Here is a 138,561-nt window from a genome sequence, read left to right as displayed (position 1 = left end):
GCGCCTTCGCGAAAGGTTCCAACCCGTGGCTGTGGGGAGGGACAGATCCAGGCTTGGGGACATCTCGGGGGGGAGGACGGCAGCAGCAGCTGGGTGCTGGAGGGAAGCTGGGCTCCCTTGGCCATGGCCGTGGGGTGAGCTGGGGCTGGACACGGGTGTGGACGTATCCAGAAGGACCCACGGAGGTGGAGCTGGTGCCCCCGACACCAATGCCGCATCCCTCTGTCCCCAAAGTGGTCCCTGGCTTGCCCGGAGAAGCAGGATGAGCAGTGGTCCTCCTCAACTTCTGCTCTTGGCTCTTAGCGGGCTGGAGCTTCTTGCCCATCCCCACATGTTGCCACCTTGTTTCCAGCCTGGACAGGCCCCGCTGTCACTTGCCAGCTTGTGGGGAGCCACCGTGCCTGGTCCCATCCCAGGGTCCCTACGGCGGTACTCACAGGTCTTTCAAGCCAGAGGGTTCCCAGCAGGAAAGTGCCTGGAGCTGCTGCGCTGAGGCTCTCATCCTGCGTGGTGCTGACATCCTGCCCAGACCGGGCACCTGTGCCACCGCCTGCCTCTGCGCCCACAGGGTGCCCAGCACCCTGCTCCTGCTAAAGCTGTTGGTAGACTCAGTTTCCCAACTGGGATGCTGCCGATGGGGTGGGAGGGGAGAGCTGGGGGGTAAGAAACTCTGATTACAGCTCGCTGGCGGGAGCATCCCGTGAGTACTGGCTGCCCTGGGGACGAGCCAGGCTAGTCCTGGCAGAGCTGGGCTTCGACGGGGGCCACCATGCCCTTGTCCCACGTGGAGCTCGTGCATTTGGGACGGGGTATTTGGGCCTGGGATGCTCAGCCGTTGTATCGCAGTGGAGTGGTGCGTGCCGTGCTGTGGGTGGCACGTCTGGATGTCACCTTTGGGTGGGCTGGGGATGCCTTGGCCAGCCTGGCTGTGGGGACAGCACCTCACTGGGACGTTCCCTTCCTTTCCCTGCAAGAACAGGATGGGAAAACCCATCCCATGGGAATGTGGTGCCAGGCAGAAAGATGCTAACGGGCAGCTGGGGCCTTTCCCAGCTCAGGCTTTGCCTGTTGCCCCTGTGCCCCGCTCTGCCCTAGCCCTCCGGCTGTCACGGCGCGGGGAAGGTGTGATGCAGTGTGACAGGCGGGGACGAGGCAGCGCGTGTGGCACCTCGCTGGAGCTGCCGGGACGGTGACAGCCCCGGCGCTGAGTGCCGGCTCGTGCGCAGCCAGCCGTGTAATCCTCTTAGGAGGGCACCGGCGCTGCCCCGGGCTCTCGCTGCCGTAAATCCCCGCTCAGGAGCACGGGGTGGGACAGTCGTAAAGTGGTGGGTGTTGTAGGAGAACGGTGCTACGCCGGGCAGGGGGGTGGCAGGCACCGCTGATAGGGTGCAGAACCTGGCTGGGGTGGTGGTGGGGCGCAGAGCCTGCGATGGCGGGGGAAAGGGGCTGCAAAGCCATCGGGGAGGTGTGGTGTCAGCCGGGGACAGTGGCCCTGCTCCCCTGGGACTGGGCTGAGCAGGGACGGGTGGGGACGGTGGGGTCTCTGCACCAGCGTTGGGTGGCCTCGAAGCTGGGTGGGGCCAGATCCAGCAACTGGAGTTGGGAGCGTGGCTGCAACCCAGGGGTGCTGGGGACCGGCACAGGAGCATCCAGGCCCCTCCACACCCAGCACCAGCCGATGCCGTGGGGCTTTTTAACGCTTTCGTGGTGAGCGCAGCCCTTCCACAGCCCAGCGACCCCGGCTCCGCGCCTGAGCTGCTCTGATGCATCTCGACCTTCTGAGCTGCTCTGATGCATCTTGACATGCATCAAGGTGAATCACTGTCCCCGGTGACCCCGACAGTGACAGCTTGGGTACCCTCTCTGCCACACACGGCTCCTCCTGGGGCATTGTTAACCCTTCACGTCCCCAAGGATGAGCCAGGGAAGCCGAGGCAGGACCACTGGAGCTTCTGCCAGGGGTCCTTGTGGTGGGGCATTATCCCTGCTTCTCCCAGCCCAGGGCTGGGTCCTGCCCAGACGGACCCATCAGTCCCAGCCCCAGCAGTGACTTGGAGCCGTGCAGGGAAGGTTTAATTGTCGGGCACAAAAGTGTTAAGTTTTCAAACAGTCTGTCATGGAAAACTGGGTTTCTCCCATCAAAAAGGCTGGAAGGCCCTGCCAGGGTGGCTGTGGGGCACTCCAGTGTGGAGAGCAGGAGAGGACCTGGTGTGCCCTGGGATGGAGGAGGTGTTTGTCTTGGGATGGAGGAGGATTTTGTCCTGGGATGGAGGTGTTTCAAAGGGCTGAATGTCCTCCTGGACTGTAGCCAAGCTGTACGCTCAGCCCAGGAGGGCTGGTGGTGGTGGTGGTGATGATGATGGTGGTCATGGTCATGCAGCCCCCCAGGACCTGCCTTGCCACCTCTTCGGCCAATGGTGCTTTGCTGGTCCTTGACATCTCGACAATGGGGCAGGAGCTGGGCTTGGCTCTGCCCTGGGGCTCCTTCTCCCCCCCCAGCACCCATGAGGGCTGTGCCTGGCTGCTGGGTGCTGTGGGTGCCGCGGCCACGGTGCCTGCCCAGGGTGGAGTTATGCTAATGCTGCTCCCCATCCCTCCGCGCAGCCGGTGCCGCTCAGCATCCTCACCCAGCCACGGGCGACGCTGGCTCTGCCATGGCCACCTGCCCCGAGCTGCAGCCTGGGCAAGAGGTACGGGGGCAGCATCCCACAGGACCAGAGAGGGGACAGATGGGGATGGGGGGCCAGGGGCACCCCGGTGCTGAGGAGAGGGGCCACAGCTGATTCTCCATCCCTGGGACAGCCTTGCTGGGGATGCACTTGCTGCAGGACCCCCGAGGATGTGGTGCAACCCACCCCATGTTGCAGCATCACCAGGGCCATCGGCTTCTCTGGGGTGGGGGACAAGGGGCAGCCCCATGGGATGGAGCAGCAGCGGGGCCGGGAGCTCTTGGCGGTGGTGGCATCGTCTCTCATCCCTGTGCAGCCCCTGGCTGGGCTGTGCTGTGGTGGGGGCTGGTGCTGAGCCCCCCAGGTCAAGGTCAGTGAGGAAAAGGATGCTGCGGTCACCCAGACCCGCTGAGCGCTACCGACCCGCTGCGGGACAGGGGAATGTGGGGTCCCTGCAGCCCCTGCCATGGGGGCACCCGCTGCCCCCCCAGCTGGCACCGTGGCCGCCTGTGCTGGTGGCCGCGGGGGTCTCAGGGAGCGGGGGGGCAGGCGTGCGAGCGCGCAGCCCTGGCAGCGCCATGACCTTGTTTCCAGCCCGCTGATTCGGTGCATCTCGCCTTGCCGCCGGCACGGCTGCCGTCCCCGCTGATGGAGCAGGGACACGGCACCGGGGAGGACACGTGTCCCCATGGAGGGCTCTCGCCTTGAGGCCCCAGTCTGGGGGGGACACTGACCCCCAGGTGTGAGCCTGCAGGGTTGGGAGCTCCCCCAGAGCCTGTGTGCCCCCCGTTTGGGGGTCTCCCTGCCCATGGGGCTGGGGTCTCCTGACAGTGGCCGTGGCGGGGTGTTGCGGACCCTGGTGCCTGCTGGCAGGAGGGCTCGGTCCCGCAGGAGCCGCTGCCGGACATGCCCTTGGGAACGCGTCTCCTCCCGCCAGTGCTTGTAAACAGGATGTGGATGGAGCCGTCCCAGTCCCGGCATCCCCGTCCCTCGTCCCAGCCCTGCCACCCCACTGGGTCACCGGCTCGGGGGCCGCTGTGCCCAGCCCCCCCAGCCCCTCTGCCTGGGTGCTGCCTAAAGCTGCTGCCTGCACCAGCTCTGGGATGGGCAGAGCCAGGGCAAGGGGGTCCTGGGGCGTGCAGGGACATGGCCTGAGCGTGGCCATGGGGTTTGTAGCCCCTTTTCATGAGGGATGTCCCCTTGCCCCCAAGCCCTTCGCATGTGGGGTTGGTGATGGCTGGGAGTTGGGTCCCCTGCCCTGGCTGTCCCCTGGGACCACAGGGGTGGGAGCCCCTGGTGCCATCAGCCACACTGAGACTCTGCGAGCGGGCAGGTGGGGGGGCACAGGCAGAGCCCTGCCCACCATCTGCCCCCCGGCTCTGGCCCCCCTGCCAGCTCCTCCACTGCTGCTATTCAGCTCTTCTTGGTGTCTCTCCCCATCCTCCCGGCAGGCCATGGGGTGTGTGGGGGTCCTGGCTACCCCAGAAGACCCCGAGGCATGGAACGGTGCCCAGGGGGAAGGTCCCTGTCCCCTGGAGTGCCAGGAGCTGGCTGCTGTCCCCACGCCACAAGCTGTAAGCGCCCGGGGTGCATGGGACCGTGCCTGTTCCGACTGCCATCCCCATGGCTGTCCCCAGGGTGGTGGCTGGTCCTCTGGGGTGGCTGTGTCCCCCCTCTCCTCCCATCCCTGCTGCCCTTGGGGGTGCATGTGTCTGGCTGCTGTGGCTTGGGGGCTCACGATGCAGAGTCGGGTGATGCCACCTCGGGGCTGGTACTGCCACCATTGATGTCACCTCCTCCCTTGGTCCCCAGATAAAGCGTTTTCTGAAGGAGGACTCGGAGGAGGCTGAGCTGACCCAGCTCCTGCAGGATTGCCCACAGGCTGACAGCCCCAGGAAGGTGGAGCCCACAGAGAGCTGGCGGGAGCCCGGCCACCCGCCCTGTGGCGTGGGCAGGGTCCCCCCTGACGAACCCGCCAACGAGAGGGACGCCAGGATCTTCTCCCGCTCTCGACCCTTGGATTTCCAGCAGCACATCGCCGCCCCTCCGCCCCCCAGCCCCAACCGCCCACGGAGCCCCTGGGGACAGCTGGACCCCTACGACTCCTCCGAGGTGCAGGATGCGTCCATGGGGAGGGGACACGGGCGAGGGGCTGTCGGAGTCACAGTGGAGGATGTTCCCACCCTTCGAACCCAAGGGGTTTGGGCAGGCATGGCTGCATCCTGGGGTGCTCCAACCCTGGGGGACTCCTCGAGGGGGGAAGAGGGTGGTCAGGATGGGGGAGGGGGATGGTGTCCCACGTCCTCTCTGCCTGCAGGATGACAAGGAGTACGTGGGCTTTGCCACGCTGCCCAACCAGGTCCATCGGAAGTCAGTGAAGAAGGGTTTCGACTTCACCCTCATGGTGGCAGGTACAGGGGATGCTGACCCTGCTCTGGATCCCCAAATCCATGGAATGGGGAGGTGGGAGGGTACCAGCTGCCCTCCCCTCACCCTTGTCCCTCCATCCCAGGGGAATCCGGGCTGGGCAAGTCCACCCTGGTCAACAGCCTCTTCCTGACAGACATGTACAGAGACCGCAAGCTGCTGAACGCCGAAGGTGAGGGGGACAGTCACAGTGATGGGGTGTCCTGGGGGGGTGGCAGAGCCCCGTGACACTCCTGGGGGGCTGCAGCCCCTCTCTCCCTGCCCAGCTGGGCTCCTCCGTCTCTCTGAAGCCCCGTGCGGCGCTTTGCCAGCTGCCTGCCGGCGCTGGGGACTGCTCCAAGGCAGCGAAAACCCCCCCAGCCCGACACGGGGACCCCCCACAGGGGCTTTGTCCCCGCTGGGAAAACATGTCCCAGCTGGTGGGGATCGGTGGAGCCGCAGCAAATCCGGGCGGCCGCGGCCATAGGGGGTGCAGGGCACAGGGCTGGTTCAGCTGCGGCCAGCTTTTGAATCGAAACTGCCCAAACTTGCCCAAGTCCCCAGGGGTCCAAGGAGGTTATTTGGTTTGTTTTGAGGCAGTTATTTGTTTTGAGGTGGTTGGTTGATTTGTTTCCATCGCTCGGAGCAGAAGCCAGAATGCATGTGACCACGCACACGCGATGCGCCGGGAGCGTCCTTGGGCGTGCGGGGACGTGGAGGGATGCTGGGGGTAAAGGGGCATGCGCAGCCCCGGAGCTGGGGGGTCACACGTAGGGGGCTCAGGGAGCCACAAATGCTCCTGCAGTGATGCCTGGTCCCCAGCAAACCCCCGTGCTGCCAGAGCTGGGCTGTAACGGCATGGCGGTGGCACAGCCACCAAGGGGTGGGTGTACATCCATGTCAGGAGGCTGTGGCATGCAGCATCCTGTCCTGGTGCTGGACCCTGGCGCTTGTGGGGGCTGATCCTGCAAAGCCACTCCAGCCCCCAGGGTGGAGGGTGACACCAGGGGCTGCAGCATCTCCCCGTGTCACCCTCATTGTCCCTCGCCCGGAGTGTCCCCCACCATCTCCGTGTCTCCTGTCGCTTCAGAGCGCATCATGCAGACGGTGGAGATCACCAAGCACGTGGTGGACATCGAGGAGAAGGGTGTCAAGCTGCGCCTGACCATTGTGGACACCCCGGGCTTCGGCGACGCCGTCAACAACACTGAGTGGTGTGTCCCATGGAGGGAGGGGGGGTAGCGGGGTCTCCCCCATGCCGGGCAGCACTGCTGTGGGTGCCAGTGGCTCCGAGGGTGGGATGCCCACAGCTCCTTGGGGTGGGATGCTGAGCCGTGGGAGGTGTTGAGCTGGGGATCCAGGGAAAGGCTGAGTGTCCTGCAGGGGGCTCCAACGGTCACCTCCCTGTCTCCACAGCTGGAAGCCGGTGGCCGACTACATCGACCAGCAGTTCGAGCAGTATTTCCGTGACGAAAGTGGCCTCAACCGGAAAAACATCCAGGACAACCGCGTCCACTGCTGCATCTACTTCATCTCGCCCTTTGGCCACGGGTACGGGCAGCCCCTGCCTGCACTGCCGGGGTGCTGGGGAAGGGGCTTGGTGGGATGGTGCTCATGGGGCTGCCCCTGCAGGCTCCGGCGCCTGGACGTGGAGTTCATGAGAGCCCTGCACCAACGGGTGAACATCGTGCCTGTGCTGGCCAAGGCAGACACCCTGACCCCCGCCGAGGTGAAGCGCATGAAGAACAAGGTAAGGGAAGGTCGGCCCAGCCTGGAGCCGTCCCAGCAGGACTGGGGGCTCTCTCCATCCCCTGCCCAGACTTTCACAGAATCACAGAATCAACCAGGTTGGAAGAGACCTCTGGGATCATCGAGTCCAACCATTGCCCTGACACCACCATGTCAACTAGACCAGGGCACTAATTGCCATGTCCAGTCTTTCCTTCACCTCCAGAGATGGTGACTCACCACCTCCCTCAGCAGCCTGTTCCAATGGCTAATGACCCTTTCTGAGAAGAAATTTTTCCTAATGTCCAACCTGAACCTCTCCTGGTGCAGCTTGAGGCTATGCCCTCTAGTCCTGTTGCTAGTTGCCTGGGAGAAGAGGCCGACCCCCACCCCGCTAAAACCTCCTTTCAGGTAGTTGTAGGGAGCGAGAAGGTCTTCCCTCAGCCTCCTTTTCTCCAGGCTAAACAATCCCAGTTCCCCCTACTGCTCCTTACAGGCATCCTCCATGCTCGCAGCACTGTAGAGGGCCATGTTGCCCATATGGCCACCGAGGACACATGTGCCTGGTGGGTGGAAGGGTCTGGGGGGGCTGTCCATGACATCTAGTCTGGGGGGGGCAGGCTTCTGTGAGACCTTGCAGGGCACCGGTGCTGTGTGGCACTTCCCATCCCCTTTCCGAGGGCCAGAGCCCTGCCCTCAGCGGGCCTGTCTGCCTCCAGATCCGCGAGGAGATCGACCACTACGGCATCCGCATCTACCAGTTCCCTGAGTGTGACTCGGATGAGGATGAGGACTTCAAGCTGCAGGACCAGGCGCTGAAGGTGAGTCTGGCTCCTCCAGCTCCATCCTTGGAGGGGCAGAGCCCCATGGACGGGAGGATATGTCATCGTGGGGTACCCTTGGGACTCTTTGGGGCCACGCAAGCTCTCTGGCAGCCCCAGCATGGTGGGGTTGGTACATATCGCACTACCCAGACACGTCACCAAGACCCCACAAGTGCCACCTGCAGCTTGGTGGGATGGGGCTGGGGTGGAGAAACCCATGCCATGACTGCTGCCGTCCCACCTGGGGCTCTCCATAGCTGGGGCTCTGGGGTGTCTTGGCAAACGGGTGCTGGATACGGCCAAGGAGATGCATGTGGAGGGATGTGGGCCACGGTGGACAGGACCGAGCCCTGCTAACCCCCGCCATCCTCTTGCAGGAGAGCATCCCCTTCGCTGTCATTGGCAGCAACACGGTTGTGGAGGACAAAGGCCGGCGTGTTCGTGGGCGCGTCTACCCCTGGGGCATCGTGGAAGGTAACGCTGGGCCGTGTCCCCGGCGTCCCACTGGCCTTTAGAGGACGGGGACATCATGTGCCCCATCTCCACACTGCTCAGCCTCAGGCGGTTTGGGGGGACGTGGGGGGCTGGCTGTGGCCTCCTGACCTCGGGGTCCTCCACAGTGGAGAACCCGTCCCACTGTGACTTCGTGAAGCTGCGGACGATGCTGGTGAGGACCCACATGCAGGATCTCAAGGACGTGACACGGGAAACCCACTACGAGAACTACCGCACGCAGTGCATCCAGAGCATGACCCGCATGGTGGTGAAGGAGAGGAACCGCAAGTACGGGGCCGGGAGCGGGGTACCAGGCTGGGAGGTGGGGGGGGTGTTTCCTCTCTTTGGGGTGACCACCAGGCTGGGAGGTGGGGGGGGTGTTTCCTCTCTTTGGGGTGACCCCCAGGCCATTGCGAATGGTGATCTCGGGGGGGTTGGGGTTGTGTGCGGGTCTATGCTGGGCAGCATGGTAGAGGCCAAGGAAGCCTCGGTGGGGAGCTCCAATGTGGTGGGGGGCCCTTCCCGTGCCATTGGGCTGGGGCTGGCTGGGGGGAGGGATGCTCTGGCAGCGAGGGGGACCCTGTGTACCCCCAAGGATGGGTCTGTCTTAGGGAGGATGCTCCAGCAGCAAAGGGGACCCTGTGTCCTCCCAGGGCTGGCTGGGGGGGATGCTCTGGCAGTGGTGGGGGGACCCTGCATCCCCCCAGGGCTGGGGCTGGCTTAGGGGAGAGATGGTCCAGCAGTGAGGGGGACCCTGCGTCCCTGGAGGCTCTGGGGCCGGAGCGGGAGCCAAGCAAGCAGCCGGTGCTGGGGCTCTGCTGTTCGTACCAGCCATGTTCATGGCACTCGCATCCACTTTAGCCATCCCGAGATGCTGGGGGGAGCCCCCCACAGCAGGGTCCCTGGTGGGACCCTCGAGCCAGGGGGCTGGAGTGGTGTGGGAGTGAGCGGAGGCTCTGGGGGGCTGAAGCAGCAGTGGCTGGTGGCAGTTATAGGCGCCTCTAAGCTGGTCTCTCCATACGTGCGGCCGCGAAGGCGGCATCCGTCCGTGCTGAGGCTGTGCTGCGCTGACTGCTCCGCCGACTGAGCCAGGACCTGGCCTGGGCCGTGCTTGGCCCCCGCCGTCCTCCTCCCCCATCCTGTGCCCCTGACCCCCATATAAAGTACTTGCTGGTACCCAACCCTGTCTCGGTCCTTCTGTGCCTGCGCAAGGGCTGGGCAGTGGCTCTCAGGGAGAGCTGGCCCTGTGGCCACCCATCAGCCCACACAGGTTGCCCTTGGCAGTGCCGGGGAGGACACCGTGTGCCAGCAGCATCACCCCGGCTCACCCAGGCAAGGTGGGGTTGGGGGGACATGTCACTGTTTGGTGGCACACAGCTTTTCCCAGCCAAAGGCTGCCCGAGGGCAGGGCAGCAGGGTGGGCACCCCCCTTGTCCTGCCCTCCCCCAGGGATGCGATTTTGGGGTGCAGGAGGCAGCAGTAGGCAGTCTGTCCTGGGCTGGTGCAGCTCTTGCCCTGTCACCGGTGGTGACAGCCTTGTCTTGCTGCCAGGGCTGGAAGGAGCTCGATGGGCTCCCCCCTGGGTTCCCCCACAGCGAGGAGCCGTGACAACGGGCAGCGGCTTCCAAAGCAGCTCAAAACATGGCCAAAGCCCATCCCTCACTGTGGCATGCTGGCACAGCCCCCCAGTGCACCAGGACCCTGCGGGGCAGCCCGTGTGACATCCGCCGTGTCCATCACCCCTTTGCACGTGGAGGGGCTGCACCGGTGGTGGCACGTGGCGGTGGCACGTGGCAGCATGCGTGACCCCCCGCCAACCACAGTGGCCGTGTCCCAGCAGTGTCGTCACCCTCCAGGGTAGCACGTGGCATCCACAGGGAGCCAGCCGGGAGAACTGGTCCCTCCCCATCGCCGTTGGCATGGGAGAAGCCATCGATTCGGCTGGCCATGGTCCTGCGCCGTGGGGTGGCCCTGGAGGGACGCCTGCAGCTCCTTCCAGCAGGGACGGGCTCGAACGGGAGCTGGTGCTTGGGAAAAGGGGTGCAGAGCATCCCTGGGTCTGGCCGGGCAGCGGGGTGCCCAGGGAGCCTGTCCTGCAGCGGGGCTGCAGCTGTAGGAGAGGAGGGAGATGCCGAGTTTAAGATGTTTTAAAGCAGCAGAGAAAACATTGGGTGAGGATAGCCCGACCCCAGGTCGCAGCACCCTGCGGGATGCTTCCCAAAACGGGAGAGTGTGGAGAAAGCTGGGCAGGGCTCTGTGCCCTGGGAGTGGGGTCCCTAGCACCCCTTGCTGTGGTGGTGCCTCCCTGGGTCCCCCCCCAAACTGGTGCGTGGTATGTCAGGGGGTGCTGAGGTTTGGGGGGATGCCTGGAGCCCCTCATATCCCCCCTGCCTGGAAAAAAGCCCTGTGTGATGCTGGCAGGGGGGGTCAGGGTCTGTGCAGATGGGTGCTGGGTACCAGCAAGGTTTGGGGTCTCTGGGGCTGGGAATGTCCCCCCGTGGGAGGCCGGTGGGGCTGTGGCAGCACCCTCACCTCCTCTCTCTGTCCGCAGCAAGCTGACCCGGGAGAGCGGGACAGATTTCCCCATCCCCGTCATCCCCCAGGTGCCAGATGCAGAGACAGAGAAGCTCATCCGGGAGAAGGACGAGGAGGTGAGTGTGTGTGGGGGCTCAGCCCCCAGCCCCCCGTGTCCCCAGCCCCAGCGCTGGCATGGGTGCAAGGGGCTCCCCCCTTCCTGCAGCGTCCCAGCAGCTGCTGCTCCTCAGCCCAGCGTGAGGAGGTGCTTAGGGGCATCAGAGGGTCCCCCCCCACCCCAGCCCACAGCTCTTGGTGATCCCGTTCTGCTTGGGGTGCTGGACCCAAACATGTTTGCAAGGGTGCTGGTGTGGCTGGGGGGTGCCAGCACCCCAGCGTGATCCCTGCTCTCCTCCCTTCCAGCTACGGCGGATGCAGGAGATGCTCCAGAAGATCCAGCAGCAGATGAAGGACTCACACTAGCCCCCTCCTCCTCCTCCTCACCCACCCCAGATCAGAAATGTTTACATCACGCTCCATCCCGCACCGGCCCCGCTGTGAGACTCTGTCCCAACACCGCACCCGCCACCTTAAGCTGCTGTGGCATCGCCTTATCCAACCAGCCAGTGCCCAGCCCATGGGGACAGCGAGGGGACGGGGCACCCAGCCTGCGGGTCTCCTGTCCCGGCTGCATTGCTGCTCCCCTGCCCCGCCCAGGCTGGGGACAGCTTTGTTCCCCGAGTTTTGGCTTTCTCTGTCTCCCCAGCAGCTCTGGGGAGGGCCACTGGCCAGCCTGCTCCCCACGTCGTGTCCCTTGTCCCCATGTCACCTCGGGCTGCCTGCTTACAGCCTTTATGCTCAGCTTGGCCTTGGTTTGGGGGAAGAGAAAAGGAGGGGACCGGTCGCAGCCTCCCCAAACCCGCAGCTGCCCTGCTGTGGGGGACAAGTCTGCTCCCCCCTGGCCTTGGCTGGCATGGAGGGACAGCAGCTCCTGGGACCACCGGTGATCAAGGGGACAGAGGGGCAGCCACTGTCCTGGCCAGGGTGGCAGCCGGCACTCTGAGCCTTGGCTGTCCCCGTGCCAGCACCCATGCGAAGAGGGACTGAAGCGTGGCGGTGTCCAGCCCTGGGTCCTCAGCAGGGACCCTGTCCCCACCCAGCATCACCCCTTGGGAGCACCCCGTGTCCCCGGGCGGTGGGGAGGGCCATGGCACGGGGAGTGCTGGGGAATTGCAGTACCCAGGGAAAGTCCCTTGAACCCAGCCTGGTTCCCCTGCCATGATGTTGGCCCTGTAAAGCAATAACAACTGTCCCATGCCCGTGGTGCTTCCCGGCCTGCGGCCACAGCATTGTCCCTGCCAGGCGTTTCGGCCTCTGGTGCCACTTACTTGTCTGTGGTGTCCCGGTGTGTGCCCAGGATGTCCCTGTCCCTGCTGCTTCCTGGCAGAGCATCACTGTGTGTCCCCCCAGGATGTCCCCAGCCTTGTCGCTGCCCTGCAGAGCACTATGTTGTGTCTCCCCAGGATGTCCCCATCTGTGTCCTGCCAAAGCACTGCTGCGTGTCCCCGGGGCGAGCCCTGGCCCACACCTCCCGGCCAGCGGCCGCAGGGCACCCCCGGGGAGATGGACCCGAACCCCCCCAGCTCCTTGCTCCCCCCCGGGTATGCGGACGGACGAAATGGGACGTCGAGGCTGCAGGGTTGTCACAGAACTTCACCAAACCAAGCCAAACTGAATAACAAACTAGAAACAGGATTTATTTTACAAAATGATAACAAGATCAAACTGAGTTTTACTCTAACCAAAACTGCTTGAGACTCCAGCAGACAGTAGGCCTCAAGGTAGGCCCCAAAGGCCTACTCTGTGTAACCTTTAGGCAGAATCAACTTTAGGCAGACAAGGGTGGAGGCAGAACTGGGAGCACTGGGGTGACTGGGAGCTCGCTGGCACAGGGACGCGTCCCCTCCCTGGCAGGGCCACCTCAGCCGGGTTCCCTGGGTGGGCTCACCCCTGGGCGAGGGGTCTGCATCCAGGTGGCTCAGCTAATGGGGGCTGCATCCAGCCAAGGCTGGGGTGGGTGCTGCTGGGTGCTGGGGCAGCGGCCGGCATGTGCCACCCGTGTCCCCGTGCCAGATGGAGGGTCCCTGGGCCCCCGTGGGCAGGGGCCCCACAGGCAGGGACCCACAGGGTGTAGTAGCGCTTTTCCTTTTTTTAATCTTGCCATTTTCTTACAGAAGCACCTGCCTTCGCGCGATGGCTGTAGAGGCGTTTATTAAAGGAGAAGCAGAGCGTAGGTTTATAAATTCTTATCGAGCCATTGGAAATATTTTTAATCCCTCCACAACCGGCCTCGATAAATACGGCTGTCCCGGCTCGTCCACAACCCCGAGTCGCTGCCACGTGGGTGGTGGGCACCCCACGTCCCCGGGCAGGCGGCTGGCCCCGTGGCCTCTGGCTCCAAGCTCCCATTTCCCTGGCAAAGGCTCAAAATGGATATGGGGGGGGTTGTGCTGCACCCCCAGGGACACCCAGCTTGGGGTGGGGTGGGATGGGAGAGCCCCGTGGACATGGCTGAGGTGCGACTCTCCTGGGTCTCCAGTCAGGACTACAGGTCCCTGGCCGAAGCCCTCAGCGTTGGCTGTTCCTTGGGGAAACAGCACCATCTATTTGCAGCACTTTTTTATGAGTGCCCTTGTCGAGAAGGCAACGTGGCAGGGGGATTGGACTAGATGATCTTTCGAGGTCCCTTCCAATCCCTAACATTCTGTGATTCTGTGTGATTCTGTGGCCTCCACGCTTGGGTGTCTGTGACCCATCAGCAGGGCTGGGGATCCCATCCTGGAGCCAAAGGCTTGGTGTAACATCCTCTGCTTCCTAGGTCACGTTGGGTTAGACCTTACCTCCAGGCACCTCCCTGCAGCCCAGAGGTAACGCCTGATGTTTGCTCTGAGTTTAGGGTTATGAGTACGAGTTACACAACGGGTGCGCGGGGACCAGGGGAGGGAAGAGGCACGAAGGGTCCACAGACAGGTCAGACAGCCCCAGGCTAGGGGCTTCATCTCAGATTTGCCTCTCCCATTCAAAGGCACGGTCTGCCCTTCCACTCCCACACACGAGGAGTGGACACCCACCCCGAGGTCCGATACCTGTACAGGTCTCAGCCCCTGCCCCACATTTCCCCATAGCTGCCTCAGACACATGCCAGCCCACTGAAGTCCCAGAGCTGTCTAGGGGGCAGAGGTCCCAGGAAGATGTTGGCCCCACAAGATCAAGGGGGAGAAAGCCAGCCTGCCCCCAGCTTTGCTCTGGCTGGGAAAGCTGTCCCCACCCCAGCCGATCCCCACCTCTGTGGAGAGAGCAGCTGGGCGAGGGGCAGGGGGACGAAGCATGGGGATGGGGCTGCCTCCAAACACAGCTCAGCACCCCTCAGGGTTTCTTCCCTGTGTGTCCTGGGTGGCAGATGTGATCTAGGACCCCCTGTTCCAGCTTTACCACAGGCTTGGGAGGAATGAAAAAGATCTGCTCTATTAAACTTGCTGGAAAAAGGGTTTAATGGGTGCTCTGGAACATCCAAAGCACAATGAGTGGTCTGGGGCATCCAAAGATCTTGTGGAGTGACTGCTTCTACACCTTGCTGCTGCTCTTGCTTTTCTTCTTGCTTTTCCTCATGCTTTTCATCAGTTCCAGCCCTTGATTCTTGATCTCTTCCCGGGTGAGGACACGGCCTTGGTCTTTGCCAGCAAAATCAATGGGGTCTGGAGGAAAGAGCGGAACAGAGCAGGCTGAGGAGGGGCCACCTTCACTGTGCCCAGGTCCCTGGGGAGAGCCAGCACGTTTTGGAGGGCTGGTGGCATCACAGTGGGCCCTCGTGCTGAGTCCTTTGGCACAGGCACTACTGACTTGGCTCTTCCACCCCAGCATCCCAGGATGACCTGCAGGGCCTGGCAATGCCACTGCCCTGGCCCATCTCCAACACTGCTGGGGTTTCCCATAAAGGTCTGGAGCCATGGAGTGGTGGGCACAGCTCCTGCTTCACTAAAAAAAGGTGGTAAGCTGCCAAAAACTCAGTGGCTCCTCCAAGAGCATCCAATAGGAGGAGGCCACAGACAGACCCCAGCACTGGTTATTCTTCACAACCAGGTGATTTTGAAGACAAGGGTCTGCCTTCATGCCCCACAGCATCTCTCCTTGTTCCTGCTGTGGTTCAATGCACACCACCCTACCAGCTACCTTCATTCTCCCACATCCCCACCTAAAACCACCACTCATGCTCAAAGCCTTGGAGACAGCCAAGGTCAGCCCCAAGGTCTGGAGAGAACCCACGGGTTCAGGTCTGCTGGGACAGTGGGAGACAGGCAAGGATGCCCAGAAATCCCATCAGGCAGGGGCTGGGACAGTCACTGTGGCACATGTCCCTGGTGCGCTCTCCTACCGTGGATGCCACTGTCTGTGTCCTCCAAGGAAATCCTCAGGTTTTGCTGATCATTCGTGGATGCCTGCTCCAGCAAATCCCTGACCTTCACAAAAGTCTGTGAAAGACATCCTGGGTTAATTGCTGAAGTGGAGGTGGATATTACAACCCAAGGGGTGTCCCACCTTGATGTCGCCCTGGGGGGGACACTCCGCAGTGCCACCTGGGGCTGAGCTGCTCCATGGGTCTCCCCTGGGGCCACCTCCATCCTCCCAGCTGGGAGGACAGCTTGGGATGGGCCATTGGGGAGAACCCCGTGTGGGTGCCCAAAGACCACAGCAGTGATGGAGCCCTCACACACCGTGTCGTTCTCATCGAGGATGTCAGGGGGCAAGTCGGCCATCTGCTGCATCAGGTACTTCAGCTTCTGATGACAGTGCCAGAGCTTCTCCTCCACCCCCATGGCCTTGCCAGAATCATCCTGGAGTCAGAGAGAGAACAAGCTTGGTGGGGAGAATGAGCCACTTGGGGTGACAGTGGCTGCACCAAGCGTCACCGCGCCGTGTTGTTGCACCACCAAGCACTGGCTGGGGCTGTGCTCATCCCAGTGCGACGTGGATACCTGGCCAGGCACAGTGATGACACGCAGACGGGCAAAGAGGTCCTCAATGCCAATTTCAAACTGAAACAGGAACTCCTCGTTCCTCAGTATCTGGGCTCTATACTGCTCCAGCCGAGCCTCTTCCTGCTGCTCCTTCATCCTCAGCTCCTCCTCCTCTTGCGCCCTGGAGACAAACACATTCACATCCATACAACTGCACAGGGGTGCAGACACACCCCAAACCTGTTGCAAAAGCTGCTCAGGTTGCCCTCGCCCCAACTGCAGAGCAGAGGTGCTGCCTGCAACCCAACTCCATGCTGGTACCACTTCCCACACCAGGCAAGGAGCAGGGGTCCTCCTGCTCCCGCAGAAGGAGCTTTGGGGGGCTCTTCCAGGCCCAGACCTGATCAGAAAACTTCCTGGTGCAGGAAGGATGGGTGGCTGCAGTGGGACGGAGCAAGGGGTGCCCTGTTGGGACACCCGTGATGCACATGTGCCCCCCAAGGGTGGTGGCCTGGTTGACATGGCTGCCCTGAGGCCAGCAGCACCTGGTTGTGTTGGGAGGCTGGCGAAACTTCACCAAAGCCAGCTTCAGCTCCAGCTCCTTCAGCTCCTCCTTCAGCGCCTGCTTCTTCTCCTTGCACTCATTGACGTACTGCTCCAGGTCCACCAAGGACTTCTGCTGCGCCAGGAGCCTGTTGGGTATGTCCTGGCCAGGGGAAAGCACAAGGACTCAGCCCAAGGCCCTCCTGCAGGGTACAGGATCCGGGCCGTGGCCTCGGGGAGGTTTCTGCCCCGTGGACCGCTGCAAGCTCATGGCATGGAGACAAGCAGCTCCATCCTTGCTCGCACAAGAGGGGCTCTGGGGGGCTCCAGGGGCAGAGGAGAGCAGATAACCCCACAAAGAAACAAGGCGAGCAGAGAGGTCTCGGCTCCCCATGGCTCAAGCAGCTCTGGGTTTTACAGGAGACGGGTTTTTACGTTACCCAGAAGCACGAGCGCTCCACCACAGCCTTGGCCCTCTCCATCTTCTCGGTCACCAGGGCTTCATGCTGCATCCGGGACTTGGTGGCCTCCAGTTTGGTGCCTGGGGTGAGAGGGAAGCAGCAGGGAAGGGTGCCTGCAACTGCGCCCACGTCCCACCACCCCTGCACCCCATCAGGCACTCACCCATCAGCAGGTCCTGCGGGTGCAGGGTTAGGGAGCCCATGGCGAGCTCATGCTTGGCTTTCTGCAAGGATGTTCATTGTCACCCCCGCCAGCTGCTGGCACCCTGGGGGAGCTGGCCCTGCAGCCCCCCCAACCCATGGGGGCCTGGCACTGCTGCCTGCCGTCTGCCCGCAGCCCTGCCTGAGCCAGGTCCCCCCCAGCTCACCGCTCCCAGATGGCTTTCGCCTGCTTCCTTGAGCCACAGCCTGTTGACGTCCACCTTCTGGTCGGCCAGCGAGCGGTACCTGAACTTGCTGTCTGCGAGGCACTGGGCTTCCGTCTTGGCCACCTCCTCCTGGAGCATATCAGAGAAGGCAGAAGTGGCTGCCAAAGCTGGACTGGACCTTTGTGAGCCAGCTGAGCTTCTGGGATGGCCAACATCAAAAATGACCCCCTGCCCCGTGTAAACAGGCTGAGAAGGAAACTGGGCAAGGAGGGCTGGATGATGGAGCATGCTGCCTTCACCATGGCTGGTGCTTCGGGCAGGCCATCCCCAGCCCCAGGGCAGCCTGGCCCAAAAGTGAGACCTGGGAGGAGCTATGGAGGCATCTGGGTGCTGTGGGCAAGCCCAACTCAGTCTCTTTTGCTCTTTATTGCAGGAAGACTCACCAGCCTGGGCATGTGGTGACATCTGAGGGCTCTGGAGGGTGGGAAAGGGCCCCAAGGTGCCCCAGACCATCTCACCTTGGTTACATCAGTGGCTTTGAGGGCATTCAAGGCCATGAGCTCCATGTCTTCCTGCTCCTCGCGGTACAGCTTGTCGTTCCCACACAAGAGGTCCAGTTGCAGACGCAGGTCAGTCATCTCCTGGGACACAGGGAGCCACAGCACGTCACCTCACTGAGCCTCTGGGGTCCCCCGTGCTGTGACAGGGGATGGAGGGGAGCAGCAGGACCTTGCCGATCTGGGAGGGCATCCCACCAGCGCAGCCCCTGGGGCACCTCATTGCCTTCGCAGGGGAAGTGGGTGGGACGGAGTGGGTGGGACGAGGGCATGGTGAGGAGGAGCTCACCTTCCTCAGGACTTCCCGAATAGCCAGATACAGCCTGGTCACCTTCTGTCCAGCACGGATTTTCGTGAACACCTTATCAGTTTCATTCTGCAGCTGGCGAACTGCCTGGGGCAGAGATGGGGGGGGGGACATGGGGTGACCCCCACGTACCGACCCCGGCACCCGCGTGGGGGGTGCAGGCATTGGATTAAAGCCCCCCGCGGGTGCTGCCGCCCCAGGAAGGGGCCCTGGGTACCTGCAGCTGTGCTTGGCGCTGCTTGTCATCCATCTCGATATCCTGCAGCTGCTGCAGCCTCCTCTGCAGCTTGTCCCGGGTCTGGACCCGCTGCCTCAGCTGGTACAGCAGCATGTTGCTTGTGTTCACCCGGTCATAGATTTCGTCCCAGACCTTCTCCTTGGCCATCTGGATGGGCGTGTGAGAGGCCCCCGCAGGAGAAGTGGGTCCCTTGTAGAGGGGTTTCTGGAGGAGAATGGTCATGGAATGAGCCAGATGTATGAGAGTATGGAGTGAGGGCCTAGCTGCATTACAAGAGTCATGTAGTTAGTGTCAGTGAACTGACCTTGGAGAGAAGAAATGAGGAAAACCAGCAGTTGAGCAAACAAGAATTGAGGGAGTAGCCGAGGGGAGCCGGACACGGAGGAGAAGAAACAGGAACTGGTGGAGCCAATCAAGAAAGGACCAGTGCCAGAGCAGTAACCAATCAACACATCAAAGAAGAGTGTGCTTAAAGCGTGGACAGTAATATCAACCAATAGCCATGCACATGCTTGCAGCCAGGGAAAGTACAGATGTATAAAAGGGACAGCCCGTGCTTAATAAAGGGTCTTCACTTTGATTCACATCGGATTGTGTGGAGTCGTGTTTCTTCTCCTCAGATGGTGGCCCCGACGTGATACTGATTTAGTGGTAAATCCATGGCAAGTTTGGGGAACAGCCCAGAAGGAGATACACCGGCTGGAGAACGGCTCAGCGGGTCTGAGACCGGGCGGGACGGAGGACGACCCACAGGATAAGGAACGTACGTTGCAGTGGGACACCCAGTGAGGTGAGCAGCCGGGGAACGGAGATGGGCCCAAATATCTCTAAAGAAGAAAGTGCGATAGTAAGGCTTCTCCTACATATCCTCTCGAAGAGAGGGGTAAAATACGATGAGCATTTGCTCCAGAGACTATTGATATGGTGTAAAAAGAATAATTTGCCAGTCCAGGTTACTGTGTCTGGCCCGGACCCGTCCAGGTTCTGGAGAAGATTAAGAGAGCACGCACCTGCGGACGGTGATCTCGGGGCCACAGCTGCTCTGGGTGGCGGGGTATTGGCTTGCCCAGTATATCGAGGAGACGGGAGCGGCCTACCCGAATGGGAGCCATTCAACTGGGGAGTGATTTGCCTTAGACAAACCAATACAAAACGGGGCTGCTAAAGAAGCGTTGTTACTACAGTTAGCGAAGGACAACGCAAATGAGGATTGCAGGAAAGTTATTGCAGGGATGGCAAATCGTAACCCCACCTTAACCGAGCTAATGGATGCTTGCGGGAAAGTAGGAACCACCACATTTCAGATGGAGCATTTAACAAAAGCATTTGCGGCAGCAGCTAAGGTAGTTCATCGTTGTTATACGTGCAGGCAAGAAGGTCACTTTGAGAAAAACTGCCTCAAGAATTCGAAGCTGAGTGGGAGAGGTAACTGTTTTGATGTGCCATCGCTGTGGGAAGCTGGGGCATTTTGTGAAGCAGTGCAGGTCTAAGTATAATGCTCGAGGTTACCTGATAGCGAGCAGCAGAAGAGCACAGGGAAACTGGAGAAAGAACGCGTGGGGGAGCCGCGTGCTGACACAAATGAATCTTCCCAACCAGTTCTAGGCCTAAGCAGTCAACTCGCAGCCCGAACCGCAGGGAGCGCCGGACTGGATGTGACCGCAGCAACCACAGTCACAATGGAGAACACCAGACTGGATGTTACCACAGCAATCGCCATCACAATGGAGAACAGCAGAGTGCATAAGGTTCCACCGAATGCCGTGGGACCCATTGGAAACGGGTTAAGTGCACTATTGGACGTTCTGGTGTAACTTTGCAAAGTCTATTTGTTTTACCAGGAGCTATTGATGCAGACTATACATTTTGGTTATTGATCTGAAAGATTGTTTTTTCACCATCCCTTTATATGAAACTGACAAATGCAAATTTGCTTTTTCAATACCTAGTAGGAACAACACGGTGCCTTGTCAATGATATTAGCGGACGGTATTACCGCAAGGCATGAAAAAGTCCCACAATGTGCCAATGGTATGCGACAGAAAAAGGTACATCGTGTGGATTTAGAGACACCAGTAAGTTTATATGTAGCCATTGCCAACTATCATCCCATGGGATTACTGGGCCAGTGGAATGAGCACTGGCAGGATCTGCTACACGTTCTAGAGTGGCTGTTTTTATGCGTTCAACCACGAAAAACAGTGAGCACTCAGATTGGGCTGATATTGAAAACAATCACGAAAGGACGCACATGATGCGTTTGACTCACGGGCCAAGACCCCAGTCGACTGGTAACTCCCATTGAACGCGATTATGTGAGCTGGTGTATGGCAAACAGTTTACCATTTCCATTGGCCCTGGAAGGATTTGAAGGGCAAGGATCTTATCATCTTCCCAGTCACAAATTATTACAAGCTCATTCAGAGTTACAAGTGATTCAAAAGCCGCTGGCAGCCGATAGCCCAGTACAAGGCCCCATGGTCTTTACTGGCAGCTCTGGAAAATCGGGAAAAGCAGGAGTTACCTGGTATGATGGAGGCAACGGCAGGAATTGGAGCATTTAGCACAGCTTTTACTTTTTTTAATCTTGCTATTTTCTTACAGAAGCACCTGCCTTCGCTCGATGGCTGTAGAGGCGTTTATTAAAGGATAAGCAGAGTGTAGGTTTATAAATTCTTATCGATCCATTGGAAATATTTTTAATCCCTCCACAACCGGCCTTGATAAATATGGCTGTCCCGGCTCATCCGCAACCCCGAGTCACTGCCACGCGGGTGGTGGGCACCCCACGTCCCCGGGCAGGCGGCCGGCCCTGTGGCCTCTGGCTCCAAGCTCCTGATTCCCTGGCAAAGGCTCAAAATGGATATGGGGGGGGTTGTGCTGCACCCCCAGGGACACCCAGCTTGGGGTGGGGTGGGAAAGCCCCGTGGACATGGCTGAGGTGCGACTCTCCTGGGTCTCGAACTACATGACCAACTACAACCCAAACTACATGAGCCAACTCCGGATCTGCCTCGGAACACTGACCTCTCGAGAGATCCAGTGCCCTGACTGCAGGAAGTGTGAAAAAAGGTTTGTGTGGGAGGTATAGAAAAGGGAGCAAAAGGCGCAGTCATGATGAAGCAAGGGGTTGTTTTTTCTGTGTTAAGCCTGCTTTGGATCCTGGACCTGACAAAAGGTCATCAACCGATAGTCCTTCCGCTGACACCGTGGAAGGGGAGTCACGACGTTTGGGTGACTCTGATGCTGAGCCTGAACCAGACACAGTCTTGTGCCTCCTTAGCTCAGCCTGAACAACCCTCTCATACATGTCTAGTGAGGGTCCCCTTAAACGGGTCTGAAAGCAAAAATTACCAAAGGGTTTATTCCTAATTTGTGGGGACAGGGCTTGGCCAAGGTTGCCCAGTAAGGTGGGAGGTTCGTGTACGATAAGCAAATTAAGTCTACTAATGCCCACGCAAAAAGTCATACTAACCATACTAACCTACATAAGGCCAGGCAAAATTTAGCTTGCTGGGTTGCAAAAAGAGCTAACCAAACTTGTAGAATTTTAGAAGCATTAGCCAATGATGTAGATAGTATCCAACACGCTGCTATAGACTTTTTATTAGCGCACGGTCATGGCTGTCAGGATTTTGATGGGATGTGTTGCATGGATGTGAATGATCACTCCAAGTCAATTCATAAGCAGATCAAAGAGCTCATGGATGCCACACAGAAAATACAGGAACAGCATGGGTTTCTGGGTGACTGGTTGGGTAATCTGGGAATTGGAGGGTGGGTGGTCGGATTGATTAAAATGCTGTTGATGGGATTGTTCGTGATTTGTATTATCATGCTTGTATGACCGTGTTTATTCTCCTGCTTGCAAAGGGCCCTGCAGCGGATGACAAACACGGCCTTTCTGGCTCAAGAAAAGAAAGGGGGAATTGTAGAGGGGTTTCTGGAGGAGAATGGTCATGGAATGAGCCAGATGTATGAGAGTATGGAGTGAGGGCCTAGCTGCATTACAAGAGTCATGTAGTTAGTGTCAGTGAATTGATCTTGGAGAGAAGAGGAAAACCAGCAGTTGAGTAAACAAGAATTGAGGGAGTAGCCGAGGGGAGCAGAACACTGAGGAGAAGAAACAGGAACTGATGGAGCCAATCAAGAAAGGACCAGTGGCAGAGTAGTAACCAATCAACACATCAGAGAAGAGTGTGCTTGAAGCGTGGACATTAATATCAACCAATAGCCATGCACATGCTGCAGCCAGGGAAAGTACAGATGTATAAAAGGGACAGCCCGTGCTTAATAAAGGGTCTTCACTTTGATTCACTTGGATTGTGTGGAGTCCAGTTTCTTCTCCTCAGTCTGCCACCGGTTTAACAGCTGGCCCAGCTTTAAACCACGACATCACCCAAGCATGTATGCTTTGCCTGGTAGTTTGTATTTTTAGTCTCTCCTTCTCCAGTTGTCCTCTCTTCCCCTCTTCTTTGAAATGCACAAATTCACCTTAAAAACATTTGATTAACACAGCTGAAACAAGGTTTAATAGAATTATCAAGAACTACACGCCGTGCCTCAGGAGCTGGCTGGAAATTCTGTGCATGTATTAGAAAGCAGCATAAAAAGGCAGAGAATAAAGGACAGATGCTAATTGCTCTCTACTGCACTAAACAGAAAAGGAACACATAGAAACAGGGAATTACAGCCCAACAAAAGCCTGCCTAGCTCAATGGCCAGAGGCCACCTCTGCTGTTCAAGATTCGTGTTATCACCTGAGCGAGGACAGCTCTGAAAGGCAGGCTGCTCCTTCAGCCTACAGTAAGCATCGCCACGGCCAGAGCGACCTCCTATACTATTAACAAAAATAATTATTTTCTTTCTTTCTGTATCTATAATATACAAATAGATAATAGTTCATTTTTATTAATGTAGCTAAATATATTTTATTATAAGTTATTTGGAGAACATTTTTTCTAAGTCAGCAATTACTGTTCTATCCAGTGAAGGAAATCTTTAAGAATGGTCCTTTAAAGTACTCTAATTACCAAGCAGCCAATTATGGAAGTCTAAGTCAGTTTTCATGCTGCCAAGAGACTGGCTTAGAGACGATCCACACTTTGCACCTGTTTAAAAGTGAAAATGCAGCTCCCTTTTCTTCAGGTTCCTCTCCTCACATACAAACCCCATCCCTCAGTGACTTATGCAATCTTCCACTCAACACTGACAACTTAAAGCAAAAATGATTGGCACCATATCAGTCAAACCCTTCAAGCACACCAAAGCTAAAGAAACTTCGTATTCAAGTCCTAACTCAATCCTCCTTAGTGCAACTCTGACACAAAATGTTGCTACAGGCAAACCCATTTGTAAACCAAGCAAGTGTAAAATGATTAAAAAAAAACAAAACACCACACTGCATGGAAAAATCCCAAAGGATTAGTGTCAGACAACATTTGGCAGCAAGAGATTGGAGCAAACATGAAGGCCTAACAGAAGAGTGGCTAACGCCAGCCATTTCATAGGGTGTTGTTAAAGCCGAACTGCTCCAGGAAGGTTTTCGTTATTCAAGCTTTTCATCTCCTTCCTCCACATCTTTCAGGCTGAGCACTTCCAGTCTTCCTTTCCCTTTTGTCTGACTCTGGATCAGCTCATCAATCTCTCTGAAGCAGCCTGGGTCAATAAGGCACACCTGAAATATTTCATATTTCATCAGTCAAGCAAGAATATTTGGTTTTCATCAGCCCCTTTTCAAGGTCCACATTAATTTTCATTTAAAAATAGTTTAGTTACTAAGAAGGACTTTGCAGAATCAATAAGTGATTTCTATCACGTAATTCTTCCACACAAGTTCTGCCGTGCCATTTACCCATGCTGGACATGTCTTTTGACAGGTGGGATTGCTAGATTCTAATCTATTCTCAGAAAGATTTTTTCCAATACCAAATTTTGCTTTACCACAGCCTGTTTTTTAAATAACTATTTAACCACTGTCAAAATACAGGCCTGACCCACCAAATAAATACGAGTAACATCCCATATTTGCAGAGAAACCTATCAGTGTTGTAGGAGAGTCACTGCTCAGAGAAATCACGCTCTGCTTCTCCTCAGCTTGAAGCAGCAATCTCTGTATAATAAAGGCCACTTCCAAGCTTTCATCACTAGGACTGTGTGAAATTAAAACCTACAAACTACACCTCTGATTTACACTCTCTGGTAAACTTGCAGCTTATCTGAACAACTTAATTCATCTTCTAGTAAACTGTACAGGTGTAGTCAAATCAAGTAGGAAACCCAAGGACTGCTTTATTGCTTACAATTTCTAACTGCTCATGGAAGTCTTCACTCTCAATAACTTTAATCAGTGGCTTAAGCTTCTCTTTCAGTTTCTTCCCCTCCTTTACTGGAAGAATAAATCGCAGCCTCATGTGAGCACGTTCAATTTGCATGGTCTCCTTTAACTGTCTGATCACTTCCAGTGCCTACAAAGACATGAAGAAGAAAGACCATTTACACACCTGCTTAAAAAACACCACAGATTAAAATCTCAAATCCTTTGCATTAGCTTCACACACATTTCTCAGTACTGATCACTGTCACACTGCTGCAGAGAGTTTGCGATTACGCTGTTTTGATAGATTAACAAGAAAAGGCAAAGTTCTTGCTGTTCGTGGTCACTGCAAATACTTAAAAACCTGTCTGAAATAATGTTAAATAGCAGTTATACTGCAAAACAACAGGAACCCATGTGGCCGAGATGCAAAGCCTGATTTACTACCTCAATTAAAATAGATGATAAAGCTTTTATTTCTGTTCCAGGCACATCATTGTTGCTGCTTTAATTAGTTTCTTTCTTTCTCCTTTGCCTGAATGGCGAGAAAACAAACTGCACGAGTTTCAGAAGCTGCTTGTATCCAGCACCGAACTGCCAGCCAGCTGATGACTCAGTGGGCTTTAGACTGCAGGGCTTTGTTGATCCCTCTGTGACTGCTAACACAGAAAGGCAACAGCCCTGAGCAGAAGCTGATTTTGCATGAAAACGAACCTGCTGCTTGGCGCTCTTGTGTGGTTTGACGGAGTAGTGAATATCCTTCATGGCTCTTTCGATAAGGCTCACTGTGTACGGCCTCTTGGTTTCAGGATTCACACACTTGTCAGCCACAATAGTCGCAATGTCCCTAAACATCTGCTCCAGCTGGGTCTGTCGTTCTTTGTCCGATACCTGCAGCTCCCCTTTTGACAAAATCTGAACAGTAAATAGTAAAAGAATCAGTTAATAAATGTCACAGATTTGACTAAAGAGTGAAAACCCTAGTAACTGTGTTAAATATAACACTTGCTTGAATGGTTTGGTTAGATGTGAAGTGCAGAAAAAGAATAACTGGATTAATAACGTACACCATTATGACAGACACCACTGGAAAGATTTCAGAGAAAAAAACCACCACAGAAACACAAAACTACAAAAAGAGAAGCGCAGCTTTACTCGAATTCTCATCACCCACAAGCTCATAGTTCATATCCTGCCAAGAAGGTTTAAGAGATTAGATCTGTTCTTAACACTTAATTGGACTTTCCAAAGTAAGCAACTGTCCCCTTCCTTTCCCTGCATCCTTAATAATGTATCTTAGGTGAGAAACTCTTCAGCACTGGCAAATCTTTTTTTCTATGTCTGTAGACTTAAGTGCATAAAAGCTATATGTTATACAGAACACTCAAGACTCCTTTCAGGTAGATATATATACAAAATTTAAGACTAGACCACAGAGTTACTACTTCTTTCTACCTATTTCTTAGCAACTAAACAACCCTTTTGCCTACAGCAGCCCTGCATTCTACGAAGCCGTTCCAGCACCAAACCAACCCACCACATCTGCGTGACCCTTATGTAAAACATTCGGAAAGTTTTCTCCAAGCTTTTATAAAGCAGATTAACTGCAAAGTAGTTGAAACCTACCATCTTACAGATTTCTGTTTGGTCATCTGTCCCAAATGCTCGAACGAGATCTTCCTTCTTCGCCACCTGGCCTTTGGAAACATTGACAAACACCGTGTGTGTCTGCAGAACCTCGTCGAGATCTTTCTCCCTAGAGATTAGGGCAAGGTTAGAAAACTTGTGAAGTCAAGAATATAAGAGCGCACGAGTTTTTAGCAAGGAGAAACACGCTCCGCTGCCCAGGTCTGAATCAGTGGACCCTAGAAACTTCTACCACGGAAATGTCACTCCCCAGGGAAGGGCAGGGGCACTGCCCAGCGCTCCGGGGCGCTCCCCCTTCCCGGCTCCACGCGCGCTCCACCGACCCTCGGGGCTTCGCAGCCAGGTACCACGCAAGCTCCCTGGCTGCACAGCTGGGCCCCACGCAGGCCTCCTCCCTGCCGCACCCAGGTCCCCACACGGGCCTCCCTCGCCACCCCAGCCAAGTCCCCCACACGGGGCCCTCCCACACAACCGGGTCCCCACACGACCCCCCCGCACCCGGGTCCCCACAGGTCCGTGTCTCCCCCCCCTCGCCAAGCCGGGCCCCACACAGGCCTCTCCCTCCCACGGGCCTCCCGGCCCAGCCCTCGGCCAGGCCCCAGCGCCACTCACGCTCCGCTCCGCCATCCCAGGACCTTGTTGCGGTAGCAGGCGATCTCGAAGCGCTTGCCGCTGCGCCGCGCCCGCACCACGGCCACGTTGGTGAGGCGGATCTGGTTGGTGGGGGTGAAGATGGACATGGCGACTGCTGCCGCTGCTGCGCCACCGCCGGCCGGGCGCGGGGACCAGTGGCGGGGCCACCCCCCGCTGCCTTCCCATTGGCCGCCGCTGCGCTTTCCCCGCCCCCCCGCGCTGCAGCAAAAGCCGTCCGGAGGGAAACGAGGGGAGGCGACGGGGGGCGGCCGGAAGGGGACGGTGGGGGCGCATGGCGAGCGGGCGGCGACGGTGGTGAGGGCCGGGGGGTGACTGCGAGGGAGGGGTGTGTGTAGGGGAGTAATAACCGTGTGTGTGGGGGATGGTAGTAACTGTGAGGGGCTGTGTGTGTGGGAGGGGGGTAATAAGTGTGTGTGGGAGGGTGTGGGGGGCAATAAATGTGAGGGAGATGTGTGTGTGGGGTGTGTGTGTGTGCGCGTGGGGGGGTAATAAGTGTGTGTGTGGGGGGTGTGTGGGTAATAGGTGTAAGGGGTGTGTGTGGGGGTAGTAACTGTGGGGAGGGGTGTAGTGTGTGGGGTAATAACTGTGGGGGGGTAATAACCATGAGGTGGTTACTGGTGGGGAGGGGGGGTATGGGAGGTCTGTGTGAGGGGCTTGTGCAGAGGGGTAGTTGTGGGGGTGAGTACAGAGGAGGAATTAAATGGGGTGGGCTTGGGGGGGGTGTGTGCAGTGGGGCAGGTGCTGGGGTAGGCACTGGGGTGGGGGGCAGCTCCAGTGAGGGTCTGGCCTGGGGGGTGGGTGCCATGGGGTGATTGCAGGGGGGAGGTGTGGGGGGGTGAGGCCCAGGCTGCTGGAGGTTTCTGGAGCCCTCACCTCGAGGGGTTTTGCTGCTTGTGTGGGCTGGCAGCGCTGGGGCTGCTGACAGGATAGGATGGGTGCTGTAGGCACAGGGCCAGCTGCCTAATGGGGCTGGGGTCCCCTCAGCTCTTTTCTTTTGGGGGTCCAGTGTTGCTGGTGGAGGGCTGAGGGGGAAAGAAGGTTTTCTACTGTTAGTAACAACCCAGGGGAAAAGTAAGGTAAGGAAGTTTCCAGCCTCTTGGAAATACTTGGTTTTTGTGGTCTTGTCTGAAGTCTGCAAAAACAAGATCCAAGAGGACTGCAGATAACAGTAGGAGGGGGTCATCTGTATTTCTCAGTCAATAAGTGTCGCAAACAAGCCTTGTTTAAACTCTTAAATGTTTTGTATGAGATAGGTAATCACAGGGACTGCACAAGTGCACTCCTAGCTACTGCATTATGTACCCTGAATTTTCCCATTGGTTCAGAACAAGCTTGATTGTTCTGAATCAAACCTCACCCATGTGACAGAACTCTGAAAAAGTGCTTTCGCTTGAACCAGGTTTCAGTCTGACCTTGAAACTCTGGGTCAAAGCTGCTGTTGTAATCAGTGTGGTGTCTAAGGCGTACAGGCAAGGGCTGTGTTCAGCAGCAAGCTCTGTGGAGGTGATCTCCCCCTTGAAATAGAGCTTTGTAGCTCCAGGGATCTGCATGTGTGGGGTCTGTGCAAAACTAAGGCCAGTATGATAGAGGGGATGTTTCACAAGGACTTTGTGCTTTCAGACACTTGCACAGCACAAGTATTTTCTGCCTTTCCTTATAACAGAACCTGCTCTGTCTAAGAAAAACCCAGTTTGTGTATGACAGTCTAAAATGCTAGCTTGGATACGCAGGTGAAACTCAGCTTATGCACCTCTGAGGAGGTGAAGGCTCCTTGATTCAGTTGTATTTTCTTGTATTTAGCCAAAAGCTAAATACAGCAGACCCTGAGAATAGCTAATGTCATCCATCTGTGGGTCCTGCATGATTGTTTTCTTGTGTGTTTATTCTAAATTAATACTGTAGGAATCTTCTTTTGCTGAATCTGTGATTTATTCTAGATTTAGATGTCTCAATGGATATGTGGAACCACTTCTATACTTGCCTGGTGTCCTTATGGCTGCACAGATTTTATGTCTATTCTGTTGTTGCTTTTGGGATCAGCACTTGGATCGTTGTTCAGTTCTTCACCACCAAGACCAAAACGAAGGTAACTGAACACATAAGCACTTTTGTCTGAGAAAGCCCCAAAATCTGTGTGTGGAAGTGAGTAATTGCTGGGTAAAGGTACCCACTGGTGCGGTGACGTGCTACTTCACTGTGGGCCCACCTGTGGGTTGTTGCAAATCCCAAGTGTAGTTTAATTCACCTGATGGTTGTGGGTAATTAAATGCCCTTGTTGCTCTGATGTTGGAGCAGATCTCAGCTGAATGCTTCTCACTTTGTTACTGAGAGAATGTGTCAGCCTGGGCTGCTCTGTCCCTTCAAGTAAATCACACTGCTTGTGCCCGGTGTTTTCAAGTTCATGTTTCCATTGATGTTAATGATGAGGTTGGACTGGTTTTAGGATGGGAGTGGGATTAGGCCATTCAGGAAGCTAAAACCTCCTCGTGCAGGTGAGTGAAGTTCTGCTGCATGAGTTGGGAGGTTCTCAGGTTCAGCTGGATCCTGCTATCTCCTGGTGTGTGACATGAGTTTATTGTAGCATGGCCTAGTTCAGAGAAATAGTTGTGTGTTTCTCTAGGTGTGAGAAGCTAAAATGCTTTGACTGTGGCATTTGCATAGTGCTGAGAGTCTGGTCACAGGATTTGTTTTAAATGTTTTTGGGAAAATGAGGTTAACATCCCTTTGAAAAGGGATTGAATGACACACAGCATTTGCTTCTTAGGGTGAAAAATCCAACGGGAATCCAGCTTCTTCTGAAGGAATAGAAGACAAACTAGTAAATGGCTATGCCACCCTGCAGGCAAAGGAAGTCTGTGTTGCCGGGGTGAAGATTTTCTATGGGTCTCAGACTGGCACAGCAAAGGTATAAGTTACTTTTTTTCCACATATGTGAAGTTGATTTGAGATATCGTTGAGGTTCAAGTATGTTACTTGCCTTAGAAACACTGCACTGTGTAAATATCTGAAAGTTCATTAGCTCATTAGAAGTCATTGCCCAACATGAAAGGTAAATGAAAATTATATAAAAATAATAATTTTTCTACTCCCTTTAAGTGGGGCATGTGGTAGAGACATTGATTATGAAGCTTAAAGTTTACTCTTACAATATACTCTTAATTTGCTAGCAGGTCTTTTTGGAGAGAAGTGCTGTTTTAGGTGCTTTCTCAAAAATAAATGTAATTTGTATGTGTAAATGTAAAATCATTAGTTGTTAAAATTGCTGTAACTCTCTTCTTTCGGCCAGTATACTTAATTTTTTTTTTTTAAGGTGAGGAATTATAGGGCCAGTGTTTAGTTCTCATGCCTCATTGTTCTTTCTGCACTGGAAGAAGTCTTGTGACTGGACATAGCAGGGCTTGTTTGACCCTTACAATAGTTGGGTTGAAGTAATTGATAACTTCCTACATTTCTCTTTTTCAGAGATTTGCCAAAGATCTGGCTGAAGCAGTTATTTCCCTTAATTTGCCTGTGGAAGTTATTAGCATGGGAGACTATGATCCAGATGATTGTTTAGCAGAGGAGGTAGGTGCCTCATAAATATGAATAATAAATACAAGCTTTTCCTGGGATTGTGAAGATTGTTTTCCTCTTGTATTTCTCTACTGTTATTCTGAAATTCCCAAAGCTGTGTGGTGAAAATTGCTTGCCTTCTGTGTAAGCAAGTATAGCCCATCAACGCGCAGCAGAAAATACCTGCATTTTGAAAATTCCTGGGAAAGGATCGTGTAGAATATTTTGATGCTGATGGTGACTGTGATGGTATGAGCTAGTTGTGTAACTCAGGTGTAGGTTACATGAGGGTGGCCACACCAGCTCTCCCTGTTCTGTCTGACAGCGTGCACCTGGGGAAGGGTTCATAACCAGAATAAGTAGATGGCGATATTTCTGCAGCCTTTGTAGACTTAAGTTAGAAACTTCTTGGGAGTTGTATTTATATTGAGTAATCCTTTGTGGATTTTTCTTCTGTGGATATGGATGCTTTTTGAATCCATGGGAGACTTTATTGCTGCAAGAGTGTGTTCAAGAAGCTGTTGATTGGGGTGGGGAAGGTGGACATCCAGTTCTGGTTTACCAATGTATCTCTGTTAGGGAGGGGGAAGACAGCTTGATCTCTCTTGGCGTATGTAAGGTCGCTTTGCAGGGAGGATGGCCATTCACCACTGGTGGCATTAGCACCTGCAGCATCCCACACCAAAGACTATTAACCCACTTAGCAAAAATCTCCTCTTTTGACTTCTTCCAACTGCCCATGTGTTACAGCTCTCTTACTGATGTAAAATGTTATTAAAAATGCAGTGATCTTTTCTATTCTGTTCTCTTTATATTTTTAGACAACCAGCAGGAACATTTGTGTGTTCTTAGTGGCTACATACACAGATGGACAGCCAACTGAGAGTGCAGCGTGGTTCTGCAAGTGGTTAGAAGAGGCAGTGAATGACTTTCGCTTTGGGAAAACATACCTGAAAGGCCTGAGATACGCTGTGTTTGGCTTGGGAAACTCAGCTTACGTTGATCATTACAACACAGTAAGTATCTCCTAGGCACCTGTCTTTGATTTCTGCTTCTCTGAAAGGCTAAGCTTCCCTAAATGCTACAAAACTGAATGATACTGGTAGTTTGTGTGAGAATTGCAGCCTTTAGGGCACAGGCAGTGCAGTTTTGAAGCAAGTGTGCTGCCCTTTTAGATGGGGAAGGAGTCCCATAAGCACTGCATTAATCTGGGAGCTGTGGTAATACATGGGGTAAACCCTTACTGAGTTAACTTCCCAGCTTTGAAAGCTCTCTAGCAGTGCGTGAGGGCACGGTACTGTAAACCTGCTCACTTGCTGCCTTTTAGTTTAGAGTGGTTTTCTCAACATCTTTTGTACTTTGCTGTGTTCTGTAGATCTCAGCTTTATTTCCCGATGTAAAATATGGTAGTGTCTTAGCCTGGTAATTAGTTGCATCTTGCTCAGAAAAGTGACATGTGACTTGTCACCAGGTTGTTACATTCGTATAGCTGTGACCACATGAAATATTGTGTGATGCTTGTTGGTCAAAATATCCACGTGTACAAAGAAGCTTGTTCCCAGAGCTCACCTCTTACACATCAGTGTGATAGCAGAAGTGAGGAGGTGTGGTGGTGCTCAGACTGCTTTGTGGCTGTGCTCTGAACCAGCAGGTGAGACTGAGTCCAGAAATCCATGCCCTGCAGTCCTGTGCAGCTCACCAGCTCTATTTCCAGGCTTGGTCCTTGCTTTCTTTGTTGCCTGCTTTGTTGAGCTTGGGCTTAATTTCATTTCCCTTTAACTTTCATCCTATCCTAGGTTGGAAGAAATATTGACAGGTGGCTGTGGATGCTCAGTGCCAGCCGTATCATGACTCGTGCTGAGGGGGACTGCAACGTGGCCCAGAGCAAGCACGGCAGCATTGAGGCCGACTTTGAGGCCTGGAAAGCCAAGTTCCTCAGTCGACTCCAGGCGCTCTGCAGAGGGGAAAAGAAGCCCTGCAGTGGGAAGTGCAAGAAAGGGAAGTGCAAATCTTTGGGAAAGCAGAGCAAGGAGAGCTCAGATCAGGAACACGGGGCATCAGAATACGAGAATACCGAGGTAGAGTCAAAATCCATGGGACCTTATTTCTGATTCAGTGCCCCTTGGAGCACTATTTGACTTATCTCCTTCCTCCTACAGCCCAGAGAGGTGCTGTGGGAGCTTGATACTTATTTGTAGGATATCTGGACTGAGTTTCAGGTGGTCTGTGTGCTACTGAACTCTTAAAAATACACACTGATAAAAGCCCCAAGTTTAAATGCATCTCATATACATTATACATGTTATTGGTAGACTATCTGTAGGGTCTAGTTAGAGGGGAGAGTAAAATATGAGCTATTGGAGAACCTGTTCCAAAAAATGCATCTCATATACATTATACAGGTTACTGGTAGACTATTCCTTGTTTTTCAGTAGTCTTTACTGATTGTGAGAGCCAATTTCACTGGTTAGCATAGATGAAGGTCTTATGTTTAATATTCAGATACATTCCTGATTTGTGTGTTCTCCTCTGATCTCTTACACAGGCAGAGGAGTTGTTTGAAAGCAGTAGTGAGGAGGAGGCTGGTGCTGAGGAAGCTGGAGGCACAAATTCTGTCATTGATGTTGAAGATCTCGGCAATATCATGAGCAACATGAAGAAAGCAAAGGTACTGCTGTTACAGCAAGTATAGAACTGTCAGGTCTCTGTCACTGATCAGCTGAATTGATTAAAATATTACCTGCTGGATTTGAATCTGTAGGATCTAGTTAGAGGGAGAGTAAAATATGAGCTACTGGAGAACCTGTTCCAAAAAAGAACATACTTGGAGGTGTGCTGGATGCAGTTACCAGCTAACTGTGACTTGTTCACTGAGCAAATGCTGCAGTGGTAACCGGTTATTTTCAGTCTGAGGAAAAAAATTACTTCCAGAGGTAACATTCAGATCTGAATGTACATCTCTGCCACTGTGATTCACAGTCCAATGTCTAAACACAAATCCTGTTACTGCATCTGCCGGTGGGTATGTCAGCTGAAATGCAGGCCTGTGTTGTGCTGGTGTGTTGTGATGGGGAGCAAAGCTGCAGGTGGATTGGTAACACACTGCTGCCAGAGCTGCTGTGTCTTGCTCGCTGCTGCCCTAAGATGAGATGCTATGTGCAAACAGGATATACCAAACTCATTTATTTGGTTAGCACACAGAAAGGAGTGAGGATGTAAATAGCTACTAGGCTAAACCTGAGGGTGCTCCCCATGCTCTTTGGGGGCCGAGTGGTTGGCAGTTGGGAGGGGAAGGGCTGGCCCCAGAGTGAACCTGTGATGTACTTTTGTTGCCATCTGCTGACTGTGTTTCCCCTGTAGTGATCTTTCCATGGTGGTGTCTTTCCTCGTGAACCCTTGAGCTGCTGTCCATCCCCCTCTCAACACACCTACCTCTGTCTGTAATTACACCTTCCTTATCTTGTATGCCTCTCTGGTGTGGACTTCTCACTGCTCTTTCCTGAACCTTAACCATCTCCTCAGCAGCCTGAGCTGAGGTGACACTGCTGGGCTACAGCAAGCCAGGCCTTGGATCACAGGAGGCTGCATGCTTAGGAGAGGAGGAGGTTACAAAGGGAGCATGAGGGTCTCTGTTCCTCAGGGAGGGGGAAGGAGGTAAAATGCTTCCTGCTGCTTGTGCCAAACTCTGTTAGGAGAATGGCCCCACTGACCTGGGGGCAAGGCAGACTGCTGTGAGAGCTCTTGTCCCTGAGCTTGCATGGACTTGTGCGCTGCAGTTTGCAAGAGAAGGATGGATGAACTTTTTGACTTTCCTTTGGAGGGAGAAAGGCTCAATCTTTCTCCCTGCGTAACTGTGCTGTACGTCCGCTTCCTCCTCTCCTCTGTGTACTTGCCACTAGAGGTCAGTGACAAAAAGGGAACTGTGTTTTCTGTAGCAGCATGCCCTGGGAGATGGTTTGAGACCAGGGAAGGGAGGTGGTGTTGTCCAGCAGTTTTATGAAAAATCAGGCACTGAGTTTTCACTGACTGACCATAGTGTTGCCATATTTTGGCAAAGTGTAGTGTAAACCAGGAAAACAACGTATCGTAGCCCAGTTTATGAATACAAAGTGAGCACAGCAATGACATACTGCCTGCTCTGAGCTTTTCCTGTGCATTGTTGTGGCAGTGAGCACGGCTGAAGTCGGTGTGGCGTGGTTATACGTAGGCAGTGAAAAGTTCTTGCTGTCTACCCTTTTGTCTGACTGCTTTCTCATTGCTCTGCTTGAGTGGTGAGAGGCCTGGATGTTGTGTGTACAAATTACTTGCTGCAAAAGTGCAATTATCTCTGTAGGTCGGGTTGTAGTATCTCTGAAGTAGCCTCTCTGCTCTGAGGGACAGCTTCTGTCTGAGCACAGATGCTCATCTGCAAGCTGCAGTTTCTGGTCTGCTGCTTTTTCCTTGGAGGAGATGGCAAACACTTGTTCTGCCCTGGCAGTTGAATGCTGCCTTCTTGCCTCTGCACATGGTTAAATCCTGAGAGTGCAAGTCTGTGCAGGACGATGGTGAGGACTGGAAGTACACGCTGGGCATGAAACTGTCCTCCCCCTTTTGGACATGAGCTGTTGTCAGCTGATGGGACAGGAGGCTGGAAAACTGTGGATCAGCCTTTGTGGCTGATGCCACTGAACTGTGCTGCCATAGTCATGTCCCAGGTGTTTGTATTAATTTTGAAACCTTAAAGGATATAGTTCACATCACTGGCCCCTTTATTCCTGTTCTGCATGGTTGAGCTGCCTAGCTGCAATCTACGTGTCTGGTTTCACGCTTCTGTAACCAGAGCAGGTAAGGCAGAAGGGGCCTTCAGCGGCGACTTCAACATAAATCCTCAGCTTTCCTGACTGGGAGGTGTCGTTTCCAGAGTGATGGCAGGATGTAGCTGTGTAAATATTTCATGAGGAAGCCTGAACTGATGGCTATCGGTATCATCAGCTGAGAGAATGGCTTTGTCTTGGTGGTGAATCTCCTGGGGAATGTGTGCATTGACTTGCAACAGGTTTATGTAAACACTTGAATTGTGAAATGACCCCGGAGGTGCAGTTATTTACTATAATGAAAATAAATGCTGAAGACTTGATATGAAAGAGCAGGATGATCTGCATTTATGAAAGTAGTTTATCATGATCAGGGTCTCCTGCTTCCAGGCAGGAAGTTAGTTGTTTAAATGCGATGCATTTCTGTTAAGTCGCATCCTCACCTTAGGGACTATGACTTTGTGCAATGAGAAATTTTTTTTTTTCAGATGACTTGTGTTGTCCCTTTAGCCATTTTTTCTCTTGCAGAATGCTGGACTCTGTAAAATTAGTCTGATGCTTTTGTTTTACACAGATGTAATCTGTCGTCTTGCAGTAATCCCTACTGACACAGGCAAGTGCTTTGAGTTTTTGTATCTGAAGTACCCGTATACAAGCTAGCAAGTTTATAGAAAACCTGTGTATTTCAGGGTTATATCACAGACCCTTCTTCATACCCAGGGTTACTTGGATTTGAAATGTGGCTAGCAGTTTCCAGCATGGGTTTTGTGGATTTGTGTTGTGTGTTTAACCCCTGTGCGTGTGGGAGATAAAATAGCAGGTTCTGCCTCGTGAAGTACAGTTAATTTGAAATGTTTAAGGGTCCAGCTTTGATCTGTTTTGCAGGCTTGTGTTGCCTTTTGTGACAATCACTAGATGTGCAGTCACAGATAGTCATAATTCCTTGTTGTCCTGCCTCTTATGGGATGGCAGAGTGAGGCTGTGGAGGCAAGTATGTCTGCAGGTGATCCTAACTTTGCATCCATCTCCTGTTACTTGACTTGATGGAAATCAAGGCTGAGTTTTGTTTTATGGCTTTTTTTCCCACCGCCCCCTCCCTGTATACCACAGCTTCATTGCATTTTACAAAGTATTGTCAGAGGGCTTGAGATAGATAGTGGATTCTTGCAGTTGTTTAGATCAGGCAGAGGGATTCAGGAGTTCAAGGTGAATGCCAGAGCCTCTCTTCCTGGTATAGTTGTAGCTATTACACTCTCTCCCTTGGAAAAGAGGTGGATTTTTAAAGAGCTGCTGAGGGTGAAGGTGCACAGTTCAAGGTGACGGTGCCTTCTGCACACTGAATCTGAGCATAAAAGTTGGCATGAGGTGGGGTGGCAACAGGAAATCACCCTAATATATAAAATGACTGATACAAAGGTAAATTCCACACTTTGTGTACCAAATCTCATACTGTCTGGTGATGACAATTTCATAGCTGCTGAAGTCCAGCCCTTTTTTCCAAGTAATTCAATTTTTGGAACTTGCTGCCACAAGAAATAGTTGCAGGTGATGCTTTGCAGGCTCCTGAACTGGACTCAAACCTTTACATCAGTACGGATAACCCCTAAGCTTTTATGAAGGGGATTGCTAGGCATGAAAGTCCAGCAGTGTGCAATACAACCATGGCCCCAAGGAGGGCTGGGGAGGTCAGTCCATCACTGTCGGCTCTGAGGCTGCTTCTCTCAGGTGCCTGATGATCCAAGGCTGTGATGGCAGGCTGGGCTTGGTGATGCACAGTTAGGTGGGTTAAGGGCTGGTTTTTCTTTGCATTTACTACCCTTCCAGCTTGTTTTTAGGCTGAGAGCCTGGGACTGTTCTCCACATTGGTTTTAGGCAGCAGCAGAATGCAGTGGTGGCTCTTGGTGGATTTAATAACTCAGTGGACTTTTAAGTTGTACAAGTGTGGCATGCTTTCCCTGTCCTCCAAAGTTACTCCCCTGAAATGTATTTATCAGATAAAATGCGAAATCTAAGGGGTATGTTTGTGGCCTGCAAGACTGCTATTAATCATAGGGACACCATTTCTTAATGCAGATTATCTCCCACAGCTGGGAGATTGTGATAAACTAGAAAGACAGATCAATCTAGACTTGTTCCCAGGGAATGAAATGGCTTTATTAACCTTCATATTTATAAACTACAGGCTTGAGTGATAGTAATAATAATATCCTAATTTTTTTTGGATGGGCTGGGAAGTGATCAAATGGGCATATTTTGTTGACACAGTGTTGAGATTAATGTTCTTGTTTTCTGAAACAAAAAGTTTAATGATGATGATAGTCACATTTGCAATGTAAATACAGAGGAAGGGTATGTGTGAGAGAGCAAGACCGAGGCTGAGTTTACAGGAAACAAATTATGTCCCAGAGACCATGTTCAAGAAGTTTCTGTGTACTTGTATGTCCGTGTGCCGCAGGGGAGGTTTCCTGATCCCCTTTGGCACTCTTCCCTAAATGTCATCCCACGTTGGCCATTTTACCACCCCTGGAACTGTAAATCACACTACTCACAATGTTTCCTAGAGCCTTTTGTGGGTGTGTGACTGCTATGGAAGACCAACCCTTGCTGACACTGGGTGAAGAAACTTTTAATGAAGTTGGCTGGAGTTTTATTTGAAATGGGACAGTGAGTTTGAAGATTTAAAAAATTTAAGGTATAAGGTTTACAGACTAAATGCAGAAACTTTTAGAGTACACAAGAATTGTTAGCCATGTTCTAACCAAATTAAATAAGGCTGGGGTGCTTAACGGTCAGATTTAGAAACAGCTAAAAATGATGTGCATGTTTAGAGCTCTTCAAAAATTTTAATGGGTGAAAGATTCCTGTAAGAAAAATGTGCTCTTATCTGCACCACTCAGTCTCTGGACTAGATTTTGACCTCTGCTGCTCTGGCTCAGAATTCAGTGTGATCCTACATTTTAAAATAAGCTTTAAGAAATATCATTTAACTGCTTGGGGACTACTTCTAGCATCAATCTGGATTTGTCACAAGGGTGCTTCACCCTTCCCCCTTCTATCTTCTATAAAACTTTACTATTGAAAATAATTACAATTCATAAACAACTTTACAAGAGATCTTGAGGCTTGCCTTTTCCATGTATGACTTGGGAGTGCCCAATGAAAAAGGGGAAAAAAAAAAAGAAAAAATACTGTAAAGGTGACCTCTGGCTGGACATTCTGTCTTTGGCTTGTGGTATGATACTGGCTCCCTTGACAAACCTTTGTAAAGGGCTTTGAGATCTATGAATGAAGACTTATTTTTGCACTTGACGGTAGATCCCATATCCCTTGCTGTTCTTTAGTCTGTTGCAAATTAGTCAATAAATGGGTAGTGAAGCAGAGCTGATAGATATTAAGAATTCTGGAACTCTGAAGTCCACCTGACTATTGGGCTTCCTCTTTATTTGCAGCCTTTTCTTGACAACATCTCTTGTTGGAGATGATCAGGGTTTAGCCTGTAGCAGTCCAGCCCATCTGCTTGTTAGTTTTGATTCTTTTGTTTCCTTTGAAAAATCAGTCTTCCTTATGGCGTGTCCAAGAAAGTTTCCCAAATCAAACAAACGTTGACAGAATCATGCAGCAGTGTGTGAAATGGAGTTGTGGTTTAATGACACCTTGTAAAAACCTCCCCTACAGCAGAGCAGTGATGTTATAGCTCAGTGATGCAATCTTAAACCCGCTTGTAGCCGTACAGATATATTTTTAGAGTCGTGACCTGGGAATTTTTTTGTCCTTGAGGATTCTGGCCAATGTTGAACCTACAAGAAAATGGACATTGGTGGATCATTTATCTTTCGACATTTCACAGAAGATACACAGTGCCATTTCAGACTGATTCAGTTGGATAGCAGCATAAGTCTTCTGTCATTACTTGTCTACGTGAGTTTGGGCTTTAAAATGCTGTTGTGTATGTCCAAAAATCTCAGCGCTGACTTTTTAAACAAAAGAAAACACAGGATTCCCTCTGCAGGAGCTGAGCTGCTGGTCTGTTTGAATAGCATCCGTTCTTTGGATGGCAGCTAGTACCTGCTGCCTCAGAATATTGTGAGGGACCTTCTGTATTTCTACAGCATAGTAAGGTAGGTCTGGATGGAGACTTCCTTCCAGTTCATTATTGAAAATTCACAGAGGTTTCTATTCCAGGAGAAAAAAATCTGACTTCTGAGGTTTTGTTTTTTTTTTTTTGGTCAGTATCAGTCAGAACTTCTTAGGGGCTATCCCCAATTTAGGGGCACTTCTTGAAAACGCATGCCACGATTTTTGCTTTTGATCAAGCTGCCTCCTATTTCAGTCATGGCAAGGTAATGGGTTACTAAGTTCCCTGTCTCTCAGCTGTCATTCTTTCCACCCTTGTCTGCTTTTTTTTGCTTCAGTTCACACTTTTGTGCTTACCTGGGCAGCAGCGTATGGAGTGGGTATGTAGCCTGTGATTATGTAGACTCTAGCAGCTATTTTTAATAAGATTTTCTTGCTGTTGGGGTGTTTGCTGGTTCAGTGATTATTCAATCTAAGTTTCCAGTATTCATCTTTGTGCTCACTTGCAAATGTTCAAAGCCATTTTTATTGGTGACTGACAGCAGTTAGAGTATGCTGTGTTGCTCTAAGGTTGGCAGGGTGTTTCATCCCTGGACTGAGCAAATTCCAGTTGTGTCCCCATTTGTTATGGTTGGGTTGTGCCCATGGCAGGGGGTTGGACTAGATGATCTTTAAGGCCCCTTCCAACCCAAACCATTGTGTGATCTTTGTGGAAGCCTGCTCCCTGTCCCGTTCTTTTTCCATGTGTTTAGTTTTGCAGGAAGGTTGCTTTGTAAGGCAATGAGTGCCATTCCTGTGGGCAGCCTGATGTCCAATCAACTTTCAAAAAACCCCCAAGTGGTTCTTGCCTGTGGTGTCGCTGACAGCTGAGCCTGAACTAGAGGAAAAGTTGTCAGCTTTTCTAGCTGTCCTCTTGCCACTGGAGTATTGCTTCCAGAGCTCTACTTTTTAACTCTTCATTCATGTAATTCACGAACTTTAATACTTCATTTAATCACTCCTCTGGGAAAGTTTTACTAATATTTCTTGCTGCCAGGCAGCCTTTTTCCTGATAGCCTTGCCAACGTTTTCCCTTAGCGCTGGTTCTGTTAGTCCTGGCTCCAGTCCCTGATGTATTACTGTTTTCTTAATGTTTATGCTTTTCATTTGTTAAAAGATCCTGGAGCCTTTTGATGGATGAAGCGGTAAATCGTGATAAGGCCAGGGGTTCCCTCTTGTTTGACCACTGGGAGGTTAAATAGGAAAGAAGTTCAGTCAAAATTGGGATATTCGGGGTGTCATTTTCCTTCCAGGAGCAAAAACTTCTTGGGGAGCATGTTTTTTTTTCAGCTGTGGCACATCAATAACTAGAGCCATGAGGCTAAAAATGCAAAATTAAGGTAGTTTAGGGAGTACTTTTTTGCGTGACTTGTCTCTCTTCTAATTTTCTCACCCCTGTAATCTTAGTTTGAAGAGGGTTTGATATAATAAACCAGAAAACACAGAGACAGATGGGGCACCTTGATGTCCTGAAGAGAGCACTTCGAAGAGGAGGAGAAGTGTGATAGCATGTGCTGTTGGTTGTATTTGGATGTGGCTGTGGATAGGCATGTGTGTTGGAAGTCCTTTTGAACACTTGAACTGTGATTTCTCCAAGGTGCAACAGCACCTCTGCCTTGGTGGGGGATGCTGAGGTTCTTGCACGTGTCTGTTGGATACCCTCTGTTCCTGACCCATCAAAAATGGGCTTCCTGTGCCTGCCTGTGAAGTATGTGCTGCCTCTGCCTGTGTGGCAATAAAAGGGAAGAGATTTGTTGTGGGGTTTTTTTTGCCTTCACCTGTAGAAGAGGTGATCCGAAGTCCTTACACGTGACGTTCAATTGCTTTTATTTGGGTCTGCTTCAATGGCAGTAGCAAACCCAAAAAACTGGAGCAGGTTGCAGCAAGAGCTGTGCTGAGCCTTGAGGTACGGATGAGAAATTGGAGTGTATTCCTAGGTTTTTCTCATCTGTGGGCTCTCTTGTTCGTGAGCGCAGACCAGAGAATGACTCTTCAGTTTTTCAGCAGTAAAGTATTTCAAGGGCATGAAAAGCTGGCTCTTGTCACTACTTGCTTGATTTGTTATGGAAAGAGAGTAATTTCCCTTAGATTTACTACAGGGCTTTCTGCTAAATCACCAGAACTTGAGAAGTTTGCTCTGTGCAAAGTTAACTTTGTTCTGTCTGCTCAAACTCTAAATAATAGGTATGAAAGGTTTATTAAGCGAATAAGTAAAACTCCCAGGGCTGTGAATTTTATTTCCCACAAGAAATATCTGAAGCCAATCACTTGCCAAACTGAACAAGTCAGGTATTGCAGTTCAGAGAAAAAACAAATGATTATTTTGTTTATAGGCTTTCACATCAGGATGAGAGGGGGGAAAAATATCATCCTCTCTGGGAGAGGAAAAATGATTATTGAAATAAATGTTTCTGCCCTGCCAGTAAGGCAATTTTATTTGTTCTTATGTTTAGGTACTTTCCTCAGATACTGCAGTAACAGGCACAGTTGGCAGGTGTAAATGCAAGGCCTTGAAATTCAGAAGGACTTTTTCTGTTTCTGGATGGGATGTCTCACTTATACTGAAGTCAGATGCTGCATTTTTAATATTATGATGTGCTCCATAATGTGTATTTAGTTATTCTGGGAGAATTAACCTGGCATGAGATTGTAGATCAGGTAGGCCAGGTAAATCCTGCATAGCATTTTGCTTTAAGTAGCTAACAAATCTGTGCTAAGATGGTGCTTTTCCTTCTTAAGTGGACGGGTGGGCCTAGTTATGAGCTGAATGGTAGCTTGTGGGAAGAGAAGCTCTTTATTTAAGACATAATAGTTAAAAGGTGAGTATTTTATCTCCTTCCTTCCTTATGCATGAGACTTTAACAGTAAAATATTAATGTTACTGGAAAAGTGTCTTGCGCATAAATGAAGATCAAGTCTAAGAAATGAGCTTTTAAACCCAATAAATGACAAGTATTTAACAGAGCTAGCCTTTCAGGGAAGTTTTGATGCGTTATAGAAACCAATTAAATTCTGCCTAAAGACTCGGCAAACTGAGTGAAAGGAAGAAGATGATGGAACCAGCTTTCTCCTTTAGTGAGGACCGCATTGTGTTACTGGTCACTTGAAAATACTTTCCTGCACGACCTCATTGAAACTGTGAGCATAATTTTATTCAGAATGAGTAGGAAAGGTAATAACCTCTGTCCCTAAATGTTTTACTTTTCCCTTCTTACATGCTTGTTAAGAACTCTCTTTTGTCCTTGAACCTCTGAGTCTGTGTGAGATTTTTTTTTTTTAAGTTGTTGTTTTGTTGGGTTTTTTTTTTGCTTCTGGGGCACCTTTATTTTTGGAAATCTTGCTCAGGTACAAAAGAAATCTGTCTGCGTGGCTGGGAACGGCTAGATTGTCTTCCCTGTTTGCGAAGAACAGTTTGGCAAGTCAAGGGCACTGGTTTCCCTAGTGATACTAGCAGTTGGTGGGTAGACTCAAACTGGAAGTGTTTGTATGAACTTCTCGGTGTCTTTGGCACAGAAGAGGCTTGGATGTGAAACAGCCTCAGTTTTGTGAAAACAAAATGTCCTCTGGCTTTTGTTTGTTGTTTATCCGTAACTCCTCTAATATTTCAAATAAGCCATAAAGAACTGACAGATTACAAGTTTCATGAAATATCAAAGTAATTATTTACACTTTCATGCTTCTTTGTGCAGACATGAAACAATAAATACCCATAAAGTCTCAGAAGTGACGCTTATACAGCGGGGGATTCACAATTTCTTATGTGCTTATGTTTCTCCTGCTTGTAACTTTATGCTAATATGTGATAGTCCTGCATTCAGTTTTAAGTAAGGGCTTAACTGTGTCTTATAAAGCAGCATTTTTGCCGAAAAGACGAAAAGACGAGACAGCGGGGAAGGAGACCAGCTTGGCTGAACAGAGCTTTGGCTGGAACTCAGGAAAAAAAAAAAGAGAGTTTGACCTTTGGACAAAGGTGACTCAGGAGGACTACGAAGATGTCGTGAGGCTACGCAGGGAGAAAATTAGAAGGGCCAAAGCCCAACTAGAACTTAATCTGGCTACTGCTGTAAAAGACAATAAAAAATGTTTCTATAAATACATTAGTAACAAAAGGAGGACTAAGGAGAGAATCTCCATCCTTTATTGGATGTGGGGGGAAACATAATGACAAAGGATGAGGAAAAGGCTGAGGTACTTAATGCTGCCTTTGCCTCAGTCTTTAGTAGTAAGACCAGATGTTCTCCAGGTACCCAGCCCACTGAGCTGGAACACAGGGACTGGGAGCAGAATGAAGCCCCATAATCAAGGGGAAATGGTGAGTGACCTGCTGCACCACTTAAGACACACACAAGGGAAGAGTGGCTGGAAAACTGCCTGGTGGAAAATGTCTGGGGGGTGTTGATCGACAGTCAGCTGAATATGAGCCAGCAGTGTGCCCAGGTGGCCAAGATGGCCACCAGCATCCTGGCTTGTATCTGAAATAGTGTGGCCAGCAGGACTAGGGCAGGGATCGTCCCCCTGGACTTGGCACTGGTGAGGCTGCACCTTGAATCCTGGGTTCGGTTTTGGGCCCCTCATTGCAAGAAAGACCTTGAGGTGCTGGAGTGAGTCCAGAGAAGGACAACGAAGGTGGTGAAGGGTCTGGAGCACAAGTGGTATGAGGAGCGGCTGAGGGACCTGGGGGTGTTTAGCCTGGAGAAAAGGAGGCTGAGGGGAGATCTTATCGCTGTCTACAACTGCCTGAAAGGAGGGTGTAGAGAGGTGGGGGTTGGTCTCTTCTCCCAAGTGACAAGCAATAGGATGAGAGAAAACGGTCTCAAGTTGCACCAGGGGAGGTTTAGATTGGAGGTCAGGGACAATTTCTTCCCTGAAAGGGTTGTCAAGTGGTGGAACAGGCTGCCCAGGGCAGTGGTGGAGTCACCATCCCTGGGGGGATTTAAAAGACACATAGATGTGGTGCTGAGGACATGGTTTAGTGGTGGCCTTGGCAGTGCTGGGTTAAAGCTTGGACTTGATGATCTTTTCCAACCAAAACAATTCTGTGATTTGCTGGAAGCTAAACTTAGGTGGGATGCTGCAGCTCGTGTGTCTGGAGGTGACTGTGGGCCAGGGGGAACAGCCTTTTCTTGCAGGGCCTTTGGTGATCACTGAATTTTGGTTATGCAGTTGACTCCTTCTTAAGTGACTTGTGGAGAGCACGACTTCTACTCTGTAAACTCCTGGGCTAACTCATTGTAGTGATGTGGCTTTCTTCCCTGACCTGTCCAAATAACTGGGACAATAACTGCTTGTCACTCCAGGCAATTGCGTGTCCGGCACAGAATGGTTTGTTCCCTCAGTTTGTGTTCTGCAGAGAGATGAGGTTATTGTGCAATCATGAAACACTTGGCCTTAAATCCTGGTGTCCCTCTCACTCTCAGATGAGATTCAAACACCTTATTTCTTAAAATGTCCTGGAGAATTTTATTGCTGTGTTAGTAGAACAAACCAAGTGTGTTGTGGTGGTTTGTTTTTTTTTTTCTTTTTAAATTTACTGTCCTAAATTACTGAAGTCCAATGTCTGATGGGAAGAGGGTTAAAATGCAGGTTTACACGAATGCAAGAATTCATGTGTGGCCACTTGTGTCAGTTTCAAGTTTAGCAGATGAGTGGCTGAATTGTGCTACAGTGTTTGAAATGTGATGCTTGAATCTAAACCGTTGTAATTCACTGTCTTTGAACAGAGAGAACGTGAGCTCGAGGAAGGAGATGTTGGAACGAGCTTGACTCGAGAGAATGCTGGGAGGAAGGAGGAGGGTGAAAAGAGAGAGATGATTACCCCAGCTCTGAGAGAAGCACTCACAAAACAAGGTGAGGTTCTGCAAAGAGCAGACGGCGGACCAGGCTTTGAAGGCTGAGTGGTAGTCTTTTAACAGAGGAAGTGACAGATGATGCCCTTTATGTTAAAGGTACTGCTCTGGACCCTCACTCATGGTAGGCTCTAACCAGAGGCAGGACAGAGATTGGACAGGGGCTGTTTGTAGCTGATTGCAGGGGAAGAGGCCTGTTCCCTGTTGCAGGGGAGGAAGCTAAAGCTGGGTGATACATCTCAGCGTGATGCATGCTATAACAGGGTTCACAAGGTTTAATGTGTCTGCTAAGGAAACTTGAGAGAGAAGATGATAGTCCCATATGCCTCTAGCTCCCATAATGTAGGTTTCTCAAAAAATATTTAAAGATTAGCTTTGCATCTCTGTCTTGCATATTAGTCCCATGCTTTTATTTCAGTGTCAAATTCTGATTTTGCTACTGAAACTTTATTTCCAGAGAAGGAAGTAGTTCAAACTAACTTTAACAATCCACTAGATTATTCCATCAGTAGTTCTCCTATGAGCTGTAGAGAACAGAATAGTTTTAATGAACTTAACACCTTTTTTAAAACAAAGGGCAAGCATGAGAAGAGCTGAAGGGTGATGTGAGCTCCCCTATGCTGCTCAGTTGGAGTGTAGACTAATTTCTGTTATCTCTTAAGATGAGAGTGTGCACAGTTTTCTTGCCTGCTAAATTGGTAGTATCTCTCCTGATGCTTCTGAGAAGGCACTTCTGGTTATTGCAGTGGAGGCACCTCGCTACAGAGCTGGGCTCTGAAGTTCTAACCACGTTCGTGTGAGTCCAGCAGCTGTGGGATCCCAACGCCTTTGCTTTCCAGAATCTCTGCTGTTCTTTGGCCTGAGCTTTTGTAGGTGACTGGTGTTGTATTCTGCCCATCGAATATCTGACATGTTTGGTTGTTGGGTTTTTTCATTAACCTTAGCACAGCTATAAAATAAAGAGCCATTCTTTAAATTCGTAGTCTGAAGGAATAAAGCAAAGGCTTAGCAAGGAGTGGCAGTGACTTTGCCTCCTTCATGTCCTTAGTGGTGCTGCTGCTGACTGGGACCAGTGGAGGGATTGTAGGAGGCTGGTTCAATACATCTTTTCAGCTTCAATTCTGAAGGCTGTGGTGTGGTGGCAGTTACAATGCAGTGTGCTGCAGAGCAGCTGGAGCACTGTTACAGCCTTTTATTTATTCATTTATTTAGTTACAGTCTGTGATCCAGAAGTCTAATTGTTCTATCTGCCTGCAAGGAAGTTTAGGGGCAGGTGGATTTGGCTAGCAGGCCCAGTGGAGTGGGCTGCTGGAGTCATGGCTGTCTAGAAATGGGCAGCGGGGAGGTAAGTACGCTTGTCTGCTGGAAGTCCCCTGTTTTGCGAGCTTAGAGAGGCCACTGACTCCATGGAAGGGTGCACCAAGTCCCTGAGACATCTTGTTTTTTTCTTTGGGACACAGGAACTGTAGATGGGCTGTGGAGACTGCCTGTGGTACTGACTAGTACTACAGGGAGTAGTGGGTGGTTTTCAGCACACTGCCCTGGCTTTTTTGTGGTGCAGGGCTCTGTGGTGTGCCGTGGTAGTCACAGGAGCGTTTCACGCTGGCTCACTTTCAGAACCAGCCTGTATTGGTTTGGGGAGTGAATGAAACTGTTCTTCTGTGGTCATTTGAAAAATGAAAGCAGTGCTGGAGGGAAGGTCACCTTCCTACCATAATTTTTCTGACACAAAGGCAAGCTCCCCAGAGAACTTGGATTCCTTTGCGATGTTCCAGGGACAGGAATTCATTATCCAGATAAGTAGGTATGTATTTCTCCCTTCCTTCAACATTTGGGCTAGTGCCAGCGTTGGATCAACTAGTAGGATCTACTTACTTAAATCTGCAGTTTCAAAGACTTAAAACTATTGTGTCTGTGTCCTTAGAGTGACAACTGCCTCTCACTGGCACAACCCTCCCCTCCTTTCCTCTGTGTCTCACCCCAATTCTTTGATGGTCGCTCAACAGTGAAGAAGAGAAGCTGCATTTCTTTTTTTCACAGGTCTTATAACATTTTTTTTTTTTCAGCAAACAACACACCAAGACAGGCTTATGTGGCTATAAAAATAAAACAGCTTCCTCCTTCCCTCAGCACCATTCCCCCCAAAATAACAAGTGCAATGTAGTCAAAAGATAATCTAATTGATTTAGCAACATCTGATTGCTTTGGGTGTAGGCTCAATGTCTTTTCAAGATTATCCCTGAGGGCATAATTAGCCCAAAAGCAGGAAAAAACAGTACTAGTGATTCAGGAGAAAGCCGTTCTTTTAAATTTAGTTGCATAACAGAACTTTGTCTTTGAAACAGCATCCCTTCAGACTATTGTAGTGCTCACTCTTTTATTTTGATTCACCTTCAGACAAACTTACCTTCCTGTAGGTAAACTGAATATTGCTTAAGCAATGGCTTTATTTGAGCACTGGTGTTGGATTTCAGCTAAATATAGTCTCACGTGTTGGGTTGTATAGGTGTTAGCCCATGTATTTGCCTGGTTGCAAATACGTTTATAAAATTTGAGCTTTGTAATAGTTGCCAGTCTTGTGTTGTGAGAAAATGCTGATTCCCTTTCCATCAGTGTTCAGTCTTGCATAAAATACAAATACAGCACAACTATTTAGTGCCTCCAGGTAACAAATATAGCTGGAGGGAGAGAGAGAGGCTGACAGTTGAAGTATTTGGCTGCATGTTATATTTGCAACAGTACTGGTTTGCTAGGTTAATGCTATAGTGATTTCATCTGTTCAGGTAGATGTCATGAAATAAACTGAAAATAGAAGCAAGCTTCTTATATTAATTTTTCCTGTGGTGATTAGTGAATACAGCCTAACATGTTCTCATTTGCTTTCTGCCATTGCTTGTAGTTTCTTGAAACAATCCCTGCTGGGCTGAAAGTGGTGTTGGTTTGGTTTTTTGTTTGTGGGTTTTTGTGGTTTTGGTTTTGTGGTTTTTTTTGTTTGGTTGGTTGGGTTTTTTTTACTTGGCCTCGGTACCAGGAGGATTTTGTACATGGTGAAACTTGCCTTTCCAGAGCTCCTGATTTTTCAGGAAGTGATTTTAAATCCTTCTTTAGCTTTAGAGTGAGTCTCAAGCTGCTGTTTTAATAGGAAAGGTGACTGTAAAAAAACCCAGTGAGAATCCATGGGGGTTCCTTCAGTGTCCCCTGTATCAGCTGTGCTTATTTTGTGGGTACAAAATATTGACTTTTACATTTTCCTGCTGCTATAAAGTCAGTACAGCAATAGCGCAAAGACCTTTGCTGTGGGTTGTTAACCATCGTTAGTCTTGACTGCTCTTTGATTTGCCAAATGTTTTATTGATAGCGATGGTCACACTGAAAGCCAAACAAATTGTCATGCCAAGTATGAAAGCAAAGGCTGGCAGCTGGAGGAATCATGGTTTTACTGCAGCTGACTTCTTGAAATATTTGGAGGTCAAACACGATGTCGCACAGTGACAGCCAGTTTCATCAGCCCTATCAAGTTACAGTTGTATTTAGGAGTGCTTCAGCTCTTCTTTGATGTGCTTCTCTTAAATGTGCAGGAATAAAACAGAGAAAAAACAAACTCAAAGCCCTGGAGAGCTGATTGTTTGCTTAGCAGATTCCAAGGACCTGGATTTCTTAAGCTGCTCGTTCCGTGTATTTCTCCACGCTCTTTGCTTTGTTCTTTTCTACTACTAAATACCACTGTGCTTTTCAGGGTAGGCAACACAATGGGAATGGATTAATGATAGCCAAGGACTAACCCCACTGCCATTGTATAAATTATTCTGTTGTGTCTCTGCTACCACAGGTACAGTTTTGCTGTAGTCCAGTTGGATTGTTCTGTCTTTACTGGTTAAGTGAGCCTACAATTTAGCACCAAGGTGTCCAGGATACTTCTATTTTACTTGTATCTAAAGGCAAGTGGTATTAGGAGACAGCTTGTATCTGAAATAGTATGCACTGCTTCAGTGATGGCTTGTTTTCATGCTTTGATTTCATGGCTGATATCAGATATAATTTGATCTATGTTTTTCAGTGTGTATGGGCAGTCAAGAGGCTGACTTCACAAAAAATATTGAAGATTGGGGTTTTTCAAGTGCTTACCAACCTTGTTTGAGATAAGGTTTTTGAAAGTACTTCTTTTGCTGTCCATTCTTGGACTGAGGTCTCCAGTGCCTGCAGGTCTGAGCTGCTCTGACCACCTCAGCGTGGCTCATTGAGTTTGAGTGTTCAGAGTTTGGAAATGATAGAATCACAGAATCAGTTTGGTTGGAAAGGACCTTTAAGATCATCAAGTCCAACTGTTAACCCAGCACTACCAAGCCCACCACTAACCCATGTCCCTCAGCACCACATCTACTCGGCTTTTAAATCCCTCCAGGGATGGGGACTCCACCACTGCCTTGGGCAGCCTGTTCCAGTGCTTGACAACCCTTTCAGGAAGAAATTTTCCCTGATCTCCAATCTAAACCTCCCCTGGTGCAACTTGAGGCTGTTTCCTCTAATCCTGTCACTTCTTACTTGGGAGAAGAGACCGACACCCACGTTGCACAGATTGGTGCTGCTGGTTTTATACTTTGGCAGGCCGTGTGCTGAAATGCTTGCAGGCATCTTTGGGATTCAGCGTGCGTTGTGTATGGTTATTAAACTCCAGGTGGCACTAGCAGCTCACAGCTGGGTCAGGGATTAGTAATACTGATGCAGTCCCTGAAATGTACTACAGAATTCAGATATTGGCCATGGGAAGATGAAGAATTAGTTTGCAAAATAGAATATTATTCTTAGGAAGCAGAATAAATACAATGACTGAAACCAGGCGCAGTCAAGCCTATAAACTTTCTTGCAGTTCCTTAGAAAACGTGAGTGTAAATAAACAGTGAATACACAGTTGAAGGGGAAGAATCTAGGAAGCAGAAGATGCTGAAGTCCCACTATGTGGAAGCTGCCAGGAGCTGGTGGTGAGCTGACTGCAATACTAATGTGCTGGTGCAGATGTAGCAGCCTATCAGGAGCAGAGTAGATAGTGAAAGCTGGGTTTTTCAGGCCTGATTCTTGTGTAGTTACTGGAGTTGGTGGAATTACTCCATGTATAATAAGAGGAAAATAAGCATAAGATCCCTTTTTGGGGGTAGGGGAGCAGCTGTTCTACTCTTGAGATGACAAAGAATCGTTTGAATAATAGGCTGTAGAAATAATAAATGGATTGGTTTTGTTCAGCCTTAGTATCTGAAGATATGTAGGGACTGTGAGCAGAGTCCCATCAAGACAACACACTGCATTGTTTGGAAGGTGGTATATCCAAACATTCACTTAGAGTTATTGCTCGCAAGTAATATGTCTTAAGAGTAAAGAAGTGAATGTGGTCATGGTGAGTCCTGGCGTACAGAGGTCCAGGTTTCCGGGCCATCAGTAGAATTTGATTCAGCCACCATTTGCCTTGGCAGAGCCACAGTGAAGTTGTGGCAAAGCTGATGGCAGAGATGAGCTAGCCTGAGCTTTCAGAAGGATTGCTCAGCAGAAGCTGCGATGTGGAAACAGAACTGAGAAGACCCTGAGGCTGGTTCTCAAACACATTTTCTCCCATGTTTGGTTTGAAACTCAGTGCTGCTTGGTTCTTGCTTAACCCTTTGTACTTTCTTTTAGCCTCAGTTGGTTTTCTGCCCATGTTACTAGCCAGCAGTAAAGCAAGTACTTGAAGAAACAGGCTTTAGAGAGGTGGAAGGACTCTGCTCACCTAGAGTAGATGTGTAAAGAGTGTTCGGCCTTGGTCACCGATATTTTATCTAATTTCCAAGTCTGAAAAACCATGGCACAGCCAGTGTTCACTGTGATGGCTTAGCAGGGTAACTGCACTTTCTGCCAGAGTTACCTATGCGGTGAAGGCCTGAGTTCAGCAGCTTCATATGGTGCTTTTAAGAAGTTCTGCAAGTGTCTGCTGTTTCTTCCTGTAACCGTAGCTGTGAGCCCTGGCAGCAGCAAACAAGATGAGTAAACCCCTTCTCATCACTAAAGCTGGCTGAAGTTTGTGAGACTGTTTTGATGTTGAACGTGCACAATTTTCTTGGCCTTTATAGGAAGCTGTGGGCGCTCCACATGGTGGAAGTTGATTTCAGTAACTTAAGAGAAGATGCCGCAGCTTTGGGCTCCGGAGCTTGGCACCTTGCTCAGTTTAGCTGCTTCCTCTCTTCTCTCAAACAACTCAGTAGCAGATCTGGGCAAGCATGTCCTATTTCCAATTTAATTTTAATCTAAAACCCATTTTAAAGCAGCCGTATTACTTCTACTGACAGGTGATCTGTGAGAGAATAATTTTACATAAATGCTGTTGCTGGGTTCTGAAAAATGGAAAAAAAATATGGCTCGGGCTGTGCTGGCTGACATCAGCAAAGAGTCTGGCTTGGACAGCTGTATTAGAGAGAGGAGGAATGTATCACCCTTTTCTACTGGTCAAGAAATCTCATAAGGACACAAACTCTAGCAGCGCAGGGAGGTCTTGGTTGAGATTAGACCTTGCTGGACAAGCCTCTTTGCAAAGAAATGCAGAAGAAATAGGCAGGACAGACCCAGGGTGGGAGGAGATGTGATGCAGCCAAATGCAGTTGCTTGTACTTGGCTGTGCCTCTGGCTAGTGTCAGTCAGAAGTTGCCACAAGGTCTTCTGGGTCTCATCCAGTCCTAGATGGTGTCCCCAATATCACATGTGGCTTTGGAGACTCTCAGTTCCATGTCAGAAGTGCTGATCAGGGTTACAGTGATGCCTTTCTCCAGGAAAGGACTGGATGATCTGCTATGTGAAATACCAAGGCTTTTTGGCTTACTGCAGTTTGTTCTCCCTTGCTATATTGACCCTGAAAATGTGTGTGAGGTTTGGAGTTATTCATTTAGGGAGGAAAAGGTTGAAATATTGTCCATTCCCACTGAGCTGGAGGGAGAGAGGGAGCTCAGGACATGGGAACAGCCCAACACTGAAGTTGCCAAAGCCTCACTTAATCTGGTAATTGGCCCTTTTGCCATCTAACAGGGGGTCCCTACTGCTTGCTACTGTCAGCCACCTCCACTGTGCTGGCCCAAGTGTTCGTACAGTCTCCTGGAGAGTCACCTCAAGGAACCAATCAGGCTAAAATTGCATCTGTCCTAACCCTCCAGCAAGGTTGGAGCCAGTGTGAGGAGGCAGGAACAAACATCAGGTCAAGAAGAAAGAGGAGACTGGGCAGATCTCTGCTGGCTTTAAGTGGCAGAGTAACTAGAGCAGTGTGCTCTAGATGCTGTATGATTCCTCATGAGCCATGTGTGTCTTCACATGGGTTGGTTTTTATTTTTTATGGTGCAGCTGTTGTGGCATCTGCCTTCACTGTGGTTCCTGGCTGGGTTGGTGTCCTTGGAGGCAGAGGGGACTTTGGGGTGCAGTGGCACTCCCCTGCGACCTTGCTGTGCAAGATACACATGGTGACAAATGAGCAGGGCAGGGTAATTGTGCAACCTTTTGCTGTAGGAGGTGAAGGCCAGTTCTGCTGAACAGAAGGCTTTTTTCCTGTTAAGTTTGTGCTGGTTGGCAGGAAGGAGACTTGATACCTAACGTCTGATTTCCCTTAGAAGTGTTAGTATAAACACATCAGCCTAAAGTGGGCAGTTGAGACGTGGAGGGTTTGAGGACAACCAGACCATTGGTGTATAAAAAGCTACTGTGTGAATGACACAGTGAGACTTCTCAAATCCCTCTTATTTTTATGCTGATTTTGAAGTTACTTTTAATCCTTCAGACGTATTGGTTTCTAAGCACTTTTTTCAAAGAGGAAAATAACCCAACTCAAGCAGTTTGGGTAATAATAGCACTTAGTGCTTAATGAATGTTGTAGAATTAATCCTCCTGGACCAATAAATTTAAATGAAATTGTGTTGATCTTAGCTGGGCAACAGGGAAGTGATGTGAAATCAGCTTTCCTCTGGGCATGGAGGAGCGTCTTCCTCACTGTGGTTCCACCATGGCCAGTGGAGATGGAATTGGTGAAACTGGTGAACCTGTGCAGTTTGGGTTCAGACTGAGCCCTGCATTTCAGTTCTCTTTCTCCACTCTCACAACTGCACTGAGAGTCAGATGTTGTTCTCCAGGCTTGGTCAGACCTGCTGAGGAGCAGTGGGAGTGTGTCTTCTTGGTCCTGGGGTGGCTGCTTAGGGCCAGGGGGATGCTTCTGGTTCCCTGTCCTCCTCCCTCCCATGTACTGTCCCTTGGGGTCAGTGCAGATGTCTCACATTGCTGGGCTAGACCTGTTAGTCTGCCATCCTGTTATATGGAAAAGTCTTATGGTTGAATCAAAGATGACCAAGGAATATAAATCTCCCATTCAGAGAAATGGTTTCAAGTTGGCTGAAGTCACTTGGGTGGCCATGGCCTCTGCTCTGATGTGTAGGCCCCCAGAATCAAATGGAGGGGGCTGTGGGTGGGCACTGCCATCTTGCTGGTAGTGTGACCTTTGGGCCAAGAGGGAAGAGCAGCACTGAGACAGTGATGCTTAATAATTTTGTGTACCAGTTGAGACACTTTGTGTATCAATTATTGTAATTTAAAATTGATGGCTTCATTTACTTATTATTTTCAGGTTACAAGCTGATTGGAAGCCATTCTGGGGTGAAGCTCTGCCGATGGACAAAGGTATGGTGTCTTTTCTCATTTTATAAATTAAAAAAGCTAGAGACTTATTCAAGTATTACCATTTCCAGATGAAATAGCCTTTAAAAATGGGATATTACTTGCATGAAAACACATTTCCTCTTCCAAGCTGTAGTTTTGCATTTCAAGCTATTAAAATCCCGCTGCGAAGAGTGAGAAAGCGACCATGGCAAAGAGCTGGGAACATCATTTTCTGTTGTTTTTCCTGTTATTCTGCTGTCTCCTAAAATATCTCCTGCCCACTGAAATATATGGCAGGAGCAGAACACCGCAGAGAAAAGTGGGAAGGTTACGTCACCGAGGTTGAGGTCTTCTGAAACGGAGGTAACAGTCTGTCATTACACCCGAATGGGCACACAAGGGCATTGGAACCTGTTGTTCTGTGACTGATTTATCTGGTTTGCGACAGTCCACTGGTTTTGCAGCATTTGCCAAGTAAGATTTAGATAGCGAGGTAACTGTCACTTGTTAATGGTAGGACTTTTTGAAGATTACTCTGTGGGAGGGTGTGTATATGTATATAGTTGTATATAATATGTCTGTGGGTTTATGTACACGTATATATGAAAAGAGTCGTCCTCCAAGCCCTGCGGTTGTGCATTGTAGGCTGTGTAAGCCAGTAGCTTTTCAAGCAGTTTGCAGACTTAAAAACATTCCCAGCAGAGGCACAGAGCCCTGTAGAACAAACTTCAGCCACGTCAGTATGTTCCTTGTTTCAGCTGTCCTTTGCAGGTCCCTGAGAAGTTCAGAACTTGAAAGCTGGTCTATGTTATACATTTGAGGAGTAACATTGATAGAACATACTAAAGCCTTTAGTGTTCCTGGGATGACAAACTATGGGAATCATCACCTCACATCTCCAGTTCTTGTGCTGTGGCAGCAATCAGTTCCTTGGTCTCTCAGCTCTCTTTTGCCGCATGATTAACTTTCTTTATTTTTGAAAAGAGCTCTTTGAATGGCAAGCACCAAAGTGGGTGGCTGCAGCGAGGTTTTCTTATTGAAATGCCTGGTATCAATGAACTGTTTCATCAAAAGACTTGTTCTTGTGAGCGGTTTAAAGAGCCCACTGCTGTATTGTCATGAATATTTGTGAGACGTACTGATCCCACTGATGCTTCTGCTGTTTACTCTTACAAATATTTCTCTCTTCTGTCATTTTTAGCATCAGAGAAGGCCACGAGATCTTTAAAGAAAAACTTATCAAACTTCATCAATGCTGTGACTGAGAGAGAAAACCAGAGAACCTATTTTTATTAAAGAACCAGAATTTAATGCAGCACTGTAAAGCCATTTCACAAAATAAATAGCAGCTCTGTCTGGTTAGATAGGACCACACTATTTTTAGCTTAAGCAGGAATTGAATGTAAAGTGTTCTAATAAATTGAGCTGAAAATGGTTACAGGCAGTGACTTTGACTCAGGTTCACACCAATATGTGAATATCTTCAGGAGGCTTGTTTGAGATTTGTATCAGCGGAAAGCAGGAGCGGGGCTAGGAGGATTAGTATTAAGTAGAGTTTCATAGCGATATCTCAGATTAAAATGATTGTGTTCTGTCATATTCTGGAAGAAAAGCATAAAACCTGCAAATTTAGGAAGAGTCTGTTGATTTGCCTGTCTTGTGAAATTCAAAATATAACTTGCTCTCCTGGAGTTTGTGGATCTCCTGAAATCTCTGTTGTTTGAGAAATGGGTAGAATAAACAGCATTTTCCATTTTGTTTAATCTTCCAGCTGTATAACAAGGCTTGGCATGTGTTAGGGGTTACCTGTATATTCTTTCCCTGCTGCTCAGTGAAGACTTTCTTTTGGATCACCAGGACTCTTCAGGTAGAGGAAGGCAGATTAAAAGTCACTGTGACGTATTTCAAATTTTTCCTTGAGAGCAGTAAAGATTCTTTTTCATTTATTATTAACTGAGATAATGACAGACAGGCTTCCCTCCAAGCAACTTGCGTGCTAAATAGGAGTTAAATCCTGGTGGAAAGGCTGCTGTGGTTCTGCTGTGAAGGAAAGTGCAGCGTCCTGCTGGAGCTGCTGACTGGTGTGAATGAGGGTTTATAAGGTCAGGGTATTTATTTAATTTAGTGCTAGGAGAAATACTCTGCTAGACAAATGAAAAGAATTGAGTGTTCAGTAGGGCAGCCTTGAAATTGATCCTTGTTACTCTTTAGTGAGCTTTTACAATAATATTTCTTGCAGCTTAAGTGGCTTCACTTGCTTTTGTTGGCTGATCCAGTTAAAAAGCTTCAGTAAAGCACGTTGTTATGCTGTGGTGTTGCAAGTGAGAAGTTATTGATTATGTTAAAGTTTCTCTCCTCTAAAACAGTTGTAAATTTAACATCATAAATGCCTTTTTTTCTGTAAGGGTGTATATAAACCATCACACTATATACTGATCTCTGTGCTATGAATTTCTTAAAACAGACTGCACGTGTCATTGCTCAGCTCTGCTCCGCAGCCGTGACCTCGCTTACAGTGTCTGTCACAGGTGACTTTGAAAACCGAAGTTACTAGGGACTGAAAACTGTAAATATGCCCAGGGAACAGATTTCAAACCTTTGCACTCATTTGGTCCCAGATGGTGTGTTTTAACTTTCTTGGTATTTGTATGTCTTTCTCTGCTGTTAGTCAATGCTTCGAGGCCGAGGAGGCTGCTACAAACACACGTTTTACGGAATCGAGAGCCACCGCTGCATGGAGGCCACGCCGAGCCTGGCTTGTGCCAACAAGTGTGTCTTTTGCTGGAGGTAAAATACTGATGTGGTTTTACCTTGGGACAGGGGCTCTGTTCCACTCTTCCTGTCCTGTTCCTCAAACCTAGGGCAGTGTTACTTGTGTGCCCTTTTCACTTGGGGGAGAAAGGATTTGGAAGGGAATCACGTTGCTCCCCTTCCCTACCTGTGCTCCTCCCCTTGTGAGAGCCATGGAGCCTGTGGGTCAGGGGTGGTAGGAGATGAGCTGGGTGGGTAGGCTCCACATCTCAGAGGCTGAAGAGCATCTGAGGTCTCCCCAGTGCCACCTCCCCTACAACTGTCTCCTGTGCAGCCAGCTCTTGGGCCCAGCAAGTTTAGACTAGCTGGGGACCAGTGGAAGGAGGAATGGGGGAGGCAGGAGACAGACACCTCTCAATCTACCACCCTGCAAGTTCCACAGCTGCCTGCACTCTGCACTTGATAGAGGTTTGGCTCCCTCTGAAGATCACTGTCTGGGATCACTGTGGCTCCTGGTGCTCTGCAGAACATAGGCTGTCTCATGTTGTGCAAAGCCACCAAGGTGTTGAGCGATGTGTGGATCTTTGTTTTGAAATTGGACCATTTTTCTTATTTAAAGTACCTTCACCCCCACTGATTCAGTTGCATTCTCAGTCAGTGAAAAGTGATGACTTTAGCTGTTGCCTTCCTAAAACAGTAGCTAATAAATGACTTTCCGTTTTAGTCAGTAAAGTGACCCCTTTTCTCGGAGGAATTACTTTGCTGTTAATTCTCTACAGGAAATGAGCTTTGCCTGGATCTGAACTGTGAGCTGCTGTAGCACTGCTCACTCACCGAAATGCCTGGATTTCCGAGGGAGGTTTTTGTTAGGCTGGGGGAGTGCAGGGTGGGATCGGTGAGAGAGACTGAGAGGCTCAGCAGAAATAAAAGGAGTGATGTGAAAGTGTACTGAGTGGGAGGATGTGGAAGTTATTCTTCGAGCTCTTTTGTCTTCTACCTTGCTAGCTAATTCAACCATGGGGGCTGTGCTTCCTTTGGTGTTTATGCCACCCCAGGGGGCTGGCTGCTATAACACCCATTCCATCCCTAAGCCTGGGTGTCCAACATCCCAATATTTCCATGCAAAACCAGCCAAATTCCTCCGAGTACCATTTTCTGACTTTCATAGTCTTCAAGTTTTAATAATGCAAATATTTCATGAGAATATTCAAATGACAGAATCGGTGCAAAAGGACTGCTATAATTTTGAAGGCACTTTGAAGCTGTCTCCCATGTTAGTGTTAAGTATAAGCATTAGACACTGGTCATCCTGTTAAGTTTGCATTTGGGAGTCTATACCGAAATGTTAATTGGTGCTCTTGATGGGCTTTCATCATATCCTGGCTTGAAAGGACACAGCAAATGGCATGTTTAATGTGCAAGTTCTGCTGCTTTTCTTCAGAGCAATCTAATGACTGAGAAGAAAAATGTACTGCTCGTTCCTTTTTTCCCACTATATCAGCTAGCAATGGTGCATTTAATTCTGCAGTGGTGACTGTACTGGTAGGAAGAAGATTGCCACACATATTATCCCCTCTGTCCCTACACAGAAGGTACATAAACACCAAATAGAAAGCAATAACATCGCCAGAATGAGGTGTTTTGTTCCTGGTATTGCACTGCAGACTATTTAACGCTGTTCCCCTTCAAAATGGCCCAACTCAATATTTCTTAGCAGCAGCAGCAGCCTGTGTCTGGAGTATGGGACTGAATCTGGGAAGTCAAACAAGTGTGAATTGAAAAGTGGAGTAAATGGGATAAATCACCATGTGTGGTACCTTCCATGTGCCTCTAACTCATCATCCTGTAGCTGTCATTTGTCACTTTTAAGAGGAGTTCTGGAAACAGTAGTGCTAATGATAACGAATGCTAGAATGCTTATTGTACTGATGGTAACAACCTGAATGCAAGGCAACAGCTTTTCAGGGGACTGTGCTGAAAAATGTTCTCATTTATTTACCTTCTGTGGGTGAAATGGGTTGCAGTCGTTGGACTTTTCCATGCAAACTGCAGCTGTCTTCTCTTCTCAGACCTCTACTGAGCTGGAAGACTTAAGGCTCAGTTTGAGACTCGTCCCAAGGCTCACTTTAGGTACATCTTAAGCTTGGCATAAAGCAGAACTGAAAGAAGTTTCCTCTGCTTTGGTTGCTTTTTCAGACCTGGTGCTTGGCTGTTACAGCTTTCGTGTAGCTGTGAGCTGTGCCAGGTCAGGTTAGTTTCGTGTAGGAAGAGGAGACTTCCAGTACCTAAAGGGGACCTACAGGAAAGCTGGAGAGGGACTTTTTACAAGGGCACGTAGTAATAGGACAAGGGGGAACGGTTTTAAACTGAAAGAGGGGAGATTTAGATTAGGTCTTAGGAAGAAATTCTTTGCTGTGAGGGTGGTGAGACCCTGGCCCAGGTTGCCCAGAGAAGCTGTGGCTGCCCCCTCCCTGGCAGTGTTCAAGGCCAGGTTGGATGGGGCTGTGAGCATCCTGGTCTGGTGGAAGGTGTCCCTGCCCATGGCAGGGGGGTTGGAACTAGATGATCTTTAAGGTCCCTTCCAACCCAAACCATTCTATGATACCCACTCTCTCACCTACCAGTTACATGTCAGCACAGTTCACAAACCCTGCAGCCAGGCCTGTCTGTGTATTTTATTTATTTTTTTAAGCCCATCTTGCCGTCCAGATTCTTAATCATGTGAGACTAAATGTAGAATCACAGGCACCGGTGGCTGGGTAGGATAAGCATGTTACCTTCTTATTAGCAGTTACCATCTGTGCTGTTGGAGACATATGAAGTGATAGTTTTGATCTACTGTTGGCAAAATGTTTTTAATACAGGTTTTCTGCCTTGCTGGTCTCATCATGCAGCTCTGCACACTAAGTTGCAGATAAGACCGCTGTGATTCTTTTTTTTTTCCTTGATCTCTTCTTTCAGGATTTTGACTTTTGTAGAGTCTGCCAATGTTTCCAGCTGTGTAACCGCTGCATTTCTCCCAGGATTGCTGAGGAAAAGGCCAAGGAGCCTGTTTGTTTTCTCTTCCTCACTTCAGCAAGAAATGCTGTAGTTCAGCTGCTTTCCCTGGGAACTGGATGTCATCATGGTGGGCTGGTTGTGACTGACACATTTTGGCCCTGAACCAGGAGTGATGGGTGGATCCAGCACCCAAATGCTCTCAAAGTTAGTTTTTTTGTAAAAGATGTAGCTTGACTCTGCACTGAAGACCTTCCTTCTCCGCATTGTCCCTGGAAGTGGTACGTCCCTGGTAGGTATCAAGCCTACCAGTGCCCCCCTTACTGGTGTGACTGCTGGCTCCTGCTTCCCTGCCTCTCCCCTTCAGAGAGCTGGCTGAGAGTTTGGTGGTGCAGGTTTGTAATGTGGCAGCTTCTTTAGAGGGCAGGAAAAACAGATCATTCATTTGTATGGTGTTCCCCCCGCATAGCAGCAATCGTGCTGTGTTGAACTCCTGAGGCTCTTTCATCAGGAGCAAGGAGGGGGGGAAAAAAAAGAAACACCTTAATTACTGCAACATCCCTAAGTCATAATTCTCCCTACAGAAACAGTCTGTCACTATTCATTATTGCTCTCAGCTGGTCTCGCTGTTTGTAGTGTCTCTTTAGCCTAATTGTCTAAATGGAAATGTATGTGCAAGTGACCAAATCTTTTAATCAATTAGAGCAAGTGTGGGCACTGAGGCTTTCTGACACTGTATTGCAGCACAATCACCACGCAAACCTGATTTGATTATGTTTTCTGGCAGAGTGTCTGAAGTCCAATCAATTACTGTGGAGAGATGGAACAGCTAAATAAGATTTAAATTAATAGGGTTTATTATTTTTGCATCTGAGGAGAAGGCAAACCAGACAGAGCAAAATATCCTGTAAAGAAATTGGTTCATATTTCTTCTTCTGTAACTTTATGATGTTTATACCTGTACCTGAAGGTTTCAGCTTTAACTTGTATCATAGGTAACAGCTGAAGTTCTGTTCAGATGATCTAAATAAGTGTGTGGCCAAAAGCCAGTGATCACCATAAGCCCTGCAAAATAAAGAGATTAAAAAATAATCACTCATAGGAGAGGTACTTAATAAGGACATTAAAAAAATAAAGGAGAAACTGAAAACATAGATTAGAACAAAAGCTGCTTCTTATTAACTAACTTGACTCCACAGGCTAAATTCTTCAGGGAAATGTGAAATATGATGTCAAGCAAGTTGACACTGCGGGTTTGTAAAACTTGGAACCTGGTTCTGAAAGCTCAAAGAGTCTCCTTGGATCTCCAGCCACCAATCCTTGTTCTGCTGAGTTAATACTCTCTATTCCCAGTGTTTCAATTTGGTTATTTTTTTGTTTACAAAATTAATATATTGTGACCAAAGGTTCATTGTTTCCTTCAGATTTGATTTTTTTCACTGGTTTGTTGACCTTTGGGCCTGTCTGTCTTCCAGGAGCTCTTGAAATAACTGTATAAATGGGGTAGGGGACAGAACATCATAGAATATACCTAGTTCATGCCCCTGCCAATGGTTTAAAAAAATAGTCTTGGTGCCTTTATGTGCTGCTCTGCCAGCACTGTAATAATCTGAGGCATTTCTAGGAGAAAACATTAATCACAGAATGGTTGAGGTTGGAAGGGACCTGTGAGAGGGGAGCAGACCCTGGTGACTGTCTCGGCTGGGTGCATATGTGCCAGCTCGCAGGATTTAGATTAAATATCTCTAACCTGTCTTCTTCCTAGTCCAATCTGGGTTCTTCCCATTGCCATCAGGAGAAAATAGAAGAAAAGCCGCAAACAGGTTTCATGTCATCACAGAGAAACAATAAATGTTCTTTGCTTGTGCATTGGACAAGCTTTTTCCTTGGTCTTCCTCTTACTCCTCACATCATTATAGGAAGGTCTTTGTTGTTAGCCCTTTTGTATGTCCTTTGCTAGTTGTATCTGATTTTCTGCCTTGACCTTTCTGATTATGACCCTGTGTTCTTGTGTTCTTCCTTTTATTTTCAGCTGGAGGATTGCAAGGTTGCAGAAAAGGCTGTGATTCTGTGAGATTGGTTTCTTGCTGCTCTTCGTACCTTTGCTTTTTATTGCAGCAGTTTGCACTTCTGCTTAATAGGGTTTAAAAAACAGTTCTCCTGAACTCCTTTGCACTTAGACTCTTCTCTGGGATCTCACTGCCCAGTTCTCATGGTCCACTGAAGTCTGCTTCCTGAACTCTTGTTTTTATTCTGCTCGTTCCCTCCCATCCCTTCCAAGGAGCTGTGTGCTCTGTCCTTTCATGAGCACTGCCACCAGTGTTTCTTCACCTTCATGTTCCCCACCACGTATCAACATCATTTGATCACTGGAGTAAGTGATACTTTATACCAGTACCGTGTTTTCTGTCAAAGTTTCTTGAAAGACTTCATAATACTACCTATTGCTCACAGAACAGAGCAACCATTTTAAAAGAGGGTATCAAGCAAAAGCTGATTTATTAAAATAATACACAAGTGGTTGGGGAGGGGGATGCACTGTCCCACTGAAGAATACACATTTTTCACAGAGGTCTGACTGCCGCGGATGCTTTGGTAATGCTGGCAAATAATACTGGCTGATGAGAATGCCAATAAGGCTGGATTGGAGGCAGTCTTGTTAGCCAGGGGAGAGCGGGAGTGAGCTGGGAGCTCCCCATCACATTTCGTGTGATCTTGTATCGCTCCATGGTGGTGGGGTGCTGTGGCAGTGATGGCTTGTCTCTGAAGTATCAAATCAAACCTGTTTCACACCTGGAATCTCTGATAAAATAAGAGTGCTCTGGTGTGTGTGGTTTCGGGTGAGATTATTATTTTTTTTTGATTGTGTTATTTTTTGGAAAGGAAGGAATATTGTGCACAACTACCTGCACAAGACTTGAGTAGCTGGTGAGGCAGATGATGCGGGGGAATCACAGAGCCTGCAGGGGAATGGGAAGGTGACAGTGAACTTCTGTGTGCCAGGGACTGTGAAACAATCTCATTGGCCACGAGATGTTGGTTTTTTCCCCCCCATTAGAAGAAAAACTGCTTTTTGCCAAATAAGCTGCTTTGTAGACATGACCTGGCATGTTTATTAAACAGAATGTGTTAAAAATTCAAGGACTGTTGGACACTAATAATTAATAGCTGTCCAGCATGTATCAAGAGCTTATTGATTTTCTGCCAGCTTGCCCTATTAAATATACAAGGTACAAGTTATGTAGTTAAACATGCAAGAGTTTTATAAATGCCTTTTTATAGCTGGTATTCAGAAAACTTTCCATCTTGGCAGACAGAGGTAAAAAAAAAAAGAGAAATTCAAAAAGCAAAACTTTTTTAGCTTAAAGGATCTTTGAGATGGTAAAATAGTTTGAGAGCAGTGTTTGAATCTTTGCTCTTGAAGTGGATGAAGAAATGTTTGGGCCAAAGGGCTGTTTTTATTGATGCCTGGTCTAGAATTTGTTGGTTTAGTACTGTCAAAGTGTGGAGCTCTGCAGGTCTCTCTCACTTGGAGAAGTCAGTGGGAGTCTTTTGATTGTCTTCAGGCACTGCACCTGCCACTTCATTCTGGAAAGTGCTTCCCCCTCTGTCTTTTCTCCTTTAGTTAAACGCTGGGTGTCATGTCCTTATACAGCTTTAAGGCTGAACACAGCAGGTAACCTCGCAGTCATCTCCATGGCTGACCTCCAGGTACGATGAAGAGCAGTAGAGGAAACGGATCAACTGGTCAGAAAACAGTTTCAGGAGTAATATTGCTTGATCTCGTTTTCTTGTCCAGAGCTGTGTTAATCTAATACTGCAATTTAGCAAAATATGCTAGTCTTCTATTAATAAATTATTGTATGAGCTGCAGTGGAATTCGTAGGGGAAAAGTGGAGGAACTTTTGTAGCGTATTTTGGAAAAAAGCAGAAGATGGAGAGAGGACAAGGAGGTGAAAGCACAGGAATCCGTTGATTTTCTTAGGATACTTAAAGGCTGAATTATCCCTGTTTGATACCACTCTAAGTGCAACAAGGTTAGTGGGAAATCCCTCTAATCAGGGAGAGGTCCATGCCCTTGTACAGGCTCTCTCTGGGTTGTGTTTGTCCAGGTGTGAACATGATGGATACCACACCAGTTGCTTGTAATATTTCATTTGCTGGTCAGGATGCATTTTTTTTTCCAGATGACTTACGATGGCTTTATAACACCCTGTTGTGCTAATGAAATGGGGAATGGGGAGAAACTCCATGTATCTTCCAGGTGCTTGGGTGGATTTTGCCCTTCTCCGTTTTTGAAGGGGGAAAAAAAAAGGGTCCAGTGGTCCTTTCCGGCTAGGCATGATTGACTTCCTAACCCAGTGTGACACAAGCTGTCCCTCAGATGGAAGCTCAGTGGTTTCTATCCTGCAATCTGCTTGACTCAGAGACATTAACGTTTTGTTTTTGTTTTTTGCATTTGGGTTTCAGTAACGCGGTAGTTAACAGATCTTGGAAGCGATGAGAAGCCCCTACTGAGTAAATCTGGGAGATGAAGCAGATCGGCCAGCAATGGTGCTGGCATACTGCAGAGTTCCCAGTCTCTCTTCATATAGTTTGAAGTAGTCTGTCCTCATCTGTCTCGTTACTAGAACATTACACAAAGATTGGGTTAGAAACAAATCCTGGCCTTCTCAAGGTGGCAGTTGGTACCTTTGCAATGGAACTAAAAATGGCTTAGGACCTTCCTTTGCGGGTGCTTTGTGCAGCTGTGGTCGGAAGAGGAGGTAGGAGCAGTTTTCCTTTCATTACAGAGGCCTTTCTGGCTGCAGGGCGTCATTTTAGCTGCTTAGAAAAATTTTACCTGTGATTCAAAGTAGGTATGCTTAATGTAAACTGCAAGGTCCATTCTTCTTTCTGGGGAGACCAGAGCCTGGAGAAGGAGAGGGATATAAGAATGGTGTTCAAAGATAATATCTGAAAGTTGTCAGAAGCAGGATTTTACTGAGAATTTCTTGTTGCTTTTAGTATTATTAAACAGTGCCAGAGTCCCCAGGGTGACAGATGGGTTCTTCCATGTGTGTTACAGACGACAGTGAATAACTCTGTCTCTTTTTCCTTCAGACATCATACAAATCCCGTGGGCACAGAGTGGCGATGGAAGATGGACCAACCTGAAATGATCTTGCAGGAGGCTATTGAGAACCATCAGAATATGATCAAGCAGTTCAAAGGTAACTTCTCCCACTTCTTCCCCATTAGTGGTGCTTTTGGAAGATAACCAGCAGTAGCATCTTCAAAGCATAGGTGAAAATGTTCTGGTCATCTGTGAAATGCTGGTAAGGAGGTATGAGATTTATGACATCAGAAAGGTGGGTAAGTGAGAAGAAACTTTGATGGCACACATTGTTTTCTGAGATGTTCTGCCTTGTTTTTGATGTTAGAATGTGAGTCAGCCATTGGATATCTACTGTTGCCTTGAGGGAGTAGAGTGGAGTTGCCTCTTGTGCATCTTGGTAGTTGTCATATCCATTTCCTTGGTGTGCTCGGAGGCTTCCACAGTGGTTAAAGCTCGCCTGGATGATGAGGAGTCTTGATTCTTATGTAAAAGTGAGGGCAAGTAGAAGGCAAAAGAAATCAGCCTCTAACCTGATAGGAAATATACTGCTCAGCGTTAATCCGCTGGGAGCTTTTGTGTTAGCTCTGAAACTTCTAGATTGCATTTTTCTCATTAATGAGCGAGCAGTAGCATTCAGGGTATGTAATTTTCAGGAATTACTCAGTACACCTGTTAGTGACTGAAGCTGCAGTTACACACCACCGCTGAAAAGTATTGTATTTTGCTTCCTATAGGAACTCTTTGAGCTTGTTATTTATTCATTATGTATTCACAAGGGACAACAGGCTTGGGTTTCTGTTTGGGAGGTTCAAGTTAGACATCAAAATAAGCTTGTTCAGCCAAGGTGGTGCCCAGAGAGGTGAGGGACCCTCCAGCATTTGGAGGTTTTCAAGCCTTTTAAGTAAAGCCATTATCACCCTTGCAGTTGTCCTCTCTGAGCAGGAGGCAGGACTAGAGACCTGCAGGAGCCCCTGCCAGCCAGTGGTTCTGTGACTTTTGGTTTGACTGTTAAAATTGAAAGTCCTAAAAACAATAACAACCCCACTCCTTTTTGTGCGGCAGGACTTGACTCAAAATAGTAATTTATATTTGCGTAGGAAGAAGCTACATGTTGTTTAAAGTAATGAGTAGATCTGCATGTAGTTGCTGGTGGAATATTGAGGATGTATTTGTGGAGACAGGAATTGCCCTCCAGCTGTGCAGTACTGGTGCAGAGTGATGGAAGCGTTGGCCCTGTATGGCAGAAATGTGGTGTTTGCACTAAGGAAAAGTGAAAAGCAAAAGTTATTTTGCAGATGCTTGAAAGCCCTACCTTTTCCTGGAAGCTGAGTGCAGGAATCTGTTTAAACCCAACTTCAGACTTTGGAATAACCCTCTCCATCTCTTACTACCCCTTGGTGTCTTCCCGAAAAGGGTAGGGGAGAGGGAAAGGTTATAGATGGACTTGGTGGCATCTGAAAATATTCCCAAAGTGTCAAGAGGCCTGTAAGTACATCCCAATTCTCTCTTTTGGACCTTATTTTCCGTTAAACAAATTCCTAAATATTCCCTGTCAGCACAGTTACCCTTGACCTGGAATTGTGAAAGGAGAAAGATGAAAAAAAAACTAAAAAGCTCTGGACGAGAACTGTGCTGCAAAGTGGAAAAAGAAAAGATGTGTTGCTTTTTCAGAGTGATAGATGGCAACATGCCTCCTGTCTTGGGAGCCTGAAAGCAAAAGGTTTATTAAGGAGAAGAAAAATCAGGAAGAAAAGCCCAGTAGCTCACTGTTACATTTTGCGAATTTTACATTGCCGCTTCCCTGAGGTGCGTGTGAAAATATTGTTGGAGTAGAATCAGTGAAAGCAAAATTGAGTTGAAACACTGTGCAGCAAGTTGAAGCCAGGGAGAATTAGAAGATGCTCAGTGTCTTGCAGGACGGCAGTCCCCTGTGTGCTGTGCCAGGGCTGTGCTCTGTCCAGGTTGGAACTGCCTCGGGCAGAAAACACGACTGTTGGTTTCCAGCAAACTTAGCAGCACTCTGCAAATAGTAGATCGGATTTTATTATGATTGATTTTTGAAAGAAAAAAAGCACCAAAACCCCACAAACCACCCCAAGGCTTGAGCAATGAGATGGACTAGATTGCTTTGTGGAAGGAGGACAGGTTCCCCCTGGGCAGGCACAGGGACTCCAGAGGAGCTTCCAGCCGGGTGCTGCGCACATCTGCTGAGGTGTTTGAGCACTGACCCCCAGCGTAGAGCAGACCAGGCTGTCCAGGCTTCTGGAGAAGGAAAACATGGGGAAAATGTCTTATCTAGAGAGCCCTCAAGTCTCTTGAGCGTTTGGTAATGCTGCTCAGATAATACCCAAAGCTATTCACATAAATCGGTGCTCTTTCTAGTACCAGTACCAGGGCTTTGCGTTCAGGTACACACATACATCTCCATGCACCAAAGGAAATGAGCTGATCTGATGCTCTATTAATTCCACACCTTGTAGTAAAAATGAGATCTTTGAAGGAACAGAAGAATTCTTGGGGACCTTCTATCCTATAGGATATCCTAGAGGATGGCCTCCTATCCTGTAAGAGTCCCTGTGCATGCTTTTAGAGATGATGATATGTCATCTTCTCTTTTATTGTTGCCATAGTTTGTACTGCTTTTGAAGACCGTAGATGTTAATGTCACATAATTCTCTTTTAGAGTAACTGATGGAGAGACATCTTACTGATAGGGAGCTAAGGTGGGAAGTAGTTTATTTGATGGATACGTTTTCTAGGTAGTGACTGGTAAATCTCTGTGCCCTTGCGAAGGGCACACGCAGGGTGGAAACATAATTCAAAAATAGGAGAAGAGCGGGAGTCGGTGATAATACAGCCCTGGTTCAACTTGGTGGGGAAAATGAAAAAAAAAAAAACAACAAAAAAAAAACCAAACAAAAATGCATGACCTGAACTAGGAAATCATAAGGCTACCTGTGTGTCTTGCTGTAAGAATGGATAAAACAGGTTCCTTGTCTCCCCAGTCACCCAGGCACTTGTGATGACTGGTGTACAGGTACTTGCAGAGGCATGCCCGAGGTCAACAACCAGCCTCTCCAGGGCGATGTGCCAGATGATGCTTTTCTTTCCCAAATTAAAGCACACCAGTAGGAGAGCAGCTGGAATCGGCTTTTCAAAGGAGATGTGCTGATCAAAGGAGGCTTGGCTGCATGCTCTGCTGAGATCTGAGCTCAGCAGGAGCTGGAAGCTGTATGCCACTGCCTCTTGCAGAGGCTTCTCAAGTTCCTATGGCTCCAAGCTCCTGCGCCTGTGTTGGACCTGCTGCATGCCATAGAAAATCTGCCTGGACTCTTGACTTTGCTCTTTCATTGACTGAAGACAGAAGGAGGCTCATCGACAGGAGCAGAGCCTGAGTGCTGTAACCAAAAGTGCAGGAGAGTTCGTGCACTCCCTGGAGTACCCACTAATCCTGTTTAAGTTTATCCCTGTCTGGTTTGTGATTTATATAGTCAAATGATTGCATACAAGACCTCTACCCTCCTCTGGAGTGTATTTACTATATGCCAGATTTGCTGTAAACTGTTTTGAGAAAGTTACTCTCAAACTTTGTGTGATGTTGGGATTTTTTTCTGTCTGCTTATAAAGCTGGCACAGTAATTATTGTAGTCCAATTGCAAGATGCTGAGAAAGAAAAAATAATTAATTCCAAAAATGACTTACAGTAGCTTTAGGAATACAAAAGTTAGTCCTTTAATCTCAGTGTGTGGCTGAGATACCTTTCTTTTCAAATAAAGTTCTCGTTTAGTACCGTCAAGTTTCTGCGGAATAACCATTAGTCCTGTCACTTATTCAGGACTGAGCCTGGTTGGTTCAAAATGCACTGATCACAAACCAGCTTTCCTACATGAGGCTGAAGCAATATCCACGAACACCTCTTTTTATCTTGGCTTTGCAGCATAGCGTGTAATTTTCTGTACTGCTTGAGCTCCAGCGTCTAGGCAACGAGAGGTGAGCTGAGGACCTGGTTTCAAACTCAAGTCTTTGTTTGGTTTTTAAAACAGACCAACCCCCAATCCAAAACCTCAGATATTATTCGAGTACTTCAAGACACGTCAAAGAAATGTGAAGTGACATATTTGGAACAAGAGCTTGTTTTTAGTCAGATGATTTCATACGGGGTCCTGAGCACTTGGTCAGATACGGATGGGCTGGAGGAGTATTCGCCTCTCCCCTGCCCCTCCATGGGTATAATAAATGTGACTCAGATTGGTTAAACCTGCAGCTAACATTTTCATGTGGACGCTATAGTTGAGCTCCTTGTATTTTCCTTTGTTCTGAAATGTCTCTCGCTGTTCAGGACAGTGTTGTGTGTTGGGTTTTCTTCTTGAACGTGTCCTCTGTGGAGCTGCATTTCAGGTAGTTGCCAGTATGGATTCAGAGCTGGTTGTTGGTGCTCTGCTTGGCGAAATGTGCCCAGCTCTTCTGGGGAACTGGTCTTCACGGGCCTGGGGGAGCATGGGGGGTCAGCAGTGGGGACAGACATAACCTGGTTTTCTGTTTTTTTGTTTTCTAGATGCCTACTTAAAGTGGCATTGAACTGCCCTTGTGTTTCTGTCTCAGCATTCAGGTGGCATCATTGGGGCCCTAACAGGGGAAAGCTTGGCTCAAACGTTACTAGAACATTGTTTGCAATAGTTAACAAGGCACACGAAGCCCCAGGCTCCACGTGTCTGGGTGTGCGCTGATTTGTGGATTCCTGCAGCGCTGGCCCGTGGCCTGGTGTCCCCTCTGGTTCAGGAGGGCTCCAGCTGGTTTTGCTCAGTCTTCCCTGTGCCAGGGAATATTTTAGATACAAATGCATGCTTTGGGATAGGGTTGTAGTGGATTTAAGCCTGTTTTCTCTCTTTTTTGCAGGCGTGTCAGGAGTGAAAGCGGATCGCTTTGAGGAAGCGATGACAGCAAAGCACTGTGCGCTCTCGCTGGTGGGAGAGCCCATCATGTACCCGGAGATCAACCGCTTCGTGAAGCTCCTGCACCAGCACAGCATCTCTAGTTTCCTGGTTACAAATGCACAGTTCCCAGATGAGATTAGGTAAGAGCTGGACAAAATATCTCCCTACTAGTTAATTAACTCCGGGAGTTAACCCGGGTTTTAATTCCATTTTATCGCTCATCAGATTCAGCTCTGCGTGAGCACTGACAGTGAAAAAGCCTGCTCAGCACCTATAAGATTTTAACCTTAATCTCCCCGTGCTCTTTCTCATCTCTTTCTCTCCCCTAGTTTGATTTTCTTTTCTATATCTTAAAGTGGGATCAGTAGTTTTTAACCTCCCTCTCAGGGGCGCTTGAGCTAAATGTTCAATACATTTTAATGAACTCTGACGAAAGCCTTTACAAATGCAAAGGGTCCCTGTTTCTGATGTTCTCGAGCATCCAGGCTGCTTTTAACGAAATCTGAAGCAATATAGCAAGGAAATGCGGCACGTGGTGCGAGCTGCAAGGTGGCTGGGAACTCGTCAGCTAACAATGCTGACAAAGTCCAGCCCTGGAGTTACAGGAATGAGTTAGCGGAGCTGTACGCAGGGTGGCTTTGGTATGTCGCCCAGCTTGTCACTTCAGCTCAGAGCCTCTCTGTTAGCACTTTCTGGGAGAGCTTCCTTGTCACTTCCTTCTCGTGGTCTGAGTATGGCAGTGAGGAGGGAGGGATGCAGCTTTTGAGTGGGTAATTATACACTACAAAGGCATTCCAAATGATTGAATAATTGTGTAATCAAGTTACTTAAAGTCATGTATTATGTGCCTGATAGACAGAAATTGCTCTTTCCTAAAAATAGCGTTTGAAAAAGAGCGCACAGTATATTTTGAAGCTGCATTTCTTAGGATCTGCTGAATGTTTTTAAAAAGAAATAAAAAAGGAAGGGATAAAATGCTAGTCTTGCTGTCTTAAAAATTGCAACTGATTTTTGGCTCATCAAAACAAATGATTTGTTTAATATGGGAACTGAAGTATGCACCAAGCTCGCTTTTCCGTTCTCAGCAGAGAGGAGCTGTAGTCTGAAAATTAGTCCTAAATTAGATAGGACAACCTCCAGCACTCAGTGTGCAAACGGGGAGCATGGCCTGGGGTGTTCACTGATCTGCTGGGTCTCCAGTGTGGTGCTGCCTGTGCTGTCCTCCCTCCTCTCCTCCTCCACCTCTTGTACTTGGACTGCAGCTTCATCCTCCTCCAGGCACACTCATGTTTTCATAAAGTGAAGGAGGTTTTATAGCACGTGAGCTTGTATGAAATAGTTACCTGGCTCTTGTTCTCTTCCTCCTCTTGTTTCTGAGTAGTGGCTCTGAACAGGAACCCTCGGGTATGCGTTTGCATTTATGAACATCAATAATAATAATGAGCAGGTGCTTACTATTGCTCATAAAAATGAGCATTTGCTTATTATATTGATGTTGCTGTTCCTGTTCCTTGTATCATTGACCAGGCTGTGTCCTGTCTGGCTTGTGAAACCACCTCATGGCTGGTGGCCTGAAGTCAATTTATTGCTGTTGAGTTGTGCTGTGTACTCGGTCACGATTTCTGCCCGAGTGGTAAATAGTATGAACTTCATCTCCTGGACAGGATCTCCACTGTCTAAGCTAGTCTAGAAATTACAACCAAAAATTAAGGAGGAACGTTGGAAAATCTATCCTGTACCACACAACTAAATTTCCTGTTAATTATGAAATGTAGCTGTGTTCTGGGAACATCAACATGCACTCTGCTTCTCCCTGGTGCTGGCTGGACCCGTGACTGCCCTTTCTCCTTGTTCCCCTTTGGCAGAGCACGCACGAGGTTGTCCCAGCTCCAGTCCTGGCCATGGCAGAGCCCTGTGGACCGCTCTGTTTTGGAGCCATGTGGGACAGAAATCCCTCACTGGGATCTCTTCTAATTCTTTAATTTTCTTCAGAGTAACAGTGCAGAGTCTGCTGGCTCTTGCCTGTCCTTAGGATTGTGATCCTCGGAGAAGAGATTATTTTTCTCAGCTTGTGTTTTGAAAAATGCTTGCTTCATTTCCAGTGGGGCCTACTTTAATTAGGCAAATGCAGCATTAAGTAAAGAAAAGAGTATTTTGGCTATGTTCTTTGAAACTCAATACTTCAATCCACTTATGCCTAGAACATTTGGTCATTTTTGGAGATTGTGGCTTTGGGCTGCCAGTCCGGACAAACTTGTTTACAAAATAGTTTTTTGGTTTTTTTTTTTTTTAAATCTAAAATGTTAAATTTGTTCTGGGCTATTTCATTCTTCTGTCAAAATATAGAGAAAATATGTTTAAATAGGCTGTTTGTGTTCACATCAAGTAAGTGGATTTTTCTGGACACTAAGAGCTCTGCTTGATCTCATTCTGGATAGTTTTTGTCTCTGTCACCTTTGGGGAAGGCAGGGTATTTGGTTTATTTTTAGGTGGCACTGTTTGGAAGCTGAACAATAGTTTCTAATTTCTTCTCATCTTCTAAGGAAGCAAATCAAGCTGGGACTATAGCCTGCTCATTAACAGCCTTCACAAAAAAATGCTTGCAAAATGTTGTCCTAAAACTGTTAAGAGCTGAAGGGTTACATGGTGCAATTACGATGCTGTCACTTCATCTCAGACACCAGCGTGGAAGATGCCATGAAGGGTGGGATGTGTTACACTCACTGGCTCTATCAGTTTTGTCTGTGGCAAGGGAACTCGTTTTAGGTTGTTCCTCTTTATGTCCTTAATTATCCCTTTGCTAATGGACTGCAGCACTGTTGCTTCTCCTTTATACCCTTGGGGTTTACAGAATCGTGGAATGGTTTGGGTTGGAAGGGCCCTTAAAGACCATCTAATTCCAACCCTCCTGCCATGGGCAGGGACACCTTCCACCAGACCAGGTTGCTCACAGCCCCATCCAACCTGGCCTTGAACACTGCCAGGGAGGGGGCAGCCACAGCTGCTCTGGGCAACCTGGGCCTGTGTCTCACCACCCTCACAGCAAAGAATTTCTTCCTAATATCTTATCTCAATCTCCCCTCTTTCAGTTTAAAACCACTCCCCCTCCTCCTATCACTCCATGCCCTTGTAAAAAGCCCCTCTCCAGCTTTCCTGTAGCCCCTTCAGGTACTGGAAGGTGCTAGAAGGTCTCCCCGGAGCCTTCTCTTCTCCAGGCTGAACAGCCCCAGCTCTCTCAGCCTGTCTCCAGAGCAGAGGGGCTCCAGCCCTCTGAGCATCTTCATGGCCTCCTCTGGACTCGCTCCAACAGCCCCGTGTCCTTCTTCTGTTGGTGGCCCCAGAACTGGATGCAGCACTGCAGGGGGGGTCTCACGAGAGTGGAGTAGAGGGGCAGAATGGACCCAGGCAGAGGAGGTTTAATGTTTTTAGAAGTTACAGGTGTTGGGCTCACAGGTGCTGTGCTCTCCGGTATTATGTGACCAGAAAGACTTTACTTCAGGGTTTGTATGAAATAACTGTCCTGGAAACAAAAGGGGAACACATTGGGGGATTGTGCTTGGCTTTATTTTGTAAATAGCTTTGATTTCCCTTCAAAAAATTATTTGACTGATGCAAGTTGTAGGTCAGGTAGGTTCAACGTGGCCAGCAGTAGAAACTGGCTGAATTATGGCTGTATTTCTATTGAATGGGATTATTTTTCCCTGGGCCAGGGCAAATAGAGCTTGGGGAAGGGGCTGAGCTTTATGGTTTTTAAGCTTTGGGGCTGTGGTGAGAAGCAGAGCCTTTCAGTCCCTTGTGTGATCCCTTGGCAGCCTGCTTTAGGAAGCCTTTCTGAAGGTGTTACAGCTACACTGGAGTGAAATATGTTCCAGTTCAGTGAGGAAAAGAAGTAAAATGTCAGCCAAGGCCTCTGTATGCGATGTTCTTAGCTTTGGGGTGTATTATTTGTTGAAAGTAGGTTGCAACGTCTTGCTATTAAGATGATGGTCACTTGGCAGAGATGAGCCACTGGGCTTGATAGTTTTCCCTGTAAATACCGTGTAGTTCCTGTTGCTACTGGATGAGCAGAGCAGCTTGTTCAGAGATACCGCATTTTATGCGTGCTTTGGTAGGAAAACACAAATTCAGCTAGCAGTGATGTCTGAAAACAACAATTCCCTTTTTATTTCCAAGGAACCTTGAGCCGGTAACGCAGCTGTATGTCAGCGTGGATGCCAGCACCAAAGAGAGCCTGAAGAGAATTGATCGACCCCTCTTCAAGGATTTCTGGCGGAGGTTTCTAGACAGTTTAAAGGCCTTGTCTGAAAAGGTACCCAGTTAAGAATATTTTTTAATTTCCCCCTTTCTTCTGCACCTTACCTACTCAGGACAAAAGTAGAAGACAGACAGGCTTAAGATTGACCATGGAGTGGGTTCTGGATGTGTCGGGAGCATATTTACATGTTTTGTACATTAAGGTGTATTCAGTCCATCAAGTTTGATCAGTTTTCCATGTGGGAAGAAATTTAATGACAAGAGAGCAGAATGTGTATCAAATAGGACAGTGAACTTTGCTGTGAATATAAGATGCCGTGAGAGATGAAGAGATTATAAAAATAATAGATTTCCTGATGAAGTGTTTACACTGAAAGCAGACTGCTGAAGAAAAACTGGAAATTCAGAGTCAGAAATCCCCATGTGGCACTTAGCACTGATTCTCAAAGGTTCTCTTGAAATTGCAGAATATAAAGGACATTAAAATGTGTGTGCTGGAGTTTACTAGCTCTAGTCACCCTCCTGCTACACAGAAATCTGCTTATTTCTGGAAGATGTAGCCGAAACAGTAGATTTGAGCATAATAGCAAGGATGCCTCTCTACAGTGTTAGGGTTTGTAGTAGTTTGTCAGTCTGAGGCAGCTGAACAGTGACCTGGAGGCCCATGGGGTCATGTTTGCTGCTGTCAGCTCGGAACTTAGTCTACCATAACAGTTTTTGTAGTAATTAATGAAGCACTTGTGGTCCTGGCATCACACGAATTAATAGGAATAGTGGAATAGTGCTTTGTGAGCATGTCTTCCCTCCTATTTACTGGTGCTGCTCTCTGATGGAAGCAAGTACTTCTGTTTACTGATTTGGCAGAAGTTGACGTGTTACCTGCTGAGATGAACAGACGAGACTCTGTTTCATTTGAATAATGAGTTTTCCTGTCTTCTGAGATGACAATGTTGGACCATTTTCTGCCAAATGTACTTAACATTAGTAGATCTGGGAGACTCGGTGTAACTGAGTGACACTTTCTTCTGCAAAGGCATGTGAGTAGCTTGATAAAGCTGTTTGTGGCTGATATTGTTAAGCAACATCTCGGGCCAAACTGAGCTTACTGTAATCAGGTACAAACTAAGTTCTCTGTGTGAGTAGAGGAGGCTGTGGAAAGAAGGGGAGTGAAAATACTGAAAGTAAAAATATTGAAAAAGCCTTGTGGGACCTTGCTTTTGCCCATCATTTCTTTCCTTCTGCCTCTCTTGACCCTGGATAAATATGGTTAGTTCATTGCTGTGTGTTGTCAGAAATTTCCTTGCAAAGAATTGAAGGTGAAAGTATTGGCAAGTCTGTCCATATAGCTAAAAATACTCTGGTCAAGGTGAAGAGGAGAGGAAAAAGAAGCTCAACTAGCAGGTGCATTTTCTCCTCAAAGCAACTGTACTTTGAAGGGTCCTTGAAGCACTGATACCACAAGAGCCAATTAATAGTTGCTCCAGTTGGTAATACACTGTTCTGCCAGCCCCTGCTCAGCTGCATATTGCATCACCACACGCAGGGGACAGCAAGAAGCCTTGGGGAAGCTGCTGTTTGTTAGGTTTTTAATGATACACATGGTTCTGGTACCCAAAAATTATCTTGAACTGCTTCTGGGCAGAGGCACCTTTCTGTTTTCCTTCTGAGCGTGTTGCTTGGTGTTCATGTGTGTTGTTAAGCGCTGTTCTGTAGGACTGTGATGAATGAAAGGTGGTGAAAGCTAATGCATCTGCTGATGCTTGAGACGTACAGCTCCTGTTTCAGAATAGGTGGGGAGGTGCTGATGCATTGTGTTGGGGAAGTGATGCTAATATATCTGGAAGCAAAATACAAGTCCCATATTTTCCACTGCCTGACGAACCATCCAGGCTTTCAATTCTCCTGAGACTGAGACAAGCTGGCATTGCAGCTGATATGAGTCACTGCTAATAAGAATCATGGATAGGTTTGATCTGTGCATGTTTAAAAAATAAACAAAAATGAGAGAAAGGGAGTTTTTAAAAACACAAGCTGTACCTTGCTGTGCATAATGTTGTGTTTTTTGGCAAGTGCTGCACCATTACCCAGTTCGCTTGTGTGCCTGCTGGCAGGTAGAGAGCCTGGCTGTCCCCGGGGCTTGGTCCTACAGGGATCCAAATAGACAAGTGGGATAGAGGAAGAGGAGAGGACACGGTCCTAGGTGAGAAAGGAGTGAGAATGTCCTCTTTGGCTCTTCTCTTTCCTGCCACCAAAAAGCAGGCCGATTCTTGTTAAAAACAGAAATGGAAGGGCCTGGGCAAAGAGGTGGGTTTCAAGTCTGTTGCCTTAGTGAGGTAGTTACACTGATAATGGATTTCATGGTTTTAACGGAAGTTCTGCACAAAGTTCTTGAGCCCTTAATAAAGGAGTGAATTTAATAATTAATTGTTCCCAGTATGATTTGACAGCATCATACAGCATGCTGGTGATCAGTTGCTACAGCAATTTCAAAGGAAGTTCAGGAAGAAAAGATACAAATCTTCTGTGATACTTCTTTCTTCAGCAAACAGCAAGAAACACCCCCTTTGTCCACTGCTATTTGGAGCAAGTTTTATCCTTTCTAGAGTGATTCTCATCGAGATGATCTCTGTATTGAATTTTCTATGCTGAGAAATGTTGAGAGAGGGGTTTATGTTAAACAGCAGGTAGGCTCCATTTCTTTCTTGTCATCTGTCTTCTGCCCTCCAAATTAAATTGAGAGGAAAAAGAAAGACGTTAACATGTGCAATTTAAAATGTGCACTTTCCAAACGTCGTGTTTGAGAAGTCTTGTAGTCTCATCCTCATGACAGCCTTGAGTTCATCAGAACGATTGAGAGCTGACTTGACTTGATAGACAAGCGCTTGGAGGAAGCACTGAGGATGTGAATCCTTATTCTCATCATGAGAATGAGAAATCTGTTCCAGTGGCTGAAAGGCACTTCTGCCAGCCATCGCTTCTTCATAATGCTCTATCCAAGTGAGAAATGAGGTAAAAATTAATAATGAGGGTCCAGAAGCTCAGGAGGGAAGAGGTAGATTTTCCATCTCTTGAAGTTTTAGGATCAAGTTGACATCTTTTTCTTTTTTTGAAAATGGCATTAACCAAACATGCTCTCTGAGCATGGAAGTAAGGAACCAATGTTCTGGGAGCTCTCATCCACCAGCAGTCAGACTTGTGATCCGTTTGTGTTTTGACTTTGTGCTCGGTTTCCCTCTTACTAGATCAGATTCTGTAGGATGAGAAATTTTGAAAACTGTTGTTGTCCATAAATCACCGAGTGTTTTCCCAAGCGATAAGAAGGTTGACTGAGACAAATAGGAATCCCCCACTGAGTTGCTGAGAAATAAAGTGGGGATGCAGTGACCCAGTGTGGCAAAAGTCCTTACAGATTACTACCCAAGCACTTTGAAAATAACTGGACAGAAGATGGTGATGGACATACCAACAGAACATGCCCCATTTGTGCTTCAACATTACACTGCAACATCTCTGAGCATGCTTTTTATCACCTCTTGAGAGAGTAAGACAACTCTTGAAGCAAGTAGCTGCTGCTCCATGGACAGTCATGGGCTAGATGAGCACAGGGAAGAAGGTCCCTGGTGTCATTTGTGTGCTCTAAGGAGCATTTCTTCCAACCTTGACATGGTGTCACCTCTTCTGTCTGTATCTTCTTGATGTAATCGTGATAAATCCTGTCCAATCTGCCCAATACACTGTACCTTACAGTACTTGCTGTGCTGCCAGACACCAAGTAGGCATTGCTGAACTGCTTTAACTTTCGGAGGACATGTGCCAATGTTCTCTTAAGCAGATTTGAGCCACACACAAAGCAAATGGGGGAAAAAACCCTTTAGGTTAATAAATGTTATGGCACTGCAGGAACTGATGATGAAGCAGAACCTTATCCTTCCTGTCCTTCCAGGAGGGTCACAAAAAGCAAAAGCAGCAGCTTATTGGTGCTTTCTGGAGGTCAGTTAGACTGGTGTCTCTAGACATCATACACAACTTGCTTTAGACCTCAGGTGAAACCTTGCCCTTGACTTTTTTTTTTTCCTACTTCAAGGGAATTAAGATTTCGTAGAGAAACATGGTCACGGCTCTGTGGGCAAGGTGTAGCAAATGTCTTTTTTTTTTTTTTTTTTTTTTTCCCCTCCCCCTATTAAAAAAGGACCAAAAAGGAAAATTCTTATCTCTGCTTGTCCTAGAATATCACACATTTGACAGCGCATGGATTTGGCGCCTGTGGCCATGTACTCCTTGCTGGAAGGTTGATAGAGATGGTTTGTCCAGAGAAAGGCACGAAATATAAAAATATCTCCTGCTACCATCTTCCAGTTCTGCATTTACACACTGCTTACAGGTAGTTCCTTTTGTATTTCTGGATGATGAAGCCTTCAGCTTGGACACTGAAATGTTTTCAGGCTTGCATCTGGTGCTGTTTACTCTAGTCTTTTTTTTTTTTTCTCTCCAATGTGATGCTTTCTTCAAAGTTACCCTTGGCTTCTATGTGATTACAAACGTAGTATAGATACATTGAGTTACAGCTTAAGCACGTTTTAATGCTTATTATATAATATATGAAAGTAACAATTGCTTTTATGAAAAGATTTGCATGGAGATTATTTATGTGGTTACTGGGGGAAGGAAGCTGGCTTGTAGAGCCTAGTCTGATGTTTCTGAGCTAAGTGACTTTAAAGAGAATTTAAATGTAGAATTTGCAACAGATGTTAGAATCAGTAATCAATTTTGCCACTATAAATTTAGAAGAATTTGACTCTTCTGCCTAGTAAATGCTCTCCACCAGCTGTGTGCTTGTTTTAATGGTTTTGCTAATGAGACTTCTGGCATAAGCCTTTTGAAATGCAGTATGATGATTGTTACAAAGGTATGATGTTTAATATTAAGCTATTGCCTCTGAAATACATCGTCTCCTTTCAGTTTAGCTTACAGCAAGCAGTGATCCAAATGAGGCTTCAGCGAGATTCTTCGTGGCAGAGGCAGTGAAATCTTATTTCTTCTGTCAGTGCCAGTACCTCTTGGGTTGCTTGCAGGCAAGAAAAGGGGAAAAATGTTCATAAACACACTTCACAATCAAAATGATATGTTATTCCAAGCTGCTGGTTGTTACTGTGTGTCTTACAAAGGCAGGGTAGTGAGGCTGCGGGGGGAGGCAGGGTGTCTCTGGCCCGAGGCAGAGGTGGGGGTAGAATCCATGTTGTCCTAGTCCTTGTCCAATGCTTCATCTGTTATCCCACATCGATTCCTTCCTCCCTGTTACTGCCTGGTGCTCTGGGGTAGCCAGGCCTGTGGGCTATTCATCTGCTGCTTGTTCTTGCCAGGGGAGCAGTTACAGCCGCAGAGAGGCTGCCCAGCAGCCACCCTCACTGCTTGGTAGAAGGCACTTTTCTCCTGTCCTGTGTCTTTTGGAAATGGGCTCTGACCTATGAAGTGCAAATGGGAGAAACAGAGGGCCCTCCTCCTCCTCTTCTGAGTTCACCCTTTCACTCCTAACTAGCACACGCTGTTTAGCTCACCTAGCTTTTCTGCCACTTTACATTTAAGTAGTATTCATTATTCTTACCTTTTATTAAACATGATCTGTCTTTTGCCTTGAGCTCTTCCTTGGGGGCTGCATGAGAGATGCCAGACTTTGCTTTTGGAGAACTTGGTTCAAACCAGTCTCTATTTCCCCTTCCAGCCCTTCTGTTATTTATTAACCCAATCACTATCAAAGGGCTGCTCTGTTCCCTGGGGCTCTGCTTTGGGAGCCAGAACTCCCAGCTACTTCAACAGGCTCCATGGTCTTGGGGAGTCTTCTCACTTTTTTTATTCTTTAGTTGTGAAATACAGCAGTAGTCTTCATGTAAAAGCACCCTGAGAAGACAGAGCGTGTGTGTGTTTTTATGTGAACTCTTAAAAAGGAAAGAACGAGCCTAAAATTCTGTTTGTGGCAACTACGCAAAGGAAACTTGTATCTGCACTTTATTTTAAAACATGTTTTTATTTAAGCCTATAAAGTTGAAGTCACTGGGCTAAATACCGTAGATGGGGACTGTGCAGAGCATTGCATAATATTCCATTCTGCTAAATGCATTAGCTGTTGGATTTCTCTACTCACTGACCGATTATCAATGGCTCTGGCGTGATGAATCAGATAAGAAGCATTTATTGGGTTCATTGAATTGATTCATTTGACATTTCAGGAAAGACGAGTTGACAAAGCATCTGCAAGAGTGATCTGTTTTCTCATCTCGGATGGTGAGTGTATAATTGAGGCGAAAACACTGCAAACAAGAAAATGGGTTTTAGGGGAATGTGGTAATGGGTGTGCTGGTGCTCCTCCGAAGCAGAGGGAGTGTACTCATGGACTAGTGCAAGGCAAATAAAATCAGGAAGACTTATGGCGTTGGAGGGGGTGAGAAATCCTCTCCTAAGGGGTTAGCTACGATGGACTGAGTAGCGCAGGGATGTTTGGATGACAGAGGCCAGGCTGCCGGGTCCACGCTTGCAGAAGTAGCTGGAGTGACACATGAACTTGATGCCCCAGGGCTGTTGAGTGCCACATGTGGTCTGGTGGGGTGGGCTCTGGGAAGGCTCTCCTCTGCTTCAGGGGGAGATCGGTGTGCTCGGCTCAAACTGCTGCTGAAGGTGATTTGACCTGATTTAGCTGGTTTGGGGCTGAAGCAGCTGACGAGTGCTCGGTTTCTTCCTCTGGTTCTCCTTTAGGGCAGGATCACGTGGCAGGTAGGTGACAATAGAGCTCAGGGAACGGTTGTGTCTTCAGTGCTCTGCTTATCAGTGATCTTCTTCCTCAGCTTCTATTTCAGCTTCTTTGGGTTAACTGAGTGCCAGCAAGAGCAGAATCTGACCCTAAACTTCCCTTGTCAGGTACTCGGGTGTTCAGGGGATGCTTTCACAAGCCTGCCCATGCAGAGCATCGTTCCTATGTGTGCTCGGATGGGGAACGTCCCCTCTCCACAAGTCATCTCCTGGCACGTGTCTCTGCCTCAGCACTGTGCAGGAGTGCTCCCAGTCCCCAGTTCAAGCTGGAGCTCAGCTGTTTAATAGAATGGGCAGTTAAAATGTTTAAAGCCTATTTACCTTTCAATATTTGTTACTTTAGAGCCTAACTCCTGAGTTAGGGCTTTGCAAGAGCAGTAGTCTCGCAAGGATTGTTTAATCAATAAGAAATTTATTTCGGACGCCTTGTTTGTGGTGTTCTTTGTTAAATAAAATGGGCAGAATTTTCAGCAAGTCATAGTGGAGCTTTCAGTTCTATTTTTAGATGATTTGGACAAAACCCAGCAGAAAAATATTATAAATCCTTTGTTTCACAGGCTGTGAGAGTGTTTTTTAGCGAGGTAATTATGTTTTTATGGCAGATTAATCTCTGCTTTCATCATTTGACTCAAAGTTGTGTTGCTGGTTTGTTTCCTGAGATGATGAGTGTTGGTTTATTCTCTTAAATACAATAGCTCCTTCCCAGGCTTCGGCTTGGTGTGCCGTGCCATTCTGTTAGTCGTGCGTCCGTCGTGTCTGCATCGCTGGCTGCTGCTGTCTCTGAGTTATACCCATGGAAGTGCTGACATCTTGTCAAATCATGGATTCTCTTTTTACCTTACAGACGTGATGCCTCTTCATTTTTCATTATCCTGCAATTGCTCACTTAAACCATCATTATTACAGGATTATTTCAAATGTAGTTTATTCTTCCTTCCTGTATCCCCCATTGCTGAGCAAAAAGCACTGATTTTGAGAAATATTCTTCTGCAAAATTTCAGTGGGATGTTGTTTTCCTGGCTAAGATTTCTAGCCACAGAGGTCCATAAGGAAGCATCCAAGTCTTTGGCTGTATGTATAAATAACTGCTGGGATGGCTTAAAAATACTGAACACCTGGCAGCTGATGTGGGGGAGACTGAGTTCCTCCGTTGGATCTGAAGAGACTTTGGTGAACGTTCAGTTCGTTCTTTAGCCAGAAGCATTTGGCTGAAGTTGAACTGTTTTTAAACTGCTCTTATCCCTCATTTTCTTTTTTTTTTTTTTTTGCACAGATGAGTGCCATTCAAGTGTTTTCTTTAAGTTCCCCAGTCTGTGTGTTGAGATATTTTGCACGTTACTGTTTGAAGCGAACTCCCCTCTTTGGGGCTCCCCTCCTTGTCTGTGGTTTGCTCTTAACGTTGTCCTTCTCTTGAGTTCCTTGCAATGCCGGGGTTTTGGTTGTACACTATTGAGATGTTGGCAGTGGTGCCTCTCCAGGACCACCGCACCAGGTACCGCAGGCTGCCCTCATCTTTGGCCAAGCAGCCATGCCTAAGACATCAGCTCACGGAGCTAGAGGGACATGACAGTGTGGAGCTGTAGCTAGGACATGTGCCTCTTCTGGGGAATGTGAAACGAAAGGAGGCTGTGGGAGGACCCAGAGGGTGGTTTCAGCTCTTCCCCACCACAGGACTGGGTCTGAATGCCTCTTCTCTTCCCCACACCTGACCAGACACAGATGTCTACCCTGTCCTGTGACCTTGCACACAAAGTGCTGGCCCAGATGAAAGTGGAGGTGCCTGCTCAGCTTAAATGGAAATCTTTTTTATGGGCAGATCAAAACAAGTCAGTGATCCTCCTGGATTTTGCACCTCTTTGGTGAAGGGGCCGTTTTGCGGATGAGATGGAGCCGAGAGGCTGAGCAGGTCGGCTGCTGGCGGAGCTCCCATGCTCATCCTCGCCTTGTGTTGAAGAGCAGCAGTTGGAGCTGGACAAAGTGCTTGTCACTTGGTGCCTGCGTGGCAGGTCCCCGCTGCTGCGGCAGCTGCTGCTCCGACCCATGGGTCTGCTGCCGCGCTTAATTGAAAGACGCCCGTGCAGAAAAGGTCCTGATCTCGCCTATATTTGGGAGCTTTCACAAGATCATCCCTGTCAAGCTTCTGGTTTAAGTCCTTCCAAAGTCAGTGGGACCTGGGCACAAACTTGGAGCTGATGGCTTTTATCCTGGTGAAAGGGCTCTTTGGTTTCCCGAGTTCACTTTCCGCTCAGATTTGAGCCCGTCTTTGCTCGTGACAGCTCCTGGGTGCCGGGCTCGGTGGGAGTGCTCCCCAGGCTCAGGCTAATGCTTTTTCTGGCTGTCTGGTGTTAAACATACTCTGTTTCCCCAGGAAATGAAATATCGTCAGGCTGTGTGGTCTGTTTAACAGCAAGCTTGAAGTGTTTCTTTGCTGATGATTTGATATGTTTTAATGCTACTCTTCTATTTTAAGTTACAGTGCATTGGGCTTTTTTCCCTTGGTTTAAATTTGATGTGATAATTCATTGAAACTGCCCTAGAAATATTGAAAAGAAAGAAATAATCACTGGAATATTGTTGGTGCTGATTTACGGGAGTAAGTATATTAAAAATGAGTCCCTGGAAAATGGATAAGGAGCAGTCACAGTTCTGGATTTATTTAAGAAAAACATTTTTTTAGGTCTCAGAACAAAGCTGTTACTGTACTTTGTTTTATCTCTGGAGATGTTTAACTAAACTGTTTACTCTCTATTGAAGTGTGAAGCAATAAAGTAGATTACAAGCAATAGGTGGTGAGTAGAAGAAGAATGATTATGGAGGGGAGTGTAACTTAGGATGGTGGTTTAGGAAGGTAAGATAATGAAATTTGATTTATTTTCTCCTTGGTTTCCAGTCTGGATCACTTATTCTTGTGCTTCGTACATCAGCAGGACTGCTCACGGGCTGAGGGGCTTTTCTGGTTTAAAAATCTGGCTTGGGAATTAGTGCTGATGGGCTTGTCTCACTCCAGGATTGTCTTTTTATTTCGAGGCAGAATTTCAAAGCTGGTCAATACAAGCAGATGTTGTATGATACGAGATCAGTTATGTTGACCGATTTCTGTCTTTAAAAGAGAACTGGTGAAAACCAGAAGTCCAACTTCCATGGTTTTGTAGTTATTATTCATGACAGTGTTTTCATCTTATTTTCAAGGCTCTAGAAGAACAAGAAATTTCATATGGCTTTCGGACTTGGCATCTCAGAATAACAATACTTTATAAAAAGACAATTTTGTTTCTTACACAAGTATGTTAAAACTGAAAGAATTGGTCTGTTTTGCTCTTTGACCTTTGTCTGAGGGGACTGACTTGGGATCCAGGTGTCAGGACAAGATGTGGGACCAGTCCCTCATCATTTGGACACGTCCACCTTGGAATTAGTTTTGCTACCTGATTCTCTCGCAAAGAGCAGGAAGGGCTTTTGCATTAGAAGATAGTACCAGGTTTATAAGGGGTATTTTAAGTTTATTTTTTTTAAAAAAACCCACCTTACCTCCTACTTTCTTTGGCATTAGAACTTCAGTATTGAGCTGGAGCCCGTGCAGGGGCTTTAAAGCTTGCTCCTTTAGAAAGAGGGTGGTTGTGATGAAGCTGGTTTTCCCCTCGGTCCTGGGGATGACATGGGGACAACTGTCATGCTGTAAGATCCTGGGTGAAGACAGAGGGCTTGGGTGCTGATCTGCAGGTAGATGCTGGGGGTGAGCGCTCTCACTTTTCCAGCAGTAAAATCAAAGTTTCGAGCTTTGCTCTGGTTTGACAGCAGAGTAGCTAATGGCTTAATTATCCTGTGGTAACACGCACCTTTTTATAGCAATGAAGACAAAGCCTCAACTTGCTTTAAACCGGTGTATTAATAGCAAATGCTTGAACAAGGTATGTTTTTAGTAGATACCTACGCAGCATAACCTATTCAGGATTTTTGCTTTACTGACTGTATTAGCCTGAAGAAAGGAAGGTGAAAACTTTTGTGTTCTGTGCTGAGTTAATCTTTGAAGGGAAAAAAAACCCTCCTGTGCTGTGGAAATCTGCCCAGCAGAATGCTTTCAGGTGGTTGCAATGTGACTTTTAGGAGGATGTCATCTCTCCAGTGCCCATGTTCAGGGCTGGTTGTGTAGTGATAGATGAGCCCGAAGGAAGTGATGAGCCCTTTATTTAAGGGGAGGGTCCTGATTGCCAAAAGAAGAGATTAATCTGCTCTCCTTTCAAGGGCACGGAGTCTTTCGCTGATGTTCTCCTGGAGTGTGTTGGGTGCCGCAGCTCATCTGCAGAGCTTCTGGGAGCCTGGAGCCTCAGCAATGCTGGATTTGGGAGAGGCAGAAGTTATCTCCAGTCCTTTTACAGAGCCTGTTTCCAGGCTGAACTGTGGAAGGGTTTGGGAAGCTGTGAAATTTGGGGTGTGTTGGCATTTGAGATTTTCTTTTGCTGTGTTTTGGATCTTTTCTCCTTCATGGGGTTTTATGCATAAAGATGTGTGTTATTGAATATGGTGAATAGATACTTGGCTGCAGGGCTTTTCTTTTGATCGCATCCCTGTGACAAGTAATTTCCAAGTGTGAAAATTGCTTTGATATCTTTATTCAGGACTTGCTCGCTTAGTAAGACATTGCATAACCTGAAAAAGGGAAGCGAATCAAGCCTTTGGAGAGGACGGCTTCTCGCTTCGCAGCAGCTCTTTCTCGGCAAGGGCGAGAGCAAGGAGCCTGCCAAGAGCACCAGTGCTGCGGGATTGCACACGCGTTTCAGTTTTTAAGCTGTTTTGTGTCATGATCAGAGCGGGTCCTTGCCAGCTGGGAAGCTCTGAAAACGTGTCTTGAAGTCAGTTTGCAAGTTGAGCCTTTCATTGAGGGGAATAAGAAATACTAATGAAACTAAGAAGCTGGCTTTTGAAGTGGTTTCCTGTTCTTCTAATACCTGCAAATGATCTGTGAAGCTGTGTGAAAGAGCAATTTCTGTTTAGAGTCTGCGCCATAATTTCTTCTCCCCTGAGGGCTTTTTCCATTTAAGCAAAGCAGTGTTTCTATTGACAATATTGGTTTTGTCACTTGAGTTTCATTAGCTGCAAAATATGGATTAATGTTGAGTCATCTGTGCATGAATTGTCATTTTCTAGCAATAAAATTATTTTATCTATATCTAAGGAAGGTACATGAGTGTTCAGAATGTCTGGCTTTAAGCTAAAATTTGTTGTGTTTATTTCCACACAGTAGGACTCTGTTATTCTGCTTTATCAAAAGAGCAAGTTCAAGTGACACGATCTGAGGTAAGGTCTTGTAGGACCTCAATGCATGGTTTGGAGGAGGAGGTTTGTCTACTCTCTTCCCTTTCTCCCAGCCTTCTGCAGTCCCATGAGGTTCAGTCCTGCTCCTGATGCCTCCCTGCCCTGGCTGGAGAAGGGAGATGCTCCCCTGCCCCAGATGAACTCCTATCAATCCAGCAAACTGCTCTTCACAGCACAGTTGACATGTTCACCCCTTCCTCTTCCTCCTGAGATTAGACTTGGGATGTTTTGTGAAGAATAATTATATTTGATCTACAAAAAGATGAATGTTGAGGAGGAGGGAATTAAAAAGAAGTGATAAAAAAAAAAAGGCAGCCCAAATCTCTCTTGGGTATTGAAGCAAGAAGGGAGCACTTTGTCAAACTGACATGGAAATCCTTTATTTTAACATTTTCTGGGCCAGTGGATGCCAGGAGAGCAGTGTCACCCCGTGGGCTTGGGTTCGGTCTGAGGTGCGTTCGGTGGTTTGACTTTGAGCAGAATATGCGCATGCAGAAAATGCTCATTTGCAAATGTTAGAGGACTAGGAAAATTTTAGGATGGTTTCAAAGGAAAATGTAACCACCTTGGAAAGGGGCAGAAGTGTCAGTGCTGCTGAGTGCTGCTCCAAGGGCTGGGCATCACTCTGGGCTCGGGGTGGCCAGGGGTTGCCCCGCTGCTCTCCGAGCTGGGCTGCGGAGCTGCCACAGCACCCGGTGTTGTACCTCAGCGTGAGCTGCTGGAGGGCTCTAAGCGTGGAGCAGCCTGGAGACTCATCCGTGGGTTCACCCGAGTCTTGGCCACCCTGCGGAGGACGGAGGGAAGGAGCCGCATCCCTGTCTGCTGGCCCCGGTCGTGACTTTGAGCTCTGGCCATGGGCCACTGCTGTGGCTGCTCTCCTTTTGCCCAGGCTGGATAAGCACACTTGGTGCTCAGAGCAGAGGATTGCGTTGGAGCAAGGATGCATCCTGCTTTCCATGCAGGCATCGTGCCATATAACCACTCCGATGAACTCCATGTTTTTCACAGCATTACTTTAAAAGTTATTCTGACTTGCCCAGCCTTGAGTAGATTTGCCTCAGCATACTCAACTGTTCTTCTCTCTGTGCTCCCAGGTCTTCCCGAAGGACTGAATTGCTGGTTATTTAATCTGCCTTGATTAGAACCTGATGGGTGGTAGGGCTCCTGCTCCAGCTGTCATTAGGCTGCTTGGCTGCGGTGTTCGTTGCCTGTTGCCCTCCTGAATTGTTGTTCTGTGCTGATGCTTACCTGATCTAAGGGAACCTTCTCTAAAACCTGCTGCTTGTAATCCTGCCTGGTGGAGATGGTCTGTGTGCAGCCCTTGGCTCTCATCCTGAAAGGCACTTGAGAAAAACGTGCAACTCCTAGATGGGCAGGGTGGGAGCTGTCGCGGTGGGAAGGCACCTCTGGAGATTGTCTAGTTCAACCCTCCTGCTCAAAGCAGGATAAGCTTTGGTGGGTCGAGTATGAGTATCTCCAAGCATGGAGACTCCTCAGCTTCTCCGGGCAACCCCTTCTGGTGTTCAATCACTCTCCTTGTAGAAATTTCACTTAAAAATGCGATTTTCTGTGCTTCAGCTTGTGCCCATTTCCTCTTGTCCTTTCCCTGGGTGCTGCTGGGAAGAATCTGGCTCCATCTGCTTTATTCCCCCCACCAGGTATTGATTTACAAGGGTCTATTCTCTTGTTTCCTTTCCCATCTCTTATTTTCCTTTGCCATCCGATGGGCACGTGCAGTCCTGCCGGGCCCCGGAGGTGCCTGTTCCTGGGAGGCTGATCGTCTGCCTAAAGACCTTTTTGGCATAAAATAGATGCGGTTTCATGCCCTCAACTTTCACCCACTCGAAAGGCTCGTTATCTTATGAACTTTTTCTTCTCCACTAATGTTATTCTGATGGCTGTCTGAAGTGAAATAACGGCCGCTTTTCCTGGAAACGCGGGGCGTAAAGCATTGCAGGCTGGTTTTACGTACTGATGGTTTAGATCGTTAAACTCTCAGGGCTTAAGTTCTTTATTTCTTGTTTTTCAGCGCTTATAAGAGGATCTCCTGGGGCCCTATTGCACAATCCAAATACAAATAATACATTAACAAAACAGGATTGTGCGTTTGCACTGCCGGCAGTCTGTAAGGATTACTGGTATATAACATTTTGTGGTGTTAGGCCATTTTATCTGTCCCTTCTACCACTTTTTTAAAGTGGCTTTTTTCTCTCCTCAGACAACACTTGAGAGATGTTGTCCTCTGGAAAGAGGTTTCTTCAGTTGCAATATTAATTTCTGATTTTTCTACCTTTTTTTTCTGTATCCCTTTGGCAGTGTTTTACTTTCTTTCACCACCAGTGGTGATTAGTTATATAGTTTTTGTGATAGTTCAGTTATTGAAGTGATGGATAATACCCACAGACTGCAGTTATTACTTGTCAGTTAGTGCTGCCCTATGGGGGGAAAAGCCCTTTTAATGCACTTGTAGCAGTTTTAGTTTTATGAAGCACTTGAACTTTAAAGTTAGCCTTCTAAATGATCTAGGATGTATATTGGAGAGTATTAAAAATGAAATTTAAATGGGAGAAAAAAACCCCTTTTGCTGTAAGAAGAAACACTCGCTGTAGCATTGTGCGTAATGTACGTTGGAAAATGTTGTGATAAAAGTAAACTGATAACGTTTCATTCTCTCCACAAAATATTCTTGCAGTATTGCATTTACTGACAGGATTTTTCCTTTTAATAGACTAGACTTGTTTTTTTTTAAATACATTGCACTATTTTGGGAAGAAACCTGAGCTGCAGGCAGTCCCCTCCAGTGTGGTCTCCTGTGGGGTGTGGGTGTATTTGGCACATTCATCTGCCAGCAGAGATGGAGGGGTGAACTGATGTGCCCCCCCCCAAAATCACAGCGTGGTCCTCTGAAATCACAGCGTGGCACTCCCAGAGTCACCTCCATCCAATCAGTTGACTTCAATTTTTGCTGCCAACAAAGATGCTACTGATTTTTTTATTGCTGAGAGTGGTCCTTTCAGCCTCTGGAAAATGCTTTCTATCCTTTTAGAGATCTCATAAAGGAATTGAACCTTGGGAGGACACTTGGTGGCATTTTCTAAGCTTGCTCCAAGCAATGTGGCAACACTGTAAGTGACACTTGTGACACGTGTCCTTCAGGGTAGCAAACACCCTCCTGAACTGCCAGCACTTCAGTTACCAGAAGGTCTTGCCCTCGCTGCTCATGCAAAGCTCTGGTTGATCCACTTCACGCTTGGGCTAGGCATAAATATTTTTCATTAGTCTGGAGGAGCTTCCCATACAGCTGTTGATATTATTCATTACCCTTAATTCCAGCACTTGAGACCAGTTTCTGCCTGCTCCAGTCTCCCATTATACGTATGTCATGTTCAGATTCCCCAAAGAGCAAGTATCTGCTGTCTGAAGATCAAGTGGACTTTCTAAGACTTGCATCCCACAAATGGATTTCCTGTGGTTTATTTCTGTGTTAAGGTTGAGATTTTTTCTTTTTTTTCCTTTTTCCTGCCCTCTGCTGCTGCAGCCTGTTCAGCCAGCAGTGGTGGTGCTGCTCGCGCTGGGTTTGACAGGACACGCTGTCCCCCTCGCCGTGTGCTCGATGCCAACCTGCGTTTTCTGTGCACGACAGAGATGTCCAGAAATTTGCTCTTAATTTTAGCACAAAACCATCCTGCCAAAAACAAAAGAAATGCCCCTAAAGGCTTCACTTCATGGTGGACTTCCTGCTCTGATGATTGCACTGGGGACCTGACCTCCCAGTCTGAGGACTGGAGCTGGGTCAGCAGCCTTTGGTAGGGGCTGGTATTAAAATATGAATTTTATTTACTGTTGCCTTGAAGCCGCCTGCATTTGTTTACCAGTGTGAGCTGACCTTTGGGGAGACATTTCTCAATTAATTGGGTATCTAATCACTTCAGACGATTGGCAGGCATGCATGTATTGGAGTTTTTCCTCTTGTTAAATATTTTCCCTCTGGTTTCTTCTTTCCCTGTTAGATGGCAAATGATGTGTTTATCTTTTGTATTAGTTGCCTCATTGTTTTTCTCTTTAGTAATTAACTGTTGATTTCATACTTGCCTGTTGTCTCTTGGCCTGAACCTTTCTTTTGCCAATCTATTCAAATCATAAGAGCCTCTTGTTCTTAAACACATGCTTATGGGCTACACGTAAAGTTTTTTTACTTCTTGTAATATTTGGCCTTCAATAATATTCTCTCAATAATTCTTTACAGTTACTCTCCATAGATTTTTTTTTTTTTTAAAAGAAGCTCTACCTTTAATCATTTTCTCCAGACACTGACTTCTTGTAGGTATCGAATCCTGGCTCGTGTTTATAGATTGCTCTATAAATAAATTCCAGACATAAGTGAAATAAAACATTAGTGGAAGATGAAGGGAAGGAAAAGATGGAAACAAGCAGATGTAAGCAGTGAGACTGGGTTTGTTCCATGGCCAAGTGCTTATATTGTCAGTAGAAGTCCTTTTGTCACCAGGAACTTCTTTGGTGAGCAGCCCTTCCAGGGAAAATCAGAATAACTCCAAGGAAAGAAGTTCTCAGAGTGCTGTCTGCTGCTGTGCACAGAAATAAGGAAGGTCTGGGCGCCTCGGAGAGGCAGTGGTGTGATGAGGAGCTGCGGCGCTCAGCAGTGGGATGGAGAGGACAGGTCCATGCAGGGATGGTGCCAGGCAGGAATCCAGCTGCAGAGGGTAACGAGGGGTGGATGCTGCTCTTGTAGTCGTTAGTGCTACAGCTCCTGTGTCTGTTCCTAATGGTTTGCACCGCACTTTTTATAAGGCTGGGTCATAAGGAGGGTATTTTCAGTGTTTCCCGGTTGTGATTTTAATCATCACTTTGTGCTTCCAATAAAACGTTCTGGGTAACTGATCGTAGGAGAGCCTTTTCTCTGCGATACTGCACCTAATGTGCTGGAAGAGTTTGCAGGCAGGGGCAGACAATGGTCTGTCTATTCTTGTTCATCCTGGCCAAAAGTCACCAGTGCCAAATGATCCAGCTGGAGGAAGTAAAAATATCTGTATAGCAACTAATGGTCAGATTTTATGCCTGGGGAAGCAAATCCAAGAGAGAGAAACTTCCTGGTCATTTTCCCATTAAGTTAAAGCTCCTGTAAAAACAAAGTGCCTGGGATATATAGAGGGAAGATTAGTCTTTGTATGGCAAAAGGTGGCTCAGCACACGGATGCTGTGGAGTAGCTTTCTTAAAGGAACAAGTGAGGTAACTCTTGTTTTGTGTCTGGTTTGTTTTAACCCCTGCGTTCTTGGAATAAATTAATGATTTTTTTTTTTCTTATTTAAGCTGTGTGGAAAGCTGGAACATCCTCCCTCACGTGTTGCTAATGTAATTTTTCCTTTATTTCAGCAACAACGCACTGTTTATAGGCTGACCCTGGTGAAAGCTTGGAATGTGGATGACCTCAAAGCCTATGCTGACCTGATATCCCTTGGCAAACCAGACTTCATTGAGGTCAAGGTGAGCTGCACGGAGCTATTTTGGTTTTTTCCATTAGTATTTTACTTTTTTCCTCCCCATTTTCCCACACACACGGTCTTAAACTTATACGAGTAAATTCAATTCTTACAAAGATTTCAGTGATGCATAAGGAACTTATCTCTTGCTTTTAAAGTTGGGCAGCCGGGTTTCTAATATCTTCTGTGTGCGTTTGGAGTAGACTTCAGTATTATGCAAGACAAGCTTTGTACCAGCCAGCATCAATTTCTGCTCAACAGAATCATAACCCTCTGGTCTTTTTTGTATTTCTCATGCAAGAAGAGACTGATGAATAGATGTTCCTTCTTTTATGTCAACCAGCATTTTAAACAATATGTTCTGAGAGGAGTGGGTAGTTTGTGGTGGTATTCTTCCCACCCTGGTCTCAAATTCTGCTAGGGGAAAAGGTGATAATGTCTGGCTTACCGATGTGGTATTTGTCAGGCTGTACAAAAGAGGGGGGAAATGTTACCCTCTGGGACTGGAAAAGCTACTAACAGGAACATGTGAGATAGAACAGGGCAGGAAGTGCTTTATCTTGGGATTAATCAATTTAGTACATAGAGAATGTAAAAAAGGCACATTTACAAGGTGTTCTGGGAGGAATCACTATCAGCATTTTCATCCAGCAACTCCCCTGCAGACCAGCACATTTACCTCAGGTCTGTATTTTTGCAGCTATGTTGCGTCTGGACTTTCTTTTCCCTTTCTCTTTTCTCTTTTCTTTCTTTCTTCCCTTTTTTTTTAATCTTTATTTATTGCTGCTTTGAAGGAAAAACCTGGAGTTTTCTGCAACTTCCTTTTGAAACAAAACCCAAAGGTTTTGGTATTATTGGTAGAGAGTGCTCTCTTTCTCTCCGAATGTGCTGCTGAAGTTGATAGCTTAATATAAAATAAGGTTTTGTGTATGGTTTGGGGAAAAAGCCTCAGTTTTACAGTGTGTATCAGACTCTTTCATATTCCTCAGGTAAAACCTAGCAGAAGGAGTGCTCCTATGGGACCCTTCCCACGTTACATCTCCTGACTCTCTTACTGCAGCGTGGTAGTACAAGATCGTTTCTTCCAGCGTGCGAGGAGGGCAGAGATGAGTGTGCACACCAGTGTGGAGTATGAGGCTGTCAGCGTATGTACTACTTAGACTACTGTCATGTGCAGTGACTTTAATTAGTAAAACAAATCGAGTGTAAGTTAATGTTTCTGAGCACAGATTCCCCTGAGCGCTCTCCAGGGCAAACATCTCTCTCCTCCAAGGCAGAGGGCTGCTCTTCCCTTTGCCTGTGGAAGGGTTCAGCCTTGCAGTCATGGTTTCCCAGCAGTGTTGGAGCTCAGCTCTCCCAGCAGCTCTTCCCTGGCAAAGTCATGCCTCGGACTGCCAGGGAAATAGGTGAGAAAAGAGGTGGTCATAGAGGTATTTGCAAGGTGGTCATAGATGTAGTCCTGGCACTCTTCCAGCTGGGACAGGCTGCTGCCCACACTGCTTCAATTGAAAATGTCATCTTTGCACTCCGAGTGCTTGAAAGTGCTCTTCAGAGCTCAACCAGCAAGGACTTTCTCTGGGGAAGGGATATATATTAAACACTTCACCCTGTTTGCAAAAGTGTGAAGTGAGGCAGAGAGGGGCTGCGTGACATTGCCCAAAACCACGCAGCATGGTAGTGTAGCTGGGGGTTCAGCCTCACTTGTGCCTGCCAATGCCAGCTACAAAGGGGGTTCAAAGGGGTTGCAGGACAAGGAAGGCAGAGGGGAGCACCTGGTATCTGATGGTCATGTGCTGTTGAGTGGATTTGGGTCTGTTCATGGACTGATAGGAGTGTAAGTTTGCAGGTTTTGGTTTTGTGTTTTTTTTTTTTTTAAAAAAAAAGTTTATGCAGTTTAATGTTCCTTAATTAGATTTGCAAGTGGGATGCTTTGATCTAAATGTCATTTTTTTCAGAAATATTCCAGCAGGTAAGTGAAGTTCTACAAGTGCTAGAGAACAGAAGTGTCTACCAGGGTGCTGATCCTTGTCAGATCATGGTGTCCTCAAGCTAAGGGACAGAACATCTCAAGCCTCGGTTTCTTCCATGAATGGTTTAGCACTGTGCCTATACTTTGGCCACAGAAGCAGTCTGTAGTTGGCATGTGGAAAGTCTCTTGTCTTTCCAATCCCAAGAGTAGCAGTCAGGGACGCGGGGAAACTTGGGTTTAAGCCTTTTCAAAGGATGCAGTGTCTCTCTCCCTTGTCTCCGTTAGTTGCTGTGCTTAGGCTGGGAGTGATGGGGAAATTCTTCCCTTCCCTGGTTACAGCTCTATTACAAACCACAGTACAGCGTTTCACAACTTCATTGCAATCTATATACTCCAAAAGTATCTGTAAGTCCAAAAAACCTCTTCTACAGTTTGCTCTTTATTTCCAGTCTAGGAACGGAGGACAATTCTCCAAAGCTCTCAAAACCATACAGCAAATCTGACAGCAGCTAAGCTTTGCAGGACAGGAGCGAGCAGCTGAGTATGAGAAAACACACTAATTCCTTTTCAGCTTCAGCAGCAGAAATGAATTGTCAGGGCACTGCTCCACCTCGTTCACCAGCAGGCTATGAAATAGTCTCCACTTTTTTCCATTTACTTGAGTTTTTAAATAGAGCTGTGCTGTCCCGTTATCTTAATTTTGAAGACAGGAAAGCAGGGTTCATATACTTGAAGAATGAAGCATGCCTTCACGAGCCGCATCGCTGGCAGCGCCTGTTTGCAGCGGGAGCTGAACTGATGTTATCACTGTCTGAAACAAACGGTGCAGCTCTGTGCTGGCACAACGTTTGGGGTCTACATGGCGTTTCCATCCTTCTAAAAAGTCACGAAATTTTGTGATGGCTTTCGTGGAGCGGTGGACTTGCTTGACACTAGGTTGTATTTAAATAGACCCTCAGTTGGGCGAAAGGTCTTGCTCACAGCTTTTCAAATGGGATGTTTTAATGTGAGAGCAAGGTTTGTTTTTTTTTTTTAACAAAGTTGCCTTTCTTCCTTGCCTCTTTGAAGCAAGTGTAATGTTCCAAAAAGTGGGCACTTGGCGCTCTGTAGCGAGGAAGTAACTCACACTAAATATAGTATTAGCCCAGTCAGTGGCCTTATTTGTTTCACAGTTTCATCTGCCAGTTCCTGCTGAACAGCAGCGTTTTTAAAGGGAGGAAGATTTGGCTCAGCAGGGAGGCGCGGTGGCTTTCTCCTCTTGCTGCACTGTCTCTGTGACTTTGAAGTGCGAAGGGGTTACACAGTTTCTCACCTCAAGCGTGGAACCAATTTTTGCCTCTTCTTGGCCAGAAGGAGTAAGCGGCGTGCTGTGGAGTGGCTGATGAACGACGAGTTGTGTTGCTGTGGGGTAGTGACAGAGTCGAGCCAGGTACCAACAGGAGAGGCTGACAGAGGGAATGTCATCTTAAGGACAGCTTCCTTCCTTGGCAGTCCTTCTCTGCAGTGCCGATTGATTGCTGGTGGGGTGCTGTGACCCCACGCTGCTGGAGACGTTCATGTTGCTGCTGTGCCTGCACTCAGACCCTTACCCCATGGTCTGACCTAACTAAATTAGTAGGTTCTCCTCCTCTGTGTTCAGCTGTGTGCTCTGCAGACAGCTTGTTATCATAGAATCATAGAATGGTTTGGGTTGGAAGGGACCTTAAAGACCATCTCGTTCCAACCCCCCTGCCATGGGCAGGGACACCTTCCACCAGACCAGGTTGCTCACAGCCCCATCCAACCTGGCCTTGAACACTGCCAGGGAGGGGGCAGCCACAGCTTCTCTGGGCAACCTGGGCCAGGGTCTCACCACCTTCAAGGTAAAGAATTTCTTCCTAATATCTCATCTCAATCTTCCCTTTCAGTTTAAAACTGTTCTCCCTCATCCTGTCACTCCATGTCCTTGTAAAAAGCCCCTCTCCAGCTTTCCTGTAGCCCCTTCAGGTACTGGAAGGTGCTAGAAGGTCTCCCCGGAGCCTTCTCTTCTCCAGCCTGAACAGCCCCAGCTCTCTCAGCCTGTCTCCATAGCAGAGGTGCTCCAGCCCTCTGAGCATCTTCGTGGCCTCCTCTGGACTCGCTCCAACAGCTCCATGTCCTTCTTCTGTTGGTGCCCCCAGAGCTGAATGCAGCACTGCAGGGGGGTCTATGGCAGGATCACTGGTGCAGGTGGCCGCTGCAGTGGTTTCAAAGGCATCTGAGCTGTGCTGTTGAGCAAACTGGGGTCAAGAATGCTTCAAGGTGCTTAGTTGCTTCTGCCTGCACACCTGTGGGGTGAAGCAAAGAGTTGGGGTCTCTATCCCTGCGATGTTTGACTGCTCTGGAATAAAAAGTGAGCAGATCTCCATCTCAGCAGAGGAGAACAGCAGAAGAGGGGCTGCATCATACCCCCCTCAAAGCCTGGGAGTTTGCAATTTTTGCAGGGACAGTGTATGTAAGCAGAGCGATCACGTAGATACACCATCACAGCAGTCAGAGTGATGCTTGATAGAATAGTACAAGAGTCAGGAATTAAGTTCTGACCCAAAGGAAGACAGGCAGGGTTGAGGTGTGTTCAAATCCAGCACTCATTATTGCTGCCAGTGTTCCCTTTCACACACTCAGTGTATTGATCTGCACTTGGACAAAAAATCCTGCCAGTGTGTAACTGGCCTCTAGTCCAGCCCCAGCAGCTGTGGTGTTCACACAGCATTGGTGACCTGGGAATTTTCCCCAAAAGTCTTGATATTTTTGATTAAAAGTAATTTCTTGTGTTCCTTTTGAGAATGAAGCATATTGACAGAATCTATTTGGCATGTGAATAGGGCTTAGCATTTTTTTTTTTCCCCAAGCCCCAGTGTGATGGGTTAGAAAGGCAAAGACCAGGTCCTGCTCAAAGCAAATAAACAAAAAAAAATTACAAGGTACTGCAAAGCATCTGCCAGAAAATGCAACTCATCTCAGCGGGATTTCCTGGTTAAATACTTGAGATAAATGACGTTCATTTAAAATGAATGTAGCTAATCCCCTCTTGCTCCGGAGAGGCTCACAGGGTGGAGTGGATAGAGATTTAGATTCTTGCAGGGCTTAATACTTGTTCTCATTTACATGAGTATCTTACAGCGGTGTAACTCTGTAGGACCCTATTCTCTTATTTAAGCCAATAGAAATTAGCCGTGATCACCCTTATGTAAAACCCCAGTAAGGGGAGGATCAGTCATGTGGTTGTTAAATATGCATAAATTTTATTTATTGCCTTAGTCTGTTTTAATGCCATAATGTCACTGTCGTAGCTGTACAAAGTTGATTGTTATATTTAAGATCTAGAATGTGCAATGTTACCCTCTTTCTGTTTTAAAAGCCAGAGGCGTGTGTTGACATGCAGTATTTTGCCATTTATATTCTTTCTTACACCAAAGGGGCAAAAGAATTCTGATATGAAATTCTCAGTGGGTCCTAAGGAACTCATTCGGATGCGTGAGCGGAGCGTGCTGCAGGGTCACAGAATCAATCAGGTTGGAAGAGCCCTCTGGGATCATCAAGTCCAACCATTGCCCTGACACCACCAAGTGCCATGTCCAGTCTTGTCTTAAACCCCTCCAGAGATGGTGACTCCACCACCTCCCTGGGCAGCCCCTTCCAATGTCTAATGACCCTTTCTGAAAAGAAATTCTTCCTAATGTCCAACCTGAACCTTCCCTGGCGAAGCTTGAGGCTGTGTCCTCTTGTCCTATCGGTAGTTGCCCGGGAGAAGAGGCCGACTCCCACTGCGCTACAACCTCCCTTCAGGTAGTTGTAGACTGCAATAAGGTCACCTCTGAGCCTCCTCTTCTCCAGGCTAAACACCCCCAGCTCCCTCAGCCGTTCCTCCTGGACATGGCACTTAGTGCCATGGTCTAGTTGACATGGTGGTGTCAGGGCAATGGTTGGACTCGATGATCCCAGAGGGCTCTTCCAACCTGATTGATTCTGTGTGATTCATCTTGCAGCTTTAGCTTCCTGCCTGAGCAGAGCCTTACTGCTTCTCTCCATCCGTTTTGATTTAAGGAAGAAAAAAAAACCAACCCTGCTTGGCTTGTGCTTTGTTTGAGGGCTGTTCATACCCTGGTGCTGTCTGAGGGCAGGACTTTGACAGAGCAGAGATGAGGGTCATGGCACTGCACAAAATTCCCTCAAGCCTTCGTGAAATCAGTTTTTTCAGCCGCTTGAAAGCACTTGTCCCTCATGATTTTACTTCAGCTCCAGCACAGGACCCTTGTGCCAAGCTTGTGTTGGTGGATGGGCTCAGTGTCCGGTGGAGCTAAGGGCGATGTTTTGGGACTGCAGCTCCTACTCTTGTCATCTGAGGCTTTGCCACAGAGTTAAAATAACCAAGTAAATGTCTGGAAGGAAGGACCAGAGGGAAGTATCTGTCCCAGTCTGCTCAGTCTTGTCATATTAAACAGTAAAGATTATTTAAGTGCTTAAATAATGGGGGGAAAATGAGCTCTGCTTTAATGAGTTTTTAATTGCATGCAGCCAGAGGCGATTGCCCCACCTGTCAGAAAGCTATTCAGAGTCTTGCTGCCATTCCAGTCTGCGTTTAGATGAAGAGAAGGTGAAGTTAAAAAAAAAAAAAAAATTGCTTTTCCTGGTGCCTGCTATAAAATAAACCCAAACAAAGTATAATTTCCTGTAAAAAAAAAAAAAAAAAAAAAAAAAAAAGACCACTTAATGTCCTCTAAACTGCGAGCCATGGGTCCAAGGAGAGGACACGAGGCAGGGGTGGTCCAAGGTGGCCAGGTAGGCAGTGGCAGGGCTGCCCAGGGCTGCACCACCTCCCCATGGTGCTGGAGAGCTGCAGGGCAGTTGGGCACCCGAGGGCTCTGGGATCCCAGTCGCCCTGGTCTGCCGTGGAAATCTGCCTTCAGGTGGGTCCTGAGCAGCTGCTCCTTTCCTTATTAGCGTCTGTGGGTGACAGAGGCAGGGACCCAGTTGCTATTTCTGTTGATCCAGCTAAAGGTTACAAGTTACTAATAGATGTGTCTGAGGAGCTGGGCCTGACATCAGTGGGTTTTTTCATGCCATGAGTAAGGCTGGATAACAAGTTTCATTGCAAACGTAGGTGGGTGATTAAATTTTGAGTTTTCAAGTGACCCTGCAACACAGTTTCATTGAAAAGTCAGTCTTTAGTCCAAGCCTGTGCTTTGATACCAATACAGTTCTGAAATTGAGGAGGAATTTTTGCAGCCCAGCACAGCTTTCCATTCCTGCTTTTCAGATTTAACTGACACAAATAAACTGATGTCCTTTGTTAAATCAACTCGAAAGCGATTATTAAAAACAATCAAAGAGCCCGAATCCCCTCCAGTGAGGAGCAGACGTGCATGAGAGCTTGTGTATGTAATTTGGACAATGCTGATGCTTGGATCATAAACATTTTTATTGCAGAGTGCAATCTATCAACATGTCATTGGAGGCTTTTTATGTTTGTCTTGGGTCAGGGCTGCCCTAGTTTTTAAACAGTGACTCTGTCACTCAGCACCTTGGCTGACACTTTGTTCTTCTGTTAATTCTCATGAGCCTCAATTAAAAAAAAATTATAATTTATGGGCTAGTAGTTAAGAAAATTCTCGTGTTGAGTAATTAAGTTGGGAAGCTTGGAGTTCCAGAGTTGAGAAACAAAGCGCTGTGATATTTAGTTCCCAGTAATCTTCCCTTCATAACCCTGTGTATTAAAATGATTGCTGGCTGTCGAGATCTCCAGCAAGGAGCCAGATTGCAGTAGAAGAAATGTGCTTCTCGTGCTTCTCGATGCAGTGATAATCACCTTGGCACAAGGCGTTGCTTAAATACAGTTGTGCACGCTTGGCTCCGTTACCGCAGCACGGAAACCCGGAGCACACCCAGCGCGGTCGCTCTGGATTCACACCAGTATAACCAAGAGTAGCTGAGTTGCTTTTCAAAAGGCTTCTGCGTTTCGAGGTGTTTGGCCAAAGCTGTGTGGCATGATGAGAACGCTAAAAGCACCCTTATTAAAGGCTAATTAAGAGGCAGCATCGTTGATGCTGCTGCTGCAGGGAAGTTGGTGTAAGAGCGTAGGGTGTACAATAGAATGGTTTCAAATTTTTAATACTTGATGTCTTAATAACTGTCGTGGTGTATTACTGGAAAATACAACATGACTGCCCTAATCAACTGTTCACATTTTTCAAGTGATATCAGCACTGTTAATTAACTCAAGTTATAAGAAGTTGGGGCAGTTGAAAGCCGATGTGCCTTCATTCGGTGTGCTGCTAAGCTGATTTTCATTGATTTGTGCTTGTGAATTAATCAGCCGTCCCAGCACTTAGTTATTCCATTTGCCTCTGCGCTTTCTTTGCTTGTAAATGATACCTTTTGAAGTTTATTAAAAGAATGAGTCATGTTGTAGCTTCCTAAGGGTTTTTCCCTTCTGTAGTCATACATTTTTCATGCTGCTCAAATCATAATCTGTATAACGAACGCGGGGAAAATATTTCTATGTGGAGCTGCATCTATACAGCTGAACCTGGGAGATACGTATCCCATTATTTGTGTGGCTGGCTGCTCTAATACAAGAACATTTAAAATCTTTTTCAGCCTTTCAGAGCTGGGCTAAAAAATTAATGTACTTCCCTGTTCAGCACTCCCCCGACTTGTCTGCGGTGGTGCACAGTCAACCTGTTTCCACGCTGGCTCTGAATTATGGTGCACGGCTCTAATATCCTTTGCTTGGGCAGATTAATAGAGGAGGTCCCTCATAAATTTACCAGTGAGAAAGTAATTGCTTCCAAAACTTGTACAGTTTCTAATTAGTGTGAGTTTGTTTCTTTTCTAGCCCTGTTTAAGCACTATGTGGTTCACCTTCCTCTAATTTTAACTGTTTGCAAAGGATCTGTCTCTGTTTATTGCTGGACATAAAGGTGCTGCAAACATAGCGTGGATGCAAATGCCGTTTAAAAGAAGCAGAAGTGCTCTTCACAGAGGAAAAACACGAGAACGCAGAACATAATCATCCATAAAATTTGTGTGTGCTCTGTTTTAAAGACCAGTGCTTGATGGGATTTTGTGACTGGAATAAAATAGCTCAGCCGAAGAGCAAAGGTGATGAAGTTACCTAGAGAGGTACAGAGGAGTTGGCTTTTGTCTAGAAGAAAAGCCAAGTTTCTTATGTGAGTTTGCCCTTTTGGGTGCTGGTGGGTTTGTGAGCTGTGTTGTGATACCACAGGTTAAACCAGCTGGATGAGCCCTTAGTGGATTTTATGTGGAAAGAAAGAAATAAGCAGAAGTACATCTCGGTAAGCCGTGTACTGCTGAGCTAATTTATGAGAATTTTACTAATGTAATGAAAAATGGAGCAAGGCAGTAGTGAAATCAAGGGTCATGGCTAAGGCTAAATCAGTAATTCAGGAGGTTCAAGTGATCAAATCTCCAAATTAAGAGCAGCTGATCTCAATGTTGAGGCTGAAGTTGGATGGAGCGGGGTGTAGAACTTGAGGAGTGGCATTCGCTGCCCAGTGATCGTGGCAGTGTGTGGAGCTGGTGCTGCAGGGGGTGGGTGTTGTAGTGACCCAGAGGACCTCAGCTTCTGTCGCAAGTAAATCACCCAAACAAGCTTTGTGTAGGGCACAGCAGGAACACGTGCCCCGCTCCGGCGCGCTCTCCTTCGGTCCGTTTGCTGTATCGGGTGGTTGGGAAGGGAGCTGGAGCAAGAACCCAGTATCTCTTCTGACTTAATACAATTAAATCTGAGATGAAGGTGTCTTTTGAACTTCTAAATTAGCAACTAGTTCTGAGTGTGCTTCCCCAAGGACTTGTGCTCCTGCCTGCTCACACTAGTGAGCTACGGAGCTTTGCAGAGCGATGTGCGGTGGGAAACTCCTCTCCGTGCCCTGCCTGAGGGATGCTCATGTGCCATCACATCAACCTGCACGCGCTGGGCGCTTCCCACCCCATGACTAGCTCTTTTTTTTGGGTGCAGATATAACATGCTAGCGCTACGTGACCTTTACTTCTGCCAAGTCAGGGGAGATCAGGAGCGATGGGGGCTTTGGGGGGCCTGTGAGCGATGGTGCTGGCCTTTTGGCTGGCAGATGGTGTCGGGTGGGAGATCCACAATCAGCACAAATCAATCTTATAAAAAAAAAAAAATCTCTCGGTGTTTCCTGGGGATGTGCGCTCTGGGGCGATTACTTCAGCTCTCAGCATTTCACAAAGCGACACTCTTCGTGGAGGGCCCAGATTATAGAAATTCCATGATTGTTCTGGTGGCCTTTGACCAAAACAACACAAGCCGCTTTTTTTAATGTCATCAAGTCAATTCTACTCGTCGGTAAACAATAAGAGTTTCTACAAGCACCAGCTTAAGCCTGGATTTTCATTCTCAGTCTGTGTGCGTGGGAGATGCAGTCAGAGATGGACTTTTTTTTCCAAACAGTTTTCAGTATTTACTGAATTATTTTAAGCAGAAGGTAGTAAGAGTGAGATGAGCTGGAGGGAGTTTTTATAAATGCATTTATATTTTTGGGTGTTTGCTCGTGTACTCAGCCCTGAAAAATAATCTGTGTGTTTACTGACCGCATTTGCGCTGGCTTTACTGTGCCAATGTTATTTTTGTATCTAGCTCATGGCCCTCGATGTCCAGGGGGGATATTGAGCAGTTTGGACAAGTGCCCACAATCTCTGGTTTATTTTGTTTTTTTAATGAGAATCCGGAGTGCCGAGTGCTTGGCAGTTGCTGTAGCTGTCTTCTGCCATAGGTGAGGTCTGGGGGGTAAGAGCAGGGAGGACGCATGCTTGATGTCATCCTTAAAATGCTTTCACCCCCCTCAGCAGGCACTCAGTGAGGATGGTTTTGCAAGGTGCTGGAATGAGATTTGTGTGGATACTAGAGGACAGTGACAGAAATCACAGCCTTGGCTTGGAAGGGGAGAGGTCCCTGCCTCAGTGGTATGTAGGACAGTTGTCCCTAGCAGTGTCACACTGAGTTGTTGCACTGGTTGTTCATGAGACTTTCTTCCAGGCATGTCACATTTCAAAACCAAGGGACCTTAGTGCTCAGGAGCACGAGCATCCTCCGTTTGAATGCTTTCAAAGCTGCTTTCCAGGGCAAAGACTAACCGGTGTTTAACCTGCCTGGGCACACGGTGCTTTGGTGGTGTGTCACTGAGGGAGACACTGATTTTTTTTTCAATGCCATCTCCAAATTTGCTACCTTTCCATCAGGTACAGTGTGAAGGGGAGACAAAACAGACCATTTTCAGAGTTTGCTGTGGCTGATGTGCCAGCACTGCTCTGAGAAGGGTTAAGCTGATGGTGACTGTTTCCATGTTTCTTCTCAGGGCGTGACGTACTGCGGTGAAAGCTCAGCCAGCAACCTCACCATGGCCAACGTCCCCTGGCACGAGGAGGTGGTGCGCTTCGTCCAGGAGCTGGCCGACCTCATCCCCGACTATGAAATCGCGTGCGAGCACGAACACTCAAACTGTCTCCTGATAGCTCACAAGAAGGTGAGTCTGTGCCAGGGTGTGAGACCAGGCACTGTGTCTTCTCCTTGGTGTTGTACAATTGCCTTGTTCCAACACATTTTCTCTCTAGAGTTGGCTGGATGCTTTTTTGGGGGGTAAAAAGCGTAGCATGTATTCAAGAGAGCCGTGGAATAGTTACTGAGTCCACCGCAGGTTGCAACCAGTTGTGATAACTCACAGCACTACGGTGGCAACCCAGGCAAGAAGCATTTAACGGCTTCAGGAGGGGTTCAGTGCAGTACTCCTGTGCTTTGTCACACTCACCTTTTGAGAAAGGCAAGAGCAAATCTTGTTGAGGTGGGTCAGCTGGCTCTGCCTTGTTTCTATATTTTCATGATGGTTTTGAGTGGTATAGACAGCTTGCTAAGGAAGTTACACCAGAATAGACTAGGGTTGTGGTTTTCCTCTTCTGGATATTTGTGATACCTACCAGAACTGTAGACCTCCTTCTTTTCAACCAGAGTTAAGGTAGTGTATTTTGCTTCCTTTGGAGAAATAATTTTGGTAAAAGACATTGGTATGTGGGTGTTAACAGAGGATGCTTTCCTTTTGAACTGGAGCTGCCTGTCTGCAAAACTGTTTTTCAGGACAAATGAAGCAGCTGGAACAATTGTACACGTTCTCATAGAATCATAGAATCACAGACTGGTTTGGGTTGGAAGGGACCTTAAAGATCATCTAGTTCCAATCCCCTGCCATGGGCAGGGACACCTTCCACTAGACCAGGTTGCTCCAAGCCCCATCCAGCCTGGCCTTGAACACTGCCAGGGAGGGGGCAGCCACAGCTTCTCTGGGCAACCTGGGCCAGGGTCTCACCACCCTCACAGCAAAAAATTTCTTCCTAAGATCTAATCTAAATCTTCCCTCTTTCAGTTTAAAACCGTTACCCCTTGTCCTATCACTTCATGCCCTTGTCAAAAGCCCCTCTCCTGCTTTCCTGTAGCCCCTTCAGGTACTGGAAGGTGCTAGAAGGTCTCCCAGGAGCCTTCTCTTCTCCAGGCTAACAGCCCCAACTCTCTCAGCCTGTCTTCATAAACAATAGAGAAGAGGTAGTGGTGCCGCCTTTGGACACCAGTGCAGCATCCCTTCGCAGTACTGGAGTGCTTCGCAGCCCCAGCGTGTCTCAGCAGCCTGTGTGTGTGTAAAATGGTTTGTTTGAAACTTGGGTTCCTTCATAAATACCATCAACACAATGTGAAATACAAGTGAAATGCCCCCCAAAAATACTTTATTTTAAAGGAAGCAGAATATGAAAACTATCAAGTAATATCAAGTACTGATATTATTATCTGAGCTTCAGAAAAGCTTAACAGAAAGACAATAAAAATGTATAATAATGTGCTAGGTAGGCAACTGATGGAGGAGCTACTTCTTATGCTAATTGTGATGATTTTGCTCTTGGCATATTCTTCGTTTATATTTGCTGAAGTCACTCTCACATCCCTCGCTTAAATGGGAACTGGTTTTAGTGAGTGCTGGTGTAGGGCTTTCCATGTGAGGTGATTCACAGCCCACACAGGGAATAACTAGTTAAAATCGCCACTTGCCAAAGATGCAAAAATATTTTAAATCCACATTTGAAAATTATTTGAATCTCATTGTTGAAAACTTCTGCATGGTTACAAAACTGTTGCTTGCTTTTGCAGTTTGCAGTTTGATGGGAGGGAGCAGAGAAAAACAGGATACCTGGCACCATTCTTGTTTTAACTCACCTTAAAGTTGCTTTATTTACAGTCTCAGTCTTGGTTGTTGCTACTGACAACTGCGCCTGACCAAATCCTTGAATGCAAAATATTCTTTTCCATTCAAAGGTGGAAGGGCCCAGGGAAAGAAAGGAAACAGATTGCCACCTAACTTATTGATGTGTAATTTAAGTAATACCGTTAGTAACAAGAATAGATTGATACCAGCCCAGGAGGAATTCAACAGCTGCTTTGCTTTCCAAAGCCATTAGGAGAAGGGCGTCTTTTGGAAACAATCTATACTCGGTACTAGAATAACTAATAAAAGATAAATTTATTTCTATTATGTTTAATTCTGAATTTCAGGCTCCAGTGGAGAATAAAATTTGTCAGTGTATATTATTTGCAGAAAACCTGTTCTCTGGGAACAATCAAACTGTAGTGAGTAATTGCAAAATCAAAGGTATCCTTAGAAAGTTAAGGAGTTGCAGGAAGACAGTAATAAAAATCATGAGGAAATGTGGTTTATTTCACTGTGTTCTTTTAGGTCTGAGTTTTGAGGTGTTCAAACAAAGCTCACATTAACAATTTTAAACGCCAATATTGAAATGCCAGCATGTATGAAAGAGTTACTGGTGTTTCCACTTTTTTGGGGGCCAACGGGCTATCAGCTTCTTAAGGACAAGCAAGGAGAGGCAGGCTTGAGTGCAGCCCTCCCTTGGCTTCACCTGGGCTCCCATGGGTTGGAGAGCTTCTCTTCCCTGTCTCTTCTGCATCCTTCTCCCAGCTTTCCAGTCCCCCCTGCATGCTGGTTTCCATCTCGAGGTACCCGGTGTGTTTTGGCTCCATCCTCTCTGGTTCTTTTCTTTAGCAATAGTGGTAAGTTCTTGAGTAATTATATTTGCTTTGTAGCAAATCCTATCAACACCATGGTACAAAAAAAAAAAAAATCTAATTTATTACAATGCTTTTGAACTAATAGGCTGAGATATTGAGACAGCGGCAACTTTATAATGTAACAGTTAATTCAAGTAACCTTTTCTAGAGAGAGACCTTAAGCGGCTGCTTTTCCTGGGTTGTAACAAACGTATCTCGAGATGACCATAACAAGTGCCGAAGAAGGGGGAATGTGCTGCACCATGGTTCTGCGATTTTTTTGAATGAAAGTTAGCGTCTTGGTAACTTCTAGAATAAAACCCTCTGCCTAGTTGCTTTACAGCTGCCAGTTTGTCATTAGTGCAATTTGTATCGTGTGCTGATGCTCAGTCTGGTCCTTAGCAAGTCTGCTAGTACGTGTGAGTATCCCTGCCTCTTCCCTGTGATGCTGGCATTGATTTCCGTGTCAATTAGCCATGCGTAGCACAGGGAATAGTCCTGAAATCCCGTTGCTTTTCACTCTCTTTGGAAGTCTCCGTTAACAGGGTGAAATGATTGGCTGGTGAGCCCAGAAAAGTGGCTGCCATCATCCTTTTTTGCCATAATAAATGGATATGCCTGACTCCCACAAGCAGATCTGAGTCCATACCCTGGATCCAGATGTTCCCTCGTGGTGTGTCTCAGACCTCCCGTTGGATTATTTCCCTGGAGGATGTGGTCTGGGTTAGCCTTGCCTTCTCCAGCGTGCCAGAGTGAGCCTGGCATCCACAAAATGACCCAAGGCAGATGCTTTTGAGAAGATCCCTGTAATCATTTCATTTCCCATGACCAAAATGCAGTGCTGAGGGTACACAGGGTGCCTCCAAGGCAGCTGTCCTGGGTAGTTTGAACTGAGATGAGTTTTGGGGAGATGGTAGCCTAGCCAAAGGTGCTCATCACTCTCCATCAACCAAGAAATCTTCCCAGCAAAGAGGGAATCGCCCTTTTCCTTCCCGCTGGCTTTTCCAGCACTGCCCATGTCTGTACCATGGGAGCTCGGCTGGGACGTGAAGGTTTCACGTGTGTCCTGGCTACGCTTGCAGAAGGCTCGAGAGGTTGGGTGGAAAGCGTTGAAGTTGTTCCATGCTGAGCATTTCATCTATATTTAGGGAGGAAAAGGAAGCACTTAACTACCAGCTGCAGATCGCCTAACAAGGGTTATATTAGCAAAAAATAGTCCATTGCGTTTTATTTCCTTCCTGCCTTGCAAATCAGTTGGAGTGTGTAAGCTGTCCTTGCGCTCCAGTGTCCCAGATCCAGAGCTGGGATCACGTTCTCTGCCTGCTCACCCATCGGTTCCCCCATACCTGTGACAGCATTACAGTGCGAGGGGAAAAACGAACTTGGGTTGCTGCTTCGTGTCAGAAGGTCACTAAATAGGTGCAACATCCCCGTGTCTGCAGCGGACGCAGGGGATGGGGTTACTCCCCAGCTGAGGACGTGGTGTCTCAGGAGCCAAAGGACAGCCTTAGTGCAGGCATGAGTACCAAATGTGATGTTTCCTTGAAGGTTTTTTGATTTCCGTTGTCTCCTTCCAACTAGGAAGGTGGCTCTGCTGTGCTTGATCCCTTAGTTATTAAAAGAAGATCGCAGTTGTGCTAAAGTAATTCGTTTTTCATCCATCGGAATTAAAACTGGCTGGATGTAGCCCTGGCTTAATTGGCAGACGAGATGTTCCGCTCTGCAGCGGGTAGGGATTTAAAAAAAAAAAATAAATCTGCAATAATGAATCTTTTCTTTAGAATAACTCACGCAAGATTAGATGTAATAAATAGAAGCTAACGAGTTGCAGAGGAACGGTCCCGCTGGCGAGGGCCGGTGCCTGCCCAGCAGCGCGTGGGCCGGGTCAGCCTTGGTTTGGTGTCGCCTTTTTGTCTCACTCTCTGGGAAAATGCGACAGCGAATCCCATCTCCAGGCATTCTAGTTGCCAGTTTTGGAAGGTGTTTCATCTACTTAACATGTCCGATTGCTAATGAGCACTTAAGTCGCTGCATGTATAACTACAAGGCTATTTTTTTGTTTCCATCTAAAATTGATGGAAACCTTCTTGCACTGTTAACTGGTCACAGGTACTGTCTGCGCAGCTGCCGAGGGGTTGAAAGCTCAGTTATTCCCCCTCTGCAGATTCTCGTTTAGCTGCACGGCCATGGGATGTAGTGAGGCTCTCACCTCTGTGTGCCTGCTGTCCTGTTTCATTGATTATTGCCTTCTATTGCACACATTTGTAATTTAATAATGAGCCTAATCTTAATTTCTTCCCCCTAAAGCCTGAGGTTACAAGTGGTAATTATAAAGAAAAGGTTTTTTTAGCCTTTTAACAAGCAGTATGACCCTGTTAAGATGAATTTATCTACAGTATTTCTTCTTCTTTTCCTGAGTGACTCCAGTTCAGTCACTTCAGCTGTCGAACAAAGGGAGCCTTAAATAATTGTGAGCCTTAATTAGAAGAGAAACTGTGTAGTAATTCAATGAATTATTTGTTTGACTTGGAGAGCTTCCTACTGACAGGTGGCGAAAACAGTCATAGCAGTTGCATAATGTGTGTGCCTCGCACTCCCATTATATATGATCTGTTTGTAATACCCCCTGTGAAAGTGTAAAAGGTCTTTTGTTTATCGCACTGATGGGCTGTCTTCAAATTTAAATTAAGGAGCTCAGGATTGGAGTCATCAAGATCATTTTCCAGCTACCTCTTTGATGTCGCGGCCAAAGAAGAGCCCAGACTATTTAGTCCTTTCCTGAAAATACATTACTTTTTTTTTTAATATAGAAAGACCAGAGTGAATGGATGAAGAGGAGCCACCTCATTTCAGTGTGTTTTTTCTCTGAAGAAATAATAACATTATCCTTGTTAGGACAAACTAATTGATTTTTGGCTGACTTCCATTTTTTCAGTGTTAGTGTTTTGTGTGTCACCATCTCTGCCTCTCTTCTCTATTTTATCCCTCCGTATAAACCCTGTGTTTATTTCTCAGTAATTATGCGTGTCTGGAGGAGTGTAGTAAATGGTACTACTGTATTGTCCTCAATAGATGCATACGTTTTTACCCCCCCAAAAATTGCTTATGCAAATATGTTGATAATAAAAGAAATATGTAGTGTAGCTCTTCTCCTTCATGAATGTTGATGGGTTTCTGTAGCAAGAAGCTTCTTTCTCTGCAGTTGGAACAGCTGTAAACCTACTGCAAAAGAGAATTTGAAGAAATTTCATGTTCAGATCCACCCTTGTGAGTTATAAGAGAAAAGGGAGGTGTTAGCCATGCTCTGTTGATCACAGAATCAATCAGGTTGGAGGAGCCCTCTGGGATCATCAAGTTCAACCATTGCCCTGACACCACCATGTCAACTAGACCATGGCACTAAGTGCCATGTCCAGTCTTTTCTTAAACACCTCCAGAGATGGTGACTCCGCCACTTCCCTGAGCAGCCCATTCCAATGTCTAATGACCCTTTCTGACGTGTGTAACCGCTTGACAAGTGTCCCCTGTAGTGGTCCAGCATCATGCCTAGATCCACTTTTCCTGGGCTTGAAGGCCATTACAAGTTTCCTCTCATTTCCTTTGCGTCTTTGCATTAATGCCTGCTCGGGGCAGTGCTCCTTGCCCTGCCTGTAGGATCTGCAGCAGGCAGGTGGGTTTTGCATTGCTGTGCACTGGTACCGCGTCTGTAGGGAGTGATCGGTGATGGGACTGCGGGGACTGGAGCTTGGGGACCAGAGCTCGGGGACCCTGGGAGCACGAGCTCTGAGGGGAAGGCGTGTGCTGGCTCCTGTGTCATCTCACTGCTCGAGCAAAGCCCTTGGGGAGGGTGAGTTTGCCTTTCCAGACAGCACAGCCTGGCTTCAGAGCTGGCTGAAGGAGCTTTATTACTTTTTTTTTTTTTATGATGGTAGCTTAAAAAACAAAGATGAGGGAAGGGTTTCAGCCATTTGTCTTTTGTCGATGTATTTATCACCTTAAAAGACTTAACCAGGTAGTGAAAAATTCAATAAAAAACCTGAATGCATTAGTCTGAAATAACACTGATGTTTGGCTTTGGCTCGCCTGGTATGTGGATGTTGTGAAATTATTTTGAGTCTTAAATCTTTTGTTATCTATGGAATAATCACAAACTTGTTGAAATCCAATCTGTAAATCTTGTGGGCAATTGAGACTCTTCTCCCCCACCCCGTGTTTGTCTGGTTTTTGTTCCCCAGCAGAAGGAATTGCTTTCCACGACACACGTAAAGGATTACTCCCATTTCATCGTGTTTTATAGCTGTGCTATTGTAGCACTAATAATATTAAATATTATTTAATCTGCGTTTGTAATGAATCCCAGGCAGCCTTCGTTTGGTTGTTCTGGTGGGAAGGGTGTCGTCACCTTAGTCTGCAGCAGGCGGCTCCCAGCCTTAATAGCTCCCTTGTGGCAGGAGCTGCTTGTTCAGATGGAGTCAAAATTAAATCGCTTAAATCTCACTTTGGTGGCCTGGCCGAAGCTCAGGACGCAGAGCAACGCACATGGTTTATCCAATTCTGGAGGGTTTTATCCCCAGGAAAGCGTACGTAGTGCTTTATGCTAAGGGGAGTGAGCGATGAGGGGAAAGGAGGGCAGAGGTCCCCTCCAGCCACTCCCCAAGCCACCTCTCAGCATCCCACCTTGCTCAGGAGCACGACCTGAAAGCCGGCGGCTCTGGGCACGCTGCCTTTGGGCCAGCTGCATCCCGACTCGCTCCACTGGCCTCTGGAAGCTTTGCTGCCCAACCCCAGGTGACGAGGACTTTTTGGGACTGGTGTTGGGAGATCTTCGGTTTCATTTCCTTCTGCTGCTAGCCTCAGCAAAGGTCACTAACTCCATGGAAGAGTTGGTGGTGAGATACAGCCATGGCATGATAGAGGGGAAAAAAAATGTGTGCTTCTAAAAAGAAACCATCTGATTGTGTCCCAGAAACTCGTGTCAGACTCTTCTCCCTGTATGAGACCACTTCTGCCCCCAGGCTGGGCAGTGACAGTGTTATACTGGTGTTGAAGCTGCTGTGGATGACGAAAGCACCAGCCCTGATGCCAACCCAGTCATAGCATGGTGGGTTTTTTCGCCACCCATTGCCAATTAAACCAGTTGTGAGTTCAGCTGTATCACCATTGACTGGCTTGACACAGCAATGGTCTGAAGTCTAGGAATAGTTCTCAATATCTCCTGCAGGTAATAGAATGCTGCTTTCATGCAGTTTCCAGCTTTCAGATTCTGGAGAGGCAGATGTTTACTTCAGTGTTTGGGTCGGGGTGGTGGCTGCAGTCCATACCCTTGTTTCAGCCGGTCTGGGTGGCACCAGTATCTCCTGTGGCTTTGGTGCTCTTGCTGAGCCACTCTTGACTATGGGGTTAACGGCTCATTGCAAGCTCCCCCTTCCATCCTGAGATCGGAGCATACCGTTGGTTTTCAAGGAGATGAGCTTTACCAGTTACCTGTTCAGTTGCGTTCAAGTCTCGGCGGCTTTTTTGTTCTTTATGTGCTGGGTTTCTCTTGGTTGGCCTCAAGGCTGTCTAGGGACCCATCTAATGTGTTCAGAGTGCTCTGTACCCATCGTGGGAAGAAGCTCAGCAGCTCGTGTGCTAAACAACTCTCATGTGCCGTGTGTGTTTAAAGGCTTTGCTGGATCCTGTGGGTTGGAGTTTGGGTTTTTTTCCCCCTTAATTTGTGTGAGAATTTGCTGAGTGTTAGTGAATGAAATCTAGGGGGGAGCAGGGAGCCTTCCACGTGGTGTGAGCTTCTCACCTACCACCTCCACGTGCATTGGGAGGGATGTTCAGGTCTCCTGAGCCTGGATCCTGTTTGGGACCTGCTGCTTCATGTTGTCCCCTCTGCTGTCGCTTTACTTGCGGCTGCGCACGCTGGGAAGGACGTGTCGCCTCGGTGAAACGTGGCCTCTGCCGTAGCGTGTGGAGAAAGAGCTTTGGGTGAGTTTGTTTATGGCGAGACACGTTCCCCGCTGCCATGACTCTGCAGTCTCACGTCTCCGCTCCGTGCGAGGACGGCTTCTGCAAGAATTTGCTGTAATTACGCAGGCAGCAATAGATTAGCATTAGCAATGTGTGATGGCAACATTCTGCAGGTGTCAGCAGTTTTTCCAACCAAAAAAGCTTTTAGCTCTTGGGCAGAAAGTCAAGTGCTGTTTTAAATGCATAGCCATCAGGTTTTTGAAAAAAACAGAGAGTCAGTCTGTTTTCCCTCTTTTCTTTTTTTTTTTCTTTTTTTTTTTTTGGATGAAGTGCATAATAAGCTCTTAGCTGAGATAAGTCCTAATTGAGGATTCAGTCAAGGCTGTTGCTAAATTAGCAGAGCAGGGTCTGCTAGACAAATGCAGCTTCAGCTTGTCAAAATAAGCAATTCTTAAAATTCTCACATGGGAAGAGGATTCATGCCATTAAAACTTTTTATTTTCCCCTCTTCCCAAACACAACCCTCTTGCCCCTTTCAAGAATTGCCCAAATCCCTCCCAAGCACCACAGCACGTGGCTCCAGCATTGCTCCCGTACCATTGCGCCAGGCTGTGGCTGCCCTGGAGTCTGTGTCACACGCTCCAACCAGGGGCTTTGTTTGACCTTGGAAAGGTCCCTTCATTGAGGGGTACCTGGGTATCGCTCTCAAATTTACACGTTTCCTCCAGGGCTCTTTCAGTTCCTCAAATCAAGCTCTTTCAGGTATAAATGACTCCTGGCAAAGTGGGGCTGAAGTGGTGGTAGGATCAGGTGCTTTAAAGGGTCCAGCAAAGCACCCAACGGTCAAACCCTCAAGAAGATTGTCTGCTGGCAGACAGCACTAAATGACTAAAGCTGTAAGAGAAATGGCCATCCTGTGTCCGCGTGTGTTGTCAAACCTTGTGGCTCAGAACAGTAAGTTCTGGGTATTTGTCCACCTGAATTTCTGGTTTTCTATTAAAGCAGTTATATGACATTAGCTTCTGGATGCCTTTACCCTGGACCTTAATGTGGCTAGAAAATTAAAGACTACAGCTGGGTAACCAATTTAACATGCACCCAACTCCTCTTAGCGTAAATGTGATACTTCTTACTCCTCGTTGCTCCCTGGCTCAGGAACGTGTTTCTTTTCGTTCCAGTTCAAGATCGACGGTGAGTGGTGCACCTGGATTGACTACGACCACTTCCAGGAGCTGGTGCGAGAGCACGAGAGGAGCGGCGGGTCCAAGACTTTCACAGCGGCCGATTATGCGGCCAGAACTCCTCGCTGGGCACTGTTTGGGTCCAGAGAAAGGGGATTCGATCCCTTGGACGTAAGATACCAGCGGAAGAACAAAGCGAGAGACATCTCTGGGTGCTGAGGTTAGGTTGGGGCTCGCCCAACTGCTGGCTGGTTCGCTGTTGAGTTTTTTGGTCTCCATTTCCAGGCTGGCACCGATTTTGAATCTATTTCATCTAGATTTTTCTGACATTTGATACTGAGAAGGAGGGCAAAGCCTTTATTTTAACCTTCCCTCCTGTTTTTAGGGCTTCTTGGATGAAAATATTTATAATAATCTTTATGTCAAGATAAATCACAACTGGTGCATGCCAGCAATTTATTGTAACCAGCAACATGACGAGGGAGGGCAGTGGCTGTGGTCTCCGCAGTGGTGGGTGTTTGGAGTTGGATGTGGAGGAGAAGCATTTGTTTGACTTCTGTGCCCTGCTGTGAGGAGAGCCCGGCATGCGCTGGCACCAGCTCGGCAGCAAAACGTTCTGCATCCATGGGGATAAGTGCCAAGGGGATTTCAACACCACAGGCTGGCTGGATCTGTGCAGGTGAGACCGCAGAAGGATCTGGATCTAAAAGCATGAGCCCTGCTGGAAGTATCGTTGTACAGACAGTAACAAAGATTTATGTGTTTTAAACACTGGTGCCAATTCCTATAAAGACCCCGACCGCAAGAAGCTGAAGCTTGGGAATGGTGTAAGTAACAGCACCACTCTTAATATTGTCTGCAGCTCCTGAGATCTCTCCAATTATTTTCTGACTTCATGGGTTTGGCAATGAATATTTTCCGAGTAGTTTTATCCCACTCCCTCAGCAGCCCTAAACAACACATATAATTCTTCAAAGCCCCGTTAGGCTCCCGCTGTGCGTGTCCAGTGTCCTGCTGATGGTGAGGACGTGCTGTGGGGAGCCAGCAGGCTTGGGTGGCAGCGGGTGGCTTCCTTCGCTCCACACGGGCCAGTCAGCAGTGTTGCTGCTGGTGTGAGTGGATGTGAGTGAAAACTGAATCCAGGTGGGATCTCTTGTGTCGGGAAACCAACTCTCTTAGTTTGGACAGGTGACGTCTAGGCACGAGGCCCAGTGACACGTCCCTGGGTGTTGCTTTCAAGAGACCCTGAGCCGTGCCTGGCACTCTGGTTGGAGGTTCTGCAGCCTGGCTGGAAAATTGCATTTAAATGAGAGGGGGGTGGGTTGTTTTCTGTTGGTAAAATCCCCACTGTCACATGTGGATGACCTTTCTGTTTGTGCAGTCCCTGATGAGTTGCAGAGGGCCCGTGTGTGAACACCCGGGGCAGCCCCCCCAGTCTGGCTGGGCCTTCGGTGGTCGAATGGCACAGGGTCCATAACCCTGCCATGCCCAGCACCCACGGCACTGGGGACAGGACTGTTCCTGAGATTATGATTATTTTTTAAAAAAGAACCTCGTTTCTTAAACTGTAAAAAGTGTTTCTGAAGAAGAAAGAAAATAAAGTGATTTTCCCTAGAGCACCTTTGTTGTCATTGCTGTATGAGACTGTCAGAGGGGATGCTAAAGGGATTTTAAGGAGATCAGAAGACCTGTCCTCTGACTCCTGCTCCTGATGGGAGGGATGCTGGGTGGAGAAGGTGACTTCTCAGAAAGTGCCAGTGTTGGACCATGTTTGAGTTAAAAACTGTTGTGTTTTGGGCTTGTTTCACAGAACTAATGCAGTTCGAGTAAAAATATCAGGGGTGAGATGCAGCAACCTGAACATGAATGTTTAGTGGGTGCAGAGACCTCTCCAGCCACCAGCTCTGCTCTACAGGACTTCTGGAAGACCTGGCTCACATCTGCCAGCCCAGGCAGTTGTCCCAGGGCATCTCCCAAGCCTTTTTTAAGGAACAAAGTAACTAAAGGTTTGTTTTTTTTTTTTAAATAAACTGTTCTGTTGAACAAAGAAGGAAATTTTCCAAGCGTTTCACAACCTAAAAATGAACATTTGAACTGGAAGATGAGCTGGGAAAGGTCTTTCCTTGTGGACAGTTTCTGCTTCAATGATTTGGTATTTTCACATTCTTCCCCATCTCCTGAGGGTGGGATCCCAGCTGCTGGGATAGGTGGGTGCTCGCTGCTGGGACAACCTGGCCATGGGAAGCCAGACCACGGGACAGCCCCGGCTCCCCCATTGCATGGTGACTGGTGGTATCTTTGAAATTAAACTTTCTAAACCAAAAAAACCTTTTCAGGATAGATCAAAATCAATGAGAAGGCTTGTGAGAAATCATTTCATACAAAAAAAAAAAAAAAAAAAAAAAAAAAGAAAAAATTCAGAGCAGCAGCAATTGCTTGGAAAAAAAATTGTGGTTGAATGCTGATGGGAGAAATCCCCCAAAATGTGGTGCTGGGTTTTTGCTCCCATGGAGCCTGGCTTGCCTAAGCCTGAGCCGGTTCAGCTCCCTAAACCAGCTGAGGACTAGTCCCTTGTTGGCAGGGTGGGTTGGAAGCCCTCGGCCACCCCAGCTGGGTGGCCACGGGGAACACAGGACATGTCCATTCACCTCCTACAAACACCTGCACCCGCGTCGGGGCCAGCTCCATCACCTCCATCCTGCTACTGCATCACCGTACGCCTTCCCTAATGCCGGGATTTTTGGGGGGATGCTGATGATAACACGATCCTCACCGCTGGGGCAGCCATCTGGGAGCTTAAACCGCCACTGCCTCGCTAAATTTCCTGCTCTTTGCCAGGGGCTCCGATTAGATCAGCTGTTTAAATCATCTTAGCACTAAATACATGTTATTTGGAAAACAAGAGAGAAAGCATCAAAGACATGAATAATGAGCTGTTAAACGCTGCAGCCGTGCGTGGTGCTTTGCCCCAGGAAACGTAAAGCCGCTTGTCAAATTATCTGCAGCCCCCCGAGATGCTGAGCTGTCGTCGGCAACTGGTAATTTCTCCTCCGGCTGGGGCTGGGGGGAGGACGGCAGGTGAAACCCCGCTGGCAGGTTGGTTTCCCCCCATAATCATGAAGACAGGACCTGGCTGTGAAGTTTTGCAGTGAAATGGGCTTGTTGCAGCCTTTGCCGTCGCTGTGTCCCAGCCGTGAAGCTCTATAAGGGGTCTGTAGGGGGGAAGGATGCCTTTAGGCATCTGGTGTATCACCTATAACATCTCTCACCCTTGTGGGAGCGGGCGGAGAGGCAGCACTGCCTCGCTTCCCCGGCCTTAGCATCGATATTTCCACTCCTTTCTCCAAAACCCAAAAAGCCACTGGTGCTGGGGGGGTGGAGAGCCCGCGGGGAGGTTTGCACGGAGCTGCCTGCACCCCATACCCCGTCACTGGTCCCTGCCTTCCCTGCTTAAATATGTGATATAAAACACACCCACTTGCTTCTAAACATTTACTTAATCAGTTTTACTCATTCCCACCCCATAGCTGTTATTTCCCTCTCTGGCTGTATTTGGCTCTGATGTTTTGGCAGCCCAGGAGGGACAGGGTGTCCTAGACACCCAGGAGGTCGCAGGACATGGAAGTGCAGAAATTTCAGCCTTTTTTTGGGTCAGGTCCTGGGGTCCTGCTCAAAACCCTCCTAGTGCAGCTGCCCAGCAAGAAGATGATGGTAAAATATTGCTCTTTTCCTCATCTCCCCATCCTGCCATCATTGTGGCCCACGCCCCCTTCCTTTCCTAACTAATAAAACAATAAATAATAGAACAATAATAAAACAATAAATAGTAAAACAATACTAAAAAAGAGAATTAGTTGTGGCTTACAGTTTCTATTTGCCACTTTGGGACAAGTCTTTGCCTTCACGTTCTGCTTTCCCCTTCCCCTCAGGGGATGGGCACTGGTGGCACATCAAGGTACCCTTTGGGTTTTGGGGACCTGGGGCTCCTGTCCTCGCTCCAGCCCCTTGGGACCGGGGACAGCTCTTCCCAGGCATCCAGCACCAGCTCTGATCTCTCCAAGGTTGCAAGCCAGAGAAGTGAAGATATTTTTTTGAGCCTGGGGGTTTATCTTGGACTTTTCTCCTTTTTTTTTTGCTTCTTGCCCAGGTGCAGCCTGGGTATGTAAAGCCTTGACCCATCTCTTCTGTTTCTGATTAACTCTGCCTGTGAACTGCTGTTTTTCCTCCCGTCCATGGCCAAACCTTATCAGGAGCTGGTGGGGCATCCACCAGCATGGGCTGTGCTTGCAGCAACGGGGTGATATAGGTTATACCAGGGTTGTCCTCTCCAGCACGTGGTGACAGTGGGTTTTGTTGCACCGAGGCTGCGTGGTCCTTGCGAGGGATCTAATAAATAAAAATCCATCTTGGTATCGTTGCATAAGATTGATGCTGTGTGACATATTTCAGCACAACATGAGGTTCCCGGAGGGATTTCTAGCATGCTTTGGTCTCCTCCGGGAGACCACCCCGTGAACGACACGATATATCGTCCATGCATTATGGAAATCTGCTCTCCAGATTAATGCAGAAGGAAAACCAGTGGTGAGCTCTGCAGGCAGGAGCCGAGGCTGCGAAACGCCTGATCGTGGCATTAGCACTCTAATAATAAAATATTGTTCTTTGGCAGCAGGCTTACAGCGTTACAAGAAAAGCTGCTCTGAGCTCTGCTCAGCTTCTGCAGGCAGCGCTGAAATACCTGCGCCGCCGCTCTCCCAACGCCTGCTCAGAACAAAGCTTTTTGGTTTCTTTAAACAAATAAGCTACAAAAGCTGCTAAACACCGTGGAGAAACAGCAGTGAGAAAGCAAGGCCACAGAAATTGAAGTTATTATCCAGCTTTTTCAACTCGAGCCTCGCTCGGAGGGATGGGGGATGGAGCCGGTGATCTCCATTCCTGGTGAGGTCTCCAAGTCCGGGCACACTCGTGGCATCTCAGGGTGGTGGCATGCAGCTACATGCATGGCCCCATGCAGTGGCCAAGCAGAGCCCTTGGGGACATGGGAGCCAAAAGCCCCCATCCTGTGGGAGCTGTCTCCAGTGCCGGGCTGCCCATTGTCCTCGTACCCTGAGGAGCACATGGTTTCTAGAAGGTCTGCAAATGCCCACTTGGAAAAGGAGCAAACGTGTGTGGATGTGTGTGGTGGGTTGGCCTTGGTTGGCTGTCAGGTGCCCACCCAGCTGCTTGCTCAGTCTTCCTCCTCAGCAAGACAAGGAGAAAACAAGATGAGAAAGACCATGGGTTGGGAGAACGGCATGAAAGCTGCTCAAAATGAAGCACCAGATCACGCCTCCTGGTTTGACATGATGAATGTCTCCTGGCCACCACGAATACTGCTGGAGCAGAGAGCACCTGAGGAGCAGCGTAGCCTCAGCGTAGGGTTGTGTAACGCACAGTGTGAAGACATGGAGCTAAAATCAATGTTGTCGCTCCCTTTGCTGCAGGCACCGTGCGTCACTTGGCAGTACGCCAAGGCAACCGCCACCCTTCCTTGAAAGCGTTGTGGCTGCTTTTAAAATGTCAGGGACAAAGCTGGTTGCTCAGATTCCCTGTAACTAAACCAGGTTGAAGGAGGAAAAACAGCAGCAGGTGATTTTTCTACAGGTGGATCCAGTTTGCTGTAAGGACAGCAGGAGGGAGGGACTTGGGCAGGGCACTTGGGAAGGTTATAAAAGCCACTGGGGCTGTTCAAAGGGAAGGAGGTTGGTTTTAAGCTTCAAATGTAGATCCTTGAGCATGGGGGAGTTGATGCTGAAGGATGTCTCTGCACATGGATGGTGCTTGAGGTGAGTTTTACAGCCTGGTGGGACCAGGGATGGGGATGTGCTGCCCATGGTGCTACACTGGACAAACTGTGCTGGTGGGGTTAGTGGTGACTATGGCTTTGAAGTCCCTTGACCAGGTTTCTTGGGGACCCATGAGGTGAGGGCTGCTGGCAGCTCTGTCCTGCTAGACCAGGCTCTGCTGCAGGCAGATGAGGAGGGTGCCTCACCTTGGGCAGCAGCTGGGCTCTCCAGCCAGGGCCCCCTGCCTGCACTTGCACGTCCAACCCGATGCACCACCAGCACCTGATCTGACCCCGTGATGTACTGAGCTGCCTTTGGAAGAGGCTTTGTCAGCACCATACTGAGCTGACCCTAGCAGAGAGCAAGGAGTGATGGGGCAGCGGGTTAATTTGGGCATCAGTTTTGTTGCAAGGGGATGGGGAGTGTTTGCTTACCAGACAGCAGATGGACTGAGGCTGGTGCCTTACCCCAGCTGCCTGTGCTCACCTGTGCAGCAGATATTGGTTTTGTGTTTCTCTTCCTCCCTGTTTTCTCTCTCCTTGTGCCAAGATTAAACGGAGAACACAGGGAACATCCAGACCCTTTTGAACAATCCTTGTAAAGCTGTGATCTCTTCAAAGGCCCTGTTTGATGTCTGCTGTAAACGATGCTGTGCAGGTTTTCCTTACAGGGCTCGTCAAGGCTGTGGGTGGGATGTTGCTGGTGCAGTGCTGCAGGCGTCTGCCTGGCTGGAAGGGGAGCAGAGGGTCCTGGGTTACCCAGAGGCTGAACCATCGCTTTGTGGCAAGACTGTTAACCCAAACGTGGCATCAAATCTCCCTAAATCACTTGAGACTTGGGAGTCTTGTCCCTGAAGGGATCTGGATGTCCGCAGAGCGGACTGAGAGCCCAGGAATGCTGGGGAGGTGATGCTCTGGGGACCACCACCCTGGAGGGCCACCAGGGAAAGGTGCTGGGCACTGGTCACCACTCATACCCCATCCTGGTCCCCTGCTACCAGGCACAGCTGTCCCTGATGCCCCTATGACCAGCGGGTCATAGATGCCACCTGGTTTGCAGGAGGAGGGAAGGGGCCTTGCAGGGATCACTTGTGTGAGGTGCATCGTGGCAGCAGCGGAAGCAGCTCTGGGGCTGGGGCTCAGCGACTCTGGGGAGATCTTCTGGGATCTCCTTGCAGACCCCAGCTCTGGGATCTCCTTGCAGATGGCTTCCTCCACAGAGTGCTTAGAAAGTGGTCCCAATGCTTATCTGTCCCTGTCACAGGTGATGCACAAGTGTGATGCTGCAGTGTGGACTGGCAACTGAAACACATCTGCATGCTCCTTTCTCGGGTGCAATGTGTAATGGCCCAACATACTCGTTATCATTAAATACCCAACAGTAATACATGAAAATATTGCTATTTGTGGTCTCAAAGTAGTATAAAAAGCAGCTACCAGTGGCGTGTTTTTCTCACTATCTTAACAACTTTGTAGACTGAGATCCTAAATTTTGACTGGTGGAGGGAGGATCAGTTCTGTAGGAGCCCCGGCAGCAGCCAGCTGCTCCACACATGAAACAGATTTCAGACTTGCATAAGCTGCTTCCTTTGTATATGTGTGCTGAAATCACATTAAATACAAGTAGTGCTGAGTAAATCCAGAAAGATTTATAGAAAAATCAGGAAAGTCTGAGAGAGAAAATGAGCCTTACTATTGTTTAGGTATTCAATAATATTTTATATTAGATTTAATATTTTCTAGACTGTTTCCAGATTTGCTTCACTGTTGCTTTGATAACATGACACAGGGGTTTTTTGATGTTTCATGTCTTCCATCTAAAGCCTTCGAAGCACTTTGTTGCCATCAGTGAAACACGCTTCCCCACATGGCTCTGCTGGGTAGGCTTTGTGGTCCTTGTTCTCTGTGTTTCTCTGTGTCTGGAGCTCCTGGTGATCAAAACCTCCTTGTGCATCAGGCTTTGCACGCACACACGGAGTAGTCGCAGCTACTCCATCCCCCAGCAGCCCTGGTGTTCGCAAATGTGGGAGATGGGAGTCTTGCAGCCTCCTGTGTCTGGGTGGAGGTGAAGCTCTGGCTCCGTGTGCCTGTGCTGCCTCCATCCTTGATGGGTTTTATGACCCATCTGGATAAAGCCCTGAGCAACCTGGTGTGACCCCATAGTTGACCATGTTTGAGGTGAAGGTTGGGCTGGAGACCTGCGGAGGTACCTGACAACCCAAAATATCTGGCAATCTTTTTCATCTAAGAGCTGAGCTTTGCCATGGGTCATCCAAAATGACAGCCCCCTTGCTCCCACCACAGCTAGCCAGGGTTTGGGGGGTGGTTTGATTCCTTGCCACATTGGACCATAATGGAAGTCATCATGAGTCCTTCCTGCATCCTCAGGAAAGACACCATTATTTTTCCCAGCCTCTTCATTGACTCTCCCTGTGGTTTTGGGGGTTTTTTTGGGGTGATATCTATTTTTTCTTAAAGATCTTTAAATTGTTATCAAAAATCAGACTTTCCCCAAGGCTTTCTATATTTAATCAGCAAATACCGTCCAATTATATGGGGATAAAGTAGTTATGCCTCTGTCAGCAAACCTACTGCTCTTTGTTTCCCCAAGGGGAGGAGAGGTTTTCCCTCAGGATTATATGATTAAAGAGAGGTTTAAAAGAGCAATCTTGCTTTGTTACTTAAAGAGCTTATTTTGAAATCCGCTCAGAAGTGAACTGCACTTTGCAGATGCTGAGTAAGGGAACCATGAGCTTATCACCTGCCTGGAGTCCCACTCGGTTGTGCACCTAATGCCTGAATGTGAGATCCAGGTGGGATCAGCCCTTGGCCAGGGTCTCAGAGCAATCCTTCATTATGGGTGGTCACCCCTGCTTTTCTCCTGAGATGTGCTTTGAAAGAGCTGGATGGGTCCCTCCTCATTGAGCGGGATGTCAAGCCTCGAGTGGAGCCTGATGGTGTTGCCTTGGGATGATCCCAAGCATTTCTGATCCACTAAGACCATGGGAACTGCAATTGGATATGGCCGAATCGCCTCCAGAGACATCCCACCTGTGTCTCTCTCCACCCAGGTAAAGATCCATTGCTCTCAGAAGGTCTCCAGTGGTGGTTGGGCATTAGGCTGCCCCATGTCCAGATCCGACTTCGCTGATGGTTTTCCCTGGTTCAGCCCTGCTTTTGCTCCGCAGCACTTGTGGCCCTGGTGCTGGGAGGGGTTTTTCCTGCTGACTCTGCTTTGTCAAGTCAACAGTCAAACATCTGACCCTAGAGAGAGGTTGAAAGCCATGTCACACCTATGTATACCTGCCTATATATGTATTTATCAGCTCTACAAGGCACAAGAGCTATGGACTTGCTTGGGAAACCTCTCTGAGCCCCTGGTAAGCAGAGGGGCTGCTGGAGGGAAGGACCAGCTGCATTAATTCATTCAATACAGGCAAAAAGCATCTGAAAAGCTGTTGTGTCTCCTCAGCAATAGTTTGCCATGCTCTGCCTCTAAAATTTTATGTGCATTTGTGGCCCAGTAGAGAAGTTCTGGCCATGTGCTAGTCCCACGCACTCAGCAGACTTTGGAGAATAACACCCGGTGTGGTCACTGGGGCCAGTACCTGATGAAAGGAGATGGATACGGCTCTGGCTTGTTCTTTCTCACCAGCAAGAAGCCAAATCCCCGGCTGTGAGCTCTCCTAACAGCCCTGAGTATAGGTGTTAATTTCTCAGAAGCTTTTACACTTTTATCGAGTGTCAGAAACAAGAAATAGGACATTTACAGGCTGCTGTAGCTGATAGCAATCTGAGAGGCTTCACAAAAGGACTGGAAAGCCCTTTCCAAGCTTTTACTTCCATTCTTGCATTTGTCTTTCAGTTCATGTTACCCAAGACTGTCATTTTTGTTCAAAAGAAAGCACATTTGGGGAATTTGAGGGAGTTTTCTGGTGTGCTGAGCCATCAGCTGTAATGCAGCAAGTGTGGCAGATGCCACCAAAGGAGGACTCAGGTTTTCTGGTGAATCTGGACTGTGATTTTGAATGGGAGCACAGGGAAAGAGTGAGAGGAGAGGAGTCATGAAAACCGTATGGATATTTTTCTGAGGTTTGGTGAAAGGTGCCTTGAGGCTGCTCTCCTTCCCTCTGCTCTTCTGTGGATATAGCATTCCCAGCAAGACCACAGGCAGCTGTAGAGATGGACAAGTGCATGTGTGGGTGTAAATCAGAGCAAGGCAGAAGGAGAAAAAGGAATTCAAGGAGATAAACATCTCCCAGAAGCCTGTGTTAAAAGAAGACAGTAAGCTAGGATGAATGATGCATAAGATAAAAAGTCTAGGGACAGCGGGGAGGGGAAAGAAAGAGTTGTGTAAATGGGGAAAATATATGAAGTAGAGAAGGGGAAGAGCCATAAAAGCAGGGATGTTCATTTATCAGGATGTATTTCATGTTTGCAAGAAAAAAAATAAATCAATCCACAAAACCAAACTAAAAACCTCGTGGCAAAAATTCAAGTGAGCCTCGGGGAACATCTTGGAGGGTGGGTGGTATGAGGGTTCAGTAAGCTGGGCTGAGTGATGTTATTTGCAGTTGTTTTGCATATACCAGCGTGAGCAGCAGCTCTGACGAGCCCTGCTTGGGGCTCCCCGGCACCCCGCATGTGCCAGGTCCCCCCAGCAACACACGGGCCTCTTTTAAATGGGCTCCTGTAGGATGTGAGAGTGGGAAGGGAGAGGGAAAACAAAGGGAACTGAGAGCCCTCAGGCTCTTGAAAATTGCCAAATTGAAAACGTTTAATCTCATCAGCAGTTAATGTTCTAAATATGTATGTGTGTGTGTGTGCATATATATATATATATGTGTATGGTGCAGAAGGAGGGGTTCAGGGAAGGGTTCCCAAAGTCACCTCTCCTTGAAGACCACGCAGGAGGAGGATGCAGGTGGATGCCTGTGGTCACGGACACCAGCACGAGTGGTTTGCAAGGCAGAGCAGCGAGCCGGTGCCTCGGGGAGCAAGAGGTGCATGTCTGAAAATAAGATAGAAGGTGGGATAAGAGCTTGGGCTGTGGCTGTGTTAATGGGGTCTAGGTGCCAGGGAAGGCGCTGATGGCCAAGGAGAAAGAGAGGCAGCGGCTGTCCTTCTGTAGAACACAGAGCTGGTCTCCTTGGAGGGCTGTCTGGAGATGAGGCTGTAAATCTGGTGTAAGTAGAAGTAGCTACAGCATCGCATCGCTTAGCACGGTGCAGGAGCTACTCTGTGTGACTGTGGCTCCAGGTTATCAGGTGTTTCACACACTTTACATACTGATATCACACACTTTACATACTGATATCGTCCATCTCCAGAGGGTTACAGCTGCTCCTGCAGTATGGTCTGCAATCATGCCACGGTGGGAGGGTGGGTGTTTTCCCTGACACCCTGTGCCTCCGACTCCTGCGAGACTCCGGGCAGTGTGTGTCTGGATCACTCTGCCCTGGTTTGCACGGGGAGTTGTGTCCCTGCTGTGCTACAGCCGAGGGAATGGATCCATGAAAGCATTGCTGTGAAATTTTAAACCCCTTGGACTGGATTAATTCAGCTGACCTTAGCACTCTCCGGTACTCTAACAGCCATCGGTACTCTAACAGCCATTGATTTATTCTGCTGATGCTAAACCTTTAACACTAAAACCAGGCTTTGGGGGAAAGGTCTTTGCTTCCAATGACAACGCGTGAGCTGGGTAGTGAGAAAACAGCTGCAATAACTGTGTCTGCTTTCTTCCCCCTTCCTGACCACGCTGTTAAGCTTTTTCAGACCCCTCTGATCCTGAAGCCCCTTTGCCAATGGATGGTGCACAGCAGCACCCCTGATCTGGGAGATGTGCTTTGGGCCGTGGCCTCTTGGATCCATAGGTCTTGCTTCCTCCAGGACCTTTACACCCAGGTCTGTGTTTTGGTGGTGGGCTGACTGTGGGTTGTGTTTGCCGAGCGCTCGTCTCCATTCCAGTGTGGCACCAGGAAACCGTCCCCAGCCTGAGTTGTCTGGTCTCTGCATGGCTCCGCTCCACAGCCTGTCTTTTCTCAGCTGTAAATATTAATGATGTAAGTTAAGTGGAGTTAAGAGACTGCATTAATTATTAAGTAGTTCCTCAGCAGCCTTTTTCTCTAGGAACGGGTGGTGGCATAGCACATCTTTACCTTTATTTTGCAAATGCTGGCTGAGCAGTCCAGGAGCACCACGTGGGCATGGATTGCTCTCATAGTCTTTGTAAAATGGGTCAGTTTCGGTGCTTTTGCTGGGTGTGAGTTTGAGGTACCAGCTCCACCATTCCAGAGCAGCAGGTACAGCATGTTCTGCAGAAATTGGTGGTGATAAAGTTAAGCTCAGGTCCCAAAGGCAGGCAGGCTGTACTCATGGCTTGGCCAGAGCTTCCCCTTCAGTATGAGCTCTGCTCCTTGATTAAAAATGCAAAGCCCCTGGTGATAACACTCATCACTCCTCTGACATGGATTTCGGAGTGGTCTCAAAGCCCAGTGTCACAGAGAGTTTTGGAAGCTGTGTGTTAGCTGGCGAAATAGCACTCTAGTTAAAGTCACAGGAAAATATCAGCAACAAAAAAATTACAGCTACAAAAAGAGAATGGTGAGAAAACAGGAGTGATTTGTTGATAATTGTAATGTTGGAGGAAGGACTCAGGCTTAGTCCCTGCACTTCATTCTTCCCACTGCAATTTGGAAAATGCCAGCAGCTTTGGAAAGTTCACATTTTTTCTGCAAAACCATTTTCTGACTACTCTCCCTTTGTCCTCTGCTTCATTTCTTTGTGAAAAACCCATTACACCCAGAAAGGTCAGATTTTCAAAAGCACGTGGTGCACATACTTCACATTGAACATCTGGCTGTGAGCTTCCAATCAGAGGTTGGTGGATGTTGTTTGAAATACTGAGGCTTGTTTTGGTGTCTGACTGGGAGATGACACAAGTGTCCTTGTGCGCAGACGGCCTGCAGCTCCTGAGATACCCAGCTGTTTCAGAAATGACCTGCTCTTCTGGGAAGCTGATGCAGCTGAGCCCATAATTCACCCAAGCCTGTGTTTTGATGTGCAGACAGCAGCAGCAACTGAGCCAACAAGCAAAGATCTACCTAGAGGTCCCAAGGTCCAGAAACTAGCTTTGTGGAGCCCTCTGCCTTGCCGTTAGACCAGCAAGCATGGAAAGGCGGAAATGATAACCTCACGTTGACATGTTCCTCAGCATCGTATCAATAAGCTTAGAAAAGCTTTGCTGATAACCTCACACTGGCAAGTTCCCTGAAATCCAACCAACAAAACCAAGAAAGGGAGGAAAAACTGTGATGTAGTCTAAGATTTAAAAAAAAAAAAAAGTCTTTCTGGTGGTGAAGGGAGGAATTATCTTCCGGCAAAGAAGCTGCTGTAAACATCTCACACTGGATAGCTGGGCCTGCACAGCACGACGTGATGCATTTCTGAACTCAGAAGAGGATTTAGGGACTGCTTGATGTTAACTTCATCTCCTACCAAATGCAGTCCTCCTATATGCATCCAAAATAGTATTTATGCAAAAGCAAGAGAAGATGTGAGTCATTCCTGCTTTGAAAGAGGTTCATCATGCTTGAACTCAACTAGGAGGACAACTTGTTTTGCTGTGAACTCGGCAGTCTTAAGCCTGCATTGCAAAAACTGTGCTTTAAATACAGCTTGCCTTTTCCAGGTACAACCAAGTGGGATTGCTGCACTTGCTCTTCATGAAGTCCAGGGGAGCCACCTGAACCCCAGGAAGAAGTAAGACCACCTCATTCCTCCACCCCACAACATCCCACTGATCCTCACAGGTAGGTGAGAGTCGGAGGGCTGCTGTGAGAAATACAGCTTAAAACAGGACCAAACCCTTCCAGCCCCATGTAGAGGGGTGTAAAGAAGCTGTGAAGAATAGCCATAAATAGCCTCTCACCTCCTCGCAGGTGCTCTTTGCATGGTGGCTCGTTATCCTCCGCCAACACCACTGATGATGACAGGGGTAAAGGGGATGACAGCTAAGTCATTAGTGCCCTCACGAAATGGTGTCCAACATCTGCATCCGTTTCTGATTTCTTGTGGCAGCTGTAAAACCCGTGAGCATAACCCTGACACACCGACCGCTGTGATTGCTGCTGCTTGGAAAGAGGAGGAGAAGAACAAATCCCGCAGGAGAACAAGAAATTGCTCTGCATGATCCTTAAAATACCACGAGGTGCTCTTGTCCTGTCATTTGAAGTGCCACACCATTACTAGTAAAGAGATTAGTGAGAATGGCAGTAATTCTTTGGAGACACCTTCACTGTGAAAAGAAAATTGTGTCTTTCTCCACCTGGGATTCCCACAGCTCTTGGCCAATACTTCATTTACTCTCCTTTTTAGCCTCTTGCTCTATAAACTCATTGTACCTATAACCACTGCAAACTTTGTGCTGCAGGCATGACAAGTCCCAGCCCTTTAGTCTTTCATCTCTGCTGTGAGTGTTTCTCCTTTCCTGAGCCATTGGGACCTTACGTTGAGCATGCTGCAGCCTTGGATCTGCTGTGTTTCAGGTGGGATGAAAAGCTGAAGCAAGGCAAGGTGCTGTGGTGACTTCTCCTCTGTGCATGTGTGGGTGTTGGCATTGCAAAACGTGCAGCTGGTTTGCAGCATCTTTTCAGGCCCCGGAGATGACCCGGGCAGAGCTGATGCTTCAGGAGGCTTAAGGGGAGAGCTTTCTTCAAGCCCCAGCCATGCAGGTTAAGCAAAATCTGGACATGAGGTGGGGAAAATCACCATGGTCCCAGGAGCCCAGCAAGCCTGGAGAGCACCAAAGTGCAGAAAACAGAGATAAAACACATGTAGATGTTTTCATTAAAGCTTTTGAAATAAGGACTTCCCAAGCAGCTCCCCTTGCTGTAACTGGGACCCCAGTGGACGCTCAGAATTTGGGAGAGGTTGGAGGGGCAGGTTTGCATTGCTCCTGGCTCTGCCCTGAGGCTGAGCAAGTCAGTCCGGAGCTGGTTCTGTCTAGCCCAGGCTCTTGTCTCCAGCAGAGGCCCAGAGATGATGTCTCCTCACCTGTGATCCCCCAGTCTCAGCATTTCTCCCTCAGCTCTCCCTCAAAATCGTCTGTGCAGGCAGAATTGCTTTCTGCTGTCTGCTTTAAAGCTCACAGAAGCACTTCAGTGTTATGGAGGCTCTCCTAAATGAATGTTCCTTGGTTTTCCTCTTATGGAAGCCTTCCAGCTTTACAGCACTGAAAGTCATTGTTGGATTACAGTATTTTCTTGTGCGTTATGTGTTTTCACTTATTACTTCAATTATTTTGCCTTTCTCTGCAATTTACTTTCATATTTTATTCTATAATGGTCTTGCTGCGCCTAAGGATCTTTTCAGCTCTAATAGTAATTGTAGGAGTAATAATACAAATCATCCCGGTGCTACCTGCATGCATCTGGTTACTTTCTGTGCATTTCCAATAAGAGCTAGACGGGATCAGATGAGGTGTTTTGACGTTTTTCTTTTACCTCTCAAAGGGGAATTGCCAGGTACATCTGCTGTTCTCAAACACGTGGCAACCCAGGTAATTCAGCATGTCACTGATGGCTACTGGCTACTATCAACCTGTTTACAAGTTGTCGATGGTCCTCACTGAGGCTTTTTTATAGTGGTGCATTAAATCCAAAAGCTTTGGTATAAGGGATGACTGTCCAAAGATCCCAAATTGTAACATTCATTCGCTTAAGGCACTGTTATTGATGTTGTGTCAGCATTATCGAGCTTTTGATTACCATAGCCATAATGAAAGTATTTATTTGCATTAAGAAAAAGCCTAGAGGCGGTATGATTGTCTGAACCATCTCTGGCCATGGCAGCTTACAACTTTAATGTAGAAGAATATCAAAGACTTGGAGAAAACCAGTCCTTAACTGTCCTGCTTTTGCAGGTGGTGGACTGAGACAGAAGGTTCTTTAGACTTAGTGCCATGGTCTAGTTGATATGGTGGTGTCAGGGCAATGGTTGGACTGGATGATCCCAGAGGTCTCTTCCAACCTGGTTGTTTCTGTGACTTGTCCAGCTTTACACCAGAAGTAGTGGCTGAGACATGAACACCATTCCCAGAGTAACAGTTTGGGCCTGCAGCCACATCCCCTGCCTCTGATGGAAAAGATGTATTTGAGATGTTATGTTCTCACCTGAAGGCAAGAAAATACTGAGCTTTGTAGAGGAGAGGGAAGGGAGGCTGGTGGGTTGTCTGATGATCTCAGTGCCTGCAAGATTGAGCTTTACCCATTACGTCCCTGGAAGTCTTGTCTCTGTAACCACGGGGTGGGTGTTGCTCAGTTGAAGGTGGTTATTTCTCGTGTGTGTGTGGAGAGCCTGGCACATCGAGACCTTACCTCAGACTCCCCAGGTACACCACAGATTTCCCAACAGAAAAACACCTGAAAAAGTGTGAAGATAAAACCAAGTGTTGAGATGGTTTGGGTGGAGTCTGGTTGAGGAAATGTCAGGACAAGGCATATTTTGCATTTTGCCCTAGATTTGGCTCTTTGATATCCCAAAGACAGAAAGGAGGAGGCAACAAGGCCTTATGGCTGCAGAGAAAGTTTTTTTGAGACCAGCTGAATAGGATGGAATAAACCATCCTCCAGTTCCCTCCTACAGCTTCAAACGTCTCAGCCACACAAGGATTTACGAAGCAGCACATTTGTGGCATGTGCAAGTGCCTCAGTCCTCTGGAGGTTCTCCATTCATTTTGTATTTTTGGTATGAGAAAATAAAGCTTTGACAGGGACTAGGACAAAGTAGAGAAATGCACTGAGCCAGCTCCAAGTAAGAGCCAGCCAAAATCCTGAAGACCCTGCGCTGAGTCATATCTGACTCTTCTTCTCTGCTTATTTTTGCCCCCATGCCCCTCCTTATGGTGCACTGCTGCTGTGTCTGGGTGATGGAGACTCCTGAAGAAATCCATGATCAAGGGCTTTGATGGGCTTCAAAATGTGGTGCCTGAGGGTGGTTTCACCTACCAGCAGCACTCCTAGCTGCACACACCAAAGGCAATGCTGGAGCCTCTCCAGTAGCTTTTTGGAAGGGGACTTAGGAACCCACTAGGGTGTCACGTTCAGGAGGGGATGTTTGGAAACATGGCTGTTAGAGCCAGGAGCAGCCCATTAGGACCTTGATGTGGAGTTCCCAGGGATGCTGGCACTGGGCTGAGCTGGCTGCAGGTGGTTTTGGGAAAGATGAGGGATGGGGGACTGTCACTGATGGATGTCGGTGGATAAAACACCCCAGGGGTGCTCTGTGCATTTGCTAGCTGACAGGTCAGTGGATCATTTGGAGGAGAAAATGTCTGGACAAATGGAAATGCAAATTTGAGTGAAATGTAGAGCCTGTACTTCTAGAGCTGCCCATGTCGTGGGTTGGATGACTAAGGGGAGATCAAATGGATCAGAATAAGCTTCCTTGACAGCAGGAATACTAATGAAAAAAATAAAGGCATTGGAGAGGTTTATCTGTACCTCCTTGCTGGGAATTAGGCAGCATCATCAGACAGCCTCTCCTACAAGGCTGATTTACTGATGGAGAAATAACAGATGGGTCTCTGAAGCAAGGAGCTGTGCTTGGATCACACCCTGGGCACCCATTTTGTGAATCGTAGTGATGAAGTGTCCGTCTCCAGCTATCCCTCACTTTTGTGCTCACTAAACCTGTGCTGGCTGGCTCTGATTTTGCATTGCCACATAGAGCAAATCTGGGTCCCTGATAAACATGGTACCCACACGCTCTCTGGGCAGGACCTGGGTCCTCCCTGCCATCGCTTTATTCTCCTTTTTCATGTTAAATGAGCCCGTATCTGCAGCCTCCTACCTTTAAGTCATTTTTGGGTCTCCGTGCGTTGTTCCTGGACTCTATATACAAGCTGTAAGTGCAGCCACTGCCCAGACTGCGCTGGGCTTTTGTTAGTGGCTCGGAGCCACCTGGAGTGGTTTTCAAAATGATGCTTGAGCCAAGCTCTCAGCGACGTTCACTTGTAGAAATGGGATTTTGAGCAAAGTTTTCAGGCTGTCGCAAATCCCATTTCTGAAACGGCTGGGGCTCCTGGGACGGAGGTGGAATTGATCTGCACGAGTCTGGCCAGAGGCTTTTAAAGATGCCAGTCACACCAAGGCACTTCTTCATAGTGAATAACTTGCAGCCCCCGAGCTCAGGACTGCATTTTAGGTGTTTAAACATCCTTCAAGTCCGGCTCCCCGCAGCTCAGACCTCATTGGCAGCCCATGGAAATTAAAGTCCTGCATAAAATGCAATTTAGGCTTCCCAAACCACTATTGAAAATGTCACGTAATGTCTCTACTTGCATCTTTATTTCTGTTTACCTAGACTCTCCACGGCAAGTTTTCTTTTCTACCTCTCCTGGCATCTTCAGATTCTGGTCCCTTTTCATTTTAGGTGCTAATTATTTTCCTCACCGCATTAAGTGCTTCAGCAGGCTGAGCAGCCTGGTCGCTCACTCTTCTTTTATACCTCCAGCCCATCAAATAGTCGTGCTCGCTTTGGCTCATTAGGCTTTATACCCTGGACTCTAACAGACACCGTGCTGCCAAGCCCGAGCATCCCTGGAGCTTCTTGCTGTTAACTCCAGAAACCAGAGCAGATTTCTCGAGTCAGGCAAGAAATGCTGTGGGGATTTTTTTCCCCCCATTCCCCTGAGGCTTTTCCAGGGGAGGTTTTTCAGCCAGATGTGGGTGTTGAGGAGGTTTGGGGGTGCTGGGGTAGAGCACAGGGAGCAACAGCTCCTCACCGAGCTCCGCTCCCAGAGGGATGCTATCGGATGAACGACAGCCCCAGCTGATAAGCCCTTGCTGTTGGTTAGCGCTCGATCATTTCGATCTGGATTTTGACACCGTGTCTCTCTCCAGTCCTAACGTAATGGGAAAGGAAATTATATGTATTTGAAAAAATCACATCATGCTGACAGAAGTCAAGAGCAATTTTACTGAAGCCAGATTTGTTACCCTGTCTCATATCGCTGAACGAGCAGGCGGGACTGTTAATTTTAACTTGTCTTTGTCCCTTTAAAAAATAGAAATATGTGATGTCGTGTCTAATGCTCTGTCAGCGCCTCGAATGCCATCAGTCACATGAGAAATATTATGACATAGATATTTTTTTAATGATGAATAGCTTCTATCATTTTGGAAAAGATCCCATCTTAAATGGATTGAGCTCCCACAAAAAAACCCAACCCTTTGGATTAGGTTGGTTTGGTTTTTTGTTTGGTTTTTTTTTTTTTTCCAATTTAAGTGAAGTGAGGGTTGAATTGGCTTTGAAATGGTGTTTGAAGTGGGACACTTGCAAACCCAAAACCTCCCTTGCTTGAGCGTGCACCAGAGGGCACTGCACGATGTGCTGGGAAATGCAGACAAACCCAACCGCTGCTCAGCCAGGATTTGGGGGGTTTTATTTGCATGTAGGCAACGTTTGTGCTCACACCTGGAGATGCGCGTATCATTTTGGGGAGAGGTGGTACAGAAGTTCTTCCCTCTGGTGCTGATGCTACCATCGGAGCAGGTTTAGCACAGCCACCGGCCCTGATGTGACTGCAGGCTCCGTCCCACGGCGAGGGCACAAACCACAGCCCCCATCCCTGCTGAGGGCATCTGTGGGTGCTCACCTGTATCTGCACAAAAAGCATGAAAGGGGAGCACAGGGTGGGGGTGAGGAAGCATCCCAAAATTAGCTGCAAAAGCAGGCAGCACGGATGGGCAGAGGTGAAGCAGGGTGTCCTCCGCAACCTTCCCCGAGCACTGTCCCACCAGCTTGGGCTCACTGCTGGCGTTTGGACTTCTCTGCACCCGCTGCCCTCAGCCTGGCTTCATTAGATGCCTGCGCATCACTGCAACAACCCTGGGTTTGGGATTTGTTTCCCCTTCCAATTTTTTCCAATTCCTTCCAATTATTTTTTTTTTTTAACTGCTCAGCTCATGTGCAATATCCCACTGCTTCGGTCCTTTCCCCTTAAACTGGGGAAACTGGTGCCCTCCAGCTTTGCTAGTTGTGCACCAGTGTGAATCCCAGGAGGAGGTGTTTTTGTGGTTGGTAATGCTGAGAACATGGCTGGGAGGGCTTCCCTGGCTGGTGCCAGCAAGAGGACAAGGCTGGAGAGTCAGAGCAGCCTTTCTTGGCTGTTACTTATGCCATGGAAGTTGTACAGGTAACAGAGTCCTGCAGTGCTGCCAGCGTGTGCCTCAAACAGCGGTCACCGTACGGTGACATGGCACGGTGGCAGGTGACCTGGCAGAGGTGCGTGCTGCCTCTTTTCCTTTGAACTCAAGAATTCCTGCAGTCTGAATAAACCCCATAGGACTGGGTTTGCATTTTTAGCACGCCACAGTCCCGTACCATGCAAAGCCAGGCTGCTTCTGGAACTGCCAGGAGCTATAAAGGAGTAATGGAGCTGGCAACCCACTCCTGCTCCTGCACCTGTTTTATATTATTTGCGGGCAAAATCCTGAGACCTTTAGTCACTCACTGAACAACCATGGGAGGAAAAATGCTTCTGGGGGAGGAGGTGTTTGTGAGGGTTGTCTTGCAGACATCTCCTCAGATAATCCTTCAGGAAGGGGACAGCAGTGGGACGCCCCCTCTCTGCCCGTGGAAAAGGCCAGGGGATTATTCCTAAGCACCCTCCTAGCTGAGGGATTTCCTGCGTGGAAAGATGTGCTCACATCTCGTGCATGTGCCTGTAAATCCATCTGGAAAAAAGCCCCCGGGCCCTTCCCCAGCTCCTGCGCCATGGCCCTGCAGATGCGGTTCAGGCGAGCCCGGCTCAAGCATTTTGGCTCAGCCTATGCCGTGGGATCAGGCTGGAAAGGAACAGCTAGGGCTGACCATGCACTCAGGAACGAGCCCATCCTGTGGGTCTCCTACCTCCTGCCTTACCGCCACCATGCTCTCCTTGTGCCCTCTCACCCCCCTCGCCTCCAGCATCCCTTTTGTCTTCAGCATCCTTTCAGATCTTTCTTCAGGATGGCAGTCTGGGACCAGGCTGGAGGGACTTCATGGTGAAGGTCCCTTCTCCAAACTTCCCTGCCTAGCCAACTCACCTGGCTCCACAGCAAGGGCTGTCCCTGCTTGGATGGTCTTGTCTGACCAGCTCCTCTACCGAAACCACGAGTCAGCATGTGTTTGAAGGTTTTTCTCTTTCAGAACAGGCCCTTACACCCTCCATCCCCGAGGAGCATCCGGCTGGCTGCAGCGTGGCCAGAAGGTCAGTGGCTGAGCAAAGGGTGGCACTGGGGCATAGTGTCACCTGCCTGTTCTGCCCAGGTCATTTAAGTTTATTCCCATCCTATCACCCCATCTGCTCACGTTCAGGACACACCAGCACCCTTTGATTCCTTCTTCACCCCAAAAAGGAGGGCTGGGGGGTCCATGGGCTGCTCTCCTCATGCCTCTCCTCCATCACGGGGGATGGCCAGTGAGGGGCAGCCAGCAGAGAGGTTTCCCAGGAGCCTGATGAGGAGGTAAGGGCCACACAAATGGTTAATCGTTGCTCTCCAGGACCAAACTGAATCGATATAATCCCACATACGCTAATGGGAAGCTCTGTATGACAACATTAGTTGCTGCTGTGTCCTAGTCCTTCAATTATTTCATTCATTCACATTTAGTGTAAGTACAGGATTAACCTGAAATGAGGGTTTAGGAGGGAGAATCTTCTACACTTTAATCTAAGACGCATGCAAAAAAATCACTCTGATGATTGAGGGGAAGTGTTCTAGGGAAGGATACAGGCATGAGGCAGCAGCAGCCTGGGGATGGACGGGGCCTGGAACAACCATGGTGGTCACCAATGTCTGCTTTGAATAAACCCAACACATTTCTCTTCTCTCTCCTCTCACCTCCAAGACCCCTTAATAAGCTCTTCCTCCTAACCTTGTGGTCTTAGCTGTTTGTTTCTTTTTACCTGAGCAGACACTTGGTAGAAGAATGTGGATGACACATCTGAACATGGATGCCACATCTGCCAGCATGCCAGGTACAAAATGAGGGAGCATCATCCTATCCTTCTTACTGCCCCACACTTTCTCAGCCATGCTGAGAAGCCCCTCTGCACCCCCACCAGCCCGTACTAGAGCAGGAGGGATCCAGCCCTGCCCAGAGCAGCCCCAGGCAGAGCCACAGCGAAGGGGCAGCACAAATGCCCAGAGGTCGTTGCATGGCACAGCCCATCAAACAGCCTCTGGGCTTTCCTTGTCGTGCAAGTCAGGCAAGCCCCTAGTGGTTTGCCTTTGTGTTTGAGGGTTTCTTTGCATGAGGCAGAGGAAACACCAGTTGCAACTGGTATTTTTGGTGAGCCTTCCTCTCTGCAGGGTTCAGATCCACAGGGCTCACAGAACTGACAAGCAGCCTGAAACACCAGCCCAGACCCTGTTTGCAGGGAGCGCCAGGCACTACTCTTGCAGGGGTCAAGGTGGCAGGGTGACAACCCCTTCTCAGCTTGGTTCACCCACCATGCCATGTGGCGAAGGTAGGTGATGCTGGAGGTGACTTCACAGCCCCTCCACTGGACAGTGCAGACCACCTTGAGCTTTGGGGTTTGTCCATCCCTCCCATGCATGACTGTTGGACATGGACAGGCAGCTCGGCACCATGCACCCAATGTGATGGCCATCCCGACAGGACAGCACCTTCCACCCAGCATGTGATGGTGTGCAGAACTTGCTGCTCTTGTTTCCACCCTGGGATCCCGAAACGAGGCCAGATTTTGCATAGGTTGAGGTTGCTGTGCTAAAAGGATGACGCAGGGACATTGCCATGGAGACAGAAAGCCAAAGTAAGGAGCCACGCTGCTCCTGGCAGCATCCTGGGAGTGGGGACCTCACTCCGAGTCCTACAGCAACTGCTAGGGGAGAGTGGAGAGAGGTGCTTTCCCCCAGCTGTGAACGTGCAGTTTAGCACAACTGGCAGGATCATTCACTGGTGCTTTTATTTTAAGCAAATTCCTCGGCTCCCTGTGGGTTGTAAATATTCAAGCACAGGTTGAAACCTTCCCTCCTCCCTCTCCTGTGCACTCTCATGTGCCAGCTGCACATAAACAAGCAAACACAGGTTGTGTAGCGTGCGGCCGGATGCACAATTTGGTAGCGTTAAATTGTGCTTAGCGTTTTAGATAATAATAGCTACACTTCAAAGAATTGCTTAATAACTCTTGCTGAGCCCTCCGTGTTGCTCACATGAGAGCAGCGCAGCAGCTCATAAAAACCCAATTAGTGGCTGCGAGCGTGCTGTGGCTCTTGAAACGCCGAGTGGGGTTTTGCAGGGCAGGCAGCAGCCTGTGGGCACAGCATCTTCTGCTGTGGCACCTGGCACACCAGTATCCACCCAAAATCACAGGGGAGAGCAATCACTGAGGGGCTGGAAAGTGTTTGAAAGACCTCCTGGTTGTCAGGATATGTTTTTCTTCTCTTATGGAGAACCAAACTTTCTCACCCTCTCAGGGAACACTCACGTAGCCAGAGTAGGATGCTGAGACTGGGTCCCCATGCTGGCAACGGACCCCAATTCCTGAGCAGGTACTGCTGCCATGTGCAGATATCTGAGCACTGGTTTACTGCTCATCTCCTCTCTCAATGTGTTACCAACCCCTTTTCTTGGCTCTGGGTGGGCTGGAAAGCAGGGAGCTGCCATTAAAATGTGGAAACTGCTATTTCCCTTGTCCTTTTCATATGTGGTTTAGCTCAGATGGAGATGGCAGCAGCTGGGCTTCCAAGGGCTGAGCTTGATGTCCATAATGCAGGTTTACATTGTCTGTAGTAGACTTGGGGCAATCTGGCACGCCCAGGTGCACCCAGCAGGACCGGTGGCCCCGGAAGCAGGTTCCTGGAGATGGGCGTGAACTGCTTGAGAGCTGGGTTTGGCCATGCTGGATGGAAAGCTAGTGAAACATCACATGGTAAAACCAAACGAACGAGGAGGTGGCTGTTGGGGTCTTGTAACAAAACCAGTATCTTAGCTTGCTTCATGGTACATGTCGGTGCAGGCTGCTCTGTGTCCTCCTGAAAGAGCAAAAGAGAACAAAATGACCACAGTGGTATGAAATATGCATTGGGGATAAGACATTGTGGGCTCTTTGCAGAGGTTCTCTTTGGCTTTCCCCTCGTGTAGGCAAAGCCTGGCTTTGGGTGATAAAGGGATGGTGGTCACGTTATAGCCACAGCTCAGGTTGGCAGGTGGGGACTGCCATGATGGATGAGCCCTGCAAATCCATCCAGTCCTGCAAGTGTTGTGCAGAGAGGACACGCTCAGGAGCAGAACAGATTGCACAGATCAAGCCTTGGTGGTTTTTATTTAAATGTTTTCCCAGTTCAAGGCAACTTGAAATTTTCCAACTGTGTCTCTGACTCAGTCAAAGGGGGAAAAAAGGCAATCAAATAACTCTGAACAGCAGAATTAACAGGACCTGCTTTTCTATGGATTTATGACTTTAAACTCTTTGCCCAGTACTCCCAGCTCCTTCCCTTATCTCCCACCAGTTTGGCAGGGCAGGTGGCACTGTGTACTGCCACTGGTTTGGAGCTACGTGTTTATTGACAGCCTGGACAGTAGATGTGTTGTCTTGCACAGTAATAACGTGGCAGAGTTGAATTTGCCTCTTCCTCTTATGGATGTTATTTTGGGCTTTCTCTCTTATCCAGCCAGTTGTCATGAAACCTGCTGGAAGAGCAGATCTTTGAGATCTCTGCTCCAGTAGGAAATTGAGTTTGGGTTGGCCAATATATGCAAAATTTTTTTTAGTGAAGAAGAATGGATAGTTAGATGAGTGGATGCACTGGCTCCGTGACCTTGGCTTTAACTTAGACTAAAGCTAGGAACAGCCATAAAATGAGAAGCAGTTATTAAAACTGTCAGCAGTTTCCTAATTTTTTTTTTACATTTTGAAAACTTAAACCAACCCATCAATAAGGTTTCTTCTGTTTCCACTGTTAGAAGCTGATTTATGTCCTGAAGCAGGATGATTTAGGTCTCCTTCACATTTTTCTTTCCAACTCTTTGCCAGTGGAAGTAGGGATTCCCATAATTTGCCCATGTGCAGTCCTCTCTGGGTTTTGCTAAGCCCTTGCTGTCAGCGTGTCTTGCACAAAATATTACCCACTAACTGTGGAAACAAAAAAATCTTTTTTTTAGTTTCCAATTCCACGCTGCCACCAGCCAAAGCACAGATACTGTTATTTTATGTGTCTTCATCCTACCCCCTTGCACTAGACCTGCTAAAGCTGAGTGTTCCACTGATTTCTTTCTTGTGAGCCCAGGTGAAGTATTTTGCCAGGTTTGCAACTTTCAAAGGGTTATGTCCTTGGGGGACAGCCTGGCATCTATCAGGGTCGGCTGAAGCCTTTCCTCAGCTGGACGTGTCCCTGCCGTATGTGTCTAAATCACTTCCAGGGCTGTAGAAACCATTGAGATGGATGGACACATGCACATCCACATGGCATGAATCTAGTTTCATTTGCAAATCTGGGTAAAAAGAATAATTTGTGATTAAATTTGTTAAGTACCCCTTTATTCTGAGAGATGGATGAGAACTTTCTCCATGGTCTGAGGTTGGACATCAATGTCCAAGAGGGATTTGAAAAGTCAGCAAAAGGAGAGATTGGGAGCAGCTATGCAAAAGTGAATTAAGCATCAGCTCCTCCATGTTTAACTAGTTTTTCTGTTTGTTTGTTTCCAAATTCCTTTTGAAGTTCTAAAGAATCCCCTGTGACACTTGGTGAAAGCAAACAAGATTTTCAAAGCTTTGCATTTGAGTTCAGAAGAGTAAAACTCTGACTATAGGTTTCTGGCATGTTTTATTCTCTTTGCTTTTTATCTTTATTAAAGGGCTGTAATTTGTGTGATTAATTGCAAATGCATATGATTATTTTCTTGGCCTAACACAATATTGCACTTTGAGAGTCCCTTGTTCGCTCAGAGCAGATACACTGAATCCTGCTTCCATGTCAGCAGAAAAAGGGTTATCATATAGATTTCTCCTTAGATTATGAATTAATTAAATCAGATTTAGGGTCTCCAGCCAGCATTGCTCTCCTGTAGCCATATACCAATGAAACTCTCTAGTCTGTGTTGTGGGAAACTCTGAATTAGAAAAGCAGAAATGAGGTCTTCCAGCCTTGAAACCCATGCAAGTGAGAAGAT

General features: G+C 47.9%; 4 protein-coding genes across 4 annotated transcripts; 2 read left to right on the top strand and 2 right to left on the bottom strand.

Annotated features, from left to right (window-relative positions):
• The first annotated feature begins 2,654 nt into the window (after positions 1-2,654).
• On the top strand, positions 2,655-11,306 carry SEPTIN4 (septin 4). Its single transcript, XM_068415346.1, has 13 exons — positions 2,655-2,690; positions 4,121-4,243; positions 4,482-4,781; positions 4,987-5,080; positions 5,182-5,268; positions 6,166-6,289; positions 6,492-6,626; positions 6,708-6,825; positions 7,523-7,624; positions 8,005-8,101; positions 8,248-8,410; positions 10,674-10,773; positions 11,060-11,306. Exons 1-13 carry the CDS (start codon positions 2,655-2,657, stop codon positions 11,117-11,119), a joined length of 1,539 nt encoding a protein of 512 aa, XP_068271447.1. The 3' UTR covers positions 11,120-11,306.
• Positions 11,307-14,163: 2,857 nt separating this feature from the next.
• On the bottom strand, positions 14,164-18,347 carry LOC137672017 (coiled-coil domain-containing protein 183-like). The gene is made up of 11 exons (XM_068415960.1): positions 18,105-18,347; positions 17,870-17,974; positions 17,542-17,664; positions 17,024-17,152; positions 16,819-16,879; positions 16,635-16,735; positions 16,197-16,357; positions 15,670-15,832; positions 15,409-15,528; positions 15,069-15,165; positions 14,164-14,391 (listed from the first exon to the last, which is right to left on the bottom strand). Exons 1-11 carry the CDS (start codon positions 18,345-18,347, stop codon positions 14,261-14,263), a joined length of 1,434 nt encoding a protein of 477 aa, XP_068272061.1. The 3' UTR covers positions 14,164-14,260.
• A 4,282-nt stretch (positions 18,348-22,629) lies between these two features.
• Positions 22,630-26,892, bottom strand: SBDS (SBDS ribosome maturation factor). Its single transcript, XM_068415636.1, has 5 exons — positions 26,701-26,892; positions 26,068-26,197; positions 25,156-25,356; positions 24,428-24,592; positions 22,630-23,802 (listed from the first exon to the last, which is right to left on the bottom strand). The coding sequence occupies exons 1-5, from the start codon at positions 26,826-26,828 to the stop codon at positions 23,674-23,676; spliced, it is 753 nt and encodes a 250-aa protein (XP_068271737.1). The 5' UTR covers positions 26,829-26,892; the 3' UTR covers positions 22,630-23,673.
• Positions 26,893-27,003: 111 nt separating this feature from the next.
• LOC137671831 (S-adenosyl-L-methionine-dependent tRNA 4-demethylwyosine synthase TYW1-like) lies at positions 27,004-114,149 on the top strand. The gene is made up of 16 exons (XM_068415621.1): positions 27,004-27,036; positions 28,680-28,828; positions 29,507-29,647; positions 30,205-30,306; positions 31,116-31,310; positions 32,091-32,372; positions 32,840-32,962; positions 44,921-45,047; positions 53,664-53,716; positions 56,364-56,482; positions 64,547-64,656; positions 69,438-69,615; positions 73,649-73,784; positions 91,236-91,346; positions 102,671-102,838; positions 112,551-114,149. The coding sequence occupies exons 2-16, from the start codon at positions 28,694-28,696 to the stop codon at positions 112,770-112,772; spliced, it is 2,202 nt and encodes a 733-aa protein (XP_068271722.1). The 5' UTR covers positions 27,004-27,036; positions 28,680-28,693; the 3' UTR covers positions 112,773-114,149.
• The last annotated feature ends 24,412 nt before the right edge of the window (positions 114,150-138,561 follow it).

The sequence above is a fragment of the Nyctibius grandis genome, chromosome 18, assembly GCF_013368605.1.
Source record: "Nyctibius grandis isolate bNycGra1 chromosome 18, bNycGra1.pri, whole genome shotgun sequence".
In the NCBI taxonomy this organism is placed as follows: domain Eukaryota; kingdom Metazoa; phylum Chordata; class Aves; order Nyctibiiformes; family Nyctibiidae; genus Nyctibius; species Nyctibius grandis.
Note: the sequence above shows the minus strand (reverse complement) of the source record. Positions and strands in the feature narration are given on the sequence as shown.

What these genes read in the sequence shown, in the direction of transcription:
- SEPTIN4 (XM_068415346.1), top strand. Translation starts at nt 2,655, where the DNA reads ATGGCCACCTGCCCCGAGCTGCAGCCTGGGCAAGAG. An exon ending in AGCTGCAGCCTGGGCAAGAG is followed by an intron (nt 2,691 to 4,120) that starts GTACGGGGGCAG and finishes TCCTCCCGGCAG; the next exon opens with GCCATGGGGTGTGTGGGGGT. An exon ending in GCCGTCAACAACACTGAGTG is followed by an intron (nt 6,290 to 6,491) that starts GTGTGTCCCATG and finishes CTGTCTCCACAG; the next exon opens with CTGGAAGCCGGTGGCCGACT.
- LOC137672017 (XM_068415960.1), bottom strand. Translation starts at nt 18,347, where the DNA reads ATGACCATTCTCCTCCAGAAACCCCTCTACAAGGGACCCACTTCTCCT. An exon ending in AAGCCACTGATGTAACCAAG is followed by an intron (nt 17,153 to 17,541) that starts GTGAGATGGTCT and finishes GATATGCTCCAG; the next exon opens with GAGGAGGTGGCCAAGACGGA. An exon ending in CACAGACAGTGGCATCCACG is followed by an intron (nt 14,392 to 15,068) that starts GTAGGAGAGCGC and finishes TCTTTCCTCCAG; the next exon opens with ACCCCATTGATTTTGCTGGC.
- SBDS (XM_068415636.1), bottom strand. Translation starts at nt 26,828, where the DNA reads ATGTCCATCTTCACCCCCACCAACCAGATCCGCCTCACCAACGTGGCC. An exon ending in CTGGGATGGCGGAGCGGAGC is followed by an intron (nt 26,198 to 26,700) that starts GTGAGTGGCGCT and finishes CCTAATCTCTAG; the next exon opens with GGAGAAAGATCTCGACGAGG. An exon ending in TCCATGAGCAGTTAGAAATT is followed by an intron (nt 23,803 to 24,427) that starts GTAAGCAATAAA and finishes GAAATATTTCAG; the next exon opens with GTGTGCCTTATTGACCCAGG.
- LOC137671831 (XM_068415621.1), top strand. Translation starts at nt 28,694, where the DNA reads ATGGATATGTGGAACCACTTCTATACTTGCCTGGTGTCCTTATGGCTG. An exon ending in AAGTGTGTCTTTTGCTGGAG is followed by an intron (nt 56,483 to 64,546) that starts GTAAAATACTGA and finishes TTTTTCCTTCAG; the next exon opens with ACATCATACAAATCCCGTGG. An exon ending in CAGTTCCCAGATGAGATTAG is followed by an intron (nt 69,616 to 73,648) that starts GTAAGAGCTGGA and finishes TTTATTTCCAAG; the next exon opens with GAACCTTGAGCCGGTAACGC.